The 144,179-nt window shown below is 39.9% G+C and overlaps 2 protein-coding genes across 3 annotated transcripts; both read right to left on the reverse strand.

Annotated features, from left to right (window-relative positions):
* Positions 1 to 1,978: 1,978 nt before the first annotated feature.
* PRMT3 (protein arginine methyltransferase 3) lies at positions 1,979 to 105,310 on the reverse strand. 2 transcript variants are annotated; one of them, XM_073347844.2, is made up of 16 exons: positions 105,199 to 105,309; positions 104,979 to 105,114; positions 98,004 to 98,086; positions 92,876 to 92,925; positions 91,224 to 91,326; positions 88,410 to 88,563; positions 84,094 to 84,238; positions 80,461 to 80,526; positions 73,156 to 73,277; positions 69,884 to 69,983; positions 53,728 to 53,806; positions 43,381 to 43,568; positions 37,229 to 37,315; positions 20,548 to 20,598; positions 20,263 to 20,350; positions 1,979 to 2,651 (listed from the first exon to the last, which is right to left on the reverse strand). In XM_073347844.2, the coding sequence occupies exons 1-16, from the start codon at positions 105,224 to 105,226 to the stop codon at positions 2,542 to 2,544; spliced, it is 1,590 nt and encodes a 529-aa protein (XP_073203945.2). In that variant the 5' UTR covers positions 105,227 to 105,309; the 3' UTR covers positions 1,979 to 2,541. The 2 variants fall into 2 exon arrangements, 1 of the variants encoding a protein (XP_073203945.2); XR_012159379.2 differs by lacking the exon at positions 1,979 to 2,651 and adding an exon at positions 20,730 to 20,797 and having other exon boundaries at positions 20,334 to 20,350; positions 105,199 to 105,310.
* A 7,250-nt stretch (positions 105,311 to 112,560) lies between these two features.
* On the reverse strand, positions 112,561 to 122,271 carry HTATIP2 (HIV-1 Tat interactive protein 2). The gene is made up of 5 exons (XM_073350327.1): positions 122,077 to 122,271; positions 121,879 to 121,986; positions 118,308 to 118,445; positions 112,913 to 112,974; positions 112,561 to 112,789 (listed from the first exon to the last, which is right to left on the reverse strand). The coding sequence occupies exons 1-5, from the start codon at positions 122,269 to 122,271 to the stop codon at positions 112,561 to 112,563; spliced, it is 732 nt and encodes a 243-aa protein (XP_073206428.1).
* Between the last annotated feature and the right edge of the window lie 21,908 nt (positions 122,272 to 144,179).

Consider the following 144,179-nt stretch of genomic DNA (forward strand, 5'->3'; position numbering starts at 1 on the left):
GATGGCTGATGTAAATAACTCATCATTCTGGAAGCAGGCTCAGTTTTTAGACTAGTTATCTCTCAATAAAGCCAAACATTCTTTCACTCTGAAAGCTCTGCATGGTTACAGCATCTATAAACATCTGAATCAAGCATTTATAAACACAGCAAATGGCACATATCATTTGCAGAGAATGTTAACCACTAATGAATGATTTTTCAAACTATTTTCCATTGAAGGGGAGGGGGAACAAAAAATAATTATGGGTTACTAGAAGAGATAATTGAATACAGTAGCTTTCTCCTCAAATTCTGCCATTACTGCGGCTAATGACCAATCTGTTCGCTTTAATAGCCTGCAATCTCTGAGCCATTAACGAGCAAACTAATCGTTAACCAACATTAATGATCAAGTTCTTGGGGATCTTCCTTTAAGTATTGAGCTGTTCTCACAAAATATTATTAAAACTGATATATTCATTTTAAGAACTGAAGAAAATGCCTCTTCCCCCTTCCCCCTATGGTAGATATCGCTCTAAATTTAACTGGCCAAAGATTTTGGTTGAAAAAGTTAATTAGATCCCTCTTCACCACCTCCACTCCCTTTTCAATATGTTGCTTCAAAAGTAGAGTTAAATGAGCGACAGAATATTTTGGAGGGAAGTTTTTTTTGAAGAGTGAAAACAATTTAGTGCTAAAAACTTATTTCTTGTAGTTAAAAAGATTTAAATTAATTTGCAATCTGATGCACCCATGTTCTTTACACCTCTACACTGAATTGACTGTGTGCATGTATCAACTTATAAGACCTTTCCATTAGAATTACATTGGGTTACAATGGATATTATCAAAATAATAATTTTTAAAACCCCTACCTGTAGTAGAAAACTGTAGAAACTGAAAATTAAAGTAAACTATTCAGTCATTTATGCTATTCACTCACGGTACTTCACTCAGACAGAGTAATTAAAATAAATGAGTTAATGTCAGTGAACTAATGGAATGTTTGGAATCACAATGCTGCTAAGGAACATTTACAGATTTTATTCATTAGAGATGGGCTCAAACAAACAACAAAAAAAAAGAAATAAAGCACCCTCCCTCTTCCTCTATGAACTGGGAAAGTTGGATTCAAACTTTGCAACTGGTCATTAATCACCACAAGGCGCACAACACAGCTGTGCTAGTGTTACTGCAGGAATCTCAAGGGATTTTTCAAAAGACCTCACCTCCCACTTTGGCCCCTACGTGAAGTAGCCAGACTTGCAGAAGGGCTCAGCCTCCAGCTGTTCCCATTTAGGTGACTAAATGGGAGCGGAGCTCTTGAAAATTTGGCTCATGGACTTTTGAATCTCTCTTTTTTGTTTTGTATTTTAGAGGGTATCCAGTATTAAACATTAAAGCAATGTCCATTTTTACTCTTAATATAGGTAAAATTCCTGTAATGTGCACAAAGTCCAAGACAAAAAATTTTCACTGTGGACAAATCAAGTCCCACAATCCCAACTCAGAAAGGCAATAAATGGATAGGTGGGAAACGGGACAATACGCTTGCAAGGCTGCTCTATTTGTAATTCAGCCTTGGTAGCAGTTTTGGTCCCCCAATCAATGGTGTATTGTGGCCAGCAGATTGGTGCATATCAGAGCTGCACCTGCATCCCTCTATTTTTCCTATGGTCTGAACCTCCAGACTTTTTGCCTTCTGCTTTTTGATAAGTGGAGCTTCATTGCTAGCTCCATGGGATTTGGTTTCGTTGAATAGTAGAAGATGGACATATGACAACTGTCTGCATTTTTGTGTGACTATGCTCTGAAGAAGTCAAGAGCGGATGAAGGATATTGGTATTACCCAGATACATGTGCAACTTTGCAAAAGCCAGTCCAACAGACCAAGACAGGAAAAACCTCCGTAATGACTAGGAAAGCCACTGTAGATCTTGAAGTTCTTAATCTTCCAATAAATGAACAATGAAAATTAAGGCAACTGAATAACAAAATGTACTTGAGTAGTTTATTTTGACAAGTGCAATTTACATCATACAGTAATACAAAGTTTATAAAAACAAATGTAGTCTTCATCACTAGAGCATGATGCACCAAATTCTGAAGCACTTACTTCTACTGAATTGTTCCAAATAAAAATGAGGTCTGCACAGGATTTGGCCCTCTTTTGATCTTAGCCAAGAAAGTGTGCAAGATTGCCTTTTTTGGTGAGAATAATCAGGTTTGTCAGTGAGCACAGTTAGAATAAGCTATGCTCTGCTGAGTTAAAATTTTACAGACAGCATGTTATCGTTACAGTAAACGTCAGAGCCGTATCTGACTTTTCTAGCAGATTCATCTAAATTAAAACCATTTTCGTTCCTTCTCTCCACATTATAGGAAATGCACTCAGATTTGGTTTCATCATCATCTCATCTATCACCTTTGCAAGACCACACAAATGATAAGCTAGTCAGTTCCAACTCTTGCTGTATTCTTGAGCCAAAAACAATTTTTGTTTAGAAAAATTGACATCAGATACATATAAAATTGGCATTTCTTGAAGTCTTTAGTATTTTCACTGCAGGCTGTATGTCTGTTTTGTATTGTTCACTGAAAGAGTTATAATGAGGGACCGTGGATCCTTCCTATTCTTGAGGACAGTTATCTTTCCTCTCAAGGCCTCACCTACAAGAGCAAAAAACAATGACTGCATTTACACTAAGTTGGATACGCTAAATGGCTTGATTAGAACATCAGCATTTCATTTATCTCGTTTTATTGGTTTGCATGAGGAGCCTGTTTTAGAGGACAAGAGATGAATAAAAGGCACAAAAGCTACAGATATGTGCTGAAACCAGCTCCTTACTTCGATCAATTAGTAAAGTCATTGACTATGAAACTGGCCAGTCAAACTGATTGACTTAACATGACAGGTTAGGTTTCATCATACCTGTTAACTTCTCACTTGACCCATCCAGTGAGCTATTAATTCCAATCAAGATTACTATACAATCTGATTATAGCAAAGGACTCAATATGTCCTGCATACACACAGAGTTCTCCTCCCCCAAGCCTCTCAAAAATTGTCTCCAGTTAAGAGGATTTGCACACCAGCTGCTTAGCAGGCCATTTGAAATAGCTTCTGGAAGCATTTCTCAAAACTTCATTAATGTAGCAGATATAAAAAGTCATCATTTTAGTATCACTTCTGCCCTTGAGTTTAAGCAGCAGCCCTCATTCCCTGTGGAAAAGTTAAAATTTTAAATTCTTTAACAACATATTACAAACATTTGTGTTAGCCATAGCACACTACTAAAGGGAAAGTATTACTCCCTGAAGCGTACATCTCTTTATTCCTTCCTTGTGTTTGGTATGTAAACAGGGGACATTACTACAACCATGTCAGAGGAGTTAAAACTAAGTGAACAGTATAAGTCTAGTTCACTTTTCACCATGTATGTCAAGTGTTTTCTATTTGCATTACAGTAACGTTGGCCTTGGTTTTTAAGATGGTTTTGTTTTTAACCAGGTGCTACAGGGGAATGTTTAAATAAAAAAAAACTTCATGAAATTAAAAAACTGCACAAACATAATTAGTGTCACAATTCAGGGAATTACACCTATATTCTCCCTCAGTTGTCCACCGAGGACACCCACCCTCAGGTTTCTGGCTCCACCCAAGAGAGGCAATAGCTGGCAGAGACATGCATCCCTCTCCCTCCTGACTATGGTATTTCCAGGCTCAACAGTTCCCTGCCTCCATTGTGTCATTCCAGAAAAAGACAGTCCATCTAAGCAGGCATGCTTCCCTTCTCTCCTCTGACAGTACGTAGTGTAATTGACACACCTGTAAGTTACCAAAGAGTTTTCTAAGCAAGCACCAATTTATTCTTAAGGTGGAAGCAATACAGAGAAAACATACTAAAAGCAATACAGAACCTACACACATGCTAATAAGCTTACCAGAGATCACCTCAACTGTAACATGGGCTCTGTCAGGAGAGGCCTTCAAACCCCACCCAGGGATTTTCCTGTGATTTCAAATTCATTATACCCTTTGCTCTGAACAACAACTGTTATGAGCAAGGGAGTCACCCATTTATCCAGCCTGGCTCTTTGAAGAGATCATGACTAAATCAGCCAGACAGTGGGTCTCTGATCAAAGTGCAGCTTCAAAAGGATGGATTTGAAGGTGGGTCATTTGCATTTCCCTCACCCCTAAGTATTTCCTAGAAAATCCACTTCACACTTGTTGACCCAGAAAGTCCTTCGAAGTTCCTAATATCTCCCAGAGACTGCATTAATCCTGCCTTCCTCCTAAAGAAGTTCTATACAATCCCACAATAATATACAAATATGTGCATTTTCAATACAATGGACCCCAAAGGTATTAAATTGAATTCTATAAGGTTTAATTCCATAAGGTTTGTCCAGGATATGGCAAATCACGGTCAGATCAGTCACAATTAGTATTACATTTTGTTAAACCGCAAACAAAAATTGTCATTTAGCAACAGGTTATTTTTTGGCTAAGACATCAAGGAAACATCTTGACAGAGGTCCCACAGCCCTTTACAGAAGAGTAAGCGGGGGGGAGGAGGTTACCTTTAGTTTTCTGTTTGTCTTAATCCATTATGGCACACTGAATTTGCTATTAAACAGGTGCTATTAGACAGCTACTGTGTTTCATCCCAGAGACTTTTGTGCTTCAGTAGTGGATAAAAACTTCCCTATATATTCTTTATCTATCTTAGAGGTTTCTGAAGCTCATTGATTGTGAAGCACTTTTAGATCCTATAATGAAAAGTGGTATTATAAGGGCAAATTAATACTATTAATTTCGTACCCGTGTATGCATGGTTATTTATTTATTTATTTAAAGATTAGTGTATTGTAGCAGACTGTATAAGATTTGTAGAGACATACGCCTGTAGGCAGGATCCTGCCCTTAATTTTCCAGAGTTATGTAAAAATATCTTCCCAGGTAAGGCTTAAAGTGTGTATCTAAAGGGATGCACATTTCTGCAAGTTTTTACTATAGATGTAGGAAGTGGACAATAGCTGTTTCTGTAGAGCTACAATTCTAGTTGTAGAAAAATTTACTTTTCTTCATGGAAGATTCCTAGATCAAAAGGACAGTAGTGAGTTTACAGTGATAAAGATTACCAACAGCTGATCCATGCTTCATGGATTTGAACAAACAGAAAGAATAGAGATCTATAAATAAATGTGCATACTTGCATAAAATAAAGTGGTACACATAAATGCTGAAGTATTTTTAACAATTGCAACTAGTCACAGTTGCTTACTTTTTAAATTTCTTCATGTACTCAGATTGAAATGTTACTAAAAAAACAAAAAATGAAATAATGCAGTAAATCTTCATTCCTTGATCAAAGAACCAGAACTTGCAAATGACTCAAATTAGCGCTTGCTACTGACCAAAACACTTAAAAAACCAAAAAAACAAAAAAAAAGACCCCACTAGAATTTCAGATAAGTTATCAATGAACACATTTGAGAGGCCAGAGCAGAAACTAGAATTAGGACCCAAGTGTCCTAACCCACCGTCCAATGTCCTCTACATTGGAACACCCGGCACGAAATCCACTTATGTTCAATGCATGTGAGCAAACAGGACTGCATGTATAAAGTATGTCACTTGTACACATGCACAACTGAACACACAGTTCTGTGCATGAACCTATATTTTGAAAATCTAGATACACAAGACATACTTTTAAGTTAACCAATTCAGGAGCATTTCTGCAAATTTCATCTAGTTAGCTGTTCATCTTGCACTATGTTCCCTACATATTTGATTAAAAAAAAAGAAACCAATACTAGGTCTTTGAATGTACTGTAACAGTTAAAAGTGAAGTGCTACTATACAAAAATGCCATCTGTCACAGTAAGTACAGGGCTGAGACTCTTTTCATACTTGTCATTTAGTGCCTACTTCAAAGTTTGCTTCAATTTTCATTACAACAACTTTTTGAATACATGTATGAATGCAGCAGAAATTGTTTCTTGGTCCATTAGTTGAGAGCTCATTTTAAACCCATGTATAACAAACGGATTATTTATCAAGTACAGAAATACCTATTCCATAATTTCATGAAGAACTGATGATCCAATAGCTAAAGGCTGATGCTAGATAAATTCAGACTATAAATTAGGCACATACATATTTTAATCCAAAATTATGAGTCTGATACAGGAATTCCTGGGTGAATTTCTATGGCCTGTGTTATGCAGATGTCAGGGTAGGGCTATGTCTACACTGCGCATCTTACAACGGCGTGACCATGCAGCTACAGCTGCGCCGTTGTAATGCACACAGTGTAGCCACTCTGTCACCAGGGGAAAGCTCCCCCGACGACAAAATAAAACCATCACCAATGAGGGGCAGTAGCATCATTGGCGGGAGATGTTCTCCCGCCAATGACAGTGCAGTGTAGACATAGCCTAGATCTTTATAATGGTTAACGGCCATATGAGTGAGTGAGTGAGTGAGTGAGAGAAAAAAAAAACCTATAAATTCATTACCACATTCAAGGCTTTTTAATACTATCAGTACTTTTATGCCGGATTGTACCAAAAATAGAATTTAATCCACATGATCCAAACTTTTCATATGCGAATGTCTAAAATTAAGCACCCATATAACAACAGCCTGATTTTTGGAGGCACGAAGCACCTGCATTTCCCAAGTTAACAGAAGTTGTGGGTATGCAACACCTTTGGAAGTTAAATACAAATTAATATGACATCCAAAAGTTTAGTCCTGATTCATAAAAGAGACTGCAAATGGAATGTGTACTGTCAATGCATTACATTTAGATGCACTGTAACAGTTTAACTTTGGTTTATTGGCACATACACATCACACCTTCCATTCTGATGCTCAAAAGAATTAAGAGTAAGAGTCATCATGCTACATATGAATGCCCCGCCAGCTCTCCAGAAGCAATCATCATCCGATATGGATATTCCTCCACATTGTGGGGAAATTTGATCTCTGGGCTTACAACAGTATTATCTAACAGAGGGATCTCAATGTTGTTGTTACCTTTGTTTTGAGGAAAAATTTTCCAATCAGATGTACAACAGAATTATCCCTAGGATTTTGGAGTTTTGGGAAGATAAATATGAACAGTTAATTTAGCAGCTCTCTCCTTTAACATTTTTCAAAATATTTAGAAAAAAAGATAACTGAAAAAAGCTTTACAAAGGTAGTATTTTTCTTTCAGCTTTAAGAGGGTTTCAAATGGAATTGTGCTTTTTATGTGTATATAGTTACTATTTGGAAAATCCATATACTGGACCACGTACTATCAATTTAAACAGAAAAAAACAGGAGTTCTGCTTAAAAATGTATGGTACTGAATGGTGCATTAATAAAGTAGAAGGCTATCCACATAAAGCACTAATTACTTTGCTGCTCCCCCAACAGGCCTTGCTCCTTTACTGATCTTTGCCCTCCCCCCCCAATCCTACCTCTACTACCTCCTTATACCTCCTCTGCCTCTTTGGCATCCTGGTCTCCTCTCCCATCCTCCTTAGTCTCAGAGCAGCTAGAGATACTTGTTATTTAGTAGGATTTCTAAAGAGACTGTCAACATCTGCAACATTTTTTGTTGTTGAAAAAGCTGAAATTTATAGTGCTGTCTTTGGATAAATAAAAGTTATGAGCCAACAAAAGGCAGCATATTTGCACAGTTTAAAACCAAGTGGGACTGCCTGTTTCAAATTTAAATGGATTAAAAAAAAAATTTATTCTTGCAGCTCTCAGGTACCATATTAAACATAAATCTGACACCAGAGCCACGTTTAAAATGATTGAATGGCAGGAGTTTGCCACAGGACGTAGTATACTTTCACATTCAAGAATGATTTTCAACAAAAAAAAAAGAAAAAAAAAAGAGTTTAAACATGGCAGAGTGGTACTCTCCTAAGGACAATAAAAACAAATCTTGTTCTCAAATTCTAGAATTATTTCGCTATTTCCATGAAATGCCAGAAGAGCTTTTATTAATTGTCCACTTTGCTCAACAAGACTGCTCCACTGTGGTAATTGTTATTCTATACACATAACTATCATTCCATTTTAACAGTGTGTTTAAATGCAACTATCCTGTCAAGCAAAAGGATAAGATTTGATACCAGTTAACTACTTCATTACCAGCAAATGGAAGACATTTAGCCTCAAGGCAAGCTCTGAGGAAGAACATCTCTAATAACTTACTGATTATTTCATGAAAGAGAGCCCTCAGTTATTTATAAAAAATTAATTGCATTAAGCGACCCAGAGAATCAATGTGTAATTCACTGTCAAGAGGCGCAGCTATGCCTTCCCCCCATTTTAAATCTGCCTTTCTGAATAGCCTTTTCTGCAGCTGAACCGAGCAATGGCTGTGTAACCATGTAATAGGGAGGCAGACCAGAACAATTAATCTATGTCATGGAGATATAAAATGACTGATGCTTTTTAACAGCTCTACTGTCTTATAAGCTTCAGAGGAAGCGCTCTCTGGGACTGAGCTGCATCACCTTGTTCTTATTATGCTCAGTAGGATGCAAATAAACCACACTGTAGTGCTGCAGTTCAATTAGGACAAAATTGAATTCATTATAATCCTGTGCCAGCATTTTTATTCATCCCTTGGAAAACCTTAAATTTGGTCTCCCACTAAGAAAAAAAAAATACTGCAGTAAATGCTTGCAGCAAGGAACTTGCTATCAGAACAGATTAAAAAAAAAGTGTCTATTTCCATACCAACATAATCTAAGAAGGTAAATTACAAATTTGCAATTGCCCTACCTATGATAACATGCTATGGATATGACACTGATAATACTTCTGATGTATTCTTGGGACTCTGCTCTGTATTATCAATGAGTATGAAAGGTCCCCATATACACACACACACACACACACACACACACACAGTGCCAATACTGGAAGTTGCATACTGGGTCAGAGGAATGATCCACCTACTCCAGTATCACATCTCTAAAAGGAGTAAGGGCCAGCTGCTTTAGAGAAAGGAATGGTGCAATAATCTGTACACAGGGTAAACTTCTTTCTATCCCCCATTAATTTTAAAATTTATACCCAGAAGCACAAGATTTTAGATCCCTTCCAAAGAGGATTTTTAAAAAGTTTTTGCTACTATAACTCAGAATTTAAAAAAGAATGGACGTTTTGAAGAACAACAAGAAAATCCATTAAGTTCTAAGCCTCAGTCATGTCTTTTGGCAATGAGGTCCACAAATTAATCACACTTGTGTGAAAAGGTATTTCTTTGCATCAGTTTTAAAATTTTCTGCCTTTCAGTTTAATTCAATATCCCCTTGTTCTTGCATTATGAGAAAGTAGGACTGGAAGCGTGTATAGCCTTCATTACTGCATACCTTTAGCATGTCTCCTCTTTTTTCATTTCCTCTCCAAAACGCCAAGGCTTGGTCTACACTACAGAGTTAGGTCAACGTAAGGCAGCTTACATCAACCTAACTGTAAGTGTCTGCACTACAACATTGCTCCCGCTGATGTAACTCGCACACTACTCCGACATAGTAACTCTACCTCTGTGAGAGGCTGTCATAAATATAAAGGGAAGGGTAAACACCTTTCAAATCCCTCCTGGCCAGAGGAAAAACCCTTTCACCTGTAAAGGGTTAAGAAGCTAGGATAACCTCACTGGCACCTGACAAAAATGACCAATGAGGAGACAAGATACTTTCAAAGCTGGAGGGCGGGGGGGGGGGGGGGGGAGAGAACAAAGGGTCTGTCTGTGTGATGCTTTTGCCAGAGACAGAACAGGAATGGAGTCTTAGAATTTAGTAAGTAATCTAGCTAGATATGTGTTAGATTATGATTTCTTTAAATGGCTGAGGAAATAAGCTGTGCTGAAAGGAATGGATATTCCTGTCTCTGTGTCTTTTTGTAACTTAAGGTTTTGCCTGGAGGGATTCTCTGTTTTGAATCTAATTACCCTGTAAGGTATTTACCATCCTGATTTTATAGAGGTGATGCTTTTTACTTCTATTAAAATTCTTCTTTTCAGAAACTGAATGCTTTTTCATTGTCTTTAAGATCCAAGGGTTTGGGTCTGTGGTCACCTATGCAAATTGGTGAGGATTTTTATCAAACTTTCCCCAGGAAGTGGGGTGCAAGGGTTGGGAGGATTTTGTGGGGAAAGATGTTTCCAAACAACTCCTCCCCAGTAACCGGTTAGACGCTTGGTGGTGGTAGCAATAAAGTCCAGGGGCAAAAGGTAAAATAGTTTGTACCTTGGGGAAGTTTTAACCTAAGCTGGTAAAAGTAAGCTTAGGAGGTTTTCATGCAGGTCCCCACATCTGTACCCTAGAGTTCAGAGTGGAGAAGGAACCTTGACAGAGGCTTAGTGCTAAGTCAATGTACTTAGGGCAACGCAGTGTCTGTGTACACACTGCATTACTTACATCGCCTGTTGGCTGTCAGCCTCCCTACCAAGGATCACAGCTGGAGCCCACCTGCCTTGAGGTCGGCAGCCCCAGCTGTCAGCCTGGATTAGGAGGGCTCCAGCTGTCAGTACCCTACAATGCCCCACACAGTTACGTCAGGGGGAAGTGCTCCTGGTGAGGATGTACACCAAAGACAGTTGGGGCGTAGTGTGGACATGAACCACTGCAGTATTTACTGTGGTGGCTATACGTCGACCTAACTTAAGTTTACCTAATTTTGTAGTGTAGACAAGGCCTAAATCTTTTTACTCCTTCCTCATATGAAAATGTTTCCATGCTTCATTCTGGTCCTCCACATCTGAACTTCCCTCTATTACTGATGGGGCCTTTTCGAGATTGGGGTAATCCAAAAAGAACATAGTATTCCAGGTGAGCACATATCATTGCTATAAAAGCTGTTACAAACTGGGAAATTTGTATTTTTTAATGAGTATGGTGCAGACCTGTGTTTATGATGGGTTACTTGCTATGCGGTTAGATCTAAAGGGATTGTTAAAGGAACCAAACAGAAAAGCTAAAACAATGACACAGATAAAGGTCCTTCAGGAAACAATGGGCAAGCTGTTTATTTGGGATTAACCCATGCCTGACTCCAGCGGGGCTAAGACTGGTTTACTCTTCCAAAGGCTAAGCCCAAGATCAATTGGAAGACACCAGATAATTAAAGGACCTTATGCCTAGAAAAGGGTGGGGTGACTGAATGAGAAGCAAGAGACTGCCCAGGAAGTGTCAATTAGAGTTGACAGGCTGGCAAGGAAACAAACAAACTGCAGTAGGGGCAGTTGGCTTCTCACAACCCAGAGATGGCGATAACTGGGCTAGCTGAAACATACAAAAGCTCACAAGGAAACATTACGGGTCACATAAAGGGACACGTGCAAGTAGATCTTTGTTTTTACCCACTGCTCTGCATGCTTTGCACCTTTGACTGCGAAGAGCTACAAAAGGATCTCTCAAAACTGGGTTACTGGGCAACAAAATGGCAGATGAAAGTCAATGTTGATAAACGCAATGTAATGCACACTGGAAAATCCCAACTATACATATAAAATGATGGGGTCTTAACTGGCTGTTACCACTCAAGAAAGATCTTGGGAGTCACTGTGGATAGTTCTCTGAAAACATCCAGTCAATGCGCAGCAGCAGTCAAAAAACCGAACAGGATGTGGGGAATCATTAAGAAAGGGATAGATAATAAGACAGAAAATATCATATTGCCTCTATGTAAATCCATGGTGTGCCCACATCTTGAATACTGCATGCAGATGTGGTCGCCCCATCTCAAAAAAGATATATTAGACTTGGAAAAGGTTCAGAAAAGGGCAGCAAAAATTATGAGGGATATGGAACAGCTGCTATATGAGGAGAGATTAATAAGACTGGGACTTTTCATCTTGGAAAAGAGACAAGTAAGAGGGGATTTGATAGAGGCCTATAAAATCATGACTGGTGTGAAGAAAGTAAATAAGAAAGTGTTATTTACTCCTCTGCATAACACAAGAACTAGGGACCACAAAATGAAAATTAATAGGCAGCAGGCTTAAAACAAACAAAAGGAAGTATTTCTTCATACAATGCACAGTCAACCTGTGGAACTCCTTGCCACAGGATGTTGTGAAGGCCATGGCTATAATAGGGTTCAAAAAAGAACTGGATAAATTCATGGATAGGTCCATCAATGGCTATTAGCCAGGATGGGCAGGGATGGTGTCCCTAGCCTCTGTTTTCCAGAATACTGGGCTAGATGGACCTTTGTTCTGACCCAATATGGCCGTTCTTATGGGTGAATAAGGGCAGGTCTCCATTTAAAACTGCTGCCACGCTGTAGTGCTTCAATAAAGACACTTCTACACCGGTGAGAAGCTCTCCTGTCGGCATACTTAATCCATCTCCGTGAGAAGTGGCAGCTATGTAAACGGGACACGCCCTCCTGTCGACACTGTGCTGTCTGAACCAGGGGTTAAGTCGGTATAACTGTATCGTTTAGGGGTATGGATTTTTCTCACCCCATAGCGACATATTTATATCAATATAAGACCAAGAATTGCTGTGTGTCCTCTGAATGGGTGTTACAAATCTGAAGCCATGAACTTCTGTCATTTCCTTCATTAAAGATTTAGAGCATTGGCATTAGGAGGGATTTCACTAGAACCATTTCTAGTAGGGTTCCTACAAATCGCAGTGGACGGTTGCCCAAGTGTACGATAACTTATGGTGAAATGTAAATGCTACTAACAGGTGGTGACTAGTATTCATTCTCTGTCTCATCCTAAAAAGCTGTATGAAAGAGTTTTCCAAGTAGTGGTTATATTCGCATTCACAGGTGTGCAAAGATGCCTTAACAGCAGGTTACCATGGAGCTGACGCCAGCATAAAAATCACATTCCAACTCAAAGGAGCTGTATCTATCTTCGTTTATTTTCAGTAACTGGGATATATTTTCATATGTAAAAACACTAGAGCATGCATCCAGTTTCTGAATTTAAATATGGAAAAAAGATCCCCCCCCCCCACTTTAGTAACAAAAACCACCAGGCTCTTCAATATCTGGGGAACACATTTTTAGACCCTTTTGGTTTTAGGAAGTAACTTGAGCAAAGCCTTCTTTTATTCCCTTCTTTTGAAAGTATAGTTTACGGACAGGTGGAAATTCAAAGAGCAGGCTACTCTCCCATCCCACCACAAGGCAAACTGCACCCCTTTCTCCAATCCTCATGACCCAACAGCAAGTGATTAATGACTTATGAAAAGGCAGTGAATGTAATCTGCTTCAACAGGAAAATCATCTGGGACAGAGACAGACAACAGTTGCAAAATTTAGATTCTATCAAGATCCAAAACAATTTATTTTTTGTAGAACTGGGCTTCATATCCAAGGTCTTATAATGAACTGGGTATAAACCTCAAATGAGCACTATTGCTTAGAAAAGTTGGCTCGAAAACTGGTCCCTTAAACCAGTGGTTCTCAACCTTTTTGGGCTCAGGACCCATTCGTAAATGTTTATGGCCTCTTGCAATCTGTGGGTAGAGGCCCTGGGGTGGTTTCTGTTGGATCCTGTCTTCTGGGTGTGAAGGGCTGGGTCCTGCCTGCCACTCACCGCACAGTGTCAGCTCCTGCAGTTCCTGTGCTGCAGGGCTGGCTGGGCTTGGCTTTCTGCTCTGGGAGGTGCAACCTCCAGGGTTGAAGTGCTGCACAGGTTTGGCTCAACTTCCCGAACTGGATCAAATCTGAGAGTGGAGTTGTGACCTGGCTCATGGGGTTTCAGTGCCACTCACTCAAATTAGGCCTACCCAGACTCCCATCATCCTGACAGCTGGACTAAACCTGAGTAGCACTGGGACTCCAGAGGCTGCCGTTCCAGGAGCAGGGAGGTGAGCCCAGCCAGCCCCGTGGGACAGGGGCCACAGGAGCCGCCACATGACCCTTTGAAACATTCTGGCAACCCCAATTTTGGGTCCTGACCCATGGGTTGAGAAACTCTGTCTTAACCCCTCCATCTCATCTGATGACACCCCTCACCCCAAAAGGCCACCCATGGAAGGATAAGAAATCCTCCAAAGGATTGTTTGCCTTAAACTTAGTAACTTCTATTTATTCCTTCCACACTACTAAGCCTCCCATTTATCTTTTATTAGATTCTAGACATTTGCAGCCACAGCCACCCACCCCACTATCTCTTCCTAGTTTGGTAACTTCTGTGGCTATCATCACCAGCTTATGAACGCCAAAGAGCAGCCTCACTTCAGTGATCCCTATTGCTGACATAAAACTGAACTCATGAGGCCATGTATTTAAAGGGATTTGTTAGGATTCTAGAATCCTGCTTTCATGTCCGGAGGCTCATGACCACATCCTCATGAAGATTTTGCAGGTGGAGCAATTATGGATTTCCTCAAGTCAGACCACGTACTGCTGTACCTCTGCATCAGAAGCATTTTACAGCTGCATTGTGGGGATGGAAAGCAATGATCAGCTATTGGGATGTTTTATGCTCAGATAGCATGGTGGTGTAAACTAGATACTTACAGTGAGATTTTGTAAACGGATAGGCCAAGGAAGGGGTAAGAGGGTAAGCTGGTTTTATGACAACTTTATGCCCTGCCATTTCTGAGCAGGTGCAAGGGTCACTGCAGCCCAGTTAGCCCTGGGTCGCTGCCTAAATTACACCTGTCCCCACTTGCCCTACTTTGCGCCCACTTGCATACGCTCAGCAATGCTGCTTGGAATACACCTGCAGAGCTATGTGCTGCAGCCCCGCCCTCTCCTACCCCAACATGCCCCCCTACATTGGAGTTTTCGACAGGGGAGCATAAACAGTGGAACGCAAAGCCTATGGGCAGGGTAAATTCTCCACTAGCCAGATCTGGGGCTCTAACATCCGTTTTTCATCTCAGCAGCACAAAAACGGCAACAGCAAGGAGAAAACCTCTTCCTTAGTGCTTGAAGTAGTAGGTTACAGAGATTCCTGAAAAATCTTGAGAGCAGGTTTTTAATGTCTGGTACTACAAGACATGTCTTAACATAATATGAAAGATACAGAGTCTTCCCCAGGGCAGGTAACTTCACGTGATCTTAAAGGAATGAAAACCAATACAAAGAGGCTGAGTATCAGCCGTTTCATTGGCCTGGTCCCCTTTGACCGGAAAAGTCAGGCAGCAAGGAAAACTAGGTTTAAAAAGGGTGAGATGTCACCACTTTGCTGATCAGTGAACAACTGCCAATGGTGACAGGGTTACAACAGAGAATTTAATTGCAATGGTAGATAGGCAGAATAGGAATTAGAATCTCATTTAAGAACATAAATCCTCCAATAACTGAATGTGGAATGTAGAAGTATTTCAGGTTAAAAATCAAAGCATCAAGATATAGTAATTGTGCTGAAGCCAATTTCCTACAATTTAACAAACCTGAGGAAAGAAAATTAACATTTTAAAGTTTGCTAGCTTACAAATGGCTACCTAATTATGGTGGAAACGGAGAAGGAGTAAAAGGATAACCAAGAATTTTATAGGGTTTAGTTGTATGAGTCCTATTTCAGCTTTGCTGTGCTCAACCTTTTTGGCATTGTGGAAAACCAACAATATCAAGGTTTTATTTCTACCTCAAGGCAATAACAAGAACATAAAACAGCGATGTGCTGTTTTATTGCTAATGGAGTTTGTTTGCATGCAGATTTTCTGTTTCAATTTAATGTATTGTTATAGGGGCAGGGGAAAAAACCAACATAGAAACTATTAAGGTTATTTTTGGAAGCATTAAATTTATTTACCATATGTCTGGACCTAAATCAAACTCATGAACCCATGATCCTCTCTTTATAATCTTTTGTTTGGAGAAATTTAATAAAAATGTTTAACAGGGTGGAAAACAGCAGATGGAAAAACCAAGAAACAAATGCAGTTTACCCCCCTAACAATCCAAATAGATATAAAGTATCCATTTTGTTTTGCTTTGTTTTTTAAAAGAATTTTCAAGCTTTCTAAGGGTGGCTATCTGAAGCCTGACTGGCATATGTAGGGAGTTCACACAGCACCTTTGCAATGTCCTTCAAAATGGAAAAAGATATGTGTCTTGCCAATAAAATGTCAGTTGGCTTCTCCCTCTAGTTTCATTCATTTTGCTGCATTGTTAATTATTAAAAACAAATCCAGCAAGCTGACAGCACTCTTAATTCATTGTTCATCACCTTCAAGTATCAGATCATGCCCAGTAAGGAAAAAGTTCAAAAGTTACCTTTCAGATTTAATCAGTAGCAAGAGCTTCCTTCTACAGGGTTAAAACATCACATTTCTTGGTTTACTCCATAGTTCTGGCTTAAGTTGATGGTTACAGATGACTCTTCACAGGGTTATCATGATGACTAATTTCTATTAACTTGGTCTCAAGAACTCCGGACCCATACTGAATCTTTTCCCTCTCTCATTTCCCCACAAACATAATTCTCTCCAGCCTTTCCCATCCAGGTGTGGGGGTTTGTTTTGTTTTGTTTTGTTTTAAATTTAAAACAGTCTAGTTGTATTTGGTATTATCAGCATTAACGTAAAAAAGAATATGCATACATTTGTTCGCTCTAAAAGAAAAATACACAGATGTATAATTTGAGAATACAAACTGGCATGATACCAGAGGAAGGACTGAACTAGCTCATTCTGCAGAGCTGAATAGTCATGCTTTGGCATAATGCAGCCCTTTTCCTGTTAAGGTAATATGCAATAGACTCCAGCAGCCATAAGCATTGCAGACAGTATATCTAATAGTATAACGAATGCTTTACTATTACTTCACGCAACTCAATTAAAACAAAAAGGAGCTTTTGTGTATTTGATAATTGGAGAATGAGGATTTAATTATTGATGCCAATTTTAATAATATTTTACTTAGAATAAAAAAGGTGGACAAGAATAACTTGAGTTTTGGCAAACTAGTTACAAAACCTGCTTTCAGAGTCACTATAATGTAGACATCCCCAAACTGTGAGGCACGCCACACTAGGGGGGGTGTGGAGGAATGTTTGGGGGCCTGGCTCTGCTCCTGGCCCCACCCCTCCCCCAGCTGTGGCCCCAGCCTCGGCCCCTTTACTCCTGTCTGTGTCTTCTTCTCTCCTCTGGAGCCATGGTGCCACTCTAGTCCCGGAGCGGTGGGTGGGGGGCGGAATGGGGCTGAAACATTTGGGGACCATTGCTATAAGGAATAACATTATTTACTTTTTCTATAACTGTCATAACATCTTTCAAGCACCCTTACCAAATAAAATATAGAAAGCAAGTGTCACCAAGGGTACATAATTTATCATTTAGAACAAATAGGGAACAAGTAGGTCTACCTTCCCACTGGCTGCAGAATTTTGAACCACTCACTGAACCAAAAGGAAGGAACAGAACTCAACACTAATATTAAAGTCTTTAACCATCTTCCTAAAGTCCTAGAACTTAAGCATCTCCCTGAAATCCTCTGAAAGGTCACATCTGGAATCAGGGAGATGACATCTCTGGTATGGAACTGATAAGACTATGCCTGACAGGGTATGGGCAGCTGCCTTTGAAAAGCATGTAGCAATTGGGAGGCTGTTCAATCTATTCAATGCTGACATTACCTTTTCCCCTTTCTCCAATTTTGTATTGTTTAACGCTTGTATCTGGCCACCATTATGCCCACAGCTGTACAAGACTCAGACTGGTTTAAATCTAGAGTCATACCTATTCACTAGATATTTCCAAAGCCTACTAGGAGCACTGATAATTCCACCATTATCAACATTTTTGCTGAGTACTGGAATGTTTGAAAGAAAGGATACAATTCTTGTCCAAGGAATGTAGACATTTGTTAGATAAACACAGTTAAAAACCCACTGGATGACCAGGAGAGGATAAAGTCGCCAAATAAACCACATTTGCACTATCTGATCTTTTATACTTATTTCTTCAGTGCATTCTCATTGAGAGGATCCATTTAAAAAACAAAAAAAAACATTTTGATCTAAATGCTGAGAGTGGGCTCACCTATCACAGCAGGTGAAAAGAATGTATGGAAAATGGCACGGAAGAGGAGCTAGAGCTATTGGTCTGTGAGGAGCATAAGCACTGGGAGAAGTAGAAGACAGAAACGAGAGCGGAGAAATAGGCAGGAGTGTAGCTGTGCACAGACAAGCATGAGAAACTGATGTCTGACAAAGGGAGAGCGAAAGCCAGTGAAGGGAACCAACCGAGTCAAAGTGGCAAGAGGAAGAATTAAGCAGCAGCATTGAGAAAGGACTGAAAGAATGGAGGTGAAAAGGAAGTTGTGGTAGGTTAGCTGAGAGGTTACTGAACCCTAGGGTTCTAGAGATAGGTATGGAGCAAAACGATTTTTGGAGATTAATGGAGGAACCTAAGTAGTTACAATGGTAAGAATACGAAAATGAGAATTAGGAGGACTACGAACAGTTAGATCCCAACTGCTGGAGCATCAATATGCTCTCAGGTAAGCTGCAAACATACTGGGCACTTGCACTGTGATTTCTGCCTTTAAAACACTGCACAAACATTAAGTATCAAAGTAGCAGAATGAGTCCTTGTGCTTGAACATTAGTATTAACAGTCTTTACTCCTGTAGAAAGTAGGATTGCCGATTCCTGCAAAGCATGTGTTTACCTGAAGCTGGTACTACTTCACTGAGGATGCAGGGGGAGAAAATGGCACCCAGCTAGGGAAACCCTCCCACCTGTAGAGGCCTTCCTCTGGGGCACTAGGACCTATGTGGCCTTTGGGAAAGAAATCGGATGGAGGAGCCAGACAGAGACTGACACAAGGAGGAGCAGATGCAGAAGCAGTTTAAGCAGGCAACGGACTCTATCATCAAAGCATTTTCTACTTTCAAGTTTAAAGTAGGCATTCTCTGCCTGGAACTAATTGGCTGTTGGCGCCCTCCCTCAAACTCTTCACCTCAGCCTTACCTCACACCGGCGGTCATGCCCTACGCTGCTTTCTCTCCACACTCTTCTTTCTGGCCTGTCTCTTCCCTTGTTTTTCAGTTTAGACTATTACCTAACTAAACATAATTCCCTCAGTCATGGAACAAAATGGTTGCAGCCATCGCATATTCACTCTTCTTGTGTGTTCTGTTCCTTCCCCCCTCCCCCATATTTATCTGTCTGGTGTGGAGCAGGGAACACATATTACTCTGCTTTTATACAGTGACTAGCACATTCTTGGTCCCATTCTTGCTTGATCCCTAGGCACTACTAGTATACAAACAGTCTTCATGATGACTGAATGTGAGGGTATAAGCATTCTTAATTCACAAGATGGTGATGGCAACTTCAGTTCAGACTTATAGCTCAGTAAAAATTATTTTTGACTACTTTGGCTGTAAAACTCTTAAAAAAAAAAAAAGATTGATACCACCAACAACAAGAGGGAGAAGTTTGTCCCAGTGGACTGGGCATAAGAAGAGCAGCCAGGAGTTCCTGAATCCTAATCCTAGATCTCCCACAGATTAACATTGTGCCTTTAGGCAATTCACTTGTTCCTCAGTTCCCCTCGCTGTAAAATGGGGGGTAATATTAAACTACTTAGCCACAGATGTTTTTCAAGATTAATATCCGTACAATGTTTCAAGATATACCAAAATACTACTTTAATATTTTCATTAGTACTATTTAATTCCAATGTTCTCAGATGAAATTTTACTTTAGAGTTTTGTTCCATCCCGATAGATAGCAAAAGATGCTGGGCTAGATCCACAAAAGGACTTAGGCATTGCGACACTCATAATTTAAGAGCAACAGCAAAACATGTAGCCACTGATTTGATATATTAATTTAAGCATACTTTTGCAGTGGCATTCAAGAAAACTATACATAATTTGACAATTTATTTAAATTTAAACAATTTAAATAAATTTAAACAATTGGGAATTTAAACAAATGGGTCCAACTGTCACATTTTAAAAAACATTTATAAGATTGATAAACACAACACAAAATACTGCAATAACCTAGTTTTATATTACTCTGCTACAGAAAAGAAAAAACAAACAAAATCTGTAGCTGTTGAAATATGGGCAATTTTTTTAAAAAACAAAGCCAGACTACAGTTATAGAAGCAGAATAAAAACATGAATAGATACATTTTCTAGTTCCCTGCTTATTGTAAAAAGGAACTTCCAAATGATCATTTTCAAAAGCTGGTATCACCATTAAAAGCGTTTTCAGATATAATTTAACAGTCACCTGTAACATACAGATAGCACTGTCACATCAAAAGCTATATTACATTGAAAAAAAGAAGAAAAAAGAAAAAAGCATACCTGTTTTTACAGAAATAGGGTTCTCCAGAAGAAACACTGTTTGTTTCCAGTGTGTTTTGGTACACCGGGGACCCGTCGAGAACATGACCTGAATTGACAGAGTTCAAAAATCTGATGAAGTACAACATTTTTAATATCATGCTACATTAATCTATTACACAAAACACACTTCAAATGCTTGCAACAGCAAAATAGGCTTGCTCTCAAACACCTTGAGGCGACAAACTGAAAAAGTACAATACATTTGACATAATTAATTTTGAACATACAACCCCCAGTACTCACACTGTTGTGGCAGTTCCTCTCAAAAAATATATCGAAGTAGCCAGCAACCGCCTATAATAAAAGGAAAAAACAAATATGAACAGGGAATATTAAGTACAATAATAGTGACACCCATTATTCTGTACATTTTCTATGAGCAAAATATTCTTTTTTTAAGCAGAAAAGGTAATTTCTTCCCTTACATAGATCATTTCCATTTTTCTTCAGGGGTAATTCAGATATTCACAGTATTTGAACTTTACTGGAAAGCCTATAATGCAGAATAGATGGAGACAATTCTTGAATTAATTCATAGACTTATATTTCTATTGCTTCCAAGCATACCATAAACTTTGTTTTACAACTGAAGTGACGAGTCACTTCAGTCTAAACAAGAAGTCTGTACTTTCAGAAAAAAACAGACATATTATTGACAGACTCTCTTAAGCAAAAAGAACGAGGAGTACTTGTGGCACCTTAGAGACTAACAAATTTATTTGAGCATAAGCTTTTGTGGGCTAAAGCCCACTTCATCAGATGCATAGAGTGGAAAATACAGTAGCAAGATTATATAAAAATATAAATACACACACACACAATGAAAAAATGGGGGTTGCCATACCAACTCTTAACGAGACCAAACAATTAAGATGGGCTATTATCAGCAGGAAAAAAAAAACTTTTGAAGTGATAATGAGGATGGCCTATTTCAAACAGTTGACAAGAAGGTGTGAGTAACAGTAGGGGGAAAATTAGCATGGGGAAATAGTTTTTAGCTAGTGTAATGACTCATCCACTCCCAGTCTTTATTCAAGCTTAATTTAATATTACAACAGTAATTTCTTTAGGTACACACACATAAATGGGTAAATCCAGCTCTCTCTTCTGTGGCTGCTATAACATGCATCTATGGTGCAATTATACACAAAGAGGGGCTGTGGATGGGGTGTTTCTCCTTCTCTTCCTCCCTCCACCTGAATGACATGGAGCCTATTCTACACACACTCCCTGTGCATGGAGGGCAGGGCAGAGCCAGCACAGGGTCTCTCATCTCCTATCACATACAGCGGTAAGGAAAAGGAGTTTCTGAAGTGTCCCACATGGACTACTTCAGCAGCTAGTGTCTATGCAGTGGCTCCACAGCTGCTCACTGTACCCCAGCAGGAAGGACACCACGAAACTCTCCTCCCCAAAAAAGGGCAGTGCAGAGGGTCGTCAAAGCTGCCTAGAGTGGCTGTGTGGGGGACAGCTAATCAGGGCCCAGCAGCCTAGTATAAGAAGAGCTGCTGGGCCAGAAGGAGTTCAGTTCCTTGCTAAGCATGGATGGTATGTGGCTGGCTGACGGAGCTATAGAACCCTGGATGGGGCAGCACTGACAGAAGCCGGGGAGAGCGAGAAGGAGCCCTGAGCTGGTTGCTGGGACTCCATTAGGACAAGGCCCTGAGGTAAGGGTGAAGATGGCATCGGGCTGTGGGGAAGTGGCCCAGGGAATTATGTTTGGCATAGTTAAAGGGATACAGCAGATGACTGCTATTTACAGGGTCTCTGGGATCCCTCCCACCCCCCAGTGGCTAGTGGCCTGGACATCGAGGCACCCCAGAGGGGGAACTGAACTATAGTGGCCCAGCTGGAGAGCTGTAGCCAGGAAGCCGAAGAGGGCGGAGACATTGTCTCCAGGAAGGGAGCCCTGGGGCACTGCTCTATCCCAGAGCAGGGATACTCAGAGAGCGAGAGCACAGACACATGCACTTGGCCAAGGGGGAGGTCACGAGAGGTGAGTGCACCCCGTTACAATACCCAATTAAAAAAACTACATCAAGATTAGACCTTAAAGGAGGACTTTCCACAGAAAAAGAAGAACGAATATTTACACCAAAAGCAGCTTAAGAGACCAGTAATTTTTTTTCTTTAAAAATTAAAGTGTCTTGCTTTCACAGAGGAAAAAGAGTTCAAGAAGCCTCAGTGATCCAAAGGGAAAAGTAAACCCATCCCAATAAAGAGGAGGCTGCTAAAAAATGATGGACAATGTAATGCACCTTCCACCCCCCTCCTCCCAGACTTGTTTCCCATCATCTTCTATTAAGAAAGTAATGTAAAAATGCTTGACAAATGTGTCCTCAAGGCAGGCTATAGATACACAGTCCAAGAGTCAGCCTCAGAAACAAGATGCTGAGACCTATAAAGAGTCTATTGTGTAAGATTGTCAGGCTGGCAGCTGGGGAATCTCCACCCACTAAGATATCGAATAGAGATTTCCCTCATGTCTCTTCTGGTACATTCAAGCAGGACTCCACATGAAGGCTAGTTCATTGTTTCAAATCACATTCCTCCCTAGTGCAACTAACTTGCTTTTGTTATAAATATTTGTGTCTGAAAGAAGTTTCCTACTCACAGCCCAGCATTTTACCTTTTACTTAATGTCTAGTTAGAATATCAGTCTCTTGCTATGAAAGTGATTACATAAATCATAAATCAAGCATTATGCTTTCAGTACTGACTCAAAGAAATGGGCTGTGTGGAAGAACACACTTAAGTATCTTCTAGAAGACAAAACATGTGACTGGTAGAAATGGGTATCATGTACGTGAAATATTTCATCACTGCGCAATCTCATGTTTCCCCTCTCCAGACTAAAACTTGAATAGACCAAGTAATAAATGGAGAATATGGCATCTCTTAAGATGGATCCATCTACGTCTAGCCATCTTATTTGATTTTCAACTAATGGCAGTCTAGAAATTCTTGGAGAGCTTTAAGCTCCCATTTGGGCAAATATTCCTCTTGGAAGGGAAACCACATCAAGGAGACACACTGTCAATGACTCCCTTCAGGAGGTATAAATGCCAGCCTCTCAAAGCAGTGATTGTTCAGTTTCTCAAGGGCCATCACTCCATGTTGAGAATCGCAGCTAGATTATAGGCTGGTCTCTAATTGATCTTTTCCTTGGAAGATCCACAATGTTTTGTCAAGGCCTGGAGTCCTCAGATTATCTTGACCTCTGTCAAACTGCTTTTATTAATCCACAATCTCTTTAGAATGGACAAAGGTCTACTGAGTCATGCAAATTCTTTCTGGACTACTAGACAGATACTACTGATGATGAGGTATTGTTGACATGCCTGTGGAACAGGACAGGGATACGGCACTATCATTTTCTCTGAGGTGTTATTCATTTCTCTGGAAGCCTCACAGTGCAGAGCCCAAGAGGCTTCTATTATCAGTCTTCTTCAGTGTCCCTTTAAATACTGTGAACAAATGACTTTTGCTACCTTTAAGTACGCATAAACTTATATTAACACAACCAAACTGACAAAGGGAAAACACCAGAAAAAAAATCCAAGTTGAGTTGCAAACATTCTGCCATATATTTCACTTTATAGCAGTCTCAGATGATGACCCAGCATGCTGATCATTTTAAGAACACTTTCAAAGCAGATTTGACAAAAAGCAAAGAAGGCACCAATGTGATATTTCTAAAGATAGCTACAGCACTTGACCCAAGATTTAAGAATCTGAAGTGCCTTCCAAAATCTGAGAGGGATGGGGTATGGAGCATGCTTTCGGCAGTCTTAAAAGAGCAACACTCCGATGAGGAAACTACAGAGCCTGAACCACCAAAAAAGAAAATCAGCCTTTTACTGGTGACATCTGACTCAGATGACGAAAATGAACATGTGTCGGTCCACACTGCTTTGGATCTTTATCAAGCAGAACCTATCATCAGCATGGACGCATATCCTCTGGAATGGTGGCTTAAACATGAAGGGACATATGAATCTTGAGCGTTTCTGGCATGTAAATATCTTGTTGTAATTGAAATTAATATACTTGAAAATGTAGAAAACATCCAAAAATATTTAAATAAATGGTATTCTATTGTTAACAGTGTGATTAATTGCAATTAATTTTTTTAATCGCTTGACAACCCTAATTTCTGTCAATCTCAGGTTTAATAACAGCTTGTTTTTAGAAAAATACTGTCAACTGGCCAAATAAGTCACTTAGCTAGTGACTATGAGAATCACCTACCCATGAAGTTTGTTTTCCTAAAGTAGGACACATCTTTTTCCTTTTAGGACGTCTTCATTGAATAGATCTTAATACATTTTAAAAGATCAATAAATCAAAACATATTAGCATATTAACACGTTAAATATGCCAAGAGAAACAGTATGAATTGTTAAGCGAGTTTTCATAATAACCTTCTGTTGAGACTACAAAACCATTGATGTAGGAAGCATATGTTGACTGCCATGAAGCAAGACTCAACATGACCGGCAGTATAATTGATTTTTGACACTCAAACAGAAGTCACCCAAGAATGATTCGGGAGAGGCTACAGTTGCTTAGTTGAGTCCACAAATGAAGATCATAACACAGTGGTGAGATACTCCTTATACTCCAACAGTTAGCTATGTTTTCCCACTGTTGATTTCCTTTTTTCATCCTTTCCTTCACCACTGAGCCATACACACAGTAACATTCAGAACGACGTTTGCCTCTTTTTATTACTTATGCAATAAAATCAGACTCACTAAACTCAGTTAATATAACTAATTACTTTTAATTCTGAAAGCTGCATTACTGAAATCATGCCAAGACTACAAAATCATTCAGTGGAGTAGACTCCCAACTGGAATGTAAGTCTTAGTTACTGAAAACACTATTTAACATTTTAACACTGATCTAAATGAACACTGAACAAGAACTCCCTGCACTTATAACATGTTCTCAGACTGACATTTAACCTCCTGTCTACAGGACATAAAATAAAGGTATTTACTAACATATTCCTAAAAGGCTCAGAACACAAAGCCTACTCTTAAAATCTATTTAATTGATAGAACAGACGTTGCTAAATGTTCAAACATTTTAGGCAACCCTTCAAAACAATTAAGCACAAACTTGCAAAGATCAAAATCCCTCTTATGAACAATGATGTACAATTTAAGTTCTAAAACCAAAAGCATTGTTCCAACCTTAGTAGCATATATGCCAAGTATTATAATTTTTTATAAATAAGAACACAATATTCATTTTCTCAGGCTCTTTCCAGAACAGTTTTCCCTCTCACAATATATTTCTAAGAACTTAAAAAAAAAATAAAGTGCGTGTCCACATGTTTTCCTCAGGTTTCCCCACTTACAGCTTTTTAACAGCTAGCAGGTAAGGTTGAGATTTTGAAAAAGACCTCTCTCCCTTGAAATATACAACTTTCTGTGCTGTTACATAAATACTGAAGGCCTGTTGTGTTCTATTGAGAACTACAGTCACAAATAAATCAGTGTAATTATCCAAGTTTCCCAAAACCTTTCCCCATCTTATTAGCAGGTCAAAGAATGTATGTTGGATGAAATCACCAAATCAGAATTGGGCGTTGGCCCCAAAACAGCTACAGGAAGAAAACCAACATTGTCCTAATTTTATGCATATAATTTTCATCTAGAGGTTATCAGCCACTAGTAGGAGTTGACAGATTCTGTAACCATGGCAGCAATAAGAAAAGGAGTACTTGTGGCACCTTAGAGACTAACCAATTTATTAGAGCATAAGCTTTCGTGAGCTACAGCTCACTTCATCAGATGGCAGCAATGTTATTTAACATTATATACCAGATATCTGAAAAAAAACAAGAGGAATTAGAGATGTAGGTTAGGATTCTCATCTGCAGTATTTGTATCCATAAAGTGCAGTTACATACAGGAGATTGGACCATGTAAAATTGGCACTTTCTAATTCAACTATCTGCTTACAGTCTATTTCCAAGTCACACCCGCTCCATTTTTCTGACAGAGGGCCAGGTTGTGTGCAGTTCCCACTGACTTTGATGGAAAGCTACCTGGATGACAGAAATAAAAGTTTCTGATTTCATGTTGAGTCTTTAGTGCTGGAGGATAGGGTGCACACTTGTCACTAAGCAGATTTTACATGAAAACTACTAATGCCCTAATTCTCTGCTCAATGCCAAGCATGAAGTAGCTGAGCATTGCACAGATGGGCAGAAAGGACAAGTGTGATGGACACATCTTGGCAAGCCGGTAGAGCTACTTTAGAGGCTCAGCCCAGTAACTAAAACAGCAACTGCTGGACATTGGAGGAGCAGCAGATCCTCTGACTGTCCTTCCCACTCATACTCAGTCACCCCATTCAGGTTGCCACAGGGTCAGTCTTCAACAGAGCTGCTGCCAGGGGAGCAGAAGCAGAATTTGTGCCAAAGAAGATAAAAATAGTAATTCCCAAATCACTTTTACTGTTCATTTTCTAGCTCTTAGTTTTTAAAACAGTTCAGAGACTAGCTATAAACGTGTGAACGTTATCTAACAAGGTTGGGAAAAAGCTGAGGTAATCAAACAGTAACAGTCCTCCACTCTTTTGTCAAATATTTCTAGCTAATTTCTTCTGTTGCAATTTTACTACCTTGTTACTTCACCTTTGACAGCCCATCTATAGTTCCCTTGAGGACTAATCACCATGAACTTTAGCATTTCTCTGGAAGAGGCATTCAAGTATTAGTCTCTGAACAATACGCACTAGGAAACTGAAAACAATGCCTTCTAGACTGGTAATAAATAACTGAAGCTGTAGCCTGCCATGAGCTTTGAAAGGGTTCTGTATGTTAGGAAACGCAGCAGCAAAATTATTCTGCTTCTTGTTTGCCAAAAATATCTTGTCAGGACAAAAAAATGCTAAGAAAAAGATTAAAGCCATCTCAAAGCTAAAGCAGCCAGGTTAATTAAGAAGCAAAGTACTATTCATAACTGACTGGCAAAACAGCATTTCACAGCGGTCAGCATCATTTCAATCAGCTACAGGAAAGTAAAAGTGAAACCTCCTCAAACAGCAAATGTGATCTTTAATCTATAAACAAAATATGGTCACTGCAACATAACATAGCCAGGATAGTTTGCTTAAACTCTAAATTACACTAAATGTGTAAATAACCTATATTTATAAAAACAGGTATTAGCATCCTAAACACTGCTCAATTTGGAGACTGCAAATACAGCTTCAGAAAGAAATCATAATCTGAACCCTTCCAGCACAAATTACAAGAACAAATATTTGTCACAAACTACAGATATTTTAATGAATTGCCATAGGGACAAGTAGGTAATTTTCACTCAAATAATGCATGTAAAGTCACCACAAATATTAAGATACAAAAAAGCTAACACATGGCTTATGTTGCAGCAATTAAATATCCAATGAATAGTTCTTACATTTACACTTAGTCTTATTTTATGATTAGTGAGCTGAAATGAAAACAATTGGATTTTGATTCAAATATATTATAGCAAGTCTTTCTGTAAAGAAAATTGCCTTGCAAATATACAGAATCTCATCTGATCTACACAAATAAGACTGCTTGAGACCCCATGAGAAGTGGTAAAGACAACCTTACCAATTCACTTAAGGAACAAGGAAATTAAAAATTATCATCATCACTATCACCTGCAGGGAGTAATTTATCATTTTTGCTCATCACTGGTATCACGTTCCAACAGCGTGTGGCTATAGCAGATACAATTAGGCAGCTGGCCACAGAAGTAGGAGGATAATGTGCTTTTGATGGAGTTTATCCAAGCATGGAGATGGAATGCTTGTAATCCATGCAGCAGAGAAAGTTACTACATATCTCAGAAATACAACAGATATTTTAAAAACTATTTCTGTAAAAAAGAATACAGATCTTGAGATGCCCTATTGTATAGTCTTCTTGGCACAAACTGATTATGAAGATAAGTCATTTTTAATAGTATGCTATAGCAATGCATAAATTACTGAATTTAAAATAAAAAGTGGATTCTAGAATGTGTTTGACGTTGATACACACTAAGGAAGGCTTGGGTTTCCAACCTGAGTCTGAAGATATTCAATAATATGATTATGGTTCAAATTAACACGTATGTATTCAAATACCTCTTATTGTAACTGGCAAATGAGTTCTTAAGTGCAGAAACTGACATTGCTCAAAATTCTAATTTTTTTATAAATACAACTATCCTTTGATTAAAATTACTTTAATCAAAATTAACTGAATTTGTATTTTAAATCACTGAGATTTTAGTATATCAATAATGTCCTCCTATTCATTTTACCGTTGTCCATCCCCTTTCAATAAAAATGCATAACCTGCTCTTTGACAACTTCTCCTGGGAGTAATGAACAGACACTGCCATTTTCCTCCCATGGGACATTGCCATTCAGCAAGGAAAGAACCAAACAACCTTGACAGGATCATGGGGGAAGCATTCAAACAAAAGAGAAAGTCCATCAATTGATCTGAGGGTAATAAACCATTATATTTTAATCTCAAAACTCGCATAAAATTAATAGCAAACACTGAACTTTCAAATTCAATTGACGGCATATTTTCCTAACAGAATCTATTGACTGATTTCAGCCAAATGTCTCATTAACATCTGCAAGGACAAACTTAGTTCTCTAACAGGAAAGGTGCTTTTTAAGATAATTAGGGGTTTTTTTAAGCAGATTAATTTTGTGAGGTTGAAATTAGGTTAATCTGCACCAAAAGCATTTAGAACTGATTCATTATGATCAGCTTGAGACTGTTTTGCGCTCTCAGAGAATTTTCAGAGGGTTTGAGAGCAGAATTTAAAAATCAAGGTGATGCCAAGAAAGCAAAAGCTTAATCCTCTAAGAGATTTAATTGGAAGAAATGAAGAGAAAACAATGGAAAGAGAAAACTTTGCCAGAGTAGAGGCTTGAAAATGTATGCTTTCGAAGAGCTTTGAAGATGAAGATCCAGATACATCAAATATTAAATAATAAGTTTATGGTCAATTTTAAACATTTAATTTGACTTAACCTTCACATATTTCCCAAGTCAAATGAAAAACGCTTCCCAAAAACTCTGCAAAAATGTGTTTAATTGTTTGAACAATTGAAGAATAATATTAAGAAACATGACTATTTAAAGAAACAAAAAAAATCAGTTCTTTTTCGTGGATATTATAGGATAAAAAAATTCACAGGATCAGTTGGAGTAGTAGCTGATCCATAAACACTGCACATTAAACAGGGTGACATTAAGGGTATGTCTACACTGCATTGTAAACCCAGAGATCAAACTCAAGCTCAAAACTTACCTTCGCTTCCATCTCCACGTAAATTGTGCTAACCCAAGGCTCAGACCGAGAGTCCCAGGACCCTATGGGGATGGACGGTCCAAGCCTGAGTCAAGTTGGAACCTAGCGTTCAAGCCATATTGCTTTGCAGTGTAGATGCAGCCCCACTGAACCCATGCTCTGGGAGTCTATCAAAAGTATTCCACAATCCCGTGGGCTGACTTTCTTTGTCCCCTGGACAGTCAAGTTTTCCTACACCACACCACGAACAAAAAGCTAAAGCAGCTACATTTGGGGAGGACGCTAGAAAGTCTGGGATATGGGTGGTTGGACTCGTACCTGCATAACTCAGTGTTGATGCTGCAGCCCCAGGTTGGGAACCTGGGTTCAACAATTCCTAATCTGTGGTTATAAATGAGTGTAGACGCTCAAGCCCTAGGTTAACAAACCTAGGATCTCCTATCTTGAGTTCTACTAACCCTAAGCTTTAGTGGGGGAGGATCCCCAAATCCCAGCTCAAGCCTCAACATCAAGACTGCAGTTTTATAGCTCTGCGGCTTGAGTCCCAGGAGCCCAAGTCAGCTAACACAGGTGTTTAATTGTAGTTGATACATTCCCTAAGTCTCTCCATTAATCTGCATTACTTAACTATCTGAAATATCTTATTAAAAGTATAAGGCGGAAATAAAAAAAAGTTAGTGTTACTGAAATCTTCTACCCCAGCCCCCAAATAAATGAAGTTAATCAGTTTCAGCAATGTTGCATTTAATAATGGGTTACTTTTCTGACATCTATTTCAGTTTTGCCTCCACAGCTCACTGTCCCCATTGCTCAACTTCAGTGTTTCTCTCATGGCCCAGTCAGCTCCATTACACTTAATGCAAAAAACATCCACGTGTACTGCATTTAGTTGCTTTTATAAGGTACTCATAAAATAAACACTGGTGTGCCAGTTTTGCTGACAGAAATTAATGAAGTGCCTGGGCTCTTGGGCTTCTGGAAGCAAGGGACTGTGGAGTAAAATAGTAACTTCTAGAAGGAAGGATGGATCAATCCTCTAGAATACACCTCAAATCAGATTTCAGTAACACTTGCAGTGGATGAAGTGCAAGACTGATTATATTTCGATTGACATACCAGTCAACTAAAGGCAACGTGGACCGATTTAAAATCACTAAGTGGAAAGCTGTGATTTAAATCAATTTTAATCAACTTCTCCATTTGTATTTCAGTTATTTTCTAATGAAAGGCACATTCTCATTGGCTGATATATCACTAAAATATGTTGATTTACAACTAAATAGAGCCTTTACACTACAGTTGGTACATTTTTTGCTACCTAGGAGGACAGGTATTTATTTAAGCAACTATATAGCTTAATATTTTCAGATTCTTATAAACTGTACATTTTTAGTATGTTAGTGAATGGTGAATGATACATTGATATATTTACTAGATAATTAACTTTTTGCTCATGATTTGTGTCAAGCTGCAACAGAATGGTAACTGGAATTTAATTATAAAATTTCAGCATATAAAATGTATTTTTATTAAACAAAACAACCTTAAATGTTTGGGATAGATAAACTTCTCTTAAAACAATGTTTCCCATTTATAACTAAATGATTTATTAAAACAGAGGGACTAACTGTAGTCAATAAATTAAACTGATTATTTAAGGTCAGCCTGGGAAAAAATTTCAAATATGCCTAATTCAAAGAGACTGGATCTTAAATTCTTGGTCTACACTTCAAAATAACTTTGGTATAACTACGTCACTCAGGGGTGTGAATAATCCGCTCCCGAGTGATGCAGCGATACTGACCTAAGCGCCAGTATAGACAGCACTATGTTGGTGGGAGAGCTTCTCCTGTCAATATAGCTACAGCCTTTCATGGAGATCGAGTTAAGCCAATGGGAGAGCTCTCTCCCGTCACCTTAGAGCATCTTCACCAGACGTGCTACAGCGTGCAGCTGCACCAATGTAAATTTCTAGTGTAGACCTGCCCCATGTCTCTTGAAAATGATATAGTCTCCTAAGTTACTGAGCCTGACCTACTGTGCTACATCGATAAAGCCTGATCTCAAAAGTTAGACCCCCCCCACACCACCCGCAATTCTCTTTATATAGAAACTCAGCCTTTGATGCCAAGTTTTTGATAGAGGATTCAGCATGAATTTATCATATTTATTTAATAAATAAATTACGGAATGGACCACCAAAATAGCCAGAGAGAACCTGCTTCACTACAGAAATAAAACCCCCTCCAACTGCACTCCTAGTTGTCACCTAACACTGAACACTTGAACCAATGTAGGGTATCCAACACCTACAATCCATATGCGATGGGGACCCCATTCTGAAAGAAATCTTTCCTGAACCACCTCTTCTGGACTCCAAACTATGCCCTAATCTCTCCAAGATCAGCAGCAAGCTCTTAACAGACTAGGATACAGTACCTCAAAGTAGCACAGAAGCCTACCAGGACAACAGATGCAAAATCAGCAGATATCTCCACCGCTATTATGATCAACACCCCCCAACACACTTTTCAAGATGCATGGGTCCAACACATGCCTATATCAGCATGTGGTAGCGCACAGAGTGAGGTACAAGTGCCCCAATAGCAGCTATGCGAGTGAAACCAGACAATCACTATGCTCGTGAATGAACACACACAGGAAAATGAAAAAAGACAAATACCACCTCATCACAAAGTGATCTCTCTGTATCTGAGCTATCAGTCCACATCCTCAAAGGAAACCTGCAGAACACTTTCAAAAAAATGAGCTATTGTAATAGTCTTTGTAAAAAGTATGCCTTTTGAGGGGATCATTTGAGAACTCAATTTGCTGGTCATTACTGTCCTGGTAAAATATGTGCAGCAACATTGTATGTAAAGTTATAAGATTCCATTGTATGATGTTACTAAAACATGTTCGAAGTCTGGGGAGTGGCCAAACCAGGTGTAAACAAGGTCAATGGGCCATTACCTGCTAAGTGGCTATTGAATGGCAGGAAGAAAAGTCTGCCTGGTGCTATGCTCCCAGCTGGAAATGGTTCTCAAACGGAAGACAGAACTATATAAAGAAGCGGCAGACACCCCAATGGACCCCCACCCCCTTCTCTCTCTCTGTCCATCAATTCACTGAACCAGAAGGAATAAAGGAAGCAGCCATTACACAGAAGGAGTAGTCCTAGCCTAAGGAGTTTGGCCAGTAAAAGTCTTGAGAGCATGTGGTGAGAAAAACTTAACAAAACATGTTAAACTCAAGTTAAGTTAGGCACCAGTGGCTTTTTATCTTTATCTGTCTTGTAACCATTTCTGCCTTTTATTCAGCATTACTTGTATTCACTTTAATTAACTGCAAAGAGATTTTAACAATAAAACAAGTTTATCTAAACCAGTGTCTTTGAATAGAAACGTTTGGGAAACTCCACTTGAGGTAAGATTTGTGCATATTATTGCTATTAATAAAAACGATGGACTTTATATATGCTTGTATTATCTAAGAAAGGCCTAGGCCAGGGGTAGGCAACCTATGGTACATGTGCCAAAGGTGGCACGTGAGCTGATTTTCAGCGGCACTCACACTGCCCGGGTCCTGGCCACCGGTCGGGGGGGCTCTGCATTTTAATTTAATTTTAAATGAAGCTTCTTAAATATTTTAAAAACCTTATTTACTTTACATACCACAATAGTTTAGTTATATATTATAGACTTATAGAAAGAGACCTTCTAAAAACGTTAAAATGTATTACTGGCATGCGAAACCTTAAATTAGAGTGAATAAATGAAGACTCCGCACACCACTTCTGAAAGGTTGCCGACCCCTGGGCTAGGCAGTACAAAACATACATTTCTGGGGGAAAATCTGGGACTGGGAGTGTTTTGGGGTCACCCTGCAATGTAATTCAGGCTAGAGAGTGCTTAGGCGTGACTGGCAGGCTACAAGTGCACCCGGACATAGCTGGGAGTAACTTAGGGCTTGTCTACAGTGGCAATTTATAGCACCGCAACTTTCTCACGCAGGGGCGTGAAAAAACACCCCCCTGAGCGCAGCAAGTTTCAGCGCTGTAAAGCGCCAGGGTAGACAGCGCACCAGCACTGGTAGCTAAGCCCTTCGTGGAGGTCGTTTTTTCAGAGCGCTGGGCGAGCTCTCCCCCAGAGCTGCACTGCAACCGCACAAGGCACATGAAAGCTTTGCTGTGGCAGCACTTTAGCATTGCCAGCGTAGACTAGTCCTTACATGCCATAGGCTGTTTGTGAGCAGTCCTGACGGGCAGCTACAGCAGCAGAACAGTGGAAAGGGCACCCCAGGATAGAGGGCACAGCTACTCACTAGTCTAGACTGTACCATGTCACAGCCACAACTTTGCCAGACACTAAAAAGCATGGACTGAACAGAGCCACTGGATTTATGGCTTATTACAACAATCTATAACCCATTAACACTCGACCCACAACTACTCCCCCGTCCTCTCCTTTCCTCGCTGTGACTGGAGGCCTATTAACAGGCCACCTCGTCTTGCATGGCCCTTTGAAATATGTGTCATCTACTTATGCTAAACAATCTCTTCCACCTAGTATTTAGCTAGTCAATTTCCCAGACCTGAAGAAGAGTTCTGTGTAAGCTCAAAAGCTTGTCTCTCTCACCAACAGAAGTTGATCCAATAAAAGTTATTACCCCACCCACCTTGTTTCTCTGATATCCTCAGACCGACAGTTACAACAACACTGCATACAACAAAGTACAGTGTCATTTTTATGTTAAAGAACACGAAAGTCAGAGCAGGTACGTACATCATTTTCTTTTATCAGAACTTTTGTCAGATACATAAAAAGCTTTTAGATTTTCTTCCTATAGTGTAAAATATAAAATAGCATATTAAAAACACAGAAGCTGATGCATTCAAGGAAAGTCTTGTAATGCTGTTTTCAAAGCACAGAACTGTACCTCAAAAATTCTCAATACAAATATGGACTTTTATTGTTCATTTACTGCAAGGTTAGGCAGCCTGATGTGACAGATGGACTGTCAGCCTCTAACTAAACCTCCACACTCCATCATAAAAGGAGTGGAAATTCCACTCATAAAATGTCAATAATCCGACATGATTAAGTGCAAAATACTTGAGAGATTTCTACTTGGTTTTTTAAGACCTGTGTTAATCAGAAAATTCCAGAAACAAACCACAAGAGCTCACAAAGCTTCAAAACTTAAATCAACACCTAACCTACATTACCTTAAAAGAGTTGCACAACAATAGAAGAAGATTTTGTAAAGGTCCAGTATTAGAGGAAAGTAATATTTTAACCAATATCCTTTTTTGCTCTATCAAACAATACAGGACGACAAAGACCACGTGGGGTTCTCTAACTGATCATAATTATTCAAAGAAGAGCAAAAAAATCAGTCTCACCCTACACCAGCATTTTTATTTGGTTACAAGGTCAAGAAATCATTTTGTCACAATTAAAAAATAAAATGTTTTCAAGTTTTTAATTAGGCAATATTTAACATTTTATTATGAAATGTTTATGCATATAACAGAATTGCACTTAGAATTTGCACATTTCACTTTGCTTGACACACATTCAATAAACAAGAGCACAATGTTAATCACAACATTTCAATTTACTAAACATGGAGAAACACCCAACAATGCATATTTTTACTCCTCTTGACACACACGGCCAATAGCATTATTGGGAGGTACACGCAGAGTGCTAGGAAGTGGTTAGATTTTAAGATTTCCTGACTTGTGTAGCTAATTTCTCGATTTTAACATTACATTAATGTGAGTTTTTGAATTCTATATTTATTATATGGCTATACATATCCTTTTGCCCAATCTGTGACTGCTTATGTCAGAAGAAATGCACATCATTTTCTTGCAGCAATAGAATTTAACACGTACACTAGGCTGCTGTCCTTTCACATTACTGTTTACACATTCGGTTTGTCTCTTTCTGTCCTAAATTCTGTGACATACTGAGCACTTGCTGCAAGATAGCAGGCATCTACAACTCCCACCAAAATCAATTTGAGTTTAAGATGCACAGCACGCTCCAGGACTGTGCCTTCAGCACCTATTACAACAGCCTATTAATAAAGTTCACCCTTTTGTTCTAATACACATTAATTGGAAAAAATGCATAAAAATGCTATTTTAATTGAGAAATCAGGTACACAGAAGACAGGAAATTCAAAATGTAACATCACTAAAGCAATTCACACTTTCCTACTTATTTTTATGGTATACATTTAACAAGCAGTTACATATTAAGGAAACTTTACAAAATTGTGTGCACCTGCTTTCCCAGGGTAATTTTAAGTAAAATTTCACTAGATTTTCCCCCTAAGCCACTATTGTCTCCATCATGGTAATAGCTGGTCTGGTAGATTTTGCGCTTGAACTTAAATCTTTTCATGATAATTTTGCAAGGCTGCATTTGAAATACACATTTAAATAAGAAATCAGGCATTAAAAATAATTCCACTTACGTGCACAGTGCCTGTGACAGATGGCTATGCCTGTATATTTGATCTATAGTTTTGCATTGTACTTCTGAACATTTAAAGTACTTCTGTACTTTAAAAAGGGCTTGTCTACACAGCAAGTTTAGTGTGCAGCAAGCCAGTATGTGAATCTACAGCTCATTAGCTTGCCGTGAACTAACTCGTCATGTGGACCCTGCTATGGCAGGGTAGAAGTTCCATAGCATGCTTTGATGTACACCCTTCCAACAGTACGGCACACTACGGCAATTACGGAACTGTTAGTGCGCCATAGCGGGTCCACATGGCAAGTTAATGAATGGCAAGAAAGTGTGTTGTAGATTCACATGTTGGCTTGCAGCTCACTTAACTTGCTGTGAACACAAGCCCACAGAAATATTTCTACTGAAAGCACCCAGCACAAGAGCAATGGCCCTCACTAATGGTGCCATAACAAATGATTAAATAACTATAAGAAAACATTAAGGTTGATGTGATAAGCCCCAAGAGATAGGAAATTCAATTTTAACAACCTTAATTCTGCACATGGAGTGTATATATTAAATTGTCTGATTACATGTACATGTTTTCTACAGCCTTGTAAGGTGCCTCTTAAGATGCACAATAAATTAATTAGGTATATCTCATGACTCGGGATGATACACAAAAGTAGTACAAACAGCTATGTACAGACATAGGAGTTTAGAAAAGGTTTGATATTTTACAGCATTATATTCTCTAGCTACTCCAGTGCCTGAGTGCAATCAGCAATTGTTTAAAGCTAAATGCAGACAAAACAGGTGCAATGTAGGTGAAAAGTAACAAAACTTTCAGTGAAAAAGCCAACACTGTACCTCCCTCTCACGCACCATCTTGTGAAAACCGTATGTATGGAATCTTGGCAGTCCTTTCAGACTCCACTAATAATGGATACCCAAATAGTAACAGCTAAAAAATGCATTAATCTATTTAAAGGACCAGTTTCACACCTCTGTAAATGCACAGATGAACTGTTAATGGCAATAGTTACATTCATTTATTATCAGCACTTTAATGAATGCACTGGCCTGCCAATCAAGGACAATGTTAGAAAGAATAAGTTGCCTTACCGTACACACAGTGTTTTCAGTAATAATTAAAGTGAAATCTGATGAAAACTCCAGATCTGGAATGGATGTTGTGAGACAGTCTATACACTATCAAAAAGGGAAACAAATTTGACAATAAACAGTTTAATCAGAATTAAATATACAACTCAGATGAACTTACTACACCCTCCCTTAAAAAAAAAAAAAAAAAAAAAGACAACTCATAGTACACTACTGATTCAACTCCTCAGTGGGAGAGAGTAAACAATGCTACATATTGGAATTTTCTAAAAAACCTAGAACTGTTTTATAATATAATTAAGCAATATTTGTGCAACCCACAAATATCTGTCTATAACCATCATTCCCAAACATTTAAACTTAACATAAAGAAAGACACTAAATAGAAGTTGTGATATGGAGCCTTTCACCATTGGTTGAAGTCTTGTTAAGGCTGGTAGAGACGTAGACTATACCCATTTGGATGTCTTGGCCAACAGTAGCTTAAGCTGAATGAGTTGTTGGTTTCAGTCTAGCTTCCCATGGACATTTGCCCATATCTCAAAGAGCTTATTAATATTAACTGGCACCAACGTTGGCAGGTTCAGCAGAAAAGAATGGTTAACCACGGAGACTTCTACTCTCCAAACCTTGAAAAGACAGTCCTCCATGTTACAGTTGAGGAATACTGACAAGGCCAATTGGGGAACCTGCGTTGTAGCTACCTGTTATGCTGTATGCATACTGTGGGTTAAAAATTTGAAACTAGTAAGAAAACTCAGTACCATTATCAACAGAGCCTCATTACATATTCAATCTTGTCATAGCTCAGAAAATACCTCACACTGCACATTTTTGTACTGTACGGATTCTTTTGTTTTGCTTACTTACAGCAAATTCAAAATCTGTGCAGCATGGCCAGCACATTTTAGCTAAGAATGAAGGATAACTGAACATTTTACTGAGTTTAAAAAGAGTACACTTCTAATGCCTATACTCTTCCACAGTTTAGCTGAACATCAGGGTAATGCTCAAACATTTCTCGATGCTGTACGCCCTTTACAGAATATTTTTCTGAGCACAATTCTAATAGGCAATACTCAAAATTAATGAAACAGCTAATGTGAGGAAAGTGTACTAAACTTTTTCCTTTAATAATCTTATGATGAATAGGAACATTTTTATAATTTCCTAGATATTTTAAATCCATTTATTATGTGGAACAGTTACTGATTAAAATTGTTTACCTGTAATGTCCTTCTTGCTTCCCTCATTAATTTTACTACTTCTTAGTGCTCATTGCACAAGCAACAAAGGAGCTCAAGATTTATGGATTTATTTGAAAGATATTATTGTTACTAAAAAATATGTAAAAAGAATAAATTTAAACTGTAAAAGAGTGTAAGCATTATATTGGAATTGTATGATGACAGGCCTATTTTATGAACAGATACCTTGGCCTTCTTATACAGCTCAGACAATGATTGTCCCTAAAGGTATATATTAAAAAGAGCTTACTGCACTATTTGATAGAATAAATACATATTTAACTTTAAGACTAGTGTGTTTAGTCATATGACAGAAATAGCGTTAGTGCTATATTATAGGTAGAGTAAGGAGCAACACCTTCAGTTAAGACACTACCTATTAAAAGACCCTGTTTTCAGTTATGACTTAGCCTAAAAGACTGCTCAGGCTGAAATTTTCCATAACAGGTGTCTGCTTAAGTCTGATTTGTCCATGTTAAACATTGGTTCAGTGGTTTCAATAAAAAGCACCAGCACCACCATCCTTTGGAGCACGAAATTTGGTAGGGGGTGGCCTTTGTATCAAGGATATGCCTTTTGTTAACCATGTAAAAATTCACCCAAATATGCCAAAATTATAAGCCTTGGAATAAATCTCACAGAGACTTGCTGGAGCTCAGCAGCTAAATTCTCCAAAGATTCTGTCTGCATTGAGCATGATGTATTCCCACAGATTCCTAGCACTGACCAAACTGCACCATCCTCACAGAGCAAGCTCCACCTTAGGTTGCAGGGGCAAAGCTGGCCTTTCTGACACAGCTCCTCAGCTGTGGGGTGGTGCCAAGCACAAGAACGGAGAGTGAAGTGATAGCCTCACCTGTGCTATCAATGCCCCTTCCCCCTCCGCCCCCGCAGCTGGTGGTGGGAAGAAGAGGAGGAGAAGGAGCAAACAACCACACTGGAGCGCAGATGGGTGAGGATAGGAACAGGAATTGAGGAGACATAAGCAAGATCAGAGAAGGTCTGAGAACAGTAAGAAGAAGGGCAGGAACAGGAAGAAGGACAAGAGCAGGTCTAAAACCACTAGAGAACACTCTCCTAGAAAATCTAAAATTGAACCCAATATTCCTCAAGCCTCAATATTCCTCTACTGTCTAACAAATAACTGTGAAACTCACTGGCAAAACGTGTCTCAATCCCCCTTTTATGGCAGGTTCAGAAAAGAGAACAGCCTTCTATTGTTACCCGCTGTTCCATTAGCCCAAGTATCAGATGACCCATGTTGCAGATCTAAAGATCCTAACCTTGCTAATGACCCATGTGGGTGTCAGAATGGTTCTACAGGACGTAGTTATAAGAGGTTAAGAAACTACATAAAAAAAAATACTACATTATAAGAACGTTAGGTTGCAAAAAACAAGAACTCTAAAGTTAGGAAATGCCAGAATTAAGGCAGGTAAGAAAGGAGGGTCTAATGCTTAAGGCAGTTCAGTGCTATCATGGAGAATTGGATTCTATCCCTGAGTCTGGCACGAGTTCCTGTGCGATACTGGGCAAATCACACTGTCAGGAATCAGGCACTACAGCAGAACCAGTCTCCAGGTGTCATAAATATAAAGGGAAGGGTAAACCCCTTTGAAATCCCTCCTGGCCAGGGGAAAGCTCCTCTCACCTGTAAAGGGTTAAGAAGCTAAAGGTAACCTCGCTGGCACCTGACCAAAATGACCAATGAGGAGACAAGATACTTTCAAAAGCTGGGAGGAGGGAGAGAAACAAAGGGTCTCCGTCTGTCTATATGCTGGTTTCTGCCGGGGATAGACCAGGAATGGAGTCTTAGAACTTTTAGTAAGTAATCTAGCTAGGTATGTATTAGATTATGATTTCTTTAAATGGCTGAGAAAAGAATTGTGCTGAATAGAATAACTATTTCTGTCTGTGTATCTTTTTTGTAACTTAAGGTTTTGCCTAGAGGGGTTCTCTATGTTTTGAATCTAATTACCCTGAAAGATATCTACCATCCTGATTTTACAGGGGGGATTTCTTTATTTCTATTTACTTCTATTTTTATTAAAAGTCTTCTTGTAAGAAACTGAATGTTTTTTCATTGTTCTCAGATCCAAGGGTTTGGGTCTGTGGTCACCTATGCAAATTGGTGAGGCTTTTTATCCAACATTTCCCAGGAAAGGGGGGGTGCAAGTGTTGGGAGGATTGTTCATTGTTCTTAAGATCCAAGGGTCTGGGTCTGTAGTCACCTAGGCAAATTGGTGAGGCTTTTTACCAAACCTTGTCCAGGAAGTGGGGTGCAAGGTTTTGGGAAGTATTTTGGGGGGAAGGACGCGTCCAAACAGCTCTTCCCCAGTAACCAGTATTAGTTTGGTGGTGGTAGCGGCCAGTCCAAGGACAACGGGTGGAATATTTTGTACCTTGGGGAAGTTTTGACCTAAGCTGGTAAAGATAAGCTTAGGAGTTTTTCATGCAGGTCCCCACATCTGTACCCTAGAGTTCAGAGTGGGGGAGGAACCTTGACATATAAGAATGTTAGGTTGCAAAAAACAAGAACTCTAAAGTTAGGAAATGCCAGAATTAAGGCAGGTAGAGAAAGGAGGGTCTAATGCTTAAGGCAGTTCAGTGCTATCATGGAGAATTGGATTCTATCCCTGAGTCTGGCACGAGTTCCTGTGCGATACTGGGCAAATAACACTGTCGGGAATCAGGCACTGCAGCAGAATCAGTCTCCAGGCAACTGAACAAGTGCAGTTGGCCTCTAGTAGGCAGCCTAACTGGCTATACTCCCTGACTGGTTGGAAGATTCAGCAGCCTCTCTCTCAAGCCCAGAAGCAGCAGCTGTGATAGCTCCCACACCAGCTTCTGCTTGTTCCCAAACTTGCTCCTGCCTTGACACACTACTGGTAATCTGGCTCTGACCCTTCAACGCTGGCATCTGGCCTCTGACTCCAGCTCTGACCCTGGGCTCCAATTCCTGGCTACTGATTCCTGCTCCAATTACTAGGCATGATTGTCCACATCCCAGTCTCTGACACACGTGAACCAAAATGTTCATAGGTGGCCACTGTGTGGCCACCTGGAGTTTTAGCTGCAGAAGTGCTGAGCACTCTGCTGCATCAGCAGGAACTCTGCTCTGGACCTATGAATTGCTATAAAATGCTAAGTACTTTGAAAAAAAATCTAGCCCTAGGCTTCTCAAGCTGGGCACCCAAAGTTAGTGGACAGTAGACAATTTTAGCTTTAAACTATACCTCAGTTTCCCATGTGTAAAATGGGAATACCACCACCATCTCATAGGCATGTTGAAAAATTCAATAACGTCTGTAAACAACAAGAAATTATGACAACAAAGAAAAGCCCAAGAAAACGCAGCAAAGAAAATCCCAAAAGGAAATTAATTCTGTATTAAGTGCAGGGCTTGGAGCAGTAAATAAGACATGGGAACACACAGAATAAAGAGAATGGAATTAAATATTGAATAGCTGTTTATTCAGTAAGATAGATCCTTCCTGGGCACTGAATGAGGCAAGCAGTCTTGTTGGAAAAATACAAAATACGGGCAAATAAAGGCTGCACTGGCAACTGGCATTTCGTAACTTTTGAGCATTTCATTCTGAAACCTTAACGTTTTTACCTTTTTCTTCCTGGATGTAATTATATACACACACATCCTCAACATGATATTGGGACATATAGATGTACAAAACCTTGCATAGGTAGCGTATTTCGGGCTGTTGTGGAGCTGCCCATAACTCCATGTTAATTTTGAGTTGGCAGCATACCAGCACATTCTGAAGTCATTGATAATTCATCCTGGACAGGTTATAACACAGCAAGTATAACACTTGTAATCAAGACAGACAGCCCACTGGCCATATTTTAACCTCTGGCATAAAGTTTATAAATATGAGATAACCTTGTATTTGATAAGAGATGAATGTAAACTAGGGAAGCCATGGGCACTACAAGTATTTGGACAGAGCTCCTTTACAGAAGGAACTATCCAGGGAAATTATAGGAGAAATTAATTTACATAGGTTTAAGAGCTCAAATATTTGAAGGAAAGATAGCAACAACTTTTAATGAAAGCAAAGAACATCGACCTCGTTGGATTGTCTTGCCTCCTTACAGTCTTAACATTTCTTGCTGAAGTATTGCCTCTTTTCTCCAGGATGGAGGTGAAAAAGACAAGAAGGAGTGGATGGTGTTTCACCAAAGCTCTCCAGTTGCCTACAGACAAGCCCATTTTATCTGCACCCAACAGGAACAAAGACTTCTTTCCTGGCAACCCTTTCTCCTACTGAGGTGGCCTGAACTGTATGTCCAATTCAGTGCACACATTAAAATTTCAGACAACTGAGTGTTCTAGAATTTAACCTCAGCCAGTAGACATACAATATTAAATGAATCAGTATGAAATAAGAATCACAATATCTGTGTACAATGAAAGCTATTTACTTTGTAATCACTCATCTCCGTTGCACTGTCACTATGAAAAGACAGCACAGTCTGGTTCTCAGGGTAACCTGAAGATATAAATTGACATGAAAGTCAAAATGTGTAGCAAGTTACAATTGCAAATTATACAACCAGTTTATTTCCTCTCTTCTGGGGGCAGAAGAAAGACCTGGAGTAGGGAAAGTGATTTAGAGGAAAAAAAGTTTAATATTATTACTTTTATATATCAGGAGCCAGAAGTTCCTCAGACTTTAGAATCTGCACTTAGTGTTTGATGTTTAAATTTTAATGTTGTGAACACCTTGTTGCATTTGTTCCAGGATTTCTCTAGATTAAATATGCTTTATTAATCTTTCCCATATTAAAAATAGTTATGTTTGAGAATTTATGAATGTAAATAAAAAAATCTGAAGAACGCATATTTAGTGTGCTTTTAATTTATAGACGTATTTGGTACAGTACCTTAACGACACTGGCTTCAGATATAAGTGTGCCTGGATCCACTACATCCACAACAGCTTCTGGAATTACAGCCTTCTTCATGCAGGACATGTTGAAGCCATACACATCATCCCAGAAAGCTAGTCTATCTGCATGTTTATTCTTATCACCTATAGCCACCAGGCTAATGGTGCAGACGTCTGGGTAGACTGTAACAAACAGAAAGGACTAGAGGTGAAAAAAGAATGAGAATTCAGATGCTCCTAAGTTTTTTAAGTGAGCAACAACAAATGAAAAAAGGAACTGATTTTAGTGCTTGTACAGGGATCCAACCAACAAACAGTTTCATAGGCTGAAGTCCTTTTAGCCACAATATATATATATAGGCTAGACCAGTGGCTCTCAACCTTTCTTGACTACTGTACCCCTTTCAGGAGTCTGATGGGTCTTGCGTAACCCTAACTTAAAAACTTACACCTAACTTAAAAACTACTTGCTTACAATATCAGACATAAAAATACAAAAAAGTGTCACAGCGCACTATAGCTGAAAAATTGCTTCCTTTCTAATTTTTATCATATAATAAAATCAATCAATTGGAATATAAATATTGTATTTACATTTCAATAATAGTATATAGAGCAGTATAAACAAGTCATTGCCTGTATTCAATTTTCCCCACACTACCTTGGCAACATGCCTCAGGAGAAGATACCTGTAGGGTTGAGCCATGTTGCCAGGATATGGAGGGGAAACATTCCATGGAGAAGGCCCTGGGCCATAGGGCATTCTTCGGCTTTTATGTTGAAACTACCGTGAGTATACCAAAGCCTGAAAATTTACCAGGCAGCTACTAGCCAAATGCCTTTAGGAAAACTGAAGAAAGCCTATTAGCAATGTGAAAGGGCAAATCCCTCATGAAATGTCCTCCACCAGAAGGGAAAGAATGACGTGATGCCTATTGCAGTGCTGTCTATCTTTTATATCAGCTTCTGGCTGATAGATGTTTGATGGCATTTTTAAGAAATACCTTCTGGCTGCCGGAAAGGAGGAGGAGTTCTCTCCCCCTTCTTCCTATCTTCAAGGAGTCTCTTCCCTACGCACACATACACACACTCTATATTTGGGACTCTACCACTCCCCACATCCATTTATGACTGCTCCTTTCCCATGAATAGGACCAGCACCTGTCTCTGATTATTGCTTTCTCAAACAGCAGTGGTAGACTGAGGGTCTGCCTACACTATCAGCCAGATCGGTGGGCAGCAATCGATTCAGCAGGGGTCGATTTATTGCGTCTAGTCTAGATGTGATAAATCAACCCCCAAGCGCTCTCCCATTAACTCCTGTACTCATGAGAGGTACAGGCAGAGTCGACGGGGAAGCGGCAGCAGTCAACTCACAGCAGTGAAGACACAGTGGTGAGTAGGTCTAAGTATGTCAACTTCAGCAACTTGAATAACATAGCTGAAGTTGCGTAACTTAGATCGATCCTCCACTAGCATAGAACAGGCCTAACACTCTTGTTTAACGGTTACCCACAGTGAAACTGGTGGAGGGCATGGATCAGAGTTCACGTCGCACTCCCTGTCAGCACCCGGCCCAAGCCGGAGAAGCCAATAATCCAACCAGTGGACTGAATTCAGTGATTGAATCCTGGTCACGTGCCACTTGAGGCACACTGCACATATGCTAAGAAGTGAAACTGGTCCTGTGGCAATTTCACTCAGGTGTTGACTGGAAAAGTTGTGAACAGCAGTAGCACTGGAAATCACAGTCTGCAGTCTCGGGAGAACAGCACTGCATCAGCCGGAAGGTTATCCTCACGCTGGACTGAGAAGTTAAAATGCCACCTTACCTTTTACAGAATAGATGGCTAGGTTTCTCCCCAGAGGAAAGTTTCCTACTTGCCACTGGTGAGATGTTAAGCCTTTATTGGAGGATTTATGATTAATAAATACACACAACTGGACTTTTTTTGGTCTAAATATAAGTAGTAAGCACATTGCAGGGAACTTTACCGTTTTAATGTTTTTACAGAGAAGTGCAGAAAAAGGTAATAAAATCCAAACTAGCTTTCTCTTTTCTTTTCCAGCATCTGGTTAACTGTAAAATTGATTTAATCTTCAATACTTGAAATTTAGCTTTATGAGAATGAGCATGATGGAATCAGTGAGATACTAGGGATATATAGGAAGACAAATATACTAATAGATTACATAATTTCCCTTTTTAATACACTGAAAAGAGGAAATAGTAAACTGAAAGGTACTTTTGTGTAACATTCCAAAAGAAGTTCTCCTTAGTTTAAAAAAAAAAAAAAGGCATCTTTGCTAAAGAAGCCACTCTCTTTTATACAAAATATTCAGTAAAAAAGCATCACCTTTGACATTTGGAAAAGTTCTACATAAATAAGCAAGCATGGTGTAATATTCTTAACAGATACTATAGCTTTCTGGCTAGCTCTTTTAAATAGTCTTGATTAACAACATTTATAAAATCTAAGTATTAACTACTTTAACACCCCACTGATTAGGAGAATATCATCCCCACTCTACAGATGAGAAAACTGAAGCAAACCTATTGACTTTTTCCAAGAGAGGGCTCTGATTAACTCAACATGATGAGAGCTAAAAGGGCAGCAGCCCAACATGTACTGTTTGCAACAAATCAGTTGCTTTTCACACATCTGACAGCTGTCAGACAAAACCAGCATCTGGCTTGTGAGTGGTTTCCTGGAGCAAGTGACAAGGGGCTGCAGTTTCTCAAAGCTCCCCTATTGCTGGTCTGTGCCAGAGAGACTTGCAAACTGCATTTGTTAATTTTTGCTCCCAGCATTCCAAGCCTCCTCCTGGATCACAAGGGACACCCCAATGAGAATGCAGACTATGTAATAACCGACTCACGAAGCAAGCAAAATGTCCTGAATGTTACTGCTGCTCTGTGAATTGGCTAATAAGGTTTGCAGGAAGGGTTCCAAAACAATAAGGAATTTTGCTTCCAGGGGCAGCAGAGGAAGGGAATATTGTGATGGTACTCTCAAAAGTGCATGTGTGTTGGTCAGATCCTGCAGCTCTTAGCAATAGTGTGGTACAGTATATAATGACATGCTAGCAAGCAGGTGGCACTAGGATTGTGATGTGTGAGGGAAGAAATGGCAACCTGCAAATTTCTGAACCATTGTGTCAAGACATTACAGAGTAACAGCCGTGTTAGTCTGTATTCGCAAAAACAAAAGGAGTACTTGTGGCACCTTAGAGACTAACCAATTTATGTCAACAGGAGATGATTTACCTTGTATGTTAAACCTGAAAGACAGGTATACCATCCAATTGCTTTAACATTACTTCCACTGAGTGCCAAACTCCTAAACCAGCTGCAAAACTTATGATTAATTAGACTAGAGTAAGCTCTAAACAACAATTGGAGGGTAAACACTAAGTGCCCAAATCATCTATAGTCTATCAACCAAAAATGAATTAACAAGCCCTGCACATAGAGTTAAACCAGACTGTTACACAGCCAGGACACATGGGCAAAGGACCATAACACATGTGCCACTGTTTGTAGAACTATTTGCCCTTTTATAATGTTGCTCAGACACCGCAATGATTTTTAGAACAGTGGCATCTCTGGAAAAACAGACAAGACTCAAGATCCCCCCCGCCAAATAGCAGGAACAGGTACAGCTATGCTTAAATTGTTTTTAATCTTATCCTGACAATGGGATTTAAAGAATTTTATGCAGCAACGTAAGGCTTAAATTCTTATGTTTGGTAACAACATGGACTTCACATACACTTGTAAAGGGACCTAAATGGATGTCTGACTTCCAAATTATCTGTAATAATTACAAATCCAACGGTGGCTATGGATTTATACCATGCTCATCGCCATGGTATCTGAGTGCTTTATAAAAATTAAGAGCTTTTGCCAGAGATGTAAATATTGATTCTGATACTTAGATCATCAAAACTACACACATTCCTATCAGTTAAAGTCTCTCCTTTCACCCCATTTATCCCATGATTTATAGGAAAGTAGGTCTGTAAATATTTAAAATAACTAGCTTTAATCATATTGGTCAGTTTCACTCCCCATCCTCCTTGTTGTTTCTAAAAATTAAACCCTCCCCATTCCACCTTTGTCTGACCCATTCCTAACCTTTTCCCATCCAATCCTGACATGTCTGTCATTTAGTTTTCTCTGACTGAAGCTATAATTGAATACTTATTCCATCTCACAGGTGAAATTAACAAAATGCTGATTGGACAGAAGCACTCAGCAGCCAGCTCACAAATTTATAGCTTTGACATCTGTGTCCTTCTCGACTCACTGCCCAGAAATCATTTGTCACCGGTAACAGCTCACGTGGTGAACAGAGTAAGATGGGAAATCCTTTATTCCTTAGTAATGCCTCACAAATTTCAGGACATTAAAAGGGTAAGACTATAAACCTCAGGGTATATAGAAATAATTCCAAGTGAACAATAATGTCATCTGGTCATGAACAAGCAAACATGACTCCCCCGCCCCCCCCCAATGGGGATTCTAAATACAAAAATAAAACCTTGTGTACCTAGCCCACTCACAATCACTGTGTATTTCATCTAAATATATGGGAAAACATGCCTGATCAAGAAAAAAAAGCTATGCATAATGAACAGATAGGCATTGTGTAACAAGAACTTTTCATTCTCAAATAAAGGTATTATATTCTGTACGCATTGAGACACCCTGGCACCCCAATATTCACCACTGTCATGTAATTAGGATATTTGTACAAAGTATGCCTTATGAGATGATATTCTAAAAGTCTTCATCTGCTGGACATTAACATCTCATTGGATCGTATGTGCTATTGTCATATGTGAAGTTATGAAGTTTGGCTATGTATGTGTTATGTTGCAAAGTTGAAAACACCCACAAGCAGCCTTTCAGGTACAACAGTAAAAAGGCCAAACAATATTAATGGCTTGTTGAGGAAAGGCATACAAGCACAAGGATTACCTCAGGAATTGTGTATAATAGAAACCTCTCAGAGATAGCACTACACAATGGGAACGGTTTGACTCAGGTCACAGCAGAAGAGCTTTCCAGCAAGTGAGAAGAAGATATAAAAGGGGGAAAATGACATCATGAGGGGACCTCACTCTCCCTACAACAACACACCTGGAAACAAAAAGACTGAAAGGGGGGAAGTGATGGTCCCAGGCTAAAGGGATTTCTAGCCTGTGTATGAAAACCTGGGAAACCCAAGCTGAAAAGCCAAGGCAGCTTGTGCCTTAAGAATCTTCCAGCCTGTTTATCACTCATAGTGAGGATTTGCTAATTCATATCCTACCCATCTAGTGTGTTAAATTCAGTCTGTGGTTTTGTTTATTTGCTAGGTAATCTGCTTTGATCTGTTTGCAATCACTTATAATGGCTTAAAATCTCTCTTTTGTAGTTTATAAACTTGTTTTGTTTTGTCTAAAACTAGTTTGTGGAAAGCATAACTTGGGGCAGAAACCTGTGTATATTCCTCTCTACACTGAGGGAAGGGGCGAATTTCACGAGCTTACGCTGTACAGTTCTCTGTGCAATGCAAGACAGCATAACTTTGGGTTTACGCTCCAACTGGGAGTGCCTTAGGAATTTAGCGGAGCCTTTCCATACAGAGCTGATCTCAGCACATGTCTGTAGCTGCAGCTGAGTGTGTCCCTACCTGTATTTGTGCTGGTGAGGGCTTGAGGGCCTGTTACAGCACTACAGTGTAAAGGGAGCCCAGGCTGGTGGGTCAGACAGGCTCAGTGGTACCCTAGTTCGAGGTTGCACCCCGAGAGGAACCAGTCACACACGTGTCACCCCAGATATTTTGGCACCAATTACTATGGGGAGCTGGTAAAATAAGTTGGGGCAGCTAGTACCTAATTGATAAAGCATAAAACTGGAGATCTAGACTCCATTCCAGGCTCAGCCTGACTTACTGCAAAAACTGTGGACAAGTCACAATCTCTTCTGAAGTCAGGAAATTTGACAAAGGAGAGACCCTAATACTTATCCACCTTGTAAAGTGGTTAGAGATCCAAGAATAAAATGTGTTCCAAAGTTCAGGACCTTAATATTGTATCTCTAGCTGAAGGCTGGCCAGAAAGATTCATCCTACAACTGATTTATACTTTTAGCTGTCTGGGTTTGGAAGTGTTTAGTTCTACTGCTGCTCACATGTACTGCAGAACTGACCTTTTTGTGCTATGGAGATTAGGGGTTTTTTGCTGCCTGAACCCCACCTGCTGGCTAATTTATGGGGTGACATCGGTCTGTCTCAGAGGCAGCCTATTCACTTTTCATACCAGCTGGCAGAAGAACAGTGATTATCAATGCCTAAAGGAAAAAGTACTCTATTTAAAAACTAGCTAAATGAGCTGGACAGACAGCGGTTGAACAACATGGAATTACTCTGAGGAAAAAAGGATGAGAGAATTCCTAGGACTGCTGCTGAGCCAGCATGTTCTGTCCCTTGAGGAAAATGAGGAAGGCTCAGATTTCTAACAATCCTTCCAGCAGTGCAGATGGAGAGCAATATACCACCTCCCTTTTTCAACATGGATAGTACACTAGGTTAAATGGGAGGGCAAAGATTTCTTGATGTTCTAAGATGTCCTTGCAGCAATCAGGGGGAAAAAAGCATTACTAAATGCCACTGTTACATTACAGAATATCAAAAATCTTTAACATAGCTAAATTACACCGTAAGCAATTCAGGACAAGGACTACCTATTAATAGGTATCTATAGGAAGCCTAACACATTGGATCCCAGTTCTGACTGGAGTTTCTGTGCACGACTGTAAATCAAAAAGCATGAAACTGGAGCAACACTACATATTATGTTTTTTTCTTTAACACAGGAATACTAATTTCCTGTTCACGTGTAATCTTCAACATTATAACTGAATTCCACACAACTCCACAAGAGTGCCCTTTTTGCTGCTGCACCTCTAATCGCATGATAGCACATTGCAATCAAAACAGTGCACTGCAGTGAGCGTGGTTACAAAGTCGTTAATCCAATCATTAAGTCAGCATAGTGAAACTGAATACAGGCATGGTTAGTACAACATGGAAAAACAGTGTGAACAGCTGCAATAGAAAAGGTCAATTTGAAATATAAGAGAGGTAGAAATCTTACATTAAGAAAATGTATACAAATGCAAAATCTAGACAACAGTATCACAGGAACAGTATGAAATATGTTAAAGACTTATTTATAGTCCCCATTATATTACTATCAAAACCACTTAAATTGGGCAAATTAGTCTATCCAACCCACCTCTGTCTTTTTTGTTCTAGAAGAGGAAGAGCACACCTTCCCTGGCATAAACATGTATGTGTAAAAAACCATGAAACATTGCCATATTTATAAATTCTTGCCTTTTTCACAATGTTTCCTGTGTCTAAAACAATCTCTATATGTGCCAACTATATTAACTGCTTACCTTAAAACCCAATTTTCCCAACACCGTTTCTCTAATTTAGTGCTATGTTGCTTTTACTCTGACTTACACCCAAAAATTAATGCCAACACTTTCAAACTTAATGCACAAAATTTGGTTTGCACCTCTTATTTGTTACCTTTGTGGCTCTTTTCTTTTCCCCTTCTAGGTCAGTAACCCTTATTTCCTGTCTAAGTGTCTTAGCATATGGAGTATGTCTACTTCTAAAAGAAGATGTCTAAAGAACCATGCCACAAATATTAATGCTAAGCTGAAAGGATTCTGTGCATATCTGCGCATTAGTTTTGGTTTGCCGGCTGACTCTGGAAAGTGAAAAGTTAAAAATTAAATTAAATAAAAATAAAAATAAATTAAATTAAATTTTAAGAAAAATGTAAAGCTATGTACAATTGTTCTTTCAAGAAGTGTTCATTTTTAGCAGCAATAAAAAGTACAGGTATCTTAGAAGATGAGGTACTGTAGTCAATACATTCACATGTTTGTATTTCCCCTGAGGATGAACACCAAGAAGGGGACTATTACTTGCGTCTAAAAGAACAGACTTCATAATGAACATCTGATCTAATAGGATCCAACATCTGGAGTTCTTTTTCCTGCAAAATATAGCTTTGACAAACAGTAACCAAGAATGGTCAGTGATACCATCATCATTTTCACACACCATCCAGGCTGGATCCAAAACAGTCATTTCTTCTTCTGCCTCTTACCCAAAAATCCAAACCTTTCTCTCTGTCCTGACAGCTAAGACCCTTGCCCATGCCCTGAACATTGACCATCTTCATTAATAATGGGTCATTGAGGCCAAAATCTTAGAACAGAAGGAAAAAAAAGATTGTGCATTTATATGAAGAAAAAGAATATCCAGCACTATAATAGTCAAGGCTAACAAATTTGGAAGAGATAAAACCTCATACTTCAGGGTTTAAGCCAATCTAACTACAAGGGAGTAGGAGGAGACCTAAAATGCAAGGTAGATTATCCCACATCTCTTTAATGCAATTTCTTACACCATCCTCTGAAACACCTGATCCTTGTCACTGTCAGCCATAGAATAGTGGACTACACTGATCAGAAGTCTGATCCACGTGATAATTCCTATGTAGTTACTACAACTTGTAGTCTTCAACTTCCCCACCCCCCGCATTACCCATCTCCATTTCATAACAAAACAAAACAAAAAAAAGGCCTTCCATAATTTCCATGCCCACTCCAACTATGTCAGTTCTCCTTTACTTGAACCCCTCCCTTGATTTCCCCATGCCTTCCACATAAGATGTAGGCTTCTCTTCCGAAAGGCCCCCTCAATACAACATCCTGGACTACTTCTGAGACCAAGCCTCTTATCACATCTCTACACTTTTGCTCCATCACCAACTATACCAGTCTTGATACACAATTCATCTCCTCCCCACACCCCAATCACTGTCATTTTCATGCCATTCTCCCTGAATGCCCTCCCTATGCCAGCTTGTCAAGCCACCCTCTCTTTCAAACACCTCCCTAAACACTCCCATGTTCTGCATTGTCCAAAAGAAAAAACACCATTATCAACACTTTTATTCTGTTGAATCTCTACTGATGAGGCAATGGACCAATTATTATCATTATAGGCAGCTCAGTTTTATATTGGACAGCTGTCCAAGATCAGGAACACTAAAAACCTTTTTAACTCTGTATAACACGTTGGTTCTTGCCTCTCAAAAACCTGTTACCACGTTGTCAAACAGGTGATGGATCAACACTAGTACTGTATATAAATAACCACAACTACCAATCTACAACGGCAGTACTAACAACATAATACCAGATTCATAGTTTACTTAATCCAAAATAACATATGGTATCGCTCACAGAAAGACCCAGGGTTCTTGAAATACTGAAAGCCCATCTGGTAACTAACCTGTACTTTCCCCTGGCTAGGCACAATTTATAATTAAGCCACTTATCTGTGTATGTAACTAGTTTGTGAATAAGTGACCATCTAGTGGCCCCATTTTCCATTAGAAAAGCAAAATTGGGAATATTAAAAATCCCCAAAATTAATTTTGGTCATAGAAAGGTGGTTTGAAAGCAGTTCAAAAAATTAACTGGCATCCTGAGAATGAATGAATGAATGAATATATATATATATTTGATTGCAGTGGGAGGAGTGGGAGTGCAATATATATAATTGCAGTGGGAGGAGGGGTACAAAAGAAGGTGACAGGGCAGACTTACTAAAACTTCTTCAATTAAGGAACTGAACTAGAAAGCCTTAGCGTAGTTCCTAATGCAGTTTCTTACAGCTGGGAGCTACTTCAGAATAGCCTAGTGTGCGCATCCAAATAGAGCAGATACAAAAATAACACAGAGGGAAAAGTGTGTTTTTCTTAAATGTGTTATTTTGAAGCATGGATCTGGGTAGATTTAAATGACTGAGCCCCCAAATGGTTAAGTTCCTCCAGAAATAGACAAGCTTTAGTTCTCCATGTACATAGGGCATCTAATCTAAGCAATGTAAATATACTTTTCAACCTTAGAACAGGTCTTGGGAAAGACTGCATATAGCACAATAAAGGATTTACATAGGTGAAAATGAAGCAGCATACAGTTTCTGGTTGCAGATGTACCCTGTTATTTACAAACTTCCAAGCTTTTGTTTTAATGCAAAGTGTTCTTGAAAACACCATTAACTTTAAGGCCTGAGTAATCCCGTCTAATACTCTTCTATTACCTCTATTGTAACTGAATGCCTTGAAGCTTCCTCTAATGGAAACATTTTTCACTTTGACTGAGAACTCTCTCAGCCATGCATAGCATATTGTAAGCCTTTGGGTTCATTTGGTTTCCCCCCAGAATTGGATTATTTATTAAAAAGAATTCTGAACCAACCTGAGCCTCCCTCTGCCAAGTACTTGTCCTTTGCATAAATGACAGAATCCAGCATAGATTCAAAGAGAAGGAAATAGCCCTGTACGTGGAAAGAAAAAGAAAAAAAGATAGTTTAGAAAAAATCGTTTTCTGTATCTACAAGTCAATGCAAATATTTGTTATTATACCAGTACATCATCTCCTCCTATTGATTCATCAGAGAACTTTCAGGCCCCAAAGGTGATATGATAAAGTTATTAGCAACTAAAGATAAAGGCTTAGAAGAGAAGAGCTATATAGGTTCTCACATGGTCCCCATGACCAGAATGTGTGTGCCTTACAAAAAATTAATGTTTTTCCTCAATTTTGATTTTGCTATAGTATTCCTACAGCAATGTTCTAGTTACATAGAGGAGCATCATAAGTTTCTCAAACGGCTAAAACACCTGCTAAATTAGAGATTTATACATTTACTATTCCATGCACACTAATTCTAAAATATATCTGTAATGTACAACTACAAAAGTGTTCCTAAATTAACGTATTTTGATTATGTTTCAGGCAACACAGGTATACTTGTGTATTTACATTACTTTCTAAATATGATTCCAAAAGAAATCTTGGAACTAGCCAACGGAACTAGATATGGATTAGAAATCAGATCTGTTGAACTTCAGGAGCGATTAATTGTATGTGCTGATTACACTGTATAGTAGTTCAAAATTAACAGAAGACAGGAAAATCCCCCTTCCACTTAAAACTGGAAGTCACAATAAAATGACTGTCAAAGAGATAAACACCAAAAAGATAATGTTTATGTTATTTAGCACCTGTAACTTGGTGGTATTCTGTACTACCTTGGACAATACCCACAAATAGACCCCGCCCCACAAGAGACAAATTCATGGAATACAGGCCACCCAGGTAACAGGATTCCATACCAATAGCACTGCATATCAGTGCACACATTTATAGGAAATAAATTGGTTAGAACCTTGAATGATGGGTAAATTCTGTTTATTTCTTTTGATAAATGTTTAGGGTTTATATTTGCGTAGGACTAATTGCTAAACTCTAATTGTTTAAAACAACATATTATGCACTTTAAAAAAAAATGTCAAGCCAATTGTTTGCTGCCATGCAATACCAATGCCAACAGAAAGATACTATTAGAGGAATCAGATGATTTGTATATAATAGCCTTTCAGTTGTTACAGCATGTTTTATAGTACATGCAAATAACCATTGTTCTACTAACTGGCTTAGTGCCCATCACGCCACAGTCCTTGCATTTTATGACTTACAGAACAGCCCTTATCGTCACTATTATTATACATTTTGTCTACATTTATTTTTATACTTCTGAAGAAACTGAGAAAAAAAAGTTAACACCGATTTTGTATTTTCATTTGGAAGTCCCGATTCCCACTCTGTTTAAAACAAAGTTTATCCAGACAACTGGACTTATGCCAGTAATTGAACTTCCACGTGGAAAACCCAGATTTAGGACTTTCAACAAAACCCAGAGCACCAGTGACCAATAAAAAAAATAAGGTGTGAAATGATCAATCACTAGAAAAAGGAATATTTCAATTTTAGTAAGGTGAATACTTCATTTGTAACGATTGAAAAAAATTAAGATAAAAAACAATGAATACTGGTAAACACATCTGCAATATACATAGTTCTAATGGCAGCTATGTAAAGTAGAGAAACCTTTGCCTGCTAATGTAACTTCTACATTTTTCAGTGCCACATCACGAAAGCACATTGTACATGTCTGGAAGGGTATTGCAAGAGCCTGATCTATGAAATGTTATCTACATTTCTAGAAAGGAAAATGTTTTATGCAGGGGAAAAACCAGACCACAGAAAACTTATTAAAACAATTCTGCACTTCAGACTACAATTGCATAGTTTAATATATTGTTTATTCAGATATGAAAGCGTGCATCATTTTCCACACAAGAAAAAAAAAAAAAGGAATAAACCACCAGGCTTTTGCAGATGGTATGCATTTTCAAAAGAAAACTAACAACTCAGAAAATCCTGTTCAGAAGTATGTATCGCTTACATTGGATACTCCTGTAATTACCATCAAATAATATCACATTTAAGTGTAATTATAACTAAAGTGCCATTAGCCAACAGCATGCAACACTGAGTAAAAAACTATCAGACAAGTAAAGGCTCTATCATTCCTGAGTCTACTAGAGAATTAAAACTGTCCTCTGGGATGCTATCTGTTTTGGCTGTTCCATTTATATTCTGATAGGACATGTCTTAGCTTATACTTATTTCTGCATTTTTACCACCATCCATATATTAAAGATCTCTACAGTCAATAGCCTAATATAATTTCCCCAGAAGTTAGCATACATAGAGCAACATTAAAGCCAGGAAATGTAGCGTTAACAACAGAGTTCCTTTTTAAATTCACCCTATTAGGTGCTGGATGTTGCTAATATATGGGGCAGACAAAAATCACCTGCCATAACTAAGAAAAAACAGCAAACTGAGGATGACAACTTAAAATCTCTCAGACTTAAAGGAAATCTCCATCACCACACAGAGCAGCTCTGAATCCTTTCATACAGTTTGTAGAAATATAGCCAATACCTGCCAAACACAGATTTTGGGTAGAATATAGAATCATAGAATATCAGGGTTGGAAGAGACCTCAGGAGGTCATCTAGTCCAACCCCTTGCTCAAAGCAGGACTAATCCCCAACTAAATCATCCCAGCCAGGGCTTTGTCAAGCCTGACCTTAAGAATATCTTTAGGAAAGAGATTCCACCACCTCCCTAGGTAACCCATTCCAGTGTATAGGCAGTTTAGTTTCCATATATTACTTTATTTCAGCAATTCCTGCAGCATGTTTGGTGGCATTTCATAGTTTTACAGAAAATGACACAAAATAAAATAAGTTAATCAAATACTAACCAACTTTAATTCTGAGGGGCTCTCATTCCAGAGAGTCCTGAACTAAAAAAAGACCAAGGCCAACTAAGCGTTCAAAACCAGGCTCCATTACTATGAGCTAAGCAATTAATCTTACCTGGTGTGACAGGTAGTCACTCAAGGTACGTCTACACAGGAGGAAAAAAAAACTCATGGCTGGTCCAGGTCAGCTGAGTAGGGCTAGAGCCCTGGCTGAAAAATTGCTGTCTAGACATTCAGGCTCTGAGGCCCTGTGCAAGCTGAGGATCCCAGAATTTGGGCACCAGCCCAAGCCCGAAGGTCTACACAGCAATTTTTTTTAGCCCAGCAGGCCAAGCCAGAGTCAGCTGATCTGGGCCAGCCATGGCCATGCTGTGGATCTTCTATCCCCACAGATGTACCCTCAAGGAACCACAGCTCAGACCTTCCAGGGCCTTTAAAGAGGACAAACATTAAAACCTCAGGCACATTTACACCAGCCTGCACCACTCAGCAGTTGAATAGCTTCATTTTGCATTAGCCAGAGCTCTAGAAATAGCCAACGGTAAAACACACTGGAGATCACCAGAGGGGGAACGAATTGTTGTGAGGACCTCAGTAGAGAAGGCTAAATCATTCTCATCATTCCTATAACAATGGCTTACCACTGCACTGTAACCTAGAAATTCAGAAGCAGTGACTGATGTAGAAGGATCTTGTGGCTATAGGTTATTCCAAAACTTAATGGAATTATTTACCTATCCCAAGAAGAGCTGGATTGTGAGATCCGCAGATAGTAACTTAACAACTTCCTATAATTGCCCAACAACTGAGCTGATAATACTCATTTACTTTTAGCCATCAACTGGTGTTCAACCATAACAAGATCAGTATTTCCTATGCTATAAAAAGACATCCATGCAAGGCCAAGATGTTTTTAGTCTCTAAATGCAAAGTAGAGAATGATTTTTTTTTTCTTTAGAGCTCTTAAATGAATGAAGAGATTACCTGGAGTTTCCAATAACGATGCCACAAAAACGTGGTGTTACTGATACTCATGTCAGTCAAAAGGTTAAAGTCATTCAATGATACAGAGACACTAGATACTTGGCTTTTCACACAATCTGATCATAATATTTGTCAAGTAATAGGTATTTCCTTCTCTAGTCCTGCTTCCTAATTTGTTGTGCACCAACAGGAAACCGTTCCCTTTATTTCATTAAACCAGCAGTAGGGTATAAAAATCCCAACGATATATCCCAGGATGAATACTATACTCAATGATGAAGCCAGCCAAAAAGTTAGCTAGTATCACTCTGACTTTGTCCTCACCCATAACTATTGCACATTTGGGGACAATTTATACCTTCAAATCATGGGCACTGCTATGGGTACCCGCATGGCCCCACAGTATGCCAACATTTTTATGGCTGACTTAGAACAGCTCTCATCCCCTAATGCCCCTACTCTACTTGCGCTACATTGATGACATCTTCATCATCTGGACCCATAGAAAAGAAGCCCTTGAGGAATTCCACCATGATTTCAACAATTTCCATCCCACCATCAACCTCAGCCTGCACCAGTCCACACAAGAGATCCACTTCCTGGACACTACGGTGCTAATAAGCGACAGTCACATAAACACCACCCTATACCAGAAACCTACTGACCACTATATGCCTACCTACATGCCTCCAGCTTTCATCCAGACCACACCACACGATCCATTGTCTACAGCCAAGCTCTACGATACAACCGCATTTGCTCCAACACCTACAAGATCTCTATCAAGCATTCTTTCAACTACAATACCCACCTGCTGAAGTGAAGAAACAGATTGACAGAGCCAGAAGAGTACCCAGAAGTTACCTACTACAGGACAGGCCCAACAAAGAAAATAACAGAACACCACTAGCCATCACCTTCAGCTCCCAACTAAAACTTCTCCAACGCATCATCAAGGATCTACAACCTATCCTGAAGGACGACCCACCACTCTCACAGATCTTGGGACACAGGCCAGTCCTTGCTTACAGACAGCCCCCCCAACCTTAAGCAAATACTCACCAGCCACCACACACCATACAACAAAAACACTAACCCAGGAACCTATCCTTGCAACAAAGCCCATTGCCAACTGTATCCACATATCTATTCAGGGAAACCATCATAGGGCCTAATCACATCAGCCACACTATCAGAGGCTCGTTCACCTGCACATCTACCAATGTGATATATGCCATCATGTGCCAGCAATGCCCCTCTGCCATGTACATGGGCCAAACTGGACAGTCTCTACATAAAAGAATAAATGGACAGAAATCAGATGTCAAGAATTATAACATTCATAAACCAGTCGGCGAACACTTCAATCTCTCTGGTCACTCGATTACAGACCTAAAAGTGGCAATATTACAACAAAAAAACTTCAGAAACATACTCCAACGAGGGACTGCTGAATTGGAATTAATTTGAAAACTGGACACCATTAAATTAGGCTTGAATAAAGACTAAGAGTGTTTGTGTCATTGCATAAAGTAAAACTATTTCCCCATGTTTATTTTTCCCCCTACTGTTCCTCACACAGTCTTGTCAACTGCTGAAAATGGCCCACCTTGATCATCACTACAAAAGGTTTTTTCTCTCTCCTGCTGATAATAGCTCACCTTACCTCATCACTCTCGTTACAGTGTGTATGGTAACACCCATTGTTTCATGTTCTCTGTGTATATAAAGTCCCCCTACTGTATTTATCACTGCATGCATCCGATGAAGTGAGCTGTAGCTCATGAAAGCTTATGCTCAAATAAATTTGAGCATCTCTACGGTGCCACAAGTACTCCTTTTCTTTTTGCGGACACAGACTAACATGGCTGCTACTCTGAAACTTGTCAATATACAATAGTATGTGAAGTATCATTCTATATATTTACCCTTGCATAAGGTCAATATAAACATTTTGTTAACCTCTGCACAGTAGTTAAAGGCTGAACTGCACCAGACACGCAGGTGTTCCTATATCTACAACCAGGAAAGGGGAGGAATGGTCTTCACCTCCACCGAAGAAAAGAGAAGGAGATGCACTCATTACTTTACCCCTATCTTTGCAGTTACAAAAATAAAACATAGTTAATTTAGCAACAGACTTTCCATTCCTTTTGGCAAAGAATGAGCCCGGGTTCTAGCAATATACAATTTAAATTAATCATTCGAATGTACTTTAGGAATAGTTCACCTGATTTTAGTTATAACACCAAAATTCTCAATTCTGATTTAGTTTGGAATATTGAAGACCAATGCTCTAACATTTAATAGAAGAGCCAGAGAGAGAGAGTGAGGTCATAATCACACCTGCCTTCATAAAGACTACACTATTCAATTTTTTAAAAAGTTCTAAAATAGATGTTAGTAGTTGGCTTTAAGTTTCAATGTTATGGATTAATTCTTTATGAAATTTCTTCTAAAATGCCTGCCATCTGCAGTGACAGACCAGGTAGGTGAGGCAGTATCTTTTACTGGACCAACTTCTGAACAGAAGTTGGTCCAATAAAAAGATAGTACTTCACCCACTACGTGTCTCTAATATCCTGGGACCAACAGGGCTACAACAAGACTGCATTCATGTCATCTACTAGGTTTACTAATCTAGCCTAAATGATAAGGCTGGATGATGAATATCCCTTACCAGCAACACAATCAGATCTTAGTGAACACCACTGTCCTTTCTTTGACCTTTCCACTGTGGCTCTGCTGGCTTTATCTCAGCCCTATGTTCTCCACAACGCAATGTAACAACTTGGTAAGTTACTGGGAACTGTCCTTAGTACTGAATCAAGTCATTTATTACCAGTATCAAAACTCTTTGCTTTATGTGCTGTGCTCATCTCCAATGTAATTTAGAATGTAATTTCACAGGCTACTGCCTCACCTGTAGGGGTGCCATCTGGAAAGAGAATTATACCTGACATTTTCTGCCATGATCTTCTGGGGCATTCTTGCTTCCACACTGACAACATTCAAGTTTAAAAACAAAAAACAAACATGTATTAGCACCTTCAATAATAATTACTGCAAAGGGATCTGTACTGCACAAATCTGTGAATAGAATATTAATGAGTCAGTCTTGCTAGTGGCTGAACTAACAGACGTGAAAGATTACATGTTTTCTGTAAAAGACCAAACTGAATACACAGAACCCTTTAAATCCTCTGCTGTGGAATGTAGTGTTTCCCTCTTACAAAGTTTACCATTCTTCCACTAAACAATCAATAGTTAAAACAAATTACCAAGGTACTTTTCCTTTCTTTATGTTTTACAATCATAAATGATGAGAGTTCCCCAGCTGCCAAAAGGCAATAAAAATAAACAGTTCTATGCATTAAATTCAAGGAAGTTTAAATCAGCAGACTGGCCTGAGTGATAAACAAAAATGTTGCTAAAAATTGGGCACATTCCTTTAAAGCAAAGTTACAAAGGTCAGTTCTATGCAAAGAGACCCTGCTACAGAAATTGTCAACAGACATTAATACAAATGGTTAGTTATTGACATTAAAAAAAACTGGATTTGTCAAGTTTTTAAATACTGTATGAGAGCAGAGATTTACTTCAACAGTTTCACAAAACCCTTGCCAGTTGAGTAGCATATATTGCTACATATTAATTTCCTTCTTTATTAGTCCATGAAATGCAATACCCTGTACTCTGTCATAATCACTGAAAAATAAAGGAATTTTCCTAAAATTGTTAAATTCTGAAGACTTGGACTAAAATCAAAGTACAGAAAATATGGTGTATATAGTTTCAGATCAACACCTAGCAATTTAGGCATGTTCTCATCACTAAAGGGAAGTAAATGGGTTCATTTCTTTGGATGCAACAGGAAACATAGCTCTTGCAATAAAAAAGGGTATACCAGTATACCTATTTAGTTCCATATAGAGCTGAAAGCTGAAATATTTTGTCAAATGTATTTCTAGGATGTGACAAATGACAATATCCTGCAATAACATCGACAAATCTTATGGAATTAAGATAAGCATTACTGAATAAATGGTATACCTTTGGGATCTACTGGATTAAAAATGCAATTGTGAATTGTTATTGTGGAACTGTATGCAACTCCTCTAGGCACTTGACTAATATAATCTCTGGAAAGAATAAGGTTTTTTGGGGACAATACATATGAAGTGGATTTCCTAGGAAATACTTGGAAACCCCCTCCTACAAACTCAGCCTTTAAAGCTTTGATGTGGGGGGTGAGAGTGGGCAGCTGATCATCCGTTATATGAGAACAGTTTAAAGGTGCAGTCTGGATTCTCAGACAAAGAAAGGACTTTTGAACAAACAGCCTGGGTTTAAGGGGACTCAGGGCCTTCTTCCCGATCCAGCAAACAAATTAGACCTTTGGTCTGTGGACGGGCCCAATCCTTAGCAAAGGGTTGGAAGGACTAGACTTATTGAGGCCTCATAAAACTGGGTGCTAGTTCTGAGCTGAGGCTGTGATGAACTTTCGACTACAAAAGAGACCCCTTTGGAGGACTCACCTGCCAGAGGCCCATGTTGGAGACAATTGGGGGGGAGGAGAAAACGGGGAACTCTGGTAAGCTTATTAACATGTGTCATAAATATAAAGGGAAGGGTAACCACCTTTAAAATCCCTCCTGGCCAGAGGAAAAATCCTCTCACCTGTAAAGGGTTAAGAAGCTAAAGATAACCTCGCTGGCACCTGACCGAAATGACCTCGAGGTCATTGATGAGGAGACAAGGTACTTTCAAAAGCTGGCAGGAGGGAGAAAAACAAAGGGTCTGTGTCTCTCTGTGTGATGCTTTTGCCGGGAACAGAACAGGAATGGAGTCTTAGAACTTAGTAAGTAATCTAGCTAGGTATGTGTTAGATTATGATTTCTTTAAATGGCTGAGAAAATAGCTGTGCTGAATAGAATGAATATTCCTGTCTGTGTGTCTTTTTTGTAACTTAAGGTTTTGCCTGGAGGGATTCTCTATGTTTTGAATCTAATTATCCTGTAAGGTATTTACCATCCTGATTTTACAGAGATGATTCTTTTTTACTTCTATTAAAAGTCTTCTTGTAAGGAAACTGTATGCTTTTTCATTGTTCTAAGATCCAAGGGTTTGGGTTTGTGGTCACCTATGCAAATTGGTGAGGATTTTTACCAAACCTTCCCCAGGAAGTGGGGTGCAAGGGTTGGGAGGATTTTTGGGGGAAAGACGTGTCCAAACTACGTTTTCTCAGGAACCCAGATAAAGTTTGGTGGTGGCAGTGGCAGTCCAGGGGCAAAGGGTAAAATAGTTTGTACCTTGGGGAAGTTTTAACCTAAGCTGGTAAAAGTAAGCTTGGGAGGTTTTCATGCAGGTCCCCACATCTGTACCCTAGAGTTCAGAGCGAGGAAGGAACCTTGACAACGTGCATGTAGGTTCTTTGTTTTTTTTAAATGTTTTCTCTGGAATGCTTTTTCTTTAAGAATAAACTATGCTTGCTTACGAAGTGCTGTGAGGTAACTTATAACTGTGGCAATTACGCTGCGTATCACTTCTCAGGGGAGAAGCAAGTAACTATTTAGGCAGACTGTCTTTTGCTGGGAACACAGCAAAGGCAGGAAACTGCTCAGTCTGGAAATAACCCATCAGGATGAAGAGAGGTGTGGGTCGCCACTCAAGAAAGGCAACAGCTGGGGAGCTGAAAGCCTGAGAGCGGGTGCCCTTGCTGAACCACTGAGGGGAAATACAGGTGCAGTTGCCCTGAAATGTGACATTTATAAAACTGGTTGATAACTCTTTCAGTACAGAATAGGACCCAAGATGGAGGGAAGGAAGAACTGAACAACCTTGTTTGGCAGCCACTTGAATAACTGTTATGATAATATTCTGTTACCTAATTAGGATTTGTGGTAATAGCAAAAAGAGAACACAGGAAATGCTGCACCAGATCAGACCACTAGTCCATCTAGTCTAATACCCTGCCTCCAATAGAGGCCAGTATCCAACATTTCAGAAGAAAACAAGAAATCCTCCAGAAGGCAGCTACAAAATAACCATTAAAATCTCTTCCTAACTCCCCCATTAGAGCCTTATTTCAAATAACCTGACCATAAAAATCTCTTCCTAACTCCCCCATTAGAGTCTTATTTCTTTAAGCAAGAAGATTTTTAACCATCAAGATAAGTGCCCAACAATGAGGCCTGCTAGACTGTGGAATAAACTGGACAGGGAGTTGTAGTTGATAATCTGCAGAATAATATTGCATTGGCAGGTACACAAACAGGACAATCAGTCTCTCAATTTTCTAGTTAAAGAAAGACTGATTTGCAGATTTTATTAAATTGTTCTTTACTTTAAAACTATTTCACAGGGAGCAAATAAATGCAAAATAAGGCTGTGGCACATTTAAATGAGGAAGAATAAGCTATACAGGAACTTCATCACCTGGTCTGCAGCATCCCCCATTCTCCTTAAATTTTATTAACATGGCCTTCACACTCCTTGAAATTAATGATATTATGCAAGTTAATTCCAAAATATGCCAGGGAAACAATATTTACTCACAGCAAACTCACACCTCAAAAAAACCCCAAACAAAAAAAACCAGTGATTTTATTAGTATTCACATCTCGCCGTGGTCCTTAAAGTGTAATATTGAACAGATAGAAAAAAAGCCAAACTGAAAGTTTTAAAGTAGAAATCTGATACGCACTATTGGATGTGGGCAGAAATCATTTTCGTACTACTTTACAGGAATCAATGTGTTCAGCATTTAAATAGCTTCTCTTCACAATGTAACAGACCGAAAAAAATTCAAGTCTAGTGCAAAATATAGTTTATGATTTCTCACAAAGAAAATATTCGAAGGTTGTGTTATTGCTGGCAAAATTATAAGCTCTTACTTCCAAAGTTTAATGAAGTCATCACAAAAGTTAAGTTTGAGTACAATGTGGTAAATAATATTAAAAGCACCAAACGTTTTATGCTTATAAAAATGATTTTTTTAAAATAATATACAACTATAAAAAGTGTTCGTTCTCTAGCTCCCACTACCAATAGGGAGTAACAAATATTATTTGCATCTCATTCCAACCCCTCCCTCTCACTAAAATGATGAGCTTCAGACTTGACTGTGGTACATGTATAGCAATTACTGTAAGGAAAAATTGACAAGATTTTCCTTCGAACGTCAGCTATTCTAAGAAATGAAGGATTAAGAGACAGGAATTTGGGGTTCTATACCTGGCTTGTAAAGGATTCATTGTTTTAACTAGGACAGGTCACAATCTCTCCATACCTCCATCTACCCACATGTAAAAAAAAGAGTCTAACTGTCTCAGAAGTATGGGAGGTTTCATTCAACTGTAAAATCCTTGCTTTGGAAGAGGAATATTTTGCCATGAACCCACTGGTGCAACATACTATTTTCTTTCAGTTACCTGCACTCATCCTCTCCACAAGCAGCATATAATACTTGCAAATATGTCAAAAAGTGTTTCATGTTTGCAATAAAATATCCACCACCCTAATTTTTGTGTAAGGAATGTTTGATTCAATTTAACTATAGAACTTGCATCAGTACTTCATATAGCAGCTCGTTTCACAGTTAAGTACTGTATGTAGAATTACTCTAATTGCTGTAAGACATCATTGCCTCTTCCAAATCTTTATCTCTAGGGAAAAGGGCATAAACGTGATTCTGCCTGCGAACAAGCTATTTTGCACACAATACCTGCTCACAATATAGTATTCATAGCAAGATTCTGAACTTCTACTTAAATTTGGTGTAATAAACAAAACTTGACACCCATAGTGATTTATATCTTTGAAGCACTGTATAAATACTAATGTTACACACACAAATGCACAAAGAAAATCCTCTACTTGGTAAACATTTGCAGACTGCCAATGGACAGTGTATATACGAGCATTGTTTGTTTTAGCTGCATCTTCATACAGAATACAAGAGTAAGTGGAAATCAATCAATTTAAGAACTACATTTTGAATAAAATGATCTATCTGATCAGCCTGCCTGTAGAACACCCGTGACAAAGGCAAAAAGTTAAATATACTGGTCACGTTTTTGTTTTTTTTAAGGGCTGGATAACTGTGTGGCCAATAATATTTATAGTTCTGTAAATTAAGGTTTTCTATAGTTCAGAACACAAGGCAACTGAAGGGCATTATAGCAGGTTCATCCTTTTCTAACACCACAAGTACAATGCTAGAGGTAAGTCACCACTGTATATTGGACCAGTGGTCTAATCTGGTTGAGAAAAATCTTATGTTCCTACATTCACAGAACTGGTCACTTAAAACCTGGAAGTCTGGCAACCACAACATTTGCTTACTTAGAATCCCCACAATCACTCCTACTCTAACAGCTTATTTTTATTAAACTACTCCAAAGCACTTAACACTGCCAACTCTTTGTTCATTGAAGAAGAAGGCGCAACCTTAAATCATGACCCTGCTTTATGCGGAAAGGCAAATAAGCTCTTTAATTCCACGTATGCCAGCTCTGGACCCATCTAACTGTTCGAGGACATTGCAGCTCTTCAAGGAGAGATGTATTTTTGTTCGCTCTATAGAGTTTTTCTGCATGAGGACTCCACCTGTAAATAGGGCTAAAAGGATAATTGCAGAACAGTAAGACAACAGAACAGTTTCCTCAAATACTTTGCCAACTTGTGTGGAAAAGAGGAGGGGTCATTACTTGGTCACCATCGTCCTGCTCCAAACCATGTTGATCATTATGGTGGGGTCGTCATCTGCTCCAAATGCCCAGCAAGAAATTCCTGATTTGGGCTGCGAGGCCAACCAGTCTCTCCGCTGAATGCACAGCTGGGGAGGAATCTTGGCAGGGAACCGCCTCTTGGGTTAGCTCCAGTCTTTGGCATTATGCCTTTCGATACACACTACATGAAGAGGTAGCTCTCAACTGACCACACTTTTTCATATCTTCCGAGTAATTTACAAGCTAGTTTTAATGGAGAACAGAAACAAACTGGTATCTTAGTTACATTTTGGACTTAAGATGTACATTTTAGTCCTTCAGCTTTACCAATAGTGCATTCAGTCTCTGGAAAAGAGGAGGAGGACTGGCTTCGCTATTTATCAACATCCCCTGCCTGCTAGCCAGCCAAGAAACACAAATAAAATTCACAGAAGAGACAAACTGCTCATTCATCCTACCTCTAAGCTTGATGAGGATGGTAAGTAGAGCAGAAAGCACGAAACCTTTGTTTTAGGCACACAAAATGAGATACCCACAAAAACTTTCTATGCTATGTACCACCAGCTCTACCTTCCTCCATAGTTTTGTTAAGGGAAATTTAATCCCACTAGTCTGCTACAATGTCTGCTAAATGAGAGCAGTGATATCTTTCCCAGTGAATGCGCTCAAAGAATGGAACGCTGAAACTAAAAACTAGCATGGTCTAATCTCCTGCATCTTCATATCTTCATATCTTCAGTAGTCTCCATTTTTCATTTTATATCTGTGTATGAGTATTTCCATTCCCCTTCCAATAGCTCCACTGGAGTAAGGAACTTAAAGGTTAAGTGAGAAAAAGGTTTAAGGAGGCAGCCTGCTTGGAAGCTATGTAGTAGCGCTGTGCTATACAAGATCTGAAGTTTCTAAACAAAAATGAAAATTCGCAATAGATTGGGAATGTTACCAAAGCAAAAGTAAAACATGAAAGATGTTGTAGAGTGTAATATGTCACTATGCAGGATCAACCAGCAATGTTGTTACAATGTTATTGCTAGTGCAAGTGGTCATCCATTTCTCTCTTTTTTTTTTTAAAATCCAAGTGATACTGCACCTACCCACCCAAGCTGGTAAGGTATTTTTTTACTCTCCCATCAAAAAGTTATTTGCTTACGGTGAGAATTTTTGAAAAAAACTGCTAGTTCCATCTTGTACTCCCACAAAAGACCATCAGTTCCCTGTCATGTAGGGCTGAAGTGTGAATCTTCATGTGACAGTATCCTTATGATGATAAATTAAGTTTCTCTCGCTAACCATCTCACTTGCACCTTTGGCCACTAATCCATCCATCTCCTTCTGGCCTTGGACTCTATGAATCTGCTAGAGCTACTTCTGTATTCCAAATCTCTAAGCAGATTCAAGTAGTCACCTTCTAAAAACATCCAGGGGAAGCCCTTCCCTTCTGACCTCACCCTAATAAATTCACATCTCCCATGCAAAAATAAGTTAGACTAATTTGAGGACAGGCAATAATTTGATCCAGCATCTGTGGAAGTCTATGATCCAATACCTCATGACCCACAAGGGTTAGAAACTTTAGGCTCTTGGAAAGGTGAAGAGTACCAGCTTTTCATTAGGATGCATATTTGCTATTAATTCAAGAAGGTCAAAAGGTCATTTGGATCTTTACTCTTCCCCCACCCCTCCAAAAACCAACAGTTTGGCTTTATATACACGAGATTTCCCCATTTTATTAGCTACAGTTTTCTCTCTCTCTCTCTCGGAAACCAGGACAGATTGAGGTAATTGACTTTAAAGATGAAAAGTATGAAAGATCTACCAATACACATTTTTTGAACTGTAAAATAATGCTTTGTAAGCCACGAGACATATGCATATTTGCTTGTGGTTTCGAAACTTGTAATGAAACACTAACTCTTTATACCACACTTTATTCTGTATATGTCACATCTCTTCCAAAAACACTCAGAAGCATAAAAGAGAGGGAATTCATTTGTTACTATTATCCTCATTCTTCCGCCTTCCCTTCTATTGTTTAATCGCTCTCTGCTAGTTTTCTGGAATAAATTTGCTGCACAAAGCTTAGTCTAAATCTGTTTTCCTAATGTCTGTATGGTGTATTATACAACAGTGCCATAATTCTAACAAAGGCCTTGGGAGCTACTACCATATAAATAACATTTTTAAAATCTGTACTGGTATTTTTCATATCCTTGTAAAAAGAAATTATTTTAAAAAACTGTTTCTACTCCATGTGTGCACGTGTGTGTTTGTTTCCAAGTATTATGGAAACCATTTCTATTGTCTTTCCTTAAGATGCTTTTGGAATTTCCACTGTTGGTGTTTATCACTAGCTAATTACAGATAAACTACTGTAATGCCATCCAAATAGCAAGCATTTATACTGTCAAAAGTAACTAAAATGCCTAACTTGAGACTGGGAGCTTTATTAATTTAGTTAACACGTGATTAAACCAAAGTATCACATTATTATAAAACTGCATGAAATATTTGAAACTAAGGGCAGTGCAACTCAGAACATTTGCATATTTTCAACTCTGAACTACTTAATGCAAAATTATATGGAAGGTCGATGCAGTTAGAGCCAAGAGTACATCTGCAAATTCAATAAGCAGCTACTTAATTTTTGTTAAGTGCTGACTGTATGAGAAGACCGACGTGATACCTGTCCCAAAGAGACTAGAGTGTAAAACAGACCAATTAGACAAAGTATATGGAGAGAATCAGACAACTAAGGCACTGTAAATCCGTAGATATGTACATCCATGGACCATGTTTGCGGATCATGAATGTATGCAGATCCAAATTTTATATCTAGAGCCCTACAAATCTGCTATATATCCACAGACCATGTTGCGGATCATGGATCGGATTCGGATACAAATTTTGTGATACCAATATAAAATGTAAACCAGTTGGGGTGAGTGGGGGGAGGGAGTGCATTTAACAAAGTAATCTAATGCTTACCAATGTAGTTTTATAATTTCTGCAAATGCTGAAAAGATTAGCTACACTACGTAACTATGTATAAGCAAGATGATGATTTTTCAAGATACACGGCAAAGCTCAATTATTTTTAATGGACTTCCTACATGAAACCTATGTTATAAGACCTTACCCATGAGTTTTGGGACATCATGCCATATAGTCACAATCAACGACACAAGCCTCAAGCTGCAAACTCAATATAGATGGTGAGCTGTACCAGATACAGTACACTGCAAAAAGGCAATGTAACTGTGCTTTAAAAATCTTGAATTGGGACAACCCAGACAAGAGGTGTCAGGGATTATCGGGTATTTCTGGTGCCAGGTAGTGAGGACCATTTTCTCCACCTTCCCTGGTGACAAAAGTTCTCCTTCAGGCAAGACAGATTTCCAAATTCAGTTAACAGTCTATACTGAAAAATCAGGATTATTTTTGTAAAACTGATTTTGCTAATGCTTTTGACAAACAAACCAACCCTTTTGCACTACATTTAGTTATTTGTGCATCTTACCATCCACTCAGATATAATAATGTCCACTTTCTCAACAGGCAAATCAACTTCTTCAATTCTTCCTTTGACAATGGTAATCGTATCTTCAAGATTATTCAGCCTACAATTTCACAAGATCAGTAACATTAGATGACTCCTTAATGTTAACTCACCACAGAGGTTTCAATAATAAAGCAGAAGATCTATCCTGAATGTTTACATTTTCCATGTTCTCCTTTCTAAAGGGTAAAACATTCTTCTCTACTGTGCAATAAAGAACCCGTAGTAGAGTAAGATTTCAGAAAACTTAGTGCTTACTGTTAGAAAATTTGAACTCTCCCTCTTTTGAGTCATCTTTCAAGATAGCAAAGAGCATACTAAAAGTTCCAAAAACTCTATCAGGCAAGTGACAGGTAAAAGATGGTGGTCAGTAGAAGATCTACAGGGGCATCCCTGTGCACTGTGCATACAAAGTTGTTGGCCTCAAAGCACAGGAAAAAGAAAATGAAATATGCCTCCCCCTTCTTTTCAGTTATGGGTTCCCAATTCTCCTCCTCTGACCCCCCTGAATAAGCCTAGAGTGTTGTGACGAGTGCACGCTAATGAGTGATGAAAATTAACTCCCTCACAAAGCTATTTTAACAAAAACAAATTACGTGCAAACAAAACCAACTGCAAAGTCACTGAGAACAACTGCTCCCCATAGATCAATAATATTATTCTACAATAAAGGCGCTTTCCTCATTGTGCTTTCCGCAACAGTGTTATCTGCAATGTTTAGTAACTGCAGTATTCCAATGTTACCTTATGCACAATTTATAGTAGAAACATTTTCAGTACAAAAAGTACGCTTTGCCATGTTGCTGCAGTTTTCTGAATAAAAACACATTACCATTTAAGGGCTAAACAACTTGAGTTATAATATTTCCAGTCTCTGTACTGCACCATATCAATCTTTCTTGCATGTGCATTATCACGACAGCTAATGTTATAGAGGACAGAATAATTATTTGCATCAGAGAAATTTATTTCTCCACAATTCTTATCTCTGCCCCTTTTTTGGATATCTTACTCCTACAATCTCTCTATGCCTCACTTTCAGTGCAACCCAGTAATCTCATTAAAATTTTAATCTAGAGGACCACAGCAGAGACAACACGAGGGAGAAATGGAAAGGATGATGGGCTACATGAACATTTGAATGAAGGGGCAATTAAATATTGACCAAACCTCAGAATCCTCTGTTGAAATATTTTGAGAATTTACAGCACCAAGGGCAATAATAGTAATAAAAAGAATTGTTTCTGCTGCTACACATGCACTAAAAGAAATTAGAATTAAGTTTGATAAATGAGAAATTTTAAATAGATCAATGAATCCAAGTAGTACTTAGCTAGAGAAAGCTAGCCAAAGCAAAGGCCAAAATATACATGCAGGAGGAACAGTAAATTGAAAAAGTGGAAATTCATTATATCCATTCCTTATGTGAAGTGCAATATAGTAGTAAACAGTGATTTAGCTGCTACACTATAGAAAAATGCAGGGTACCTCATTTGGCAGGTCTATTTTTGAGTTCTAAATTACAGTGACAACTTCAGTGAGGCTTCACACTAGAAACTCATTGGACAGCTATTAGGTATTCAGGACAAGGCCAGAAGCACAGTTAGTTAACTAAGGAGTCTTCTATGTGACCCTGGGGATAGTCATCTGACTCAGAACCCTAATTTTTACCAGATTAATTCACCTCATTTGTACCCTAATTTTCACCATGAACTTTAAATTGTAAGTCAGTTACACCCTATTCATTGACCTCTTCCACATGCTACTAATTCAGATGAGTAATTGTACTTCCTGGGGGCCGAATGCACTTGAAATCGCGACTCAGACATAGGTGAGGGGGGGGGGTAGGTGGGAAGAAAACCTGTTGTAGTGAAATGGCCCACTTTGATTATCACTACAACAGGTTTTCTTCCCCCACCCCCGCCCCGCTCTCCTGCTGGTAATAGCTCATCTTAAGGGATCACTCTCCTTACGGTGTGTATGGTAACACCCATTGTTTCATGTTCTCTATGCATATAAATCTCCCCACTGTATTTTCCACTGAATGCATCCGATGAAGTGAGCTATAGTTCACGAAAGCTTATGCTCAAATAAACTGGTTAGTCTCTGAGGTGCCACAAGTAAGGCAGTTATAAATTGCTTGAATGCAAATAGGAGAAATAAAACAGTTTTACAGCAGAAGTAACCGAACATGTAGCTGTAACCAAGGGATCAGCCACTCTTCCCATCAGCTTCTCCCGACACATTACTCCTCACTCCATTAGTTCCATGTTTCTCATGCTCCCACCTCTGCTCTTCATATTGCAAAGTCCTCCCCTTCCAAGTGTCCCCGTCCTCCCTGCTCCATCACATCCTACTTTTACACATGGCCACATACATCCTAGTGAAACTGGAAGCAATAATTTGTTCCTGGTGACTTTGCAGTGTTTTTTTTTTTTTAAACAAAGGTTTTGCTGACACGAATGAAAATTAATGTTAGCAACATAGTAACGTTCCCCTCCAGCAAGAAAGAAAACATATAGAGAACAATTAGTCTGACTTTGTATATTTAAGAGAAGGACACAATGCAGTAAGTAATAAGTGAACATTTTGTAATGTGCCTCACCAAAGGAAGGCTCCATTAAAGTCTATTACAGACAACCAATTTGTAGCAAGCACTCTAGTATAGTATGGCTCTTGACAGCAGACTTCTAAAGCTAAGATACCCTCTTAACTATGACGTCAATTGATATATTCTTATATAACTAAGACAGCAAAGTGAATTTTATAAATCCCCTTTAAAGTGTAAAATAAGCTAAAGCATGAAAAATCTTCATTTTTAAAGGACTAACAAGGACTTCAACCATAAAAGACAATTACAAAACATAGAATATAAAATTAAATAGGACTGCTTTGATTAATTAGAGTGGATCAGAAATTGTAACAACTTAGTGTAATGCAGTTCTGCAAAATACTCTAGGATCTTACCTTACACTAAGATTTGTTACCTAAAATTTCCCAGCATTGTTACCACTGGTGGAGCTGCAAGTGAAAGCAACAGAATAGAAAAGGCACTGATGGTTGCTTTCCATTTATCCTCACCAAAAGGTATACACTCAGTCTCAGCCAATGCAGGTTAAAAGGGAAGATTTTTAAAGACATGAGTAGATCTGACCACTGATCACTATCATCAGCAGCTTTAACCACTAAAAGTAACTTCAGTTATAGCACAACAATTTCAGAACTTTTCCTACCTAATGATGTCCATTGCCTGATAAACAATTTCAGACTGGTCAACTCCAATCACCTTCTTCGCACCTGCTTTGGCAGCAAACATGGAGAGTATTCCAGTCCCACAGCCAACATCCAAAACCACCTGAAACAAAGGTGATAGCATTTAGTCTCTTAGCTCATTTTCCTTCTAATCACCATAAAGCTTGTCATGATCTCTGCTGAAGCCATAACCTAGCAGGAGGAATTAAACTGTTCAGATAACATCAGTCCCAAAACCCAACCATGATCCAATCATTGATTACAACTGAAGAGACTTTAAAAGTGTCACCATACAAAAGGACTACCTCCGAAGAGCCAGGTAAACATGGCAGATTAGCTCTACCTGAAGATGAAATCCTTTATGAGTCATAACATTTACATGCAATTATTTGGGCATGCAACACTAGAATTACTAAAAAGAAAATTAACATGGGAAAGTTGCATAACTAGAATGGACAGGAAATTAGAGACTAGAGTCTCAATATCACCGAACTGCTCATGCTGTCAGAATTTAAACTAGCACTGCTGTGGAAAAACTTGCATTCCACCTGTACCATTCATGGCACTGTAATTAAAGGTTTCCCAGCGTTTTCCATTCTGAGCCTATTTGGTGATTTTAAATTTTGCCATAAAGATTAATTACAAGCACAAACTTGGCACAGAAAAGCTCAGATAAGGATTTTTAAAAGTTATTTACAAAGTGCTTAGGTTCATACCAGAGTCAAGAAGTAAAGGAAAGAATCAGTAATGATTAGAAGTGAAAATAAAAATATTTTGAAGTGTTAGTTTATAAGCCAATTGCAACGTAGATACCTGTGTTCTACAAAGAGTATTTATAATCTCCAAGCGCCTTTCAATATTTACTTTCCATGCAGAGAATAAGTTAACAGCCACAGTGATTGTTCAGAAAAAAAAAAAAAAATCAATTGTGGCTGGAATTCCCATGGAAGTACCATGATTTTTTTTATTTTTTTGTTTTAAAAACCCCTCCTCCTGATACGTTGTTCAATTCTTTACTGACACTACATAAATCTACAAAAATGGCCCCTGACTTGCCTGTTTCTCTGCTTATGTTAATGCCATTTTTACCTCTTCTCTATTTACCTCTGTGTTGGGTATATTCCCCACAAGGGGAATCCGATAGGTTTCCTACAGGTGTTTCTACAACTCTTAAGTAGGAGAGGGAGAACCTTCATCATTCATAATACAAAAGAAGGCAATCTGCCCCACCCAAACTTCTCTCAGCTGGAGGGCCAAGGCAGGAAGGGTTGAAGCATCATTTCAGGAGGCTTGCAACAGATGGATAGTGCTGATAGAAGGATACTGACCATCACCTATTTACCTCATGAAAGCCCTATGAATTCCTTGAGGGTATTTTATATGGAAGGCCATTTGCCAATATGCAAAAATAAGGGTCATTACCAGGTATGGGAACTGTACCTCAACATGGATTTGACATAGAAACACTTTGTCAGCTGGTGACTGAATGCTAAGTAGGATAAGTTTTTTGAAGCGGTCCAGAGTCAGCACAGGAGATAGATGCCTGCGTCTCAGCAGCCCCTAGTTCAGTTTCCAACTGCCACTGACTTTCTATACGACTAAGCAAGTCACTTTGGGTTTCACTTCGTCTAGCCTATGCAGGTGCAAGAAATGGCTTGGATGGGGATTGGGAATCAAAAAGTCTCCCCCATCTCCCTCTGCATACCTGGCTGGGGCCAAGATACCACATCAGAAAATGCTGACACTTCTCCCTACTAACCAGAATCTGGGAAGATACTCCCTAAAAGTGGAAGGAGAGAAGATGGGCATGAGTCTTCTCCTCACACCCCATATTGCTCTTGCCATCAGAGCTAGATAGGTACAGCAGGAGTGCACTAGGAGTCTCTGAAAGATATTCCCATTCTCGCAGATGCTCCCCAGCAAGAATTCTAGTTAACTTAGCCAGGTAGAATTTCTCCAGGGCTCCTCACTTCAGCATGGTTGCTACCCTTCATACAAATCTTTCTTCTCAAGTAATGGCTTAAAAGCCACAATGACCCTTAATCCCTACCTCTGTTTCCCCATTTACAAAATGGGACCATGAATTTTCCAATCTTTGAATTTTAGATGAAAGTTGCTGTTATTAGTACAGTATTACACCTTAATTGCAGGACTGAATGGAAATGAGTAACCTTTAGTAATGACTGATCGGTCTCACAGCTGCTACTCAGGGATGGGAAGCAGTAAAATCGACATGAAACATATCAGCAACTGCTGAGACCCCTGAGTCCAGAGCCCCAGGGCAGCCCCACCATGTGGGCCCCAAGGCTTCCAAACTCCCAGGCCAGTTGCTCCCCAGGTGGCCCAACTCCCACAGCCTGCAGACCGAGCTTTCGGAATCCCTGCTGTGTTGCTGGGAGCCTAGACTCCAAGCTACAGCTTGAGCCAGGGCTCCCAAGGCTGCCAGCCTCAGTGACAAGAAGGTTGTAAACCCTAAAGCTCTGTCTCCACTAATATAAACCTAAATCTGTGGGACTTAAGACAGCAGGCTTGGTGTTTGTAAGCCTGCGCTTGAGCATGTATACTGAACATTGACTGGGTCTCACACCCATGCTCATGAGTCCACACTGCACTACACACACTTGAGCAAATCAGCTTATCCCAAGCTTCCTAGTGTCCTCCCCAGCTGCTCTAGACCTTTGTTTGTGGTGCTGTATGGGACGACTTGACTGTCACAGTTTTTACAGCCTGCCAACACATCCAACCAAGCCGTCTATTGGGTCAGCATGCCTCTGGCAACTGGGGCCAGCAGCATGGAGAGCTCTCTGTTTGAAGAGCTGCTTCTGCTTGCTGACACAGGAGTGAAAGTGCAAACCAGCAGAGCATCCATGAGATGCTGGTGGGCATTTCAGTGGTGTTTTTCTTATCTACCGAAGGATCTGTCGGAGGAGGATAATGACAAGAGACTCGAACTGGCTGATCCTGCTCATGAGTCTCTGCATAGCTGCTGATGCCCCCTATGTTGACCAGCGCTTCTGGAGCACAAGCAGAGACTGGTGGGATCACATCACCACGTGGACCTGAGGTGACAGCAATGGGTCCGGAACTGTCACATGAAGAAAATAATATTTCTGAAGCTTCATGAGCTGCTTGCCCTGACCTTTCAGTGTCAGGGCACACACATGAGGAAGGTCATGCTAGTCCATGCTGCTGCTAACCAGTCTGGTATTGGAAAGTCAACTGTGGATAAAGTGGTGGTGGAGGTTTCTGAGGCAATCAGGCACGTGGTTTACCCTGTCCAACTGGCAGTCAGTTCCCCTTCCATGGGCCATCCAACCATGGTACTGCCTAATGTGTTCCCAGTCTGCAGAACATTGTACCGTGGAGAGGACTCAGGATGTGGTGCAGGAGCTTGAATTCTACCAGCAGTTAGTGCAAACAGCTTCTCAGATAGGTCTTTCTGCTGTGCTCTCTCTTCCTTCCTCAAGCAACGTGTCTGCTCCAGAAACTGTGTTGCAAGTCTCTCCTCACATGCTGCAATTCTCTCCACAGGCTCTGCTGCCCATCTGTGCCTTTCCACTTGCTGTGAATCCTTTTCCCTTTCATTTTGTACCTGACTGTTAGCCCTGTCTAGGATGTCCACCATAAGTCTGTCACAGAAATGCTTCCCTGAAAAATACACCCTTTGCTGAACTGTGATTACATTTACATATGGACTACACTACATGCAAACACACATGATAATACAGATTCTCAAAGAACTGCACAGCCAGACCTCCTTCCCATGACATCTGGACTGCATACAAACAAACGCCTTGTGCATTTTGGGGAGTGAATTCATCCCCCACGCACCACATTTCCACCTCCTCCTCGTCCCCTACAGTTTACTGTTTACAGGAGGCTCATTATGCTGTGGCGTGGCTGGGTACTGAAAGAGAAGGCAAGATGAAGTTTACTTTTAACACCCCAGCACATCTTGTAAGAATGTACAAGTACCTAGGAAAAATGTCATGGTAATCACTTGTTTAACTGTTTATGCTTCCCGATCACCATTGTGAATTCCACCTGGCAGGGGAGGACACCAAGACACCGGTCTGCAATCCATCATTAGCAGATAAGGAAATGGAAGTTCTGGACACAAAATTTTTCCTAGGAACTATGCACTTCTCTTCAACCTTTGCCACTGTTCCAGTAAGAAGTCAATTCAGTGGCCAATCCATATACGGTACTGCTATTGCCACTGAAGTTCTAGCATGGAGCAACTACAGGAATCAGGCTGAGGTCTTCGAGACAGGAATGGAAAATAAAACCAATGCTTCTCTAACAGCTGAAGTCTCATGTTTTCCAAATGATATCGTCCTGCTCTTACATAGCATTTCATCTACAGGAATTAACAAAATTGCTGAACCATAAAAGCTGGAAAATGGGGGATAAAAATAAACCTTTTGCAAAACAATGATCATGTTTCACAGCTGCACAGAAGCAAAGAATCACCATTAATGGGAAAAATTAAAACAGATAGCATCTTGGACAGTTGCCCTGGTTAGTTAAAAACCAAATGGAACTAGTCCAGCAGGGGAACGTGAGGGATGGGGTAGATAGGTACAATAGTTGAGCTGGAGCACATCTGAAAGACAAAGAATAGTCATCACTTAGCCTGAGGACAGAGGTCTACAGCTAAAGTATTCTTGTCCTGATCACATATGGCCTCTCACCAGATACCTGGAGCAGCTAGGCTGGTGATTTGACAGCACTGCAGCGTATTATAGCACTGTAGCTACTAAATTCTGAGAATCCTCTGTAGTTACTTTTAGGGAAGCATGATTCCATACGAACAAAAGAGTGAATTACTTTGAATTCAGGAAAGAAGCAGTCAGCTATCCAGTCAATTAAATCTATTCCCTCAAAGGATGACAATCTTAGGAAGATAAGGAAGTTAGGAAGAGCTAAATTATTAATCGATACCCCACAGAGTGTCACTGATGTCTCCCTCAAAAGACATGCAGTGTACCTATAACAAATCTTAGACAAAGCAACTTCTTTGTTCCAGACAATCTCCCCCTTTAAAAAAAACAAAACAGATGTCTCAGTTTTAAAGTGGATCAAAGTTCCTTTTCTGGGGACAAATCAACCTCAAATGGTTAAAATCTGACAATTCTATGTTGAGAGGCAGCAACCAGTAATTTCCTGAGCCACGTACTGATAGAAGCACCATTTATTCTGGACATTACAGAACAGGCCAGTTGATTTTCTGGATTAAATGCATCACCGGTGCACTTAACTGCCCTCCTAACTTCTGCATTTTTTGATGCCCTAGTTTTGGACTAAAAAGCAAGTGAAATCTGCTTGGGTCTCTGCAAATACACAGTTGACCTTTCAGACACACAGGTTCAACCCTAAGCACCACAATTTCCTTTCTTCCAATACTGCTATATTTGAATAGTTATCCTACTCTGATTATTACAGCCAATAGACTTGAAACTAAATGAAACAGAAGTTCAAGAGGATGTTTGGTTAATACAGTTCTCAGCTTGGAAACTTCACAACCTTAATGGCCTAGTAAGATATTTTGCTTTCAGGAAATATTTTGCATGTTGATGAAGCAAAATATTCAAGCAATTCTTAACAAGAAAGATTGCTGCTGGACGGAAGGGGGCACAGGGAGTATTTCTTTAACAGGTTGGGCATAAAACCTAGACACAGGGTCTTGAAGAAAATTCACGTTGTAGTAAATTGTGGCTTTCATCAGACCGATATCGTATCTCAGCACCAGCATTTGCGCTTTGGCCAGAATGAGATGCAAGCAAACACAGTAGTTTTCTCCTGGATGCTTGGCAGTAGTGAGACACTGCTGAAGTGTCCTTTTCTTAAGTCTCGCCCTTTCCATTTTCACACACTGAGAAGGATTCAGATGCACAGTTAAATGCAATAAAAATTTGTTTTATGCAGAAAGTTATGCTGGAAGAGGCTTGATTCATCAACATTAGGCTTAAGAACGACTCTGTGGATACAACAGGAGTGAGGCTTATTCTATTTGAAAGCCACCAGTAGGACTGTAGCTGCCAGCCACCAAAAGGGAGAGAATAGATCAAGTGGTTGAGCAGAATACCCAGGGAGAAGAGAACCAGAGGGCAGGAAAGTATGTAGAAGGTGAGAAGAGGGGGAAGAGAGACAGAACCATGTACAGGAAAGCAGGGGAAGACTGACTGGTTTCACAAAGGACACGTCACATTAGAGAGCTTTAAAAATATATGAAAACAATTCTTCCTTCCTAATGTTACTTTTTCATATGAACAATTGCTGTGGTTGCCACAGGGAAGTTACAAGATCAAATGGGAGTAAACATGGGTCACAAGGCACCCTATTACGAGAGGTAGCACTCCTTGGAAGAAAATAAGAACCTCCTACCTTAGAAAGCTATTTAGGTTGATTTCCAGCTGAGGGACCATTAAGGAAGAATAACTCTTTATTATGATGCCTTGTGGTAGCATTATCACTTTAAAAAACCTTCATCCTGCGAGTATAAGAATTAAAAGAAGGAAATAGGGGAGGCAGAGAAAAATTCTCATTCCATAAGAAATACGTATAGCAGCCTAAGAAAGAGAAGCATTAGGCAGCATTAGGTATCAGTCTATGAAAAGATAAGAGAAACCATTGCAGATGGCCTGTAAATGGACTTAAAGAATGGTAAGCATTAGAAATAGCCAAAATGCCTTGCAGAAAAACAGAAATTAAATAACCTGGTGATGAAAGAGCCATAGTTAGGGTAACAATTGAGGACAAAAAGTTATCTAGCAAAGACAACATACACCAATAATAATGAATTATTAACCCTGGGCCCCCATTTCATTTAGTTCCTAATCTGACCAAAAAAGCCTAACTCATGAGTTAGATAAATTAATTAGATTTGAACCCTTTCCCAAAACTAGTTGCACTGGGATTTCTATGATGCCAGATGTAGGTTAAAATTTCACTTGAATTGCTGTAAATAGAATCTGTCCAAAATAGATTCTGCTTAAAATACTGGACAAGAAAGGTTTACCTTAGACATGTCATCATAATTAATGAACACTCCAAGACAGCATTAAGAACAACAACATTGATCAGCATTTCTGTTATCAGCAGTCTGCACCCTCCAGCAGTTGAATAACACTCTTCCACGCAATAAAGCCAGAGTACATTAAATCAAATCCTGTCAGTGATACTCCATCCCCAGAGCAAGCAGACATCCAAACCAAAGAGGGTTCTACTGCATGAGAGAATCATGGACTGCAGAAATATTACAGCTTCTGAGCTGTTTTGCTTACCTTGCCCTTGAAGATGTGTGGGTTTTTGTATATGAAATCACGATAGCTTTCAGTACGCACTTTATCCTATAAATTAAGCATAAACACAGTTATGTACATGTGACAGGCTGAAGATGTTGGAGCAGTCTTTTTTTAAATAGTCATTTCTAAGAAAATATTGACTAATCAATATGCTCTACACATTGAAAAGCCACAGGGGGACAACCACCAGTGTAATTTCAGGATTTCCCATACAATGACTCTTCAGAATGTACATTGTTTATGAAGCAAAGACAAGTTGGGTTGCTACAAACTGTGCCAGGCAGCAACAAAACCATCCACGTTCGATATTATATATAGTTCTAATTCTGAAAGTAAGCAGCTACTTGTGATTTTTGTTCGGATTTCAAGTGTTTGAGTGAGCTTCACGTTTTAAAGTGTCTGTTTTATACTTATTCCCTACCCTTCCCAGCTGCACTGATAACTAAAAGGTAATACTTGATCAACATAATCGAACAGTCATCTACCTGAGGTATCTACCTTGACATCTGGGGCATGAATGCATGTAGCGAAAATATTATACACTAAAATCAAACAGATTGCATAACCCAAACTTCTTGCTTTGTTTTAAAGAAGCTATTGATCAGGTCCTGATACCAGATTACCCTGTTTCGCTTCTGGAAGCGAATACATAGAAACCTACAAACCATAAGACAACAAATAAATCACTGAAGCTACACAACAAACACTATGAAATACTAAGTTCAGAAGCAATGACCAAGCACTAACTCAGCATCCCCCAAAGAGCTGGCAGGCTCTCAAGCATACTTATTGGAATATCTGTAGTGGATTAGTATGTGAGCTGGCAGAGCAGCTCAACTTACCAGCGAGCAAACACTGATGCTCTTTATATGCGAAGGCACTCAAATGGACAGTAAGCCATCTGTTTTAGAGTCCCTGTTGCAACAGCCAGAGAATCAAGTGACAGAGCGAATGAAAAGGAAATTAAAAAGCCATGATTATAACTAACTATTTATGGCTCTGGCTTGGACAGTCTAAAAACAATACTGTGCTGAAGAAGAGAGCTGAACCCTAGTGCATGCATGAAAAGTCCGTATTGCACCATTAGATGATAAAGGATCAAGAAATTATTCTTTTATCTTCCATAATATTAATTTCTCTATCAGCCAAGACAGTTTATTTCTTTTTAGATGAGCAAAATAAAGTTACTTAAAAAAAAGTTAAGAGTAAAGCATAAGCATGCAAACTTTTATTAAACAATTTAGATTCCAGTGAGCTCCATTTTAATTTAAGGTAAATCAGTTCTTCACAAAAAAAGCAATATTTGAAAGAAAAAAAAATCACTACAAAAATGGGATAGTTTAATAAAATGTTGAGAGAATCACAGCTTTGCATTGGTTTTGATAAAATTATGAATTATAAAAACTTTTGTTAGGATCATCTAAAATTATATTGGTTTGTTATGAGGGCAGATTTTAAGGATTCAGGATTTTTTTATGCTCTCAGCAGCTCTGAAATACGGGATTTGCTGAAACCACAAAAAATTCAAAAGGTTCAGCATCAATCGAGAAAGCAGTCAGCTGGAAAGCTTTCAGCTTCACCAATCACACTGCTTCAGCACTGCCCCAACTTAATCAATAGTATTCCAACTGCTGTCTTTACTACATGCACTGCTGCTTGAATGAGCTTCAGTCATTCATTTTGGGTCTCTATTCATCAACTCCTTCTCTCCTCCCATCCAACCTTTCAATACAATAAGCTGAAAAATAAGTAAGTTATTATCAGACAGACACTCTTCAAGCAATTTTTAAATAAAGCGCACTATCCGTTTCAAGTAGCAATCCTCCTGTCCTCTGAAATACTATGGGAGGGAATAGCATAAACAACACTGACCTGCCAGGGCTAAGTTAAAGGACAAAAAAAAATGAGCTTGTTTTTTGTGCGTGGTTGCTGGTTTGTTTGGTTTTTTTTTAAACCAATAAAACATGTTATAAGCAGATTTAGGATTAATTTAACAAAAAGTTTGCTATCACTTCAATTTAATGAGCCATTATTTTTAATGTAAAAAACTCACAATAATAAAAACTTAAGCAAAATAAATGTTGTATGTGTTGGGGTCTTTTGGACCTAAAAACTAAGTATATACAAGAACTTACACACGCCATAACTCAGGTATTTTCCACATTTTATTGGGCAGAAATCAGATGTTACTAAAGGGATTTTAACATCACAAAAGTTTCCTGAAGCCAGTGAAATAGAAAGATTTATCACCAACTATAAAACTATCAGTTCATCAGAGGTTCAGGATCTTTTAGTATAGCTCCAAACCAAGGTACTATGAACTGTTCGTATCAACAAAATGGTTTTACCCCAGTCTGACAAAGTGATTTAGAGCTTATGATTTCAGATTTTCTGTGTGTGACTGACTTTAAAATAAATAAATAAAATAAAAATACCTCTAGCCCCATATTTAAAAGTCATTTTGTTAGTCTGGCAGACATACAGTGCTGACGCAAATCTGATTAAAACTGATTGTTTCCAAGTTCTGCACACACCTCTTTACCACTATGCTTTTCATTTTGGAAAGCATATTACCATCTGTATCCACAGACACCTGTGCCACAAAAGGATTTCTGCAAGAATGCTCCATAAAAACACATCGGCTGCTCAATGCTGTTCAAATGTACCATAAAACAGATGCAGAGGATTTTTCTGAGGCTAGGACCAGTAAATGTTTCAGAAAGCAGGAAGCCTAAATCTGCTACCTATGCTATATAAGAGTGAATGTACCTTATGGCTTCATATTTTAGCTGATTTTGTTTAGATACCCATGTTCTTTCTTTATTATGAAATTGCAGAATTGCTTTATGATATTTCAGAGCAACCAATTCCTGTCCTTGTACACAACATAATATTCTTTTTTCAGAGAGCCGGTACTAAAGATTTTGGGTTAAAATAAAAGCCACTTATAAAATTAAGTTAACACTCAGGATGAAAGGATTTTTGTTTGTTTTTTGAAGAGTTCTGGACATTCTCTTTTAAATATATTTTCCATTCTTAAATAATATTTAGACAATCCTAGTAATTGTTCAATGTAATGCTTATCGATACACTAAATGGAGTTCAAATAATTTTTGAATAACTACATAAATTGGCAGACATAGCATTTAAAGGTTTAGTGTGGTTTTTTGCTTGCTAAATTTTCGTCTAAAGAGCAGAATAAAAAATGAAGGACATTTACTGTTTATATCTTACAGTAGTATACAGAATTCACTCACATTTCTACAGCAAAAGAAACAAAAGCAGCAAGAACAGATGTTGTTACAGATATTAGAGATGAATATTTTCTTACTAGCAATCAAGTATACCTGTAATCTCAATATACTTCTATTACATTTCTAGTGTTTCTGGTACAGTCAAGAACGTATACGACAGGAATCTAGATACAATGGCAGCTGAAAATATTAGCTCTTTTTTGTGATTCTTTCACTCTAGCTCCCAGGATAAACTATTAAACACCGGAAGGGTTAAAAATGCAGCTACTCTGCAGAGTATATTTATGGGCACAGCTTTTTTTCATTCCATTTTTCCTTCCTAGTTATGAGTAAGATGCATTTGTGTTGACTTTCTAACCTTTAGCATCTCTTCGTGTATCCCATAATGCCCATATGAACTGAAGTAAACGCCATCCTCATCCTCCCGGAGTTCCGCAATGGCGCTAGATGACGAAGAGCTGCTTCTGACATCTGCGTTCATCACAAAATCCTGTGCAAATTCTCTGTAATCAATTTGAAACATACCCTTGAGACATGTTTACAGGACCATGAAAAAGAAGGGGGGAGCTGAGAAGAGATAAGGAATGCAGACTGCAGAGGGCCTTTTACAACACCGAAACTCCATTATGACTTAACTGTGCTGAAACTCCCCCTACTGGCTCCGAGAAAAAGCTGCTGCATGATTTGCTATTCTCTCTGCATTTCTTCCGCATTTTAGACACTAAATTCCAGCAGTGTGAAGTTTGCAGTGTTTCATTTATCTGCGTGCTATCCCTACACCCTCCATCTATGTTGGAAAAGCACCCCAATTACAACCCACCTGATTTAAATTTCGTTAGGGTTTTTTTTTAAAAAAAAGAGGGAAATGCCCATTTTGTAAGCGGTTTCTATGTTAACAGTATGTCAGAAGTCAAAATACAGGATGAGACAAACATGACAGAGACCATATTATCTAGAGATGTGGTTCAAAACCATGACACCTTTAAAAACTACTCTTAAAACACACCTACGTTAGTGATTTATGGAAGGTTGAGTATATTAACAACCAACAAAATTTTAAAAAAGAAAACCAGGCAGGATTGATACAAATCATGATTTTAAAAGATTTTTTTTAATTGTAAAAGATTTTTTTTGTTTTAGTGTTGCTAGTTCTCCACTTATTTCCCTTTTTTAGTCTTAAATTGACAAAGAGGATGTTTTGTACGTTGTTTCTTGTTGTTGTCTTGTTTCTTCCACAAGAATTTACAGTTTCCTCTACTGGAAATATTCCTCTATGCTAAAAAAAAAGGTAAGCCCATGGCCACACTGTTAGAAGACTACAAACTCGAACACAAAACTGATAAGCAAACAGCTTGGGCTATATATGCAGCCAACAGCACCTTCAGATATTGTGAACTCCCATAAGTCAAGCAAACAGAAGTCTTTCAACCAGCCTACGCCCCTTCATCAGAGTCTACAGTTTGAAGTGAACAGGACTTGTGCTGTTAAGTGATTTAGATACAGGATTTTCGAAAGCACTTAGGTGCCTAAATATAGTCTTAGTAGCCCAACTTTAGAAACCTATTTCGAAAATTTTGGCTTGTTTGTACAAAAGACTTTGGAATAATTTTATTAGTTTATTGGAAATTTAGTTACTTTTCATTGTGAACAATTTTTTTCTGTAAGTGACAAATATTTTATGCCAGTAAGAGAAAAGTTTTTAATGAAATACAATTTTAGCCTGATGCTGCAAATGCTTAACTTTACCCTTGAATAGGACCACTATTCACATGAGCAAAGTTACATACCTGCTCATCGTATGCAGGAGCAGGGTAATATGATAAATTCAAGATAAACGTGACATATCTTTAAATTTGTAAACTGTGTCAAATATTGTAGGTTGAAACTTAGTTATGTTTAGAAAACATTGTTACTTTTTTTCCACCAGTTAAGCAAAAGATTGTTACTGTTAACCTCCAACCACATACCACTGCACTCTCAACCTGTCAGCTCAACTAAACATCATTAGAACAGGACTATTTGGACTGGCAACCTTTAAAGGAAAACCCAGGTGCTGCAAGAAATGTTTGAGATTCACTAGGTGACTGTCCTCCCACTAATTGTTGGAGACAGCTTCCAATAGTTTTAGAAGCCTCTGTGCTCATATGAGATGTAAAACTGAAGTCTTGAACATGTTGTCATTTAAACTCCTAAAGCATTTTTCATAACTGTAGAGATGTTAACCCTGATATACTGATTAGGAAGATGTAGATACAAACCCCTCTTCTCTTATTTTTGTTGAGCTTAGGGTAGATAAGTCACTAAAATTTTAATGGCACTGGAAGAACATTGTACATCAGAAACCGTGATTTAAAAAAATTAATCATGGCTTAAGAAGAGACTTCCAATTTGTGAAGATCACGCTGATATCCCATGAAAGTACTAGCTTATTACAGGGTCTCAAATGCAGCATGCTCTTTATAAGTGTAATTACTAGGTTCTGAACAAGAATAAGTTTACATTCCACACGTTTGTGAAGTACGCAGAACTGTCATTCTTTAACTTGAAAGCATGTGGTGGACTCAAACATCTCACATTATGTAACATGTAAGACTTCCTTACACAAGAGAGATTCCAGAGGACTGGAAAAGGGAAAATATAGTGCCCATCTACAAAAAAGAGAAATAAGGACAACCAGGGCAATTACAGAGTAGTCAGCTTAACTTCAGTACCCTGAAAGATTATGGAGCAAATAATTAAGCAATCGATTTGTAAACACCTAGAAGATAATAAGGTGATAAGCAACAGTCAGCATGGATTTGTCAAGAACCAATCGTATCAAACCAACCTAATAGCTTTCTCTGACAGGAGAAGAACCCTTGTGGATGGGGGAGTTGTAGATGTGGTATAGCTTGACCTTTAATACTGTCTCGCATGACCTTCTCATAAACAAACTATGGAAATACAATCTAGATGGAGCTACTATAAGGTGGGTGCATAACTGGTTGGGAAAGCGTTCCCACAGAGTACTTATCAGTGGTTCACAGTCAAGCTGGAATGGCATATCAAGTGGGATCCGACAGAGATCAGTTCTGGGTCCGGTTCTGTCCAATATCTTCATCAATGATTTACATAATGGCATAGAAAGCACACTTACAAAGTTTGCGGACGATACCAAGCTGGGAGGGGTTGCAATTAATGAAATTAAATGAATTAAAAGGATAGAATTAAAACTCAAAATGATCTGGACAAACTGGAGAAATGGTCTGAAGTAAACAGGATGAAATTCAATAAGGACAAATGTAAAGCATTCCCCTTAGGAAGGAGCAATCAGCTGTGCACACACAGAATGGGAAATGACTATGTAGGAAGGAGTACTGCTGAAAGGGATCTGGGGGTCATCCCGAATCACAAGCTAAATATGAGTCAACAGCGTAACGCTATTGGGGAAAAAAAAAAAAAAAAGCAAACATTCTGGAATGTCTTAGTAGGCGTGTTGTAAGCAAGACAAGAAGTGATTCTTCCATTCTACTCCACACTTATGAGGCCTCAACTGGATTATTGTGTCCAGTTCTGGGTGCCACATTTCAGGAAAGATGTGGACAAACTGAAGAAAGTCCAGAGAAGAGCAACAAAAATTATTAAAGGTCTAAAAAACATGACCTGTGAGAAAAGATTGAAAAAACTGGGTTTGTTTAGTCTGGAGAAGGGAAGACTGAGAGGGGACATGTTAACAGTTTTCAAGTACATAAAAGGTTGTTACAAGGAGGAGGGAGGTAAATTGTTCTCCTTAACCTCTGAGGAAAGGACAAGAAGCAATGGTCTTAAATTGCACCAAGGGAAGTTTAGGCTGGACGTTCAGAAAAACTTCCTACCAGTCAAAGTGCTTAAGCACGAGAATAAATTGCCTAGAATCTCCATCATTGGGGATTTTTAAGAGCAGGTTAAACAAACACCTGTCAGGGATGGTCTGAACAATACTTAGTCCTACCATGAGTAGGGCAGGGGACTGGACTAGATGACCTCTCGAGGTCCCCTTCAGTCCTAGGATTCTAACGGCATCCGTCAACAAGCAGCAACCATAATTTCTTAAATAAGGGTGATTCAAGGTAGATTAATACTTCATCTTTCCAATGTCTTTGATTGCTGCAACTGGAGTGGCTGCAGTTGTCATCTTGAACTAACAATTTGGCAGGATTTCATAAATTCCAGGAGATACCAATTCCTTCATATTTATGCAGCTGCACCACCACCAATGATATACTGCAAAACTTCATGATTTAAAGTTAAGATCAGATGACATTCTTGCTTGTACTCCCTAGATTTTAGTTTGGGGATAAGAGAGCAGAGAAAGGAAAGAAATTTTCAATGGAAATTCCACAACACGGGAATTTGATTCCACTATTGATGGCTTAGGGAGGGGGAATGGGAAGAAATCTGTTTCATGGCTCAGGAGTTTTGTCTAGACATTTAGTCAGTTTAGTTGTGCTTTATCTTGCAATATTTTTAAAACACCACAAATCGACACTATTTGCAGAGGTAAAACACACAGATAAGACTAATGTCCTGACGGTGCTAACTTTCACTTGAATTCTGCAGCCTGAGTTTCTACTGACTGCTAGTATTAACTGCACACATTTTTGTCTACCATCCAGAACTCTGCTTCAGAAAAAGCTTTATTCAAAAACATCTTACCTCATTTTCTGAAGATCTTCTTGCGCTCTGGCTAATGCCGTTTCTGCAAGCTTTGCTCTGTGTTCTGTACATTTCAACTGTTCGAGGATCGCTGTGTTATCACTTAGTCCATTGGGGTATGAGATGTTTGTAGAATCATAAAGATCCTCTATGTCTAATGAAATAGAACAACAAATGTCAACCACTGTCAACTGACAGCATTACCTAATTACAGATGTGTATAAATATATCTATATAAAGGATAAATTAAGTGCCTGATGCTGCTACCTTCATTCATTAAACAGTATGTTATTCCACAAGTATCTTCATGGATAGGACTACTTGCAGAGCAAGGTAACACTTACCATAAGTGAGCATGGAGGAGGTGGGCCCTTAACACCAATACCCCAAAATTCTACCTTTCAAATGTGTCTGAATACTAGTCTTCATGACTTAACAAATCAGACGTTCTCTTTAGCTGAAGCCAATGAAGGCGGTACACCCTGCTTTGCCAATTACCTTGGCCAAGAGCTAGAAGGGCTATTAACTCAGAAGACAAGATGTTCTACAAGATGAAGGCTTTCGTAACTAGCATGTGACAAAAAATATATTCATAGCCCTTCAAACTCATCCCTCAGGGCTGTTGTGGGGCTTAATAAAAATGTGTGAGATGCTTTGAGATCCATAGGTAAGTATAATTCATTATTATTAAAATAGTGCCTTGACTTCAAAACATAGGTCCAACCTTGCACCCGCTGAACACAGCAGGCATAATTGCCACTGGATGTCAATAATGAAGGATTAGGCCCCACCACACTTGGGAGATGGGGTTATCGTAATTGAGTCTCTTGCATGGTAGAGCAAACGGATCCTCTGGCTTGTCTTCCTTGACAAGCCAGAAACACTGCAGAGAAAATGAGCTTAGATTTAGGGACCAAATACACCTTTGTTTTGATCTCATGAAGCAATGCTTTTCTGGGGGGCATTGCACAAGGCCAACAAGAGCTGTGGCAACAGAACTTCTCAAACCAGTGACACTGGAACACTTTTTACAGTGCGAGTGCTGAAAGCCAGTGATCCCCAAAATTTTTACTTCACACCCTTTACTCCTATCTATGCCACTTCTTCCCAGAGCAGGGGCCAGGACCAGGCCATGGCTCCGGGAGGAGGCGGGTGAGGGAAGATGCAGACAGAAGTTAGGGAGCTGAGACTGGGACCATAGCTGGGGGTGGCCGCCAGGACCCTAGGGCACAGTGCCAGGAGCAGAGCCCTGGGCACAGGGCCGACAGCAGATGGGACCCTGGGCACAGGGCCAGCGGCCAGGACCCCACACAAAACCTGGGGGTCCGGCAGCACCCCCTGCATCCCTAGTTCCCACGCCTATGTTTAGAACTAGTTAGGGTCATGGAGGATGGGGGAAATAATGCTTCCACACCACTCAGAACAGGAAACAAAAATCAGTATCCCTTCCCTAAAGGCAGTCCCCAAAATGAGGGTCAGGAGGAGGACGCAGGGCAGAAAACTGCGGAGAGGGAGAGAGCGCAAGCATGGAACATGTTAGAAACCATCAAAAAATTTACAATGGAGATACACAGTAAAGCACATATAAAGCCACGGAACAGGATTGAAGTGGATGTCAAAGCCATAACAAGCCATTGGTAAGATAGTCATGAAGCACAGGACATTGCTCCTGAAGATCTGGAGAGAGCCTTCTTATTTAGGTTTGGTCAAGCAGCTTGGAAGTTACTTCAGTAGATCAACAGCAAAATCACAGCGTTCTCTAGATACAGTTTGGATCTTCTAAAAAATGAACTAGAGATATACAGAGAGAATAATGTCTAGTAACAGGAATAACTGGATTTAAAAATCATACCCCAGCTGATAGGTACATACTCATTTTACCCAATAGATGAAAGTGAGAGACACATTTACAGCATAATTTTCTGAAGTGTTGAGCACCTCCAACTCCTTATAACATCAAATGGAGCCGTGAGTACACAGCACCTCTGGAAATCTGGCCCTTTGCAACTTGCTCGAGGATCACATTGCAAGTCAGCGGTACAGTCAGAAAAATCCCAATATAAGTTGGTTAGGAAAGGGAAACAATCCCCCATTCCCTATCTTGGGTGCTACTGCAGTACAGAAAGTTCTAATTAGGACTGGGCCCCCTTGTGCTAGGTAGCGTACAAACATAGAAGGACACAGTCCCCGCCCTAAACAAAAAAAGCCTTACAATTTAAATGAAGGAAAGATGCGCCGAGTGACAAAATAGTATTGAGAAAGGGGAGGAAGAATACAGATAACACAAATATAAGTCGTGAGAGATAAACTCAAGTGATTTATATAGGTCTTCAGAATTCCAAATACAAATATATAATTTCGTCATATTATTGTATTTGTTAGGTACCTAATGAAAGATAACCAATACAAAATGTGACGTAGTTTTCAATTACACAGATTACTACCTCTAATGTGTTTATTTGTAGGTGATCGGATTAATTTTAAGTACCCAAATGTGATTTATAAAGACAATGTTTTGCTGCAGCATAAGAATGGAAATTCCATAAACATTTAGAGTTAAGTGTGACACTCCCTCCCCAATCTGTTCATACAACCTTTTATTATTTTTTTTTTTTTTTTTTTTTTTTTTTTAAGGCTACAAAATATTCATAGATCACTTCATTTGAACATTTTGGATAGTCCATTGCCCTGGGAAATGTAAATCTAGCCCATCTACATCTAGGGATATTGTCTCACCTGGGATGTACTAAACTATGAAAGGGGCGAGGTCACTTATTGTTCTAGTAAGGCTATACTCTGATTGAAAAGTCTTACCAAACTGAAGTAATAGATCATCTTCTAGCTCTGGTTTCAAGTACTTCTCTTCCTCCCACGGCAGTGGGCTGCTGAGAGAATTCAAGTATTCTGCAGTTGGTTTCTAGACAAAAAACATTAAATGAGCATGTGAAATAAGGTTCTTAAAAATCATAGGACCTTAGTTTAAAAAGTAAACTACAAGACATAAGTAAGTTAGTTTCACTTTTCTCCATGGGCTACAAGTGTCTAAATGACTTATTAAAATAACCTTGTAGCAAAAGCTGAGAGAGAAGCATTACTTGGCAACATGACATAGAGCAGAGGTTCTTAACCTTTTTCTTTCTGAGGCCCCCACAACATGCTATAAAACCTCCAGGCCCTACTTGTTCCACAACAACTGATTTTCTGCATATAAAAGCCAGGGCTAGCATTAAGAGGTAGCAAGCAGGGCAATTGCCCAGGGCCATATGCCACAAATGGCCCCGCAAAGCTAAGTTGCTCAGGCTTCAGCCTCAGCCCCAAGTGGCAGGGCTTGGGGGCCCAGGCTTCAGCACCACATGGCAGGGGCTTTCTGCCCTGAGTCACAGTGAGTCTAATGCCGACCCTGCTTAAGGACCCCCTGAAACCTGCTAGCAGCCCCCCAGGGGGCCCAGGGTCCCTGGTTGAGAACTGCTGAAGTAGAGAAAGCTACTCCTGGATTCTAAATCTGGCTCTGACAACAACTGTGACTTGGAGCAAGTCACTTAGAGCCCAGTTTTTACAAGTGCTGAGCCTCACAGCTCTAATTAGCTGTATATGTTCAGCACATCTTGAGGGGAAAAAATCAGGCTCGAAACATCAGTTTCTCAATTTGCAACATCACAACAATTACCTACCTCACAGGACTAACAGTAAGATGTAACTAACTAACCAGTCCATACTACCTGAAGATGAAAACATGCCCAGGCATTACAGGTCTCAAAAATGCTAAGTTGTGTAAGAGCCCATCCATGCTAAAACTAAACTGAATCAGGAGAAAGTTACAACATGTTCATAAGTTGTAGTGTACACAGGCACATGAAGCGGTCCCTACTACACTACAGCTCTGAACCAGATATCCTGATATCAGTAAAACAGAGACAGGGCCTGAAACAATCAAATTAGAAGTGAGCAATACTTCCAATCCTACTTTGGGTTCTCTCCTTTTGCACTTTCTACCCACCTCATGTAATCTTACCTTAACTACCAGAGAATGATTCTGAACAGACATGGATCCAGTGGCAAGGAAACCCCCTCCCTAAACTGAATGGAGCAGCAGCTGCTATTCCAGCTGTGGCCAGACTGGTAGGTAAATTCCACTCATTTCATCAAACCCCAATATGCAGCACAATCACACGAAGGCCAATTACTTGGACTTTATAGGAGACTGGAAATATTGCCCTGGAATGAATACATCTTGTGTCTCAATTTTAAAATATTTTTCATTTATTTAAGGTGGATTTTACTAAATAAAAACTAAAAGCCACTTAAACTGCTCAGAGATCTGCATAAATTCATTTATAAATTTTAAAACAATTTCCACAATTACTTATTTCTAGAGACTTAATATAGAATTATTCCATAAAAACACACTCAAAATATTTTTCCCCATTCACAAAGTAAAAAATTGAAGTAATAAACTGTCCACTTACCTTCATTCTAACAAAGTTTATTAGCTTAATGTATCCATAAAACTCAAGTGCTGAAAAAGAAAAAAAGCTCATGTTACAATAAAAAAAAAAAATCACATATTTTACAATAGTGCAAATGTTAATTAGTTGTTCAATTGGCCAGTGTTCCCAGGGGTGCACACTATTATTTAGTGCAGTGTTCCTACCTTCATTTGCTATCTACATTATTCTGATATTTTTCTTCAGGACTAAAGTGTCAGATCCTTTAATTCAGTCTTCAGTTTATATTTGCAACATACTAAAAACCAAACACATGTAAACATAGCTTATCTAACAGGGAATTCTGTCACTTAGCAAACAGCTTTCCACCTGGCTTGCTCAGAAAGGCAGCAACATCTACAGTAACATCGATAGTAAGAGTCTTTGGCTAGAAACCTGAGTATAAATGCTGGTATCCCGTGACAATTTTGATACACATTAGCAGCTTTCTAATTATTGAATAAACTCTGTCAGCTAGGACTAATTTATGACAAACAATCCCTTAAACTGGCTTTGTAGCACAGTAACAAAAGTGGTTTAAACATATCCCATGTTCGCTATACGATGACAGCAACAGAACTATTCCATTAGGTTGCTATATTAATCCATCATTTACTCTAGTTCAAACCAGCAAGTGACCCATGCTGCAGAGAAAGATGAAAGGCCTCCCCTCCCCTTGCCAACCCCCGTCTGTCAATCTGACCTGGGAGGAAATTCCTTCCCTACCTCAAATACAGCGATCAGTAAAACCTTGAACACGTGGGCAAAACCCAGCAGATAGATACCTGGGAAATAATTCTCTGTCATAACTCAGAGCCCTCCCCATCTAGTGTTCCACCTCCGGTGATTGAGATATTTGCTAATAGCAGTCACAGATTGCCTACAATGGCATATGACCTATCTAACCTCCCACAATCCCTTCCACAAATTTATCAAGCTCAGTGTTAAAACAAGATAGGTTTTTTGCCTCCACAACTCCCACTGGAAGGCTGTTCCAGAACTTTATTCCTCTGATAGTTAGAAACCTTCATCAAATTTCAAACCTAAACTTATTGATGGACAGTTTATATCCATTTGTTCTTGGGCTAACATTGGCCCTTAACTTAAATAACTCGTCTCGCTCCCTGGTATTTATCGCTCTGATGCATCTGGACAGAACAATCATATCTCCCCTCCACCTTCCTTTGGTTAGGCTAAACAAGCAAAGCTCCTTAAGTCTCCTCTCATAAGGTAGGTTCTCCATTCTTCTGTTCATCCTGGTAGCCCTTCTCTGCACCTGTTCCAGTTTAAATTCATCTTTCTTAAACGGGAGAGACCAGAATTACACAAAGTATTCCAGATGAGGTCTCACCAGTGCCTTGTATAAGGATACAAACACTTCCCTGTCTCTACTGTAAATACCTCGCCTGATGCATCCTAGGATTGCAGAAGCCTTTTTTCATGGCTGCATCACATTGGCAGCTCACCGTCATCCTGTGACAGATGAATATACCCATGTCCTTCTCCTTCGCAGTCACTTTCAACAGATATGTCCCCAGCTTATAGCAAAAATTCTTGTTGTTAATCCCCAAGTGCACCTTTCACACTGAACTATTAAATTTCATCCAATTTCTATTACTTCAGTTTTCAAGGTCACCACATCTTGTAAGACAGTAGTCACCAACCAGTCGAACGTGATTGACTGGTCAATCCTAGAGGCTCTTCCACTCAATCGCAATCTCCGGTGGCGCAGCGGGGCTACCACTTAGACAGGCTCCATGCCTGACCCAGCCCCATGCCACTCCCAGAAGCGGCCAGCACACCCCATGGCCCTGGGGAAGAGGGGCAAGGGGTCTCCCTGCACACGCTGCTCCTGCCTGCAAGCACCACCCCCGCAGCTCCCATTGGCCGAGAATGGGGAGCTGTGGCCAATGGGAACTGCAGAGGCAGTGCTTGCAGAGAGGGGGTAGTGTGCAGAGCCACGTCCCACTGGCCACCCGCCTCAGGAGTGTATTGGCCCCTTCCGGGAGTGGCATGGGGCTGGGGTAGGCAGGGAGCTGCCCTGCCTACCAGAGGTAAGGGCTGCCCGGCAGGAGGCCGCAACCCAACTCCCAGACCCTTCCCGGAGCCAGCACCCTGAACCCCCTCCTGCACCCTGAACCCCAGCCCTGACCTCCCCCCCCAGACCCCATACCACCTCCTGCACCCTAACCCCCTGCCCCAGGCACAGCTCAGAGCGCCCCCTCCCACACTGCAAATCTCTCAGCCCCAGCCCAAGCCCACACCCTCTCCTGAACCCCAACCCACTACCCCATCCTGGTGAAAGTGAGTGAGGATGGCAGAGAGCGAGTGATGGGGAGGGGGCCTTTGGGGAAGGGGCAGGGCCTCGGGGAAGAGGCGAGATAGATCCTGGGTTGCCCTTAAATTCACAAAGTGATCTTGGGCATAAAAAGGTGGGAGACCACTTTTGAAGGATATTCCAGTCCTCCTCCACACTGGAGTTATCTCCCAACTTTGTGACAACCACAAATTTTATTAGCACACCACCACTTTTTGGGCCAAGTTCATGAATGAAAGTATTAAATAAGACTGGCCCCAGGACCAACTTTTGAGGAAGTCTACTCTCTCAACCCTCTCTCAAGCCTGACAGTTCACCTTTCAGCATGACCCGTTGTAGTCTCCCCCTTACCCAGTTCTGCCTTTTGATTCTTGTATTAATCCCTATCTTTTCCAATTTAACTATTATTTCCCATATGGAACTGTAGCAAATGCTTTACTGAAATCCAAGTAGATTAGATCTATTGTATTTCTTTTGTCTAGAAAATCAACCTCATCTTTCTTTGAGAAGATAACTGGTTTGGCGCAATCTACCCTTTGTAAAAGTATGTTATATTTTACCACAATTACATTTATTAATTACATTTACATTTATTACTCTCTCTTTCAAAATTTGTTCTAAGACCTTGCACAGAATTGAGGTCAAACTAATGTGCCTGTAGTTTCCCAGATCACTCCCCTCCTCCCCCCACTGCCTCTTAAATATATACTATATATAGGTACTATATTTGAAATTCTGCAGTCATAGGGCACGATCTTCAAGTTCACAGATTCAGTAAAAATCCTTGCTATTGGGCTTGCAATTTCATGTGCTAGTCCTTTATTATTGGATGGAGATTATCCAGGCTCCCTGATTTGGTCCCATTAAGCTGTTTGAGTTTGGCTTCCATCTCAGATGTGGTAATTTCAACTTCTGTATCCCCATTAGTCACCCTGCCACCGCCCCCAAACTCCTGATTACTCTTCTTAAAAACTGAGGCAAAGTATTAGTGTAGGTGTTGAGCCATACTTACATTACTTTAATCTCCATCCCATCCTCAGTGCTTAGTGGTGTTTTCTTTTTATTTATATGGTTAAAGAACCTTTTACTATTGGTTTTAATTTCCTTTGTAAGATCCAATTCTGCTTGGCTTTTAGCAGTCATCACTTTTTTTCCCCTCCTATACTTCCTGACCTTCAAGAGGTAGCTTTCCTGGCTGATCCATCCCTTCTTTCTTTACTTGCAAGCTCTCTTAATAACCTGTTTGAGATCCCTGTTCATCTAGTTTCATCTGCAACCCTTCCCTATATTCCCTCTCAACCCCCACTTTGCTTGACATGCAGGCTTCTGAAACTTTTAAGTCAAAGTTGCAGAAACTAATTCGAAGCCTCCTCCATATTCAAATCCTTGAATTCTTCACACTCAAGTCCACTTCCCTAATTTTTATAAAGTCTGTCCTCTTAAAATCAAGGGCCCCTAGTTGCAGACCTATTTTTGCTTATCCTTCCATTTATCTCAAACTGAATTAACTCATGATTTCTTGAACCAAGGTTGTTCTCTACAACCAATTCTTTTGTGAGGTCACCATTACTTATGAATATTAAGTCTTGTTGGTTTGGTGACTATTTGGTGTGTCAGCTATCACATCCAGGAATATCTGGGCCCTACAATTATTAGTAGCACTTGTGTCCAATCTAAAGATGGGAAATTAAAATTTTCCCATTAACAAACAATTCCAAGAGTATTTATTTCATTAAAAATATTGAAGAGGTCTCTATCCACATGAAAACCAGTGTTAAAGACCCCAAACTCCATCCCATGGAACCTCTGTTACCTTTCTTCCCCAAAGTAAATCTGAACCCATAGATTCCATTTTATCTATTCCATCACTTCTAATTTCTGTATTGTCTACCTGGTCATTAATATACAATGCTACTCCACCACCTTTATGTCTATTACTGTGTTTCCTGAACAGCACATGCCTGTCAATACCTCCCTATCTAGGTTCTTATTACCACTGTAATATCTTAGTACCTGAGTGCCTGTAATTCCATCAGTTTCCCCCCCACCCGCTTCACATCAAAGTCCCCTCACTCGGCACTCCCATATTTACCACCCTGCTTTAACTTCTCCCTATTCTCTTAACATCCAATCCACATCCTCCTCTCTCCCTAGTAGTTAATTTCCAAGATTTATCCTACATTACTTGTAGAACCATGACAGGGGCCCTGGTTACAGCATGACTGCCCTGACACCATAAAGCAGTTCTATTCTGCAGTGTAGATAGGTCCTATTTAACATTATCTAAACCCCAATATGTCAAAAGGATAACAGCCTTTTAAGATGGGTCCCCTGGCAATAGCAGAATTATAAATGTAGATGGGACTGCACCCCGTGAAAAACAGCTGAGGCATTTTCAGATCTAAGCACAAACATGGTTCAGGATAGCAGGTACGAAAAAGCAGAAAGAGCTAACCAAGGAAGATGGCTCCTGGGTAGATGCACTCAGCTATATTAGCAGTAACGGTCAGACGCTGTTCACACTTAACTGACACTGTCTACAGTTTAGACAGAGCTTTACTGATCGAAATAAAAGTACAAAAAGGGCCAAACATGGAAATGTTGTGGAGGAATTTTATTAGACTTAGTAGAGCATACATGGCCCAGACAGAAATAGGTTTTGTTTCCCGAGTCTTCAGAAGGAGGTTTTTGTTCTTTTTAAAATGATTTTCCTTTCTTGGTCCACAAAAACATTTATTTAAATAAAATGTCATTTCATGGCAAAGAGTTATAAATTATCACAGAAGTACTTACCATGCTTATGGATCATATTACTAATATTAAATTGATGCTCCGATTTACAGTGGGAAAATGTATCTTCAGCAGAACTGAACAGCCTGCAGGTAAAAAGAGAGAAATGAATATACATTGAGTCAATAGTATTAAAACACTAATCTAAATGGAGATTGTTTAGAGCGAGGTGTGACACGCATGCAAAAGAACTAACCTAACCCATGCTGCTGCTATAAATCATTTAAACAAACTTTTGCATTTTAGCTGAGGAAGTATTAAGTGGTGCCTAAATATTTCTTACGCTACACAACTTTGTTGTGGTAGGTAATTGTTTTCTGTGGAGTGCTTTGAGGTAAGGTGATACACAAACACCAAGATTTTTGTTTTAAAAATTTCCCACAAGTGTCTTCTTTACCAGTAAAAACAACAAGGAGTCCTTGTGGCATCTTAGAGACTAACACATTTATTTGAGCATAAGCTTTCGTGGGCTATAATCCACTTCGTCAAATGCATGGAGTGGAAAATATATATTTATACCTGCTTACTGTATCACATGAAAAGATGGAAGTTGCCTTAACAAGTGGTTGGGTCAGTGCTAATGAGGCCAATTCACTTAGGGTGGATGTGGCCATTCCCAACAGTTGTCAAGAAGGTATGAGTATCCACTATGGATGTAGAAGCTCTCCACACCAACATTCCACACAAAGATGAACTATAAGCCATCAGGAACAGTATCCCCGATAACGTCATGGCAAACCTGGTGGCTGAGCTTTGTGACTTTGTCCTCACCCACAACTATTTCAGATTTGGGGACAATTTATACCTTCAAGTCAGCGGCACTGCAATGGGTACCCGCTTGGTCCCACAGTATGCCAAATTTTTACGGCTGACTTAGAACAAAGCTTCCTCAGCTCTCGTCCCCTAGCGCCCTTACTCTACTTGCGCTACACTGATGATATCTTCATCATCTGGACCATGGGAAGGAGGCCCTTGAAGAACTCCACCTGGATTTCAACAATTTCCACCCCACCATCAACCTCAGCCTGGACCAGTCCACACAAGAGATCCACTTCCTGGACACTACAGTACAAATAAGCGATGGTCACATAACCACCACCCTATACCGGAAACCTACTGACCACTACACTTACCTACATGCCTCCAGCTTTCACCCAGACCACATCACACGATCCATTGTCTACAACCAAGCCCTAAGATACAATTGCATTTGTGCCAATCCCTCAGACAGAGACAAACACCGACAGGACCTCTATCAGGCATTCTTAAAACTACAATACAATGGTGAATAAAAATCAATAACTTAAAAAAAAATGTTTAATGGGATTTTTTTTATTTAAATTGGATTTCTTTGATAAAATGCTTTTTGAGGAAAAAACCTATCTAAAGATAGTTTTAATTAAGACACATTATACTCAAAGATATCTCATCATGGAATAGGGATTATAAATTCTAATTCTATAATATGAGACAATATATTCATGTAATGTTTAAGAAAAGTTTTGTAAATGAGTTCCAATAGTTCATGGATTAGGGATTTATGGGATTCCAGGGGCTTCTGTATAGATTATTTAGGATAATCTTTCTATCTATCCAATGGGACTCAGTGCTCAGTCTAGAAGATACCATCAGAGATGCTTAGTTTTACAGTTCTCAAACTGTGGATTTGTCTCTCCAGAGATAACATGCTCGTTAACAGCAAAAAAAATTTAAAATAAATAAAAAAATATAGAGAGGTGAGAAATAACAGACCTCAACCCTATTGTTCCTCTGCAAATTTGTGTACACAGAGTCAATCCCTTGCCTTTCTCCAAAAGTGCAAAGTTTCAAAAAGTTCAATGAATAGAAGATTGTTGGGGGCGGAATAGCTCTAGACAAGGAGAAGTCTGGAGATAAATGTGAGAAGGAATGTACAGGCAGTAGAAACGAAAGTGAAACTGAGCAACATATTCCAGCATATTGAGGTCTTTCTGAGTGTAGCCTTCATTGATTTGATATCTACCGTACCATTCTCTCACTAGAAGGGAAAACCTAGAATCATAGAATATCAGGGTTGGAAGGGACCTCAGGAGGTCATCTAGTCCAACCCCCTGCTCAAAGTAGGACCAATCCCCAACTAAATCATCCCAGCCAGGACTTTGTCAAGCCTGACCTTGGAAACCTCTAAGGAACGAGATTCCACCACCTCCCTAGGTAACCCATTCCAGTGCTTCACCACCCTCCTAGTTTTTCCTAACATCCAACCTAGACCTCCCCCTCATTCTTCTCTTCCACAGACTAAACAATCCCAGTTCCCTCAGCCTCTCCTCATAAGTCATATGCTCCAGCCCCCTTATAACTTTTGTTGCCTTCCGCTCGACTCTTTCCAATTTTTCGACATCCTTCTTGTAGTGTGGGTCCCAAAACTGGACACAGTACTCCAGATGAGGCCTCACCGATGTCGAATAGAGAGGAATGATCACGTCCCTCGATCTGCTAGCAATGCCCCTACTTATACAACCCAAAATGCCGTTAGCCTTCTTGGCAACAAGGGCACACTGTTGACTCATATCCAGCTTTTTGTCCACTGTAACCCCTAGGTCCTTTTCTGCAGAACTGCCTAACTATTCGGTCTTTAGTCTGTAGCAGTGCATGGGATTCTTCTGTCCTAAGTGCAGACTCTGCACTTGTCCTTGTTGAACCTCATCAGATTTCTTTTGGCCCAATCCTCAAATTTGTCTAGGTCCCTCTGTATCCTATCTACCACTTCTCCCAGTTTAGTGTCATCTGCAAACTTGCTGAGGATGCAGTCCATGCCATCCTCCAGATCATTAATGAAGATATTGAACAAAACCGGCCCAAGGACCGACCCTTGGGGCACTCCGCTTGATACCGGCTGCAAACTAGACATGGAGCCATTGTTCGCTACTCATTGAGCCCAACGATCTAGCCAGCTTTCTATCCACCTTACAGTCCATTCATCTAGCCAATACTTCTTTTACTTGCTGGCAAGAATACCGTGGGAGACCGTATCAAAAGTGTTGCTAAAGTCAGCAGGCCGTAAAAGAGACCCAGTTTGGGATAAGAATCGTTCAAGAAATATACGTTTGCTGATGATGTTTTAAAGAAAGTCACACCAGTGAACTGGTGGAAGTCACTTAAGCACTTGGATTCAGCGACTGTTGAAGTGAGAATCTCACTTTTAACAGCAGTAGCTTCTTCTGCCGGTGTAGAAAGAATATTTTCTTCCTTTGGACTAATTCATTCCAAATTGAGAAATCGTTTGGGATCTGAAAAAGCAGGAAAGTCTCTGAGTTGTGAAAAATATGTATTAAGGTTATAACAACCAACAAGAATGCACTTATATGTAGAAATCCATGATTAAATCGAGTCTTCCTGACTAGTGATTTAAATCAAATCCACCCTGCACAATACCCACCTGGGGAATTGAAACTGATTGATGGAGCCAGAATGGTACCCAGAAGTCATCTACTACAGGATAGGCCCAACAAAGAAAGTAACAGAACGTCACTAGCCATTATCTACAGCCCCCAACTAAAACCTGTTCAGCGCGCATCATCAAGGATCTACAACCTATCCTGAAGGATGATCCCCTCACTCTCACAGATCTTGGGAGACAGGCCAGTCCTCGCTTACAGACAGCCCCCCCCAACCTGAAGCAAATACTCACCAGCAACTACACACCACACACCAGAAACACTAACCCAGGAACCAATCCCTGCAACAAACCCCGTTGCCAGCTCTGTCCTAGAGGGATACAGTTTTGAGAAACCAGCAAATTACTACATCTCTGCTACCTTTTGAAACCATAGTAACTCACCTGTACATATATTTTTTACCCACTTTAATCTCTCACTAACTCCCCGTGTAGACAGCACTATGTAAGCAGGAGAGCTTCTCTCACCCACATAGTTACTGTCTCTCAGGGAGGTGGATTAACTAAGCCTATTGGACAAGCTCTCTCCCATCATTTGAGAGGGTCAGGACTAAATCATTGCAGCTGTACTGATGCAGCATTTTAAGTGTAGATGTGCCCTTGGTTGATTATAGAATTGGCTCCCAGGGTTGTCTTTGGTGTGAGATCTAGGATGCAAATCCATCCAGGTGAGTGACTGGTCTCTTGGGACTGGGTGGAACATGAATATTTTGTGATTTTTGGGTGTAAATCACCATCTATATCACAGTCCAGCTTGCCTTGGTGGCAAGATAAACAGGAGCATCTAAATGGACTGTCTGACTCCATTCTACGACTAGAATCATAAAACTTGAAGGGACCTCGAGAGGTCATCTAGTCGAGTCCCCTGCACTCAAGGCAGGGCTAAGTATTATCTAGACCATCCCTGACAGGTGTTTGTCCAACCTGCTCTTAAAAAGCCCCAACGATGGAGATTCCACAATCTCCCTAGCCAATTTATTCCAGTGCTCAACCACTCTGACAGTTAGAAAGTTTTTCCTAATGTCTAACCTAAATTTCCCTTGGTGCAATTTAAGCCTATTGTGTCTTGTCCTATCCTCAGAGGTTAAGAACAACAACTTTTCTCCCTCCTCCTTGTAACAACCTTTTATGTACTTAATAAACTGTTATGTCCCCTCTCTGTCGTCTCTTCTCCAGACTAAACAAACCCAATTTTTTCCATCTTCCCTCATAGGTCATGGTTTTCTAGACCTTTAATCATTTTTGTTGCTCTTCTCTGGACTTTCTCCAATTTGTCCACATTTTTCCCGAAATGTAGTGCCCAGAAATAGACACAACACTGCAGTTGAGGCCTAATCAGCGCGGAGCAGAATGGAAGAATTACTTCTCGTGTTTTTCTTACAATATTCCTGCTAATACAGCCCAGAATAATGTTTGCTTTTTCTAAAGTGTTACACTGCTGACTCATATTTAGCTTGTGATCCACTATGACCCCCAGATCCCTTTCCGCAATACTCCTTCCTGGGCAATCATTTCCCATTTTGTATGTGTGCAACTGATTGTTCCTTCCTAAGTGATGTACTTTGCATTTGTCCTTATTGAATTTCATCCTATTTACTTCAGACCATTACTCCAATTTGTCCAGATCATTTTGAATTTTAATCCTATCCTCCACAGCACTTGCAACCCCTCCCAGCTTGGTATTGTCGGCAAACTTTATAAGTGTACTCTCTATGCCATTATCTAAACCATTGATGAAGATGTTGAACAGAACCAGACCCAGAACTGCACGTCCCCACTCGTCATGCCCTTCCAGCATGACCGTGAACCTCTGATAACTACTCTCTGGGAACGCTTTTCCAACCCGTTATGCACCCACCTTATAGTAGCTCCATCTAGGTTGTATTTCCCTAGTTTGTTTATGAGCAGGTCATGCGAGACAGTATCAAAAGCCTTACTAAAGTCAAGATACATCACATCTACCACTTTCTCCCCATCCATAAGGTTTGTTGCCCTGTCAAAAAAAGTTATCAGATTGGTTTGACACGATTTGTTTTTGAGAAATCCATGCTGACTGTTACTTATCACCTCATTATCTTCTAGGTGTTTGCAAACTGATTTCTTAATTTTTTTTTCCCCATTATCTTTCCAGGTACAGAAGTTAAACTGACTGGTCGGCAATTCCCCCAGTTGTAGTATAAACTACTGTAGTACTTTGGGAGTTCACATCTGGTACGGGGTTGATGAAATCTAATTGTGGAACATACCTCCAGTTTGGCATGTCTGCCCTGCTTTTGACAGTCTGCCCTGAGGCAGGCAATCATAAGATACTCCAGACAATATGACAGCCATGTCACATGAGAATAAAAGCCTCTATTTGTTGAGGAGTAGAGAGTGAAGAGAAAGATGGTCCTTTGTTTTCCTCCCAGAAACACAATCTTTCTAAAAAAAAGATGATTGCCCCCTACTTTAACCTTGGCCCAGCGGACTCTATATCTTTATATCTATATCTTTCTAGCAAAAGAACTGCAAAATTCAAACTATGGATCTATTTATTTCCTCAACCTGTGCCCATCACTATCCCCACCTACAAACTAAAGTTAGTATTTATATTAGGACAGTGAGTTTGTGTGTGCGTTTTTTTGGAGGGGAGTGAAGGGGTGAGAGAACCTGGATTTGTGCAGGAAATGGCCCAACTTGATTATCATGCACATTGTGTAGAGAGTTGTCACTTTGGATGGGCTATTACCAGCAGGAGAGTGAGTTTGTGGGGGGGGGGGGGGGTGGAGGGTGAGAAAACCTGGATTTGTGCTGGAAATGGCCCAACTTGATGATCACTTTAGATAAACTATTACCAGCAGGACAGTGGGGTGGGAGGAGGTATTGTTTCATGTTCTCTGTGTGTATATAAAGTCTGCTGCAGTTTCCACGGTATGCATCCGATGAAGTGAGCTGTAGCTCACGAAAGCTCATGCTCAAATAAATTGGTTAGTCTCTAAGGTGCCACAAGCACTCCTTTTCTTTTTGCGAATACAGACGAACACGGCTGTTACTCTGAAACCTGTATTTATATTACAATAGCAACTAGAAGTGCCAGCTGAGATCAGAGACCCTTTGTGCGAGGCATTGTAGAAACCTACAGCATCAGATCCTAAACTTTGGAATCGGAATTAAGCAGACAAGACATACTGAATGGGAACAGAAACATGGTCACAGAAAGGGAGCATGAGTTACCCACAATCACTCAGCAAATCAGCAGCAGAGATGGGCTCGACTGACAGGAGAACACGCAAGAATTACGTGCCCTCGGGTATTTGTTTTGAGAAAACAGCACCGCAAACACAAACCGCTCGGCTGAAGGCAGGCGTAGGAGGCAAGCGGCTGCGAGAAGGGGGAAGGAAGGACATCACCCCAAGGAGCAGCGGACAACTGGGGACCTGCTACGGCACGCCGCCCGCGGGGCCCCTCCCAGCCAGCATCAAGCCAGAAGCAGCCAAAAGGGGCAGAGGTAGCCGCTCCCTCTTCGGCCCTCCAGCTCCCGGGGACCAGCTGCCCGTACGAACCGATCACAGAAGAGGCAGGGGGTCTGCAGCTCTGCGAGGTCCTCCTCGTCCTCCCAGGCCTCCTCGCCGCTGCTGTCAGACCGCTCCGGCATCTCCGCCTCGTCCTCCTCCACCGGGCCCCGGCCGGGCCCCGGAGCTGCGGGCACAAGGGAGAGGGGTGAGCGAGCCGCGCGCTGCCTTGGGGGCGGGGGGACGGGACCGGGGCTGCGCGGGTACCCACCTGCGGGGGCGGCCGCCCTGGAACACATCTCGACACCACGGCGCGCGCCCGGCAGCCTGCCCACGTGCGCGCGGGGAGTACACCGGCCGCCCCGCCCCCACTTCCGGGTTGACGCTCCATCCATCGCCCAATAGAGTTCGGAGAGAACGCGCGTGGAGGGGCGGGGCCGAGGTTACGGCGCCGGAAGGAGAATGGGCCAAGAGGGGCTCCTCTCCCACGAGTTTGCGGGGAGCGGCCCCTGCTGCCCGGCGAGGGAATAGCCCCCAGCCGGTGGGGAAATGCCCTGGCCAGTGTGAGAGGGGCGGGGCGCAGGGCCCAGCGGGCTGCCGGGAGCGGGTCGGGCTGGCTGCGGGGGAGGATCCCGGGCTTCGCCCGCCTGCGCTGTGTCCCCGCGCTGCCCGAGTGCGGCAGCGGGCTCAGCATCACGCCGGCTGGCCGGGGTCACGGGGCCTAGGGAGGCTGCGCGGGCGGAGCGCGGCAGCCGCGGGCGGGAGCGGAGAGCACAGCCCGGCCTCGAACCCCCAGCGTGCTACCTGCGTCCCATGGCCCCTCAGCCTGGGCTCGGAGCGCCTCGCTGCATTGACCCGCCGCGCGGGGCCGGGCCGCGCTTTGCCCCCAGCGAGCAGAGAGCCCGCCCCAGGCCGGGGTTTTCAAGCGTTTGTTCTGGCGACCCCGTTGAAGAAAATCGTTGATGCTCGCGACCCAACGGAGCTGGGGATGAGAGGCTGGGGTGGGGGTGGGGGGGCTTCAGGGCTGGGGCAGAGGGTTGGGGTGCGGGAGGGGGTGTGAGGGCTCTGGACTCAGGGTGCAGGCTCTGGGGTGGGGCCAGGATGAGGGGTTTGGGGTTCAGGAATGGGCTCCAGGTTTGGGGGGGCTCAGGGCTCGAGATGAGGGGGTTGGGGTGCAGGAAGGGGCTCTGGGTTTGTGTGGGGCACAGGCTTACCTTGGGCAGCTCCCTATAATATGCAGCCCCTGATACTAGCTACTCACAGCACTCCTAGATCCTTTGCCCACAAAGGTGCAGTGTACCCCAGTTTACTGGATGTACCTTAATCACTGCTCCACTGTAAACCACACAACACTTGTGAGCACTTAAATAAACCTTCTTTTGTTTTATTATGAGAAAGGGTAAAGATTTAACTAGAATTGAGAGAAAGTGGTTCCCATACAAAACAAAATCATAAAACATAAACATAATAAAATAGGGTCCCCCCTCACTACAAAGGTCAGTCTGCGGCAGAGCTGGCTGGTTTCACAGGAACCAGGATTCAGTTTTTCATGAGAACATCACTGCTCCCCAAGATGTCTCCTCAATGAAAGGATCCAGAGTGCCTTTTCCCACTCTGTGTTATGCTTAAACCATCAGGGTGATTGTCTGTTGTAATGTTCCTTTTTATAACCTCCAAGTGGTTTTGATTGTTTGCAGTAGGCTCTGATGGTTTTCCATTAAAAGTTTTGGGATGGAACAAGGCTAGACAATTTAGTCTTGATTACATCACTTGTTAATCAGCATGGGGTGACAACTCCCTCCTGTTCAAATGGGCTATCACTGTGACATATTATCCGCTGGTGACTGTTATTCCAAGTCCATAAACTGGGGTGGCCAACTTGTGGCTCCATATGCGGCTCTTCAGAAGTTAATATGCAGCTCCTTGCATAGGCACTGACTCCGGGGCTGGAGCTACAGGCGCCAATTTTCCAATGTGCCAGAGGTTGCTCGCTGCTCAACCCCTGGCTCTGCCACAGGCCCTGCTCCCACTCCACCCCTTCCTGCCCCCTCCCCTGAGCCTGCCATGCCCTTGCTCCTCCCTCTTTCTCCCCGCCTCCTGCATGCCATGAAACAGCTGATCTGGAGGTGCAGGGAGGGAAGGGGAGGCACTGATCGGCAGGGCTGCCAGTGGGCGGGAGGCGCTCGGAGCTGATGGGGGGGTTGCTGATGTATTACTGTGGCTCTTTGTCAATGTACACTGGTAAATTCTGGCTCCTCAGGCTCAGGTTGGCCACTCCTGCTATAAACCATGCTTTCACTATAAATACATTATTCCTTAACTATTACCTGTACATACATCTTGCAATGATTATGAATCTTGACAAGTTACAAGTTTTCTCTAGATACTTCATATTACTCTTTATGGCTAAATATTCTGCAAGATGTGTTTGGTGTAGTGAGTCTGTCAGGTCTGACAGAGTTGTTTCCAAAGAATGGGCAGAGACCACCTGTACCTGCTGTTGTGGGGGCGGGAAGGAGGACAACACAATTTAAAGGTTTAGCTGTTCCCAGAGCAGTTCAAGTCACACACCCCTCAAGTACGGCCCCCCTTACCCTCAGTTTCCCATCCTGGAAACCGGAGGCCTCTCCCCATAAGGCATAGCTTGGAGCTCACTGGCTCTTGACAGCTGCGAAGCAGGGAAGGGGGGCAGTCGCACCAGGTGACTGAATGGGGATGGCAAACCTTGGCAGAAATATGGGGGGAGGGGGATTGTGACCTGATATGCAACCCCACACACACATCACCTCTGAGCAGAGGAACCTTCTGCAAAGGAGCCTCAATGTCACAAGCTGCCCCACTAAGCTAAACAACCCTTAGAGCTGCTCCCCAGACCTGGGAGAAGGAAGTGAAGAACCCCTGGAGCTGCAGAGATGCACTGAGGGGCATAGGTACCGAATCCATGGGTGTCCAGGGCTGGAGCACCCGTGGACAAAAATTATCGGGTGCCTCTGGTTTCCAGGAGGGGAAATTGAGGGTAAGTGGGGGCCCTACCTGAGGGGTATGTGTGTGACTTGAACTGTTCTGGCAACAGCTAAAACCTTTAAATTGTGTTCTCCCCCTCCCCCAGCAGCCAAGCTCCCCTCAGTGGCTCCTGCCTGCCCGTAGCTCGTAGCTCCGCTGATCAACTCTTCCTCCTGCAACTGCCTCTTACCCACTGTGATCAGCTGTTCCACTGAGTGCAGGAGGCACTGGGAGGGAGGAGGCAACACGGGGAGGGGGCAGAAAGAAGCAGGGCTGGGGCAGGAAGGGGTAGGGGTGGGGCATTGGGGGATGGGGTGGAGTGGGGGTGGGGTCTGGGACCAAGAGGGGGTTGAGCACCCCCCCAGGACAACTGGAAGCTGGCGCCGTGCTGAGGGGTAAGGGCTAGGAGGTTGTATAATTGATGGACTCAGGGGACAGCAGATGTAGAACATGGGGGCAAATAATTAAAATTTTAGGGTTTCAGGAGAAGGGGAAAGGGAAGCTACTCACTATCATGGAGCATTTTATACAGATCTTTATAATTTGATCTCAGTGAGAGCTCCTGAAGCCAGGGCTAAAAATTCCCTTACTCTATATCTCTGGAGAGTTCCCCCCTCCCAAGAGTCCAAAAATCAGAAGCCAGATTAAAAAGACCCACATCTTTTTCATTAAATCTCATTATTGGGGGATGGGAGGTGACTTACTCATGATTTTTGAGCTTTTGCGGGTGCTATACTATTTACATTTAAAATGCAACATGCTATTACTAAATGTTTTCATCTGTATGTTTACCAGGCCCAGAAAGCTGATGATTCCACCTTGTGGGGAATGAGAGGAAAAACAAGTACAATATAAGAGCCAAACCTGCACTAGAAAAATTTGTTTAAGAAAAATAATACATGTCCTAAATTAGGACCCGATTCCATTTAAAACAAAACAAAAATCAAGAAAGAAAATGTAACATGCACTCTCCCTAACATCAAAATTATGCAGCACCTGCCATTTTTAGTAACATTTTAAATATATTTTAACAAATATTTGATAAGCAGAAAACATGTTTAGGCACATGACTTTAGTACTAATTATTAAACAATACAATTTAATTTATGTTGATTTTACAGTATGCAGTGTCTGTTATTAGGTATCATAAAACATTACTTTACATAGCCTCTTTTTAAGACTTGGAGACAGTAGTAACAACAATATTAATAATGGAATCAAGTATATTTATTAGTCTGTAATATACATCAATGGCCATACAGTTCTTTGCCTTTTTGTTGTGTAAGAATTGCGTACCATTACTTTTTATAGTAGTACAAGGCAACTAGTATAAGGGACAGGTACCGGTTAGCATGTGACTGGGAAATAATGCAAAAAACAAAATCAAGGAGATTAAGAATTATAAGTGATCGCTAAAATAGCCATTATCTATTAATATCATTTTTGGTATTTGCCATTTTAGCTACTCTATGATTGACTGCTCCGCCTAGCTATAGATTTTTCTTTACTTGATTATTGTCTTGATTCCAGAAAACTCCTCTTCTCTGGCCTCTTTGACATCTGCAGTGCCCTTCTCAAGTCCATACAAACTACTCAAATACTGATATATACATACACGGTGCTTTGCAAACAATCCTTGCTTCAGTTGACTGTATATATCACGTGTATATGTGGATTGTAAACTGCTTGGGACACAGATTGCATCTTACTATATGTTTGAAAAGCATTGTGTAAATTTATGGCATCAAATACATATGTATGTAGATCTGTGACAGAGAAAGAGGGAGATAAAGGACCAGGTCCTCAGCTGATGTAAATCAATATAGCATCATTGAAGTCAATGGAACTACTCCAGTTTACACAAGCTGAGGTAGTAATTATTACTATTACTACTTATCTTATTGCTAAGAATTTAGAGAGAATAATACAATCAGGCACTTAACATATTGCTAGTTACCATTTTTGGATTTAAATTATTTCTTAAAGGAAATTAAAGCAAAGTGATTCTCCCTTTCTTATCAAAGATGAGTGTCAGTGTGACTAGTTAAAAAGAAATTAAATATCTAAAAAGGCAGAAAAATCATCTGTTTCAAAGTTTGGCACCTGCTTTTTACTATTTATTGTAACAAAGATCCTTCATTTTCATTCAAAAGGTACAACAGCTTTCAAAATTATTTTAATTTTCAACATTAAATACTGATGGATGTAAAGTGTGAGGGCCACCATCAAGGAAAATAAGCTGTGTCATACCAGGTCAGACCAATGGCCAACAAGTCTATATTCTGATTGACTCTGTGCCTGACTGAAAATCAATCCATCTCCCAGTGAAGCTAACTGGAGTCTTTCCATTGATTTGAATAGGAATTGGATCAAGCTCTAATTGTACAATGAAGCATACAGAGGGGAGGTGGAGGAGCTGGAATCTTTCCTGCCCCCTGAAGTGATCAGTGTATGCCCTCCAGCACCTGAGTTGATTTCTCCATTTAGTTTGCGTAATTATCAATATTAATATGGTCCATGAAATTATCTGGCCTCCCCTTTAAATCCAGCTATGCTGTTTGACTGTGACACATCCTCGTATGTGCAACAATAAGCACTTGCTGAGCACCCCTCCGGCACTGGTAATGTCGGCTAAGCACTGTAACCTGGTTAAACTGGCACAGCTCCAGAGGGATCCATACTGATTTTTTGGTGTGACATATAAACAGGTTCAAGCCCAGTATAAACTAATGCAGGTTTAGGGCTTTGGTTTTCACATAGAAAGATACGGTCATGTATTTCCTTTTAATTTCCTTTAATTCTTGTATAACTGGGGTAGTTGTAGTACCCTCTGAGAAGGTCAAAGCAAATTCTTTTCTGCTAATTCTGGTCTTTCCCCTATTTGTATTCCACCGACAAACATGGTTTCCCTTCCCAGCAACTCCTATCTAATCTTTCAAATCAAACTAGAATGCATCATGTTTGTTTCAGAAACAATTCATTTGAGATAGCAAAGATGTTGGGTGATGACTGTTATCAGCATAATTATAGATGTCAAGTGCCCTGGGGACAGTGCTTATTAGTTATTTGCCATTGTACAACCAGCAGAGGGAACACCAGCACTACTTTTTGTGATTCAAGTATTTGAGCTAGTGGCCCAAATTCTAATTAGCAGCACATTGCGTCCCAGTCAGATACTGATCTCAGTTACAGCACAGTAAATCCAGAGCAACTCCACTGCTCTCAGTGGCATTATGCTAGATCTACAGGGGTGTAACTGAGAACAGAATCTGACCCAGGGAATTGTGGTATCCCCTCCAAAATCTGGTTTTCTTCTTCTCTTTCCTACTCCTATTTTAAGCAAAGAAGGGGCTCAAATACCATAGCAGTGACTGAGAACAGTTTATACATGGATAGATTAGATTTAAAAAAAAAAAAAACCCACATTTGGATCCAGATTAGATTCTGAGTAGGCTTTTTGTTCAAATTACTCAGCCCCAGAATCACAAAAGTCACTCTAAATTTCTACTATCTTGGGTTAAAAATCACCTGTGAAGAAGTCGGAGGATTTTGTGACATTGAAACCAGAACATTGGCCTCTTAAGTTTTAGATCTGACCCAGTACCAAAACCATAGGTTTGAATCTGGAAATTTTAATTTAACATCAAAAACACAACCCCAGTGAAGTTTGAAGGGGGTTGATTATTTTAGAAGGTCTCCTTTGGACCCATCTCTGATTATAAAAAATTTGAGGTATATCAGATTAATAGCGACTCTTCAAACATTGTTTATCAAAATCAACCATTGTTACTGATAAAAATTTTTTTCTATAGGGTTTCTCCAATATAATGTATAATAAGGAATCCCTAAGACTAGGAAACAGTATGAACTCCTTGCACAAATATATATTTTCTTGTTAATTAATCTACACAAGAACCCTTGGCAAGCCAAATGGTTCCAACTTTATGCAGCAAGGCTTAGTTGCAATAAACACATGACTTAAAATCATTAGATAAATTATTTTTCCCTCTACACTTAGTCAATAACATAATTACTGGCACAGATTCGACAGCAACCATTCTCTAAACGGTCCCTGGCTGACAGCAGCAAAACTAGTAACAGCAGCTTCTTTGTGTTATACTGAAATTCTCTCCCACTGAAGGGGCAAAGGGTCACTGATTGCATAGTCTTTGCTCCGTTGCACACCCTTTGCTTATGTTCAGTTCTGAGAATAACGGACTGAATGTGCCACACAGTCTTGTAACTGAAACCTTTTTTTCTTATTACATATATTAAAATACTATTTAATAAATGTAAGGCACCTGTTCATTTGGATCAATGCATGTAATGTGCTGGATGAAAATCATATTAAAAAATTCTGCAGCAAAAGTATAATTTTCATTCAATACATCTTGAAAAACGACTCCTATCATTGTCACAATCTCATAATCCTTATAAAAGGATTTGCATGGTACAGCACGATTTACAATGTAATGGATTACTATTTCATAATCCTGGGGCAGGAGGAAGAAACCACAAATGTTTAAGAAAATTTTACTGCATTGCAAGCTTTTTCCAGATCCTGAAATAGGAATTGGTGATGATGCTAGGGAGGGACAGAAGTGCACAATATCTGATCACATCACACCAGTTAGCTGATCTTTGTTTCATCTTGGTTTCCAATCCTGTGGATATCCTTGTTCTCTAACAGCTCCACCTTCTTGTCACTCGGGATTACTGCATTGTTCACCATAGCTCTTGCTAATGTGGACACGGGCACAGAAAGTGCAGTAATAGACATCGCATGAGAGAGGCAACCCAGAATTTTTCTAGCACACCATTCTAATGGACGTGACTCTTCTCTGTCACATAAAATCAATCTTTAAAAAAAAAAGAGAGAGAGAGAGAGAGAGAGAGAGAGAGAGAGAGAGAGAAAAAGACCGATTAAAAGGAGATGATAAATAGACAGCAAACACAGTTTCCACTCACACTTAATCACTTACGCAGGTTTAAATATAGTGCAGTGATCGAAGTTAAGTTCTTCAATTTTAACTTCTGCTTCACCCTAAAAAAACAAAATCCAGGACATGAAACAAGGACCCCAAAGTTACTGCTCATCATTCTAGCATGCTTAAAGTATTGTCAATACTATCTTGATAAAGATTCTTCAACTTTGACAGCAAAAAACTTCTAGGACTTTTGTGTTATACTCCATAGGTTACTACTACTGATCTGCTTTTTTGTCTCCTGACAATTACAAAAAACCCAACGAAACAAACTGTATACACAAAATTGCACATGCAGTTAGTCTATAGCAAAATATATCACTGTTACCCACTCCTCCTTTCCCCCTACCCAACTATTTTCACCCTCCACTACTACCCGTACTTCTGCGCTGCTGCTGGCAGCGGTACTGCCTTCAGAGCTGGGCAGCTGTCGATGAGTGGCTGCTGACTGAGGGCCCAGCTCTGAAGCCTGCAACATGGAAGTAAGGGTGGCAATACCATACCATACCTTCCATACTTCTGCACTGCTGCTGGTGGTGGCTCAGCTTTCAGAACGGGGCTTCCGGCCTGCAGCCGCCGCTCTCAGCTGCCCAGCTCTGAAGGCAGCGCCGCCACCAGCAGCAGCGGAGAGGTAAGGGTAGCAGTACCGCAACCCCCCTACATTAACCTTGCAACCCCCCATGACTCCTTTTTGGGTCAAGACCCCTACAATTACAACACCGTGAAATTTCAGATTTAAATAGCTGAAATCGTAAAATTTATTATTTTTTAAATCCTATGACTGTGAAATTGACCAAAATGGCCCTACCCATAAGGCATGTTTTCCAATCCTTTATCATTCTTAGGGCTATCCTCTGAATGCTCTTTAGTTTATTAATATCCTTCTTGAATTCTTGATACCAGAACTGGACACAGCATTCCAGTAGCAGTCACACCAGTACCAATACAGAGGTAATATAACCTGTCTACTCCAGATCAATATTCCTATGTTTAGACAGCCAAAGATTGCCTTAGCACTTTTGACCACAGCATCACACTGGGAGTGCACATTCAACTGATTATCCATCAAGATCCCAAAGTCTTTTCAGAGTCATTGCTTCCCTGGATAGAGTCCCCCAGCCTCGAAGTGTGGCCTGCAGTCATTGTTCCTATATGTATGACTTCATAATTGTCCATATTGAAATATGCATTGTTTGCTTGCACCCAGTTTACCAACCAATTCAGGTAGTTCTAAATCAGTGACCACTCCCCCAATCTTTGTGTTACCTGTCCTCTTTGTCAGTAATGATTTTATTTTTATTTTCTTCCAGGTCATTGATGAAAATGTTAAATAGCATAGGGCCAAGATCCAATCCCTCGGGGACCCCACTACAATTACATTTTAAGACCATTTTGATTTTGTATTGTTCTTGTTCTTAATCAAAATATTCTGTGGCACTATGTCAAATGCTGTACAGAACAGGAGTATAATATGTTTACACTATTACCTTTATCAACCAAATTTTTAATCCTATAACAAACATATCAAGTTTGTTTGATGACTATTTTCATAAAGCTATGTTGATTGGCATTAATTATATTACTCTCCTTTAATTCTTCATCAGTCAAGTCCTGTATCGGCCATTCCCTTAATCTGCCTGGAATTGATGGCAGGCTGCAAGCCTATAGTTGCCCAAATCATCCTGCTTACCTTCTTGTGATGGGGAGATGCTCTCTCCCCATCCTCTGATGCCCCAGAACTGCTCAGACCCACTTTCACTTTGTGTGCAGGCTGTATTTTATTCTAAACCCAAACACTAACTCAGTACAGTACAACATCGCCATTTTAACCTTTACCTCTTTCAACACTTCTTTGCTAGGGCCCTAGGAGGAAAATAGATTGGTCAGTCACTCTCTGTCTCACTCTATGTTAGAAGTTCCTTCATTCCAGTCTCAGATAGCCCTATCCTCCCTCATAACACTTCCTTCCTGTCTTTTTATCAGGTTGTTCATCTAAGAGCTAATTAGTTCCTTACCTCCTCAGCCTCACCTGATTAGCTAATTATCCAATCAGCTGTTATTGGCAGAACTAACCTGAGGCTACAGTGATCAGAGTGCTGACCCACCTTGTCAGATCTCAGCAATCTGTCACATCTGTTTAAATATTAGCGTAACATTAGTTTTCTTCTAGTCCTCTGGAATTTCTCTAGTATTGCAAGACCTACTGAAAATTAACATTAATATTAAAGAAAGCTCCTCAGCCAGCTTTTTAAAGTTTTTGGATGCAAGTTATCTGGACGTACTGATTTTAAAATACCTGTAGCTAACTTCAGTAGCTGCAGTGTAACTTCTCCTGAGTTATTGTTAGAATGGAAAGTAGTGGATCATCATCATATAATATGAATAAATCATCTGGCTTTTTCTCAAACACAGAATAAAAGTATTTATTCAATACTTGTGCCTTTTTTGCATTATTAACAACAATTCTACCATTTCCAGCTAGAAATAGACAAATACCAGTGGTAGGATTTCCTTTGTTCCTAGTATACTTTTTAGCAGAGTCCTTCTTCTCCTTAATTCTGCTGGCCAGAGATTTCTCCTTGCATCCTTTTGTTTCCCTTATCAATTTTCTGTAATTCCTAATTTGTATTCACTATCAACTTCCCCTTTTTTTCTATTTGTTTTTATATAAGTATATATAGACTTGGCAGAATTTGTTTTTGTTTCTTTTGTAATTTTGATGGGTTTCAAAAATTTCAAGATTTATTTTTAAGCTTTTTAAAACTTTTATTTAAATTTTCAGTGTGCAGAATTGTGGGTTTTAAGCATTTCTTCCCTATTTTTATTTATTTAAATTTTCACAGTTGCAGGAAATTATGGGGGGGGGGGAGTGTTAGATAATAATTAAAGGATATTAGACACAGATTCAAAAAGGTAAAGCTTTATAACCCGTTAAAAGAGAAACTGCAAATATTATGTGTAAAAATTTTAGCCTTAAATCAAACTCTAATAAGTTCTCAAGCAACATTTTTCTTACTTTGCTTTTCTGTAATTTTCTATTATTGATGGAAATACTTTTTCATTGTTGTGTGTGTTGATGTTTATCAACATTTACCAATAAAAATCTAATCTTTCCAAGCGATATATTATAGCTTCTTTCACTTCCCCGGCTGGTTTTTTTGTTTGTTTGTTTTTTAAACCATTGTAGTCTTTTTGGATTTTGGCTTTTTGGGCATCTAGTAAAATATTCTTATACTGTTCCCAATTATCATTCAAATTTTCCTGTTTAAATTCTCTCTTAGCTGATTTGGCTTATAATTGCTTTCAGCTTTGTGAAATTGGCCCTTTTAAAACAGCAAGTATATATATATATTTCTTGTTTGGAATCTGTTCTGTTTGCACAAAATAAATGAAATCAAATTGCAATCACGTAATTAACCTGTGGAGCTCATTGCTACAACATACAACTGAAAAGTAATAATTTAGTAAGATTCAAGAAAGGATTCGACATTTCTATGAAAAATTAGAACATCCACAACTACGTTATACAGGATAAAAGTGTATACAAAATTTAAACGCTCTCATGCTTCAGGGTATAAGCCAACCACTAATAGACCTAAGTTAGTAAGAATTTCTCCACTGGGCAAGTTAGTCCATAACTGTGTATTAAGGGATTTCCTTCATCTTCCTCTGAAGCATCTAGTACTGGCTAGTGCTGGAGATGAGATACTGTATTAGATGGATTACTTGTTAGATCAAGTATGGTAGTTCCTAGTTCCTACATCAATGGCTGTAACTGGGACAAATCCCCAGTGTAGACAGGGCTGTAGATTGTTTTGAGGTCAAAATCACTGAGGCACTCAGGCACACTTGGAAGTGAAGACAGATTTCTGACTTCTTCTGAGAGAGGACATCTGAGAGAACTATATCTACCCTGGAGCAATTGAATGAGGCAACCCCTAAGAAATACTAGGCATTTAGGAAGAACTGGGATGGCCTCAGGTGACTTGCACCATTACACTACCGCACGACTGAGTTTCAACTCAGTTCAAACTGAAGTAGCTGTAAGTGGTAGCATTAAAAAACATATACGGTGGTAACTTACCTGTAGGAATTAGTTCCAAAATGAACCTCTGCAAAGCAAAGTCAGCTCAAACCACTAGTAAACATGCTGGGGAACAATGCAGCATTGGTGAGGGGGATGAATAAGTAACCTAATAGGATTTTCCATTTGTAAGCTGTATGATTCTGTGAAAATATATTTTGATTGAAGGAGCTTCTCTGGAGATATATTGTTATTAAGACACTCAGGAAAACAAGAGGCATGAAGAATCTCTCTCTCTTTCCTCTCTGAAATCCTGGCCCTTTTGAAGTCAGCGGAAGTTCTCCCATTGATGTCAATAAGACCAGTATTTAATCTTCCGTGTTTATCTTAGGCCTTGTCTTCACACACACAAAAAGTTCTTAACTTGAGTTACCTAACTGGAATTAATTAACTCAAGGTAAAATCTGAGTGCTGACAAGGAAGGTTGTAGTTTTTACATGAGTTAACAGGTTGAACTTCAGATAAAACAGATAGGGCCAGATTTTCAAGGGAGCTCAGTACCCACTGTTGGGGCCAGACTTTCTTTTTGAAAACCTGACCATAAATGTCAGAATGGGAGTTAGTAGGCACTGTGCACTTTGGAAAGTATGGACCTTATTTAGGTGCATAAATGGGAGCCGAGATATTTTAAAAATCTGATCCAAATTGTGGGTGCTGAGCACTTGAAAACATGGCCCCACTGGGCCAATTCTGTCCTCTGTTACACAGGTGTAACTCTTCTGGAAGGCAGTGGGAATTTTATTCACATAAGAGGTCAGAACTGAATCCTGAGAAGCCCTAGATAGCAACAATGTAGTTGAATTGTAAAAAAACATAGAAATTAGAAATGAAAAAGAACTTGGGCCAAATGTTCAAAGATATTTAGGCACCTAACCAGGTTCGGCACCTAGGATGGATTACAAAGGTTTTTAGGCACCTAACTGACATTGAAATCAATGGGAGTTAGGTGCATAGTTACCTTTGTGAATCCCATCCCTAGTGGGATTTTCAGAAGCACCTATCCGCAACTTTAGGCATCTAAATACCTTGAAAATCTGGCCCTTTATCTAGTCCATCCATCTGCCAGTGCAGGATTATCTCTGATAGTAAATTTTCTAGTGTTTTTTTTTTTCAATCTAGTTTTAAATTTCTCAAATCACTCGAGCTGTCTAAGAATCTTCTCCAATTTTTCTTTGCTTAGTTTTATTCCTGGTTAACCTCCCCCTCTTTTTGGATAACTGCTTAAACAATTCACTGGGAAATTTTGACTTTACACACTTAAGCCGTACAGAAATTTCTCCAGATTATTATTATAAGATTTAGATCAACTTTGATTTTTAAAATAAAAAAAATACTGTGCTTATCAGCTCCATTGCTAGATACCAAGAGGAAGTGTTTACAACCACCAGCTTTTGCCGACTCTGCTGACATGCAAACATAATCTTGATCAACGCGAACAAATCCATCCTAGGATAAAAAATTATTTGAATTAGATCCAGGTCAGAAGAATCCACAGAAGAGGGAAAGTGTGTGGGGTGGGGGAAAGCAAAACTATAAGTGGGATAAAATCCAGTGATTCTCCGTTTTCTTCCAGATCTTTCATTTTTCAAACAAAGACTGAAGGGAAATTCCATGGTACTTCATTTTAGAAAAGCATTTCATACTTAACTAAGCTAAGGATGGGTAAATGGTTTCTAACCATTAGAAGAATGAGGTTCTGGAACATCCTCCCAACAGGTGTAGGGGCGGGGGGAGGGGGCAACTAGGTAGTTTTAAGATCGCTCTTAATAAATTTATTACCAAGAGGTTGCCCGCAATAGCAGGGGTCTGGATTTGATGACTCAAGAGCTCCCTTCCAGTCCTATTTAAGTCAGTAATTCAAAGGTTGGTTGTCTTATTTCTGCAGTTGAGCAGAATCTTTGAAAAGCACACTTTTGTAGACGCCAGATTCCTTCATTAACGGCCCAATCTTGAAAGATCCTGAGTGCATCCTGAGAAATATGGAGTGCCCTAAATTCCTACTGAAGTAACATCATAGGGTCTACTCCTGCAAGCACAGGTTGGCTGTATCTGTCCCCAATGTAGAATTTAAAAGCACATAGAAAACAAAAAGTAGCCAAATATTTAAGTTATTTAACCCACGGTTAAGTAAATTCCTAAATGTTATCTTTGTTTAATTAGAAGATTTTAAAAGCAGATAAACAAGGCATCTACAAGTCATTCACCAGTTAGGAGAAAAGAGAAACTGCCTCAGAACATTACATAGTAGCATTAGGATATTTCTTAGATTTCTGGGTACGCTTTCAGTGTCTTGTTTTGTAAATGTGACAAAACCTCAGCCCTTCAGACTAAATGGAGATTTTTGCCTTACAAAACTAATAAAAAATAGAAGCTTCCCTCAATAAAACTGCAAATGCTGCTGATAAATATTAATTCTAACTTTTTTTTTGAAAGGGCTTGTTTGGGGTATTTCGAGTAGTAGCCGTCTGCTTTAAATCTCTCATTCTTTGTATCAGCTTCTTAAAAAAAATTAGCCAATCAGGAGTCCCTAGACCGACGCTGTCTCTCTCAGTTAATCCAAGGCCAGTAAAGGGATAATTTGATTAAACTGAGACCCTAATTTATTTAGCTTTAGTTCTGGATCAACCTCTCCTTAATAGAGTGCTGTCGTCTCCAATTGTTTGATGAAAATTAAAGTGACATAAATACCATGGGACTTTTTCAATCTGATTAGTCAGCTAACTTGCATCAATACTACCCCAGCCATCAGACGCTGGCGTCCTTCCTTTCACAAGCCTTACTAACAACTGACAACTTCTCCTTGAAGAACTGGCACCCACTCAGACCCCCACACTTAACCCATCATCTCTCCTCAATGGGTCCTGTTTGACAAGGTGCCCACACCTTTTTCCACTGCTGTTCCCTGGACAAAGCTAAATATTGTTTTATTAGCAATCAATAGCCTGTTGATCCCAAATGATTTCACAAATCCACTGAGTTCTCAAACTGATTATAAACATTCGTTTTTCTAAGCTGCTAAATTCAGATGGGTTTTCTCCTTTTCTCCCTCCACCTCCAACATGTGGCATTTTAATTGAGAGCAAAACCTCAACAGCCAAAAATGCCTGTTGTCTTTAATGTTGCATTTAACTGGTTATCAATTTTCAAAGACTTAACATACACTTTATATATGATCAAATCTTTGGCACAATAAGCTCCATAGATTTAGGATCTCCATGAAGATTTCTACTGGATCCTCTACTTTTTAATCTTCCATTTAAAACCAAACAGTAATAGTAAAGTTCCTACGCCTTTCTTTTGCCTTCCCTGCCCCATACAATAGTGCATTCTTGTTGAGTCGACAGCCAGGCAGAATGAAACAGCCACAGCAAAAAAACAAACTTCTAGTTACAGTATAATAAATGGCAACACAGTTAACTAACTGCTGAATGACATACTCCATGTTCAACAATTGGAAAGCCTGGTACATTCTGATGGCCCATTTGTTTGTATAATGGTCATGAACATTTCTTCTTTGAAGTCAGAAGAGGATGAGCCAGGGTGGCATTACGAACACGCTATCTATTGACTAATTCAGCCTCGCCCACCCATAAAATCTACTTTCTTCACCTTACCACAATGATGTTGATGACTAAGGGCATGTCTTCACTAACAACGTTAAAGTGCTGCTCTCCCCGCGCTATAAAAAAAACCCATCTCCATGAGGGGAACAGCTACCAGTGCTGGCAGCACAGCTCCCGGCATTGTTGCACTGTCTAGACAGGCACTTTACAGCCCTGAAACTTGCAGGGCTCAGAGGGATGTTTTTTTCACACTTCTGAGTGAGAAAGCTGCAGCGCTGTAAAGTGGCAGCGTAGACAAGGCCTAAGGAAAACGCTAATGTTTACTTATCCACCAAAGTAAAGGTTACTTGCCTGAGACAAACAGGCGGGTAGAATTTTGCAAGTCTAGACTATTCTATATATGCCCCTACTTGGTTGTGTAATAAATGTATTTAAGGGAATGTCTACACTTACCTCTGGAGCAATTGATCCAGCAGGGGTTGATTTATTGTGTCTAGTGAAGACGCGATAAATCAACCACCGAGCGCTCTCCCGTCGACTCCACTACTCCACCGGAGAAAGAAGCATAGGCGGAGTCGACGGGGGAGCGTCAGCAGTCCACCTACTGCAGTGAAGATACCGCAGTAAGTAGATCTAAGTACGTCCACTTCAGCTACGTTATTCACGTAGCTGAAGTTGCATAACTTAAATTGATCCTCCCCAGTGTAGATCAGACCCTAGTGTAGAACCTGCTCTCTAAGTCATCAGTTTTGGCAGAGGCTGTGCATATTGTGGACAATTCTGCATCACAAGTTACAAATGAAATATTACAGAGGTAAAGTTTCAAATAGATGATTTTGTCATGCTGAAATTTCAGCTCTGCATCTAGGCTCAGTTAACTTGACAGTATCCACTTGAAGCGTAATGTTTAAAAAGGTCCTCAAAGTAGATTCTTTTAAAGGAATCTTTTCCACATTCTCTATTTCTTTCCGTACAAAAAAAATCTACCTTACCAGACAAATATCACTCACAAGAGTGAAACAAAACATGGGCCCAGGTGGTAAAGCTTTAACTTAGAATCAGAACTAAATCCAAATTTTCCTAAATGTGGGGGTTGGGGGAAGGAGTGTTAGCTGTTCTACTAAAAAAAGAAAAGGAGTACTTGTGGCACCTTAGAGACTAACAATTTTATTAGAGCATAAGCTTTCGTGAGCTACAGACTAACACGGTTCTGTTCTACTGTTTCTGCGCTGATTGAAAGAAGGGAGTGAAACAAAGGGATTCGTACAATACTTCTGCAAAGTGAAAACTAAGCAACGTTGTGTATTTTTGCTTACTGCTCCTCCCTTTGCTTTTGTGGTACCAAAACAACAGAATCCAACATCATGACCTTGAAATGATGCAGAATATTCATCCAGTTTTTCGAAGTCTACCACCTGTTGATTCTAAAACACAAGGATACAAAATAACATGAAAACATTAACAGATAAAGCAGTGTTAAAACTGACACCAAATATGCCAGTCATATGACTTACCACATTTTGATATGCCACTTCTTCAAAAGTCAGTTTTCTACGTCCTATGATGGTGACATTAGAAAACAATTGCTGTTTCAAAATTTCTTTTAACAACTCTTTGCCAGTTGCTCCTGATGCACCAAGGATAAAACAAGATTTATTACGTTTCTTGAAGTTTTCACGAAGGTTTTGTATGTTCTCAAGCTCAGCCATTCTGTATATGAAAAACAAAATCATACAGTTCTTTAAAAGAGTCACAATGGATTTTTTTTAAACATCCTTTTGTCTAGTGGTAAAGAAGCAGACTGATTGTTTTCTGTTATATCAAATTTACTGTGTTTTTGTTTAATAGTAAAAAAGAAAGGTTTAAATGTTTTAAGGACTTTTTCATTGAACCATGTCTTCAGTCTCTCAGGACCGTTCTCAAACTGTGACAATTTGAATAAATGATTTTTTTTAAATGAAGAGTGAAATGTTATGTCTCATTGACATACACTAGGAAACCTGTCATTGTAACAGGGAGCTGGAAAATAACTTCTTTACCTTTAATCCAAAATAAGAAATTATCCTTGAAAGTGACTGAGAATTTGGCATGTTTCATATCTCCCTAGTAAATCCCATCCCGATTGCCTATTATTCAGTATCCACCACAGGGTGGGGGTGTAGGGGTTATTTCTGGAATTCTGCTGGGAAAGGTAATAGGTATGACATACAAGAGCTAATTATCCCTAGTCATAAATAGCACCTCTCTCTCTAATAAATAACTTGAATGCCCTCTGAGTGCAGAGCACCAAAGCCTTGGTGGAGGGGCAGGGGTATGTGCTGCTGATATCCTGGCTGGCAGCACGAGGAGGCTCTTGGAACTATATATAATACTGCAGGGGCTGGTGATCTCTAGTTACAAAGAACAAACAATGCTGATACCTAGTTTTTATATATTGCCTTTTATTGATAGATCTCAAAGAACTTTACAAAGGAGGTAAATATCATTACCCCCCTTTTACGGATTGGAAAGTAAAACAGGGGACTACATGTATCCTGGAATGCAGTGACAATGAAAAGGAATTAGGGGTCGTGGTAGACAACCAGTTGAACATGAATTCCCAGTGCAATGCTGTAGCTAAGAGGGCTAACCCAATCCTTTGATGTAAAAGCAGGGAGGTGGTATGGGCCCTGTATTACAGCATTAGACTGCAGCTTTGTGGGGAGTTGCTGACTCAGTGATCTCTCTCATATTGCAAGTAAGTTGATGATGATTTTGTAGACTTGTGGTCTGTCTGTTCAATGCCTCAGACCTCCAGCCTGGTCATGGTTTCAAGTCTGCCCCTTTTAGCGTACATATAAAAAGTCCAAGAACAGGGAGGTCTTCAGGATCAGATAAGAGATTCAGGGCTTCCCACTTAGTTTGGGGTCTCATGGTCCAGATTCCTGTATCTTCAGGACCTTCCATCAACTAGGTTTCCCGCTGAGGGATAGGCTTTTATAGTTTCCCCTCTTCAGGCAGTGGTAGGGGAGTCCAGGCCCACCCTCTCTACTGAGCTCAGATGCAGAGCCCAGTGGTAGGTAGCTAAGTCCTGCACCCTCAGGTACTATGTGGCTGCCTCCCTGGATCACTTCCTACAAGCCCCCGTTCTTCCCACAGGGTAAAGTAAAGAACTGAACATAAAGATAAAGTCTCTTGACCTTCAGAGTCACAGGCCCCTTCTTTGTAGGCTTGGTCACAGCAATACAGCCAGGCCTCAGGCAGCAAGAACTCCTGCAGGGTTCCTTCCCACGAGTTTAACATGTAGATCAACTCACCTCTACTGTCTGCCTTCCACTGACCCTACTCTGTTTCCCTTTTTAAGTCCCTCCTCAAGCCAATGCAGACTTTGCAGGTGTGGTTGGGCAAAGCCAACAGGGTTCAGAGCAGCTCCTTAACCCCCTCTTGTCAAGTGTGGGGTCTGTATACTCTATTACAAGGAACTACTAGATAGTCTAGTCTGGCCTCTTGTATATCACAGGCCACCAACACCACCCAACAGCTACACATGAAACCCAACAATTGAAACAAGTTCAAAGTATTAGAGCCCACAGGAGACTAGACTGTTATATGGCACAGGCAGAAAATAGGAGGGTTTGAGATGCACCGGTGCTTGAGGCCCCTGCAATAGCAGGGAAATGATTAAGTAAAAAATATCCAGATAATCCTGGCAAGTGACCCACATCCATATGCTGCAGAGGAAGGTGAAATACCCTGCCCCACAAGGTCACTGCCAACTGACCTGGGGAAAGTTCTTTCCTGACCCCACATATGACAATCAGTTAGACCCTGAGACTGTGAGCAATAACCAGCCAGCCAAGCAACTGAGAGACAAAGCCCTGGCCCACCCCACCCAATTTCCCCATCTCCAGCTGTGGAAGGGGATTTAAAAAAAAACTCTCCCAGAATACCTTGGGGGAGATGGGAGAATCTCTTCTTGATTTCTGCCAGTGGCCTGCTGAAACTCTGAACCATGAGCTTTAGGAACACAAGACATGAACCTGAAGTGATCCCCAGGGCTGTTGAGCCCTGCCTCCTACCATCACAAGCAACCCTGTCATACAACTGCACTAATAAATTTGTCCCACTTTCTCCAATTAACCATAGGAACAATTTACCTAGGGATGTGGTAGATTCTCCATCATTTGAAGTACTTAGATCAAGACTGGACGTCTTTCTAAAAGACATGCTATACTCAAACAGAATTTATGGATTTGATGCAGAAATTACTGGGTGAGGTGAGGTTGTTATGCTGAAGGTCTGACTGGATGATCATAATGGTCCCTTCTGGCCTTCTTTAAGGCCATTTCTAAGAATTAATAAATGGCCCTCCCATGGCTGTATATGGCCCAATTTTACAGAGCTGCCACATTCACAAACGTATATTATAGCAAGCCTGTGCTGCATGAGGGCTTGGAGGATACAGGTGAGATTTGGTAACAACTGCTGCCCTATAGGCACCTCAAAGTCCTCCAGATGCTGCAGAAGCAGAGTTGCTGCTATCATTATGGTGCTGGCAGCACCACTCACTGCTGAGCAGCGCATGCATATCTGCATTACCTCATCCCCTCCATCAAACCCACTCTGAGCAATTCCCAGAGTAACCCCCACAAGTCCACCAAATCACCATCAGCTTACTTGCAATATGAGAGAGAGAGAGAGAGAGAGAGATCAACTGAGTTAGCAACTCCCTACAAAGCTGTGTTCTTCGTAGAAGCAGGTAACTCTGAGCACTCTCACTCAGTAGACATTGATCACTCTCACCACACGTTCCACAGATATGCTCCAGCCACACTCACAATGCATCTCTCACTCCCCAAACACTCCTATGTTAATGAGGTTGGGACAATCTTGCTGTAGAACCAGTCACTGTACCTTTAAACCAGTGGTGAATTTGACCACACCCAAGGAACCCTGATCAGCTCAATTAGGATAGCTATTAGATCTGCCACTGGCAAAATTAAAACACATTAGTGGGACACAGGATCTGACCCAACATATTTAGGATAGATGGGCAAATAAATTTGATAGATAAGACAGAAGATATACTTGTAATATTATCTTCCACTATCAATGATAGGTTCTTTAGAATTCAGAAATATAATATTTCTACATTTATTATGCAGTCTTTCCTATTTGTATAGGTATGCATTAATACACATAGATTAAATCAATATCACTTGATTCATTGTCAGCTTGTGGACCCATACAGTTGGGTCCTATAGGGGCCGATTCAGAAGTTTTTGAAGTAAATTAAAAGTAGCAGGCTTTGGATCAGACCTATACCATTGTACTTAGAATCAGAGAGGATCAGATATGCATGTCAGTAAATTAGGAGTTTTCATACCATCCCCCCAGGACTGTTCCAGTATTTGCCACATATCTGAATTGCATATTTCTGCAGCAGAGTTGATTTTCACATGGATGAAGAGAGTCAAAAATTTTAGCTACATTGTCTCTATTTAATTAAGCACACTCTAATACCCTTAATAATTCAATAGCATTCTATCATAATGGTCTAAAACACTACAGTTTATAGCATTATGTTGGTTTTTCGACTATGGAAACAAGATTGGAATCTATTGTCATAATTTTTTTAATAAGGACAGCTACACATTTTAAATCATTTTTACTTTTAATTGTTGTACTCCTCATTGTTCGTAATATTTGTAATACCATCTTAAAAACCAGAAACTAAATATCTTTCTAAACTACTTTGTCCTACTCTGAATTACAAAGTACGTAGCCCCTGTTCCTATAAACATAAACTCAAATGTGGGTTTGCAGGACTGGTCCATTTTTGCCATGGAACACCACATTGTGACTGCTTTTCTTTGTTTCTTCTCTTCCAGTGAAGTAACATTCTGCATCACTGATGAACACTGCTCTGTGACTACAACCAAGCACTATCAAATTGTCATCCACTCCATTTGTGTGGGGTGTGGGGGTTAGGGAGTCTGGTGTAGTTTAGGATAAGTAGGATTTGCAGAAATCAATTTTAACTGACAATCAATTCTTACTCCCACCAGGACTTGTAAGCTTGTGAATTTTAATAGTTTTTTTTTAATATAATACACTGAAATAACTGATCATTATCTGGGTAAGCTTAATACCAAGCCAAGAATTGCAATCACTACTTACTCTGCCACAGAAACTAAAGAAGTAAACAAGTCAAACTTAGCCAGTGAGAGTGTGTTAAAGGTAACAATGATCTTGTGCAAGCCATAAATCTGGTAACCAGAACTGTGTTGAAATTATGGTTGCATCATTCTACCAACTGAAGATAGTTAAGTCCCAGGTAGACTGTGAAGACCTATGAAAGGATCTCTCAAAACTGGGTGACTGGGCAACAAAATGGCAGATGAAAGTCAATGTTGATAAATGTGAAGTAATGCACATTGGAAAACATAACCCCAACTATACATATAAAATGATGGGGTCTGAATTAGATGTTACCACTGAAGAAAGAGATTTTGGAGTCATTGTGGATATTTCTCTAAAAACATCCACTAAATGTGCAGCGGCAGTCAAAAAAAGTAAACAGAATGCTGGGCATCATTAAGAAAGGGATAGATAATAAGACAGAAAATATTGTATTGCCTCTATATAAATCCATGGTACGCACACATCTTGAATACTGTGTCCAGATGTGGTTGCCTCATCTCAAAAAAGATATATTGGAATTGGAAAAGGTTCAGAAAAGGTCAACTAAGATGATTGGGGGTACGGAACAGCTTCCGTATGAGGAGAGATTAATAAGACTGGGACTTTTCATCTTGGAAAAGAGACAAGTAAGAGGGGATTTGATAGAGGTCTATAAAATCATGACTGGTGTGGAGAAAGTGAATAAGGAATTGTTATTTATTCCCTTCTTATAACACAAGAACTAGGGGTCACCAAATTAAATTAATAGGCAGCAGGTTTAAAACAAACAAAAGGAAGTATTTCTTCACACAATGCACAGTTAACCTGTGGAACTCTTTGCCAGAGGATGTTGTGAAGGGTTCAAAAAAAGAACTAGATAAATTCATGGAGGATAGGTTCACCAATGGCTATTAGCCAGGATGTGCAGGGATGGTGTCCCTAGCCTCTGTTTGCCAGAAGTTGGGAATAAGCTACAGCAAAAGGATCACTTGATGATTACCTGTTTTGTTCATTCCCTCTGGGGCACCTGGCATTGGCCACAGTCCAAATATAGGATACTGGGCTAGATCGACCATACTGGGTCAGACCAAAGGTCCTTCTTATGTTCTTATGTACCACCTACATGCAACTTACAAAATAAAACAATACACCTTAAGTTGCATCAGAGCAGATGTACCTTTTATTCGTATTTTACAAAATTACAAATTGTGCAAGACAAGTCTATGAAAAAAGTTTCCTGTATTATTCTTACCTTGTTCCTCCTCCCACTCCCACAGGCTTGTTTATTTAACCACCTGTTACATCTTTAGATTGAAAACTGCTGGGGGCAGGGACTGTCTTTTGCTACATGTCTGTACAACACTGAGCACAATGGGGCCATAACCAGGCTGGGGGCTCTAGGCACTACTCTAATACAATGTTAAATAATAATTATAGCAACATTCTTTTTTTCCTTCCCTGACATGGCTCAGTATCCTTTATATTGATCATCTTTTTTTTGATCCACCAAAATGTTTCTACTTGTATTTGGTCAAGGCTAATTACATATACAAAGCTTGGTAAGAACAAGGAAAGGGCCTGTACACTATGGCCCTCTTTTATTAAGTGCCTGGTGAGTTCATTAAACATCAGGATGAATATAACTATTATAAATTAATTGTTAGTTATCAACTGGATGTTTGGTGCCAAACAAGCTGCAAAGCAATACATGATACCTACCCCCAAGCAGCATACAGTGTAAAGGATGGATTGTAACCTTACAATTCAGGCTAAATAAGGGGTAGTTTGTAGCTGTACTCCCCCTGATAAATCTGATTTGTTTTTTTAATTGCCAGAACATGATATGGGTGGGTTCATATTTCTCCACAACCACTGATGGAAACATTAAAGGTGTACTTCTCATTTATACAGATGCAGCTCTTTGTACGTAAAGCTTTGTTTACATCTGGGATGTTTTGCAAATATCTCCTACTGTTGCTACTTGTTCATCTCCACCCTAGTGTAGATGGCCTGCTGATTGCTACCAACATTTTAAGTGCTATGTTGGGTAGATCATGTTCTCAGAGCAGGGTTAGATGATGCTAGTGGCAGCAAAATTGTACAAGGCCCAAGAGAAGAATTTGGCCCTAAATCTGTAAGCAATTCAAAATGTGTAACAGTTTTTGTTAAGTCATTATCTTTTTTAAGTCAAACAAAAGTACCCAGGTAATTAAAGTGAGACTCCATCCCATCCTGGCAAACAATGACCTGGCCTATGTTATTCATACCATTACCACCTCTTGGCTGCACCACAGCAATGCAATATACCTAGACATGAAGCCATCAACTAATAGGAAACTCCAGCTAGCACTGAATGCTGTAGCATTCCTCAGGAACACAAGCTTCCATGAACAAATCTAATTTCAAGGTCTCAGTCTGTATCTTCAAGACACTCAATAGCTAGGGCCAAGGATATCTGAAATATTGCCTAAATATTTTAAAGTTCCAGGATGAAGACCATGATCTACAACTTAACTCCTCCGGCACAGTGGAACATTTAATCAGGGTAGCCAAATGCAAGTTTTTGGTAGTACCTTTTTCAGTGTCTATAAAACTTTTTTTTGTGAATTCTAAATTTCAAAACCCAAAATTCAAAGATACTGCCTGATGACATCTTGTCATTGTTAAGCATTTTGAAATATGTTGAGCACTTATTATCACCTCCTCTCCTGATTCACAAGCTGGGTGATGATGAAACAACTTTAATTGGATTTCAATTATTTTTTAAATGAAAACTTCCAAAACAAAGAATTAGTATGAACATAATTAGCTAGGAGGTACGTGTGTCTGTACTAGCAGTATACCTTGCTAATATGTCCCCTCCACGTGCCCAAATCAACACACAAGGCATATTCTTTTTGTACTCTCAGAGCATGCTTACTGAACAAATTCTTACACGTTCACTCATAATAATTAATTTCCCAGTATTGGACAGTTATAGAAATTAACAGATTTTAAATCAAACACATGGCCAGCTGTTTTCTTGAGGCCCATGTCCCAGGAATATGGAAAGGCATATGGAGTGACATGTACATTGAAACCACCTTCATGAGGTATGGCCATGGCCCTGGCAGCACCATTAGGATCAACCTGAAACCAAAGACCCTAAAGACATGGGCTCTTAGCCTCCACATATGCAGCTGACAGGTGGTAGACATTGCGAACATAGATGGCACCACTGAGACATAAATACAAGAGATCCACAAAGGAGAAATGAAGTCAAGGATTGTTGAAGATACAAGGGACAGAGAAGCCATGAGTAAGAAGCTAGAGTTGTGCATGGATACCTAAGCACCCAGTGGCAATAATAGATATTTTCAGTGGTCTTGTGGCACCACCGTCAGTCAAAGTAGACAACACACTTACAATTGAAATTAATCAAATGCAAGAATTTGAACATAGCTGGCCCAGAGTTCTATGATACAATATCAAGGATAGCAGAGGCACTGGTAATGACAAAAAGCATGTACAGGTTTGTCCAACAAAGATATCTGACACTAACCTTATCTATTCTGGAGTGATAGGCCTACAAGCAAGTTCATAAGAGGTTGTCCTCAAGAATATATTGTCACATGAGTTGATTTCTGTACCAAAGTCAATGTTCACTGACTCTGGTTACATAAGGACTGCATAGGCTAACTCTAACCTAAAGAAGCAGCTGCAGACTGAAGTGTCAACTGGACATACTTCATGAGAAATCATCTGCACAGCAATTGATGATTTCATAATTCTTTGGGTAGTACAATGTGTGACGTGCACCCCATAAGGCTTTATGGAAATATGCTTATGAATATATATATGATATAACTGGAATATGTTTTATGCTACATATGCCATGTAACATATCTATGTAAAGGTTATGATCTACTGAATATATTCATCCTATTTGTATGCATGTGTCGTTGTATTCGAAGTTATGAATATTGGCTGTATACTTGTTTGATTTTAAATACCCTTAGTAAGGCATTTAGTCAGCTTCTTTAGAAAGGAATTTGCAAGTTAAGTGCCCAATTAAGAAGCACTTAATGGACAATGGATCTTGGAAGGCTCCAATCCACATAGGAAGTCTACATGAGGACGTTCAAGGTAGCATGCAAACCATGGCTGCTACCTGTAAGTTGTGAGTCATGCATGGACATGTGACTTGCCCATGTGACTCCAAAACTCCATCTTGTAGCTGGAATTCTACACAGGGGGAGGGAGGGGTATCCACCCACAAGAGAAAGTCTATTTAAACCCCTGGGAGACCCCTCCATTTTGTCTTCAGCTGGCTAAAGAGATAGCCTCTCCACCCTCAAGGATACTTGAAAGAAACTGGAACAAAGGACAGTAACTACAGGGGGTGTGAGTGACTGCTGGACCCAGACTAGAAGAAGACTAGTCTGTAAAAGGAAGCTTACTGGAATTCCTCTGAGGATGAGGTTTTTATCTGTATTTAGTTTTCTTACTGTATTAGACATAGATTTGCGTGTTCTATTTTATTTTGCTTGGTAATTCACTTTGTTCTGTCTATTACTTGGAACTACTTAAACCCTATTTAATAACATCACTTTTTACTTATTAATTAACCTAGAGTATGTATTAATACGGGGGGGGCAGCTGTGCACATCTCTCTATCAGTGTTAAAGAGGGCGAACAATTTATGCGTTTATCATGTAGAAGCTTTATACAGGGTAAAACAGATTTATTTGGGGTTTGGACGCCATTGGGAGTTGAGCATCTGAGTGTTAAAGATGGGAACACTTCTTAAGCTGCTTTCAATTAAGCCTACAGCTGTTAGGGGATGTGGTTCAGACCTGGGTCTGGGTTTGCAGCAGGCTAGTGAGTCTGGCTCAAAACAGGCAGGGCATTGAAGTCCCAAGCTGGGAGGGCAGGGAAAGCAAGGGCAGAAGTAGTCTTGGCACATCAGTTGGCAACCCCAAGGGGGTTTCTGTGATCCAACTTGTCACACAATGGTCAGCAAGTGGGATCATTAAGAACTTTGTGACCAATTTCAGAGTCTACACTGAACTCAAGCGAGCAGTAGGAGAGGTATTCCTTGTCTTTGACAGGTAGAAAAACTTCATCACAAAGAATCCCAAGATCTAGCAGAGCTACAGAAGCATTCAGAATATATTAATTGAGTACAAGTACACAGCTACCACCACAGAAAGTTGTCTGATGGTTACTGAAAACAAAAGAGTTGATTGACATCACTTGTATAGAATTCATTAAAGACAGTTTCACCAATGACTCACTAAAGCACAGGCAGAGACAACACCCCAATTGAAATAAACCAGGAAGGTGATGATCGGCAGAAAATGTATGGCCACCCTGCATGATGAAGCCAACAACATCCTTGTATGATAAATGGTGATAGTTACAAAAGAGAAGCCGGTGGGCATGCCAATATTATCAGATTAGATTGAGGTATTTTTTTTACTCTTGTACCAATACCTTGAACCAGGCCTAACATCTTTAGTGATTATGGAACCCCCAGTGCAAGAGAGCTGTAATAGACATCCATAGTACTACAGTGCAACCCCAGAACGTTGCCTCAGGACTGTTAGCTGTCCATGCACTCTCAGGCTGTGATACAGTAGCTTCCTATTTTGGTCTCACAAAGACACTGTGTTGAAGAATCTGTGAGTTGGATAGTCCCTCTCTCTGCTGGGTGACATCAATGCAGCAGTGCCCAATGTCATTGAACTGGCTGCATACTACAGTCAATCACATTGTGTCACTATGTTGAAGCAAGGCAGAAATCATGGGCAGCAACAAGTGGCAGAATTACCATGTCAACACCAAAGTTCAGCTCCTTAACACCAACAGCTGAAGCATTTATAGAAATCGTAAAATGAGCACATCTTCAGGCACACATGTGGGGAAATTGCTTGGTCTCCAGACGTACCCCCACTATCCACTGCAGTATTTGGTTAATATTGTTATAATATAACTTCTTGGATATTTTTTACATTAAAATGAAATGAAAATTGATGTCCATGCTATACTCCCAAACACCCTCCTCATATGCCCCTGTTATTCAAATATGGATTATTAATTTTTTATATTGCAAATGTTAAATACATGCATTTCATGTGGTAGAAATCTTCTGCCTTGCTTCTATATGTGCCAAATGATGCAAACTCTTACTGATTACAGGGAGGGTGGGATGACATGACGAACTTTCAAAATGCTCAAGAAGGATAGAGTGTCATCGGGCAGATTCTTAAAATTTATGGTCTTGAAATTCAGAATCCACAAAAAATCCTTGTATGGACCTTAAAGCAAGGATGATAAGGGTAGAGCTCCTTTGCACAGTGGGTGGAGCTTTCTCAGGGGCCGGCCAAAGACTGCAGAATGAATCCTGCCCCCCAGGAACTAACCTCACCACACTTTTTTGACCTTGCCTTCTCTCTGCAAGATGTTTATGTATATACTGATGTTATTAAAAAACAAGATTTTAAATTCCAAAACAAAATCTTTATTGCACACAATTTTGCCCCAGGGAGAGGATGAAAGAACAAACATGTGACAAATGTTAATTATGTTGCTTAATGCACTACTGGAAGTCACTCAGATCTACAGTGATGAGTGTGGTGTAAGAACCTGTATAGGACAGAACAGAATTGTGTGGCTGGACTGGTGCAAACCAATAGTGTACACAGGCAAAACCAATATAAACCAAGATTTGCAATGGTGCAGTTTATTCCTAATTGAAATCAGGGTAAATTGCACTAGTGCAAATCACAGCTTATAGCAGCTTTGTCTGCAATAGAGGATTGCAATCCTGCAGCTACATCAGCTGCTGGCCATTGATGCTGTAACGGGGCAAATCCCTAGTGTAAACAAGGTCCTAGATTCTTATGTCACCTCCTATTCATATCGGGTGTGTCTGAATTAGGCTGAAGTACCTTAGAGCATGGGCCAATTATTTTGTTTGTTAATACCATTTGCCCTGTCAGCATTCCAAATTAAATGATTATAGCAGATACTAGTAACCGTCACTGAGATAGGAAGGAACTGTTAGGACCAAGATGTAGGTGGTCTCACCTACTAATCAGAGCAGGAGTCAGGTCTAATGAGCGAATCAGGCATCCAGGTTGGGCAACGGAGCCAAGGGTCAGCACCAGAACCAATTGCCAGTTACCAGAGCCAGGGGTCAAGCCAGAGTCAGAACCAGGAATCAAAGCTGAGCTGAGATGCCAAATGCCAGAGCCAAGGGTCAAGCTGGAGTCAGAGGCAAGTGTTGGAGCCATGACTGGTCAGTGAACACTGGAAGTGAGGCAAGGATCAAGCATGGAGCAGGAGTACAATGGTACAGGTGTGAAGGCTGGGGTAAGGCAGGAGCCAGGAGCAGAGCAGGAACCAGAAACAGGGTGGGTGCAGGAAGCAGGCACAAGCAAAGTCCAATGCAGTCGCAACAGAAAACCACTTTGTTGCTCAGACAAATTTCCTGTTTCTCCTCCTGGCTTAAATGGCATAGTTGGTCCAATCAGTGAAGCCAAGGGATCTTCCAGGCAGAGCTCCCGTGTTTGGTGTGTTCGCTAGGGCTATAACCCTCGTAGTTTCTCAGCCTACATGGTTTCAATAGCCATTGGGTAGAGGCCAGGATGTGGCAGCTGTCTGGGGACTCCCAGGCCTCTGTTCAAGACGCAGGACAGCACAGGAACAAGGGCTGCTCTAGCTATCGGCAAACTGGGCAGGGTGGCTGAGCCAAACCTGAGCACTACTGCAATCTGTGCACCAGGTTGCAATGCCACTCACTCAAATTTGGCCTGACCACGGGCCAAAGATTTGCTGCATCCCCCTTGAAAATCCAACAGACCTCCCCTCGCAGGTGCCCCCCACTTGAGAACCTCTTTTCTAAGGAATGGAGAGAGGTGTGGCACACTGACATTTTGTCTAAGGTGGCAGATTGTCTTGAGCAGCCTCCGGGGAAATTCTGCACTCAGTTATGCCCATGCAACAGACGGGTAAGTGAGGGCAGAATTTGCCCCAAACAGACTAAACTAATTTGATTATGCCCCCACATCACTGGTTTAGCACAGGAATAATTTCATTCTGCTACAGCTGACATAGTCATCATGTAATTAGAAGTTAAGTACCTAAAAATCTAACTCTAAATTACAAATGTTTGGGTCCTTATTTAGGATTTAGAGCAAGGATTCTTTCTTTCTTTCTTGCACTCAAGTTTCCCTTTGAGCACACAAGAGGGCAGTGCAGTTCTAAATTGAGCACAGCTCTCCATATCAAGCAGAAGTTAAGTTTGTGGGTTGTGATAAACACAGAAAACGATCAGTCAAAGTCTAAGAAACACAATCCTGATATTAAAGGATGATTTCTGTCATCTGTCTCAATATTACAATTTGAAAATCCAACTTTAATTACTACATTTTTCTACTTTATCCACCCCAGCCTCCACACACAATGAACCTTTGTAATGTCAGGGGCAAAAAAGACAAGGAGGGTGAATGTTCATTTTCCTAAGTGTGAAGAATTGGCAGAGCTCTATCAGCACAGGATTGTGATTTCTTAGCAATACTACAGTTCCCATTGATTTTGGGACTAGATATGAGTGCTCAGTGTCTTTCAGGATTTGGCCCCATATTTGTAAATGAGATAGACAGCTAGCACCACATTATGTTCCTCTTTGTTCAGTGTTCAAAAGCATACCTTGTTTGTCTGAAATTGATCTTTTCAAAGGCATTGAGTAATAGCACTGCAAGCTAAAGCTGTTTAAAATTCTTCTGGACTTTATTGATCTGTATTAGCCACACATACATCAAATAAGCTGAACACTGTTTTCAGCCATGCAGTAGGTTAGTGCACTAGCCTTTCATCTCTAGAGAAGGGAGTTAGAACGCTGGCTTCGGGCTAACGTAAAATGAATTTGGTTGTTTTCCTACAAGCCCCTCTCAATATTTTTCCACATATTAAAAAGAACTGTGTCATGCATGACTGGCAATGCCTGCTTATGAGAGATTTGAGTCTGGAATAGTAGGGGATGTTGTATGATCAAAGTGCATTGGAAAAGTTTTCAGCAATACTTCATTGCACTAACTAACTACTAGTTTTAGTTTCTCACGTTAATGGAAAGTAAAATCTGCCCCTTTTTTTTTTTTATACAAAGGAAAGAATGGTAGTCCTATTGACTAAAATTTAAACACATCCACGCACACCTGAACCTTGTAAGCTAGACAAAAAGAGTGAAGTCCAGCCCAGCCCTTCCAGGACCAACTATAGTTAGAGTAATTTGTTCCCAGCATTGGTATAGGAGTTCTTGGTAGTGCTGCTCAGCAGTGAAAGGCCAGTCAGCCTTCATTGTACTTTATAAGCTTCATTTTAGAAGTTCTTACAAACAACAAAGTTTTCATCCCAAATAGAGTTCTCTGAGTGTGTGTCCGTGCTTTTTAAATGCATATGACCAAAATCTATTATAAAAATGAGATTTTTCATCTAAGGCCTGATTCAAAGTCCACTGTCTTCAATCCCTCTTTCAATTGACTACAATGGGCTTTACATTAGGCTTCAATTACTCATTTTATCTATCGATCTACACATATACCCCTATCCTCTTCCCTTTTAACTACTGTAGACTTATAACAGTATTACATCAAATACGTGTGTATAATAGTGCTTCACTAAATATGTATATTCATATGTAGAATATTTCTCAAACATTTTTTCTTGCCTCTAATAATCTTATGCCTATTCACATATCTTAAACATGCATTCTATACCTTTGCTGATACATTGTTCCCCATGTACCCTGACCAGTGCCCACTGAAGCCATTGGAAGGATAACCATTCACTTCAGTGGCTATTGGACTAGACACTATATATTTAACTTGTATCTGTCCCGAAAGAATATCCAGAAAGCTGACCATGGTTAGGAGGAGTATGTTGTGGAGTTTAGTCTTTCTTTAAATCAGGTGGAAAATATTTGGCCAAATAATGAAAAAACAATGTTGGGGTTTAACTCATTTCTCCTTGACAACTTGTTAAGCAAACATTCTCTTTTCCATTCCCACTATCTAAACTAATATTTGAACAACTTACTCTGTACAATGTGTTTGCTAACTGTTCCTTGTCTCTCTGTCTCTCCTAGTTGATTTCTTTTCATTCATAACTCATTTTACAGTATCTTTTTCAACAGGGCACAATGTTTAAAAGTATTCTGTAAAATAAATTACTACTAATACTGGACCCAACCCTGCAATCTTCACTCTCATTGATGTGAATGGGAGTTTTGTGCATGAAAGCACGGCGCAGTTTAGTCCAATAATTTTTTTTAAAGCACGTGTCTATTTGCCTCCAATGTTACTGAAAGAATGTAAATTATTTACCGTGAACAAAAGTCAGTTTGTCAGCCCGGGGTTGACTTTAATCTTAATCTATCATAGTGCAGAGCAAAGGGAATGTGCTGTTTATGTACTTCCCACCCAACCCCAGCATTGTTAACAGCCTGGGTTTTGTCACATACCTCAGTGATGAGAAATGTTTGGAGGCTAGAGAAAACGGCTCAACGAGATGGATGATAGTTCATCAGTAATACTACATGGAGTACATGCCATACAGCAGCTTCACAACATTTGTCAGAACCTGTTACTGCCACATCTATACAGTAGAGGCCCAGTCCTGAAATATTTAGGCGTTACTCAGGCAAAACTCCCATCAGACCAAATTTTGTGGCTCATCTATTTTTGATGTTTATCCAGTCATGTCATGTTTGGCCTTTTTGTTGGTGGCTGGTTGTGTTCCTTAAGGATATATATGTATATTTATCACTAATGCCATTTGTAATCTTTATTGTATAGCGTGATTTTTAAAGATAGATAATTTATATTTTAATAGGCTTCATTATGTCTGAGTAAATTTATTTTTGGTTTATCTTTACTGTATTGCAAGTCTCCTTTTAACATTCAGTCAAGGAAGAGATGGTGTCAGGGCCATGGTGTATAGAATCTTTCACATCTAGCTCATGACTTCATATCCAATTGGGGTCAACAGTGTTACCATTGGATGATGGCCAGTATGAAATAAACCAGTTATTTCAGTCCTATTCTAGATAGGTATCCCAATCGGAGAAAAAGCCACATTTCCACAGTTGCCACCTTTGTTGAAGTCTTAAGCAGAGATCCCCAATAATGGAGGGTCATGGAGTCAAAGCACCTGATCCCGTGAAGTTGTAATGCCTCTTATAAATGTGCTCAGTACCACACAAGATCAGGCCTGAAATGACCCTATGGTCTCTACAGGTCAGTTTGTGGGTCTATTAGTAGTACTGGGAAACTGACACTTTTAGATCATGGGCCAGACACTCAGCTAGTATAATTCAGCAAAGCTTCATAGTCTACTAGGGAGCTACACTAGTTTATTCAAAACGAGGGTCTGGCCCTTTGCTCCTGAGGCTTTATTCTCCCATTGCAGGATATGAGTAACTCCCATTGAAGTCATGGGTATTACATGTGTCCTGTAGCGGGAAGTAGGGCCCCTGGGCTTTCAATCTGGCACCTTTCACAAGTATTGAATTCATGTAAAACGTCACAAAGTAAAACAAATCCAATAAAAAGGTTTTTTTTAAATATAAAGTTAGTAGCACAATGCAAGCAGCTCCTTCCGAAGAATTTCACATTTTAAGCATGTCACTTTCCAGCCTAGGTATATAAGATACAAAAATCAGAAAAGAAATGGCAATAATCTGACACGGAATGAGACGTTATATAGGAGTTGTCAAAGAGTCAAAAGAATAATGATGAAACCAAGAGCTGCAAAAAGAATGAAAGGGAACACATCATGTGGAGATGACCTAATTCAGTAAGAAATTAAAAAAAAAAAAAACCCTCTCACTCTTCACCATGCTTATTGAGAACGAAGCTTATAAACATACTTCAGGCCTCAGTTGCCCTGTTGTAATTGTGAAATAAATCCATCTGGCCTTTCTTCTGTAACCAGGTTTATACTACATATGGCTAACAAAACAATCATATCAGATGTTAGAAAGTAATGAATAAATCACTAAAAGTATAAAAAATAAAAAAATCATAGTTTGGAAAATTAGCATCCAGTCAATGGCATCATACATCTGATCCCTAAAACCTCACATAAGTATGTATGTTACTTATCAGTGAAATTTATGTAACTAATTTACATAACATGTCACTAACTTAAAAACCCAAACAAAGCTTTAGATGAGTATTCAGCAATAAACTTTGCTGCCACCCTGAAATAGCTTGCAATGGTCTCAGACATACGTCACTACAGGAATCTCTTATATGCAGAAAAGCTCATCTGTTTTTAAAATGAACCAACAGATTCCAAAACTTTGTTAATGCAATGAATGGTCAGTTTATTTCAATTATTCCTGATCTTAAAGTATTTAAATTTTGAGGAAATACAGCAGCACTAAATATTAGGAGATGGTTATGTCTTTTACAGCTGGTAAACATTTAACTCAAACCATGAAAAGCAAATATAGTTATGGTTTTGTATTACTATATCACAGTATTCATAAACAACAGATTTTTAAGAATTAGGGTTTGGGGTTTTTTTTTATATTGGCCTGATTCTGCTCCCATATACATCAGTTTATAAAGATGTAACTTGAATGATTTCAGTGGAGTAACTCCTGATTAGCACCAGTGTATCTGAAAAGAGACACCAACCCACTTTTATCCTACCATTTTGAATTTTTTACCATCTGCATCACATTAGGGAGAACATTTTTCTCCCATTTTTAAAAAGGTTTATTTTCCCCCATCTTGTGTAAAGCTGGTTGTTTCAGGGTCCCAGTGACGATTAGCAAATAATAAGTTTCAAGAACATTAAAACAGTGAGGTTAATGACTGACAGACAAAGAGTTGTACAAACTAAGATCCAAGGCACGTATATTTTGTGCAGCCAGAGGAAACAGCTGAGATGCAGGGATGGTCATACAGGAACATACATTGAAATCCTATAATCCATTGGTCCATAACTATTTCCAGTGGTAAGAACCAAGAACTAACAATCAGACTGACCCTTCTGACCTTAGTATAAAAGATAAGGTGAACTGCAAACAAATCTAAAAATTCCATCTACCTCATCAACATGCTCAAAATGCCCTCTACAGCCAGATCAAGGGGAAGAGGAGAACTGCCAGAAAACTATCCCTGAAAAACCATCTCCTGTGACCAAACATCTCAGTAGCAGGACAAAAGAAGGTGCCATATCAATTTCATTTCCATTCATCATTGTTAAGGGCGAGTTTAAGAAAGTTTCATTGCCCATTAATACTCAAATCATAAGCAGCTGCACACGATATAGTTTCGAACGTAGCCGCATAACATTTATTTCCCTGGAGCTTTGTCCTTAAGCTGCAGACTGACAGGCATCAAGGAAATCCAGCCTTCTCTTTACAGAAACCCAGACAGAATTTTTTACATTTAGCAGCTGAACCAAACTTCACAAAAGCACCCAAAAAGAATTGGTAAAAGGTTAGGATAGATTGACTGTTTCCAAATTGGAATACTAATGATGATCTTTAATGAAGCCTGACAGTACAATCTGTTTCTTATTGTTCCCTAAGTGCTGGCTACTGATCATATTCACTGGCTTTAGGTGATGGGGACAGACAGGGACAAATGGGCCCTGCTGGTGAGCAGGACTGTGCACAGCTGATCTTTCAACAAGGATTAAATTAATTAAAATGATTCTCACATCAGAAGAATCAATCTTTGTATTTGTTATCATATTGTTTATTAATTTTGAATGATGACTAATTGGTACCACTGCTGCTTGGGTCATCTGGCTTGGTAATCTTCTTAGAAGACAGCAAAGAATGCATCATTTTAATAGCTCAGGGTGGGAGCAGGGGAGTTGAAGATGGAGAACATCCACCAAGCCTGTTTAGTACCTCTCCTAACAGAGTAAACTGTATGTGCAGGGACAATGAGAAAGAATGTTCCAAATGTTAACTTCCCTTGTCAGAATGAAATAAAATGGGCCAGATCTTTAAAGGGTGTAACTTGATGTAGTTCCATTGTCTAACTTCCAAACAATATTCAGGATTGTAAATAAACATGTAAATTCAGCCTTCTTCTGATAAGAATAGCCCAGGTGAGAAGTTATTTTCCCCAGCCTCTTTCTCAAACTTCACCCACCTTCAACCCAGCCACTGAAGGATGGGAAGCCCATTACTCTAGATAAGAAAACCCTCCAATATACAATTATCACTTGTAGTGTGGATTACTAGAACAACATTTTAATTATGTTCCTTGTTTCTAGGATCTTGGCTGCACTAGGCTATTTTCCTCCTAAAGTTTCCGTCATTGATATCACAGTTCAGCTCCACCAGTGTAGTGACAGTGCTACCGTATAAACAATGACAGTGTTACTCAGTAAGTTGAAAGCCAGCATACTACCATACCCCACTTCTCTGCAGTCCCAGCGTAGAGGGTGGAGAGCAGTGATGAGAGGATTTGAATGATCCCTTGAGCTGCACTCTATTCCAGTAGGGCTGGGGCTGACACAGAACTGCCCATAGAATCAGAAAGCCATAACTGGTTCCCTGACAGGCCACTCTTTCCTGTCCTGCTATGTTGGGTGGATCTCCACCACACCAGAGGATCTAGCCCCACATCTGGCACATTCACTTAAGAGGCAGTTTGCCCTAAATGAGAGGGATGTCAGCATATTTGCTAAGACTGAATCAAGGAGATCTGTCACAGATACCAACAAAACTGGATCCTCATTCTAGGTTTAATAAGACCTACTTCTAATGTATTTAGCCAAGCACAATGCATTAATTACCTGAGCAAACCGACTGAAGAAGTTTTAGATGGAAAACTAAAGAGCTCAGCAGATGAGTAATATTAATGATATCCAGGAGGGTTGATTACCGATCATCATGTAGCCATTCTGTTCAGTTTAAATACATTCTGTTCATGAAACATGATCCTGAACCAAACCCCATTTACACCCAATTTTTTTTTATAATCAGATGAATCAAAATGCCTCCTCCTACTGAGCCTCTGCCCTCATCCAAATTTGGGATGTTAGGAAACCCAGGTCTAGATCCTATTTTTCTGGCTAAGCCCATATATACTAGTAATGTGAGAGGTTGCAACTCTTAGTTTTAATTTAACCTGCTGTGTCTTGTATATATTTTCTCAAAACTACATGGGTTTTCTGTGTCTGTTCAACACCAGGCACAGTGTTCTTGCTCAACAATGCCAATAACTGTGTACACCAGGAGATAGGGCACAGGACTAGAAGTCAGGAAATCTAAATTCTGTTCCTAGCTCTCCCACTGACTTGTGTGCGCTTGGGCAAGTCTCAGCTCTCATTCTCAGTTTCCTAAGAAGCTTTCTGACTGCTGAATAAGTGCTAAGTGTTCCTATTACTCCAACAAGTAAACTTCTTCAAACGATTATGATGTTTTTATTCTTTCCCATCTTCCTTAGAGTAACAAATGTGTAAAACTCAAATCATACTATGAAAGTCAAACTGGGCCAGGGACAGGACATTCACTCCTTCCCAGTGGGAAAATCCCAACCTCAGAGTGATCACATCTGAATGTGGTATTCTAGCTATTACCTTGTATTTGCAATCATAAGAGATAGGCGGGTTAGAAGCATCTCTGTGCAATGCACTATTTAGAATTTTATTCCCAGAAGGCAAAGAGCGAGACAAGGTCAGCTTTCTTTATTTGTATTTGGTTTGTCTTTGAATCATGTTTGAACTTTAAAAGCTCCCTGTTATCTATTTTTAGAGATGCCAGCAACAGCTTGGGTTGGTGGTTCAAAATTTTCCTAAATACAAAAAGTTATGTTAAAACAAGTCCTGTCTCACATTAGTTCAATATTAAGGGGCTTCTTTACCTCTACATTCAGTGCTTGACAATTTAGTGCATTTCATTACTAACAGACATATTTTGTTTTTATTTGCAAATATACTTAAACATATAATATTTTCCATTTCAATCTGAGGATTACGTTCCGCTTTACAAATGTTGATGACATTAGCCTGATAATAACAGTGTACTAAGAACTATTATTCCCATTTTACCAAGGGGAAACTAAGGCACAGAGACGTTATGTGGATTGTCCAAGGTCAAGCAAGAAGTAAGTTCCAGGTAAAGCCAGGGACAGAACCCAGGTCTCTCCACTGCAGTGATACTATTAGCTGGAGAAGCGGAGTCAGCATTTCCCTGCCCAAATTAGCAATATTAGTATGAGCATGTGTAGAATGTATTCTTATATCCATTTTACAGGAATCCAAGAGGATCCCACATGCTTACTCACATGTACATTTTGACATTTGGTCACAGACTAAAAGGTACTTTGCCTTGGAGTGCTTTCTTTATATGCCCTCAGAAGCCCCAGGACTTTCATTTGTTTAAATCCTGCCCAAGACCATGGTGGACATTTTCAAGAATGTCTAAAGAGTAGAATGGATGTCCATCCTGTCTGAAATAGGTAACTGCTCCACGACACAGAAGATCCACAGAAGCAAAAAAGAATTAGAAGACAATCCTGCTAAGCTTGATCAGAAAACACATAAAAGAGCTGCCTCCTCAGACTAAACAACATGAATATTTTCTGGACAGGTTTTTAAAAAATGCTCCATTATGGGACAGTAGGGCCAAGGCATCTGGGATTTTTAATGTTTCAAAGCATCACAATATAATCTCCAAGTTTTGGTGGGACACAATATTAAATAGCAAAAGGCCAGTATCCCCTGTCAGCCTTTTCCATTAATTCAGAACTGATTATAACGTTACCACTTCCTGCCAGCCCTAAAATAAGTACTAGTCTGATAAGCAGATAGACGTCATAATTCTTAAAGGTGACAGCATCAAAGGAAAATGACATGGGAAAAGAAAATCAATGCAAGTTGCAGATAATTTAGGATTGCCTTATTTAAGTTCTATTTATTGAGAATGCTCTCTTTTTCTTTCTGCCAAGAATGCCTTCCCCAGAACACATATGGATATTTTCAGGTTTTGTTAAGGAGACTCAACTTCTAATTGGGGGTTTTCAGTTTATACAGTAACAAGAGACTGACAAGCTTTCTGGAATTCTTTGTCTCTAAATTCTTTTTGTCCCCTAAATACTTTCCCTGTTGGGAAATGCACTTATTCCAAATAACTCTAATGGCTAAGTCCTCCAGCAAATATTTTAAGTACCTAATTTTGAATAACACCTTGTCCTAGGAATTGGTCAGTTGTTAACCTTTAACCCTTTACACTGCCATGTGGGAGGGATCCTCTTAAAATTCTCCTTGTAGAAAACCTATAAGTAGTATATAAGTCTATTTGACCTCAGGATTTTCTAAAGGTAACTTCTGCACAGCATCATCTCATTTCTTTCTTATGTTTCAACTAACTCCTTAAACAGTGATTCAAAGAAACGCATCTTTTAATAAGATCTTAGTGGCTTTTTTCCATTGTTGT

This window comes from Lepidochelys kempii, chromosome 6 (genome assembly GCF_965140285.1).
Source record: "Lepidochelys kempii isolate rLepKem1 chromosome 6, rLepKem1.hap1, whole genome shotgun sequence".
NCBI lineage: Eukaryota > Metazoa > Chordata > Testudines > Cheloniidae > Lepidochelys > Lepidochelys kempii.

What these genes read in the sequence shown, in the direction of transcription:
- HTATIP2 (XM_073350327.1), bottom strand. Translation starts at nt 122,271, where the DNA reads ATGGCTGAGCTTGAGAACATACAAAACCTTCGTGAAAACTTCAAGAAA. An exon ending in CAAAAGCAAAGGGAGGAGCA is followed by an intron (nt 118,446 to 121,878) that starts GTAAGCAAAAAT and finishes TTTTTATCCTAG; the next exon opens with GATGGATTTGTTCGCGTTGA. An exon ending in TTTTTATTTTAAAAATCAAA is followed by an intron (nt 112,975 to 118,307) that starts GTTGATCTAAAT and finishes TTGTTTTTTTAG; the next exon opens with GGTGAAGCAGAAGTTAAAAT.
- PRMT3 (XM_073347844.2), bottom strand. Translation starts at nt 105,226, where the DNA reads ATGTGTTCCAGGGCGGCCGCCCCCGCAG. An exon ending in CAGGCAATGGACATCATTAG is followed by an intron (nt 69,984 to 73,155) that starts GTAGGAAAAGTT and finishes GTGAAATTGTAG; the next exon opens with GCTGAATAATCTTGAAGATA. An exon ending in CCCTATTTCTGTAAAAACAG is followed by an intron (nt 2,652 to 20,262) that starts GTATGCTTTTTT and finishes TTGCTCTTGTAG; the next exon opens with GTGAGGCCTTGAGAGGAAAG.